At 41.2% G+C, this 144,179-nt stretch overlaps 4 protein-coding genes, 1 long non-coding RNA gene and 1 pseudogene across 10 annotated transcripts; 2 read left to right on the top strand and 4 right to left on the bottom strand.

Annotated features, from left to right (window-relative positions):
• Positions 1 to 6,158: 6,158 nt before the first annotated feature.
• Positions 6,159 to 55,982, bottom strand: LOC116334658 (arf-GAP with coiled-coil, ANK repeat and PH domain-containing protein 2). 5 transcript variants are annotated; one of them, XM_031758131.2, is made up of 24 exons: positions 55,534 to 55,982; positions 40,834 to 40,891; positions 37,278 to 37,397; positions 36,542 to 36,595; positions 34,787 to 34,845; positions 33,488 to 33,671; positions 30,949 to 30,993; positions 30,126 to 30,221; positions 26,668 to 26,742; positions 20,703 to 20,815; positions 20,158 to 20,209; positions 19,086 to 19,186; positions 18,820 to 18,925; positions 18,321 to 18,526; positions 17,435 to 17,504; positions 17,166 to 17,260; positions 16,804 to 17,006; positions 16,065 to 16,166; positions 15,407 to 15,499; positions 15,000 to 15,232; positions 14,199 to 14,308; positions 13,999 to 14,109; positions 13,849 to 13,910; positions 6,159 to 9,338 (listed from the first exon to the last, which is right to left on the bottom strand). In XM_031758131.2, exons 1-24 carry the CDS (start codon positions 55,584 to 55,586, stop codon positions 9,259 to 9,261), a joined length of 2,481 nt encoding a protein of 826 aa, XP_031613991.1. In that variant the 5' UTR covers positions 55,587 to 55,982; the 3' UTR covers positions 6,159 to 9,258. The 5 variants fall into 5 exon arrangements, with proteins under 5 accessions (XP_031613991.1, XP_031613990.1, XP_039454766.1 ...); XM_031758130.2 differs by having other exon boundaries at positions 18,321 to 18,529; positions 55,534 to 55,981; XM_039598832.1 differs by having other exon boundaries at positions 16,885 to 17,006; positions 18,321 to 18,529; positions 55,534 to 55,981.
• Positions 55,983 to 62,190: 6,208 nt separating this feature from the next.
• ppp1r2 (protein phosphatase 1, regulatory (inhibitor) subunit 2) lies at positions 62,191 to 80,397 on the bottom strand. Its single transcript, XM_031758146.2, has 6 exons — positions 80,037 to 80,397; positions 70,052 to 70,159; positions 69,821 to 69,904; positions 67,460 to 67,554; positions 65,275 to 65,442; positions 62,191 to 64,596 (listed from the first exon to the last, which is right to left on the bottom strand). The coding sequence occupies exons 1-6, from the start codon at positions 80,162 to 80,164 to the stop codon at positions 64,577 to 64,579; spliced, it is 603 nt and encodes a 200-aa protein (XP_031614006.1). The 5' UTR covers positions 80,165 to 80,397; the 3' UTR covers positions 62,191 to 64,576.
• A 3,910-nt stretch (positions 80,398 to 84,307) lies between these two features.
• On the bottom strand, positions 84,308 to 85,798 carry LOC120433022 (annotated as a pseudogene).
• Positions 85,799 to 90,299: 4,501 nt separating this feature from the next.
• rnf13 (ring finger protein 13) lies at positions 90,300 to 128,266 on the top strand. Its single transcript, XM_031758141.2, has 10 exons — positions 90,300 to 90,511; positions 96,311 to 96,550; positions 96,694 to 96,774; positions 103,220 to 103,342; positions 117,693 to 117,780; positions 118,474 to 118,564; positions 119,285 to 119,390; positions 120,094 to 120,187; positions 126,724 to 126,804; positions 126,996 to 128,266. Exons 2-10 carry the CDS (start codon positions 96,437 to 96,439, stop codon positions 127,361 to 127,363), a joined length of 1,146 nt encoding a protein of 381 aa, XP_031614001.1. The 5' UTR covers positions 90,300 to 90,511; positions 96,311 to 96,436; the 3' UTR covers positions 127,364 to 128,266.
• Positions 128,267 to 129,113: 847 nt separating this feature from the next.
• On the bottom strand, positions 129,114 to 137,090 carry LOC116334667 (profilin-2-like). 2 transcript variants are annotated; one of them, XM_031758148.2, is made up of 3 exons: positions 136,806 to 137,090; positions 133,583 to 133,775; positions 129,114 to 131,215 (listed from the first exon to the last, which is right to left on the bottom strand). In XM_031758148.2, exons 1-3 carry the CDS (start codon positions 136,932 to 136,934, stop codon positions 131,118 to 131,120), a joined length of 420 nt encoding a protein of 139 aa, XP_031614008.1. In that variant the 5' UTR covers positions 136,935 to 137,090; the 3' UTR covers positions 129,114 to 131,117. The 2 variants fall into 2 exon arrangements, with proteins under 2 accessions (XP_031614008.1, XP_031614009.1); XM_031758149.2 differs by lacking the exon at positions 129,114 to 131,215 and adding an exon at positions 131,274 to 131,641 and having other exon boundaries at positions 136,806 to 136,972.
• A 165-nt stretch (positions 137,091 to 137,255) lies between these two features.
• LOC120433167 lies at positions 137,256 to 139,639 on the top strand. Its single transcript, XR_005608379.1, has 2 exons — positions 137,256 to 138,988; positions 139,191 to 139,639. It is a non-coding gene; the product is annotated as an uncharacterized LOC120433167 (long non-coding RNA).
• The last annotated feature ends 4,540 nt before the right edge of the window (positions 139,640 to 144,179 follow it).

Raw genomic sequence — 144,179 nt, 5'->3', positions numbered from 1 at the left:
TTTTGGGAATTCAATGAGTATCTGGCCTCGTTCCTCCCACTGCCTAAACACTCACAGGCTGAGCACCCTTGTTCTGAGTTCCCTGCAGCTGTCCTCTGGGTGTCAGAACAGCTGGATACCAGACCTGATGATGATGGTGATGGTGATGGTGGTGGTGCTGCACTAGCAGCAGCAGGCGTTTTCCCCAGCTGCTGGAAAGCCCGACTGCTCACTGTGTTGTCTCTGGGGAAGCTTCACTCAGGATAAAAAACAAAACTGAACTGAACATAATGGGAGGGAAAAAAATCGAGCGGAGGCAGCCGGGTCTGCTCACTCTGGGAACGCAGGCTGTGGAGACATAACCTAAACAAGCACAAGCTCTGGAGAGTGGAGCGCAGACCTGCAGGCCGGTGAGGGTGGTGCATGGTACAACACATCACTGCACATTGTCTCACACCTCAGACACCACCTCCTCCTCCTCCTCACCCATCCACCCCTTGCCCCCCTTTGGTCATTCAGAGGCAGTGGAGGATTTCGCGGTATGAACATGTGCTTATAACACTGAGCCTATTCATGCCGTCTGCCCATTCATCATCAGCATTTAGGGAATACAGGCAGGACTGTTTGGATTCTCAGCACAAGGCCGCTCCAAAATATGAAACCTGAACCCCCCGTCTGTTCAGTGCGAGCACGGGTGGAGTAAACATTTAGTGCTCATGCCTGAGGATTTGGAGACCACAATTGTTCTGTGCAGCACTGAAGTATTTCTGGCGGAACGATGGCTTTCCTTCAGCCTACTTCAGTTTGAGAAGCGTTCTTTTCTCAGAGGCTGCCAAGACGCATCTCTCAAACATTTTATCCTCCCAGGCAGCTTCACTGTTCAGAAACACAAAAGAATAAATGCGATCTACGTGACTTTTTCAGCCTCATGCTTCTTATTTCTCTGGTCTGCTTCCCAGAGATTTTATAAACCAGAGGTGGAGCCGAAGTGTAGCAACAGTCACCGCAGCCTGAAATCAAGTCACTAGAAAAACTCAAGTAGAACAATTTCTTTGTGTGCATTGTTTCCACTGGGACATAATTTAAGAGCGCAACAAGACATTAAACATCTGAAGACTTGATCCCAGTGTCCACACTCACAGTACTGCGCAGACTGCAGAGGCTTAGGGCTGTCCAATCATCCACTTCTGAACTTTTATACACATTTTCACTGGATGTAGTCTCAGTCTGTCTGTTGTACAGACACATCAGGTACACCTTGTTGCTGGTGAAATGTAGCATAGATTCAATAAGGTGCTGCAAACATTTCTCAGAGATTTTGCTCCATAGCATCACACAGTCGCTGCAGATTTCATGATCATCATTTCAGATCATGCACCAGAAGCTTTTGATGCAAGGCAAGATAGATCCATACTGTACTTTAATGTTGTTTACACCACCTTCTGAAACTACCCTCTAAATATCACAGCAGAAATCAAGACTAAATCTAACATTCTACTTTGGTGAGTCTGTGTAATTTTTAGCCACAGATTCGTGTCCTTAGCTAACAGGAGTACCACCTGGTGTGGTCTTCTGCTGCTGCAGCCCATTTTTGTGCATTTGGAGATGCTCTTCTGCAGATCTCATCCACTCAGCTGTTTGGAGTGGATGGGTTACTATTGCCTTCCTGTCAGCTTGAAGCAATCTGATCATTCTCCTCAGACCTCTGGTATCAACAAGGCATTCTCACTCAGAGAACAGGATGTTTTCTCTTTTTCAGACTGTAAACCCTGGAGATGGTTGTGTGTGAAAATCCTATCAGACGAGCCAGCCTTTCCCATTCTGATGCTCAGTTTAAACTTCAGGAGCTCATCTTAACCATGCCTAAATGCACTGTGTTGCTGCCATGTGACTGAGCGATCAGATATTTGAGCACCCTAATGATGCAGATGCTTCTTCCTGTTCATCGTCCTCTTGTTCCACAGCAAAAACTCAAAAGTGATGCGATGTGGAAAGAAAAAACAGCTCAAAGAAGCAGCCTCAATAGTCAGTTGTTATTTTCATTAAAGTGTCAGACAGAAGAGAAGCAATCACAGCCTATTGCTTAATTCAACACTTTATTTTTTTTCATTGGAACTGAATGACTCACTCTACTGGCGTTTTCCATTTGTTTGAACAAAATAAGTCTTCAGTCACCACTGGACCTGGTGACTTGTTAACATGAATGTGTTCACAGGTTCGGTCCCTGGCAGTGTTGATGGCTCTTGGCCCTCTCAGCGTTTGTTCACATGGCGTTTTTATAGAGGGTAACGTCTCCAGCAGCGGCTCTTCATTTCCCCACAGGCGAGCAGACCGCAGACTTCCTGGAAAAGGCTCGGTGGCCCGTTTGCAGAGCAAGTGCCAGTGAGCCTGGCACAGAGGCAGGCATTAGGTGACCTTTAAAATCAAGTCATATTTGTTAACTGCAACAAGTAGATGGATTAAGCATCTCTTGACGGCTTAATGGCAAAACACACAATGCTAAAATCTCCAACAACATAGCTATGAGCTAGTATATTAGAGGTAAGACCCTATGATCCCCTATGAGCACGCTCAGCTGGAAAGAAAAACTCCCTTTTAAGAGGGAAAAACCTCCAGCACAACCAGGCTCAGGGAGGAGCAGCCGCTGGGGGTTGAAGGGAAAGAGAAGAGGGTGAAAAACGATAAGACAGAGACAAAACCCACAGTATGAGAGAGAGGATAGAGTTTAATGACATGCAGCAGGGATTTATAAATATACAGGAAGCTATCAACTGGGATTTTCCCACACTACCATCTATGGGATTTATCGTCCAACCGAGCAGCAGTTCTCTGGGTGAAAATGCATCCCTGGTGCCAGAGGTCAAAGGAGAGTGGCCGGACTGCTTTGAGCGGACTCAAATAAGTCCTATTTTCCTTTAGTTTGCTGTGGTGGTGTGTTTATACCAGGATATGGTGGGTTTACAGACACAGAGAGTGGGTGTGAGTAGGTAAACCAATTCAGAGCCACCTAAAAGAATGTTATCTATACAGGAGATGAGTGGGAGGGGTGCTAATAAGAGGTAAGATGCAAAAGGGTCTGGTCAGTGATTATGGGATACAAGGCTACAAGCTGACCATCTCCATCCCTTTATTGCCTGACTTCCTGCCCTCATCCCAAACTGGCCCCGCCCCTCCCTGAGCCTGGTTCTTCCAGAGGTTTCTTCCTGTTCAAAGGGAGTTTTTCCTTCCCCCTGTCACCAAGAGCTTTCTCACAGGGGCTCGTCTGATTGTTGGGTTTCTCTGTATTATTGTAGGGTCTCTACCTTACAATATAAAGCACTTTGAGATGACTGTTGTTGTGATTTGGCTTTATATCAGTTGAATCAAATGTAATTGAATCAAATCTATTGATGGCTGCTTCCAGCAGGATAACGCAGCATGTCACAAATCTCATTAATCACAAACTGCTTTCTTGAACAACACAGTGAGTTCATCGTACTCAAATGGCCTCCACAGTCACCAGATGTCAGACCAGTAGAGCACCTTTAAAATGTGGCAGAACAGGAGATTCACATCATGGATGTGGAACCAAGAAATCTGCAGCCACTGTGTGATGCTGTCACGTTAATGCATCTGCACCCTACTGAATCTTTACTGTAAATACTTGTCTTTACTGAGTGCACCTATGCTATAGCCGTGCAGTGGTAGATTTTAATCCTGAAGAAGCTGCATAAAATACATAAATAAATAACAACTTAGAAACAACAGAAATGTTACCTGTAGCATAGAAACTGAGTTACAGCCACTATCCACATCCACCTAGTCTCCAGCATGACTTCCGGGTGGGAATGAGTGTTTTGTGAGGCTTCTACTCCTTTCTGAAAATTAATTGCAAGTTTCACTGCAGCTACAGCCGAACAGCATCATTCGCCGCCATTTCACCTTGTGTTATAAAAGGTGTAGGAGTTTCTCTGCACAGCAGGCTGATGCTTTAGAAGAGGCAGGACAGCTGAAGCGAGGTGATCCTGGGTCCGCGGCAATATTGAAAGGGACTCGTGCACTTTGTTCTTCAGAGATGTTTAACCGAAGAGTGTCTGGTACAATTGAGTTAAATGATGGTGGTGCAGACACTACTGAAGAAGCAGGAACATTAGTTTGCAGCAGACTAAACACATAGGTTGGCCTATCTCACACACACACACACACACGGGTACGCCTATAAATCATCTGAAGTGGTGGGCATGACTGGCCTGCACGCCTTTCATTTAAAACAGCTGCAGAAATAAACGTCCTGTAATTATTAAAGGTGGACCGAGACCGAGGCACACAGTAATGGACTTGTGTTGAGACTGGCACCCGGATGGATTTATTACTTTACTGAAGGGGCAACTGACAGCATGAACAAGCTTTATGCGCTCTGAATTTAGGTGATAAAGTAACCAAACACACAGACTCGTGTGAGGATTAAAGCCTTCAAATCTGGTGCAAATGAATAAAGTTAATAAACTATTGACCTGCACAAAGATCATCTGAGCTGCTTTTTCAGGTCAAGTTTTTAACCTCTGAGTAAATACCCAGAGCAGCCCTCCCTCTGCTGGACAGACAGATTAGACGCTTTATTTTGATTTTCCAGGGAAAACCGAATCAGCTCGGTTTTTCAATAAGAGACTCTGAAGAGAGAAGAGAAATCATGATAGCTGCGTCTCTTACAATCAAAGGAACATCTACAGATGTTTATTAACAAGCTGTGTCATAAACAGAGAAAAAAATTGAGGATTTTTGCCGTTTTTAACATATTCATCTTCCTCTAATTAAATTCTTGTTTCTTTGACACTCGTTTTTTGTAGAAAATAACCGAAATCCAGTGTTTGAAAATCAGAAAATTACCATGTGTGATTATTTTTGTCATTGACTGGCACCCGCATTCAGTGTGAAGTACAAAAGCAGCTGTAAATTAGCTGAAATTATACATCAGAAGACAAACGAGTCAAAGCATCAGGGCCTCAGCTCTCCAAAATCAGTTTTAGACCCCCTTCATCATCTTGTAATCAAGCTGTCTCAAATCACAGATTATCCTCTTTACAGGAAGCAAAGTATAATAGGCCAAAGCTGAGACAGTGTCACGATAACGAGTGTACAACAGCCGAGAGGAGCATCTGAGTCTTTAAGAGTCCCTGTGAAAGAAGAAAAGTCCTTTGGGCTTGAAGTATTGTTGTTATTTATTACATTTGTCTGTTTAAACCTTTTAAGGACATCTTCAGTCACTTTACAGGTCCCCTACTAGTACTGGTTTGGACCCGCTTCTGTTCCTGAGCTGCTTTAATTCGTCACGGCAGAGATTCGACAAGGTGCTGGAAACATCCCTCTCAGGTTTTGGTCGATGTTGACATGATAGCATCACACAGTTGCTGTAAATTCATAATGAGAATCTCCTGTTCATTTGAACTCACTGTCATGTTATGGACTGGTGTGTTATCCTGCCAGAAGGAGCCATGGGACATGCGGGCTGAATGGTTGGACGTGGTCAGCAACAACACTGAGGTAGGATGTAGGATTTAAACGATTCTCAGCTGGTACTCAGAAGCCCAGTGTGCTAAAAAAACATATGCCCCACACTACTACACCACGAGCAGCAGCCTGAACTGACGACACAAGGTAGGATGGATTCACACCAAATTTTGACCCTAAGATCTGAATATTGTGTAAATGGTAGCCTCACTCTCCTCTTAGCCGACAGCTTTACCCCATCTGGTTCACAGTTTAACCATATTGTATGTTCAGAGATGCTCTTCTGCATATCTTAAATGTAAGAAGTGGGTATTGAGATTGCTGTTGCCTTTCTACAGCCATCTACTACCACTGACTGGATACTTTCTCCTTTTCAGACTATCCCCTGTAAAACCTCAGAGATGGTTGTGCAGAAAAATCCCAGCAGATCAGCAGTTTCTGAAACACTTGGACCAGCCCGTCTGTCACCAACAACCATGAGTGGAATTTAGGATTCTCTAGTTTGATTTTAAAAGGAAAGAAAACAGAAAAGCACAAGTTTTTTCTTTCTTCATGAGCAGGCTGTGAGTTAAGAAAACCTCTCTGTCGTACAATAACGTAACCTGTTAACAGTGTCAAACGGCTTTTTGAGGATTTTAATGAAGTCAAATGAAGAACTCTGGTTAATCAAAATAAAAGAACCAACACTGAGCTGAATCCTCAAGTCTGTATGTATTGAAATCCTTCCATATGACAGGTATAACATACAGTACGTGTATATTGGTGTACAGACAGGCAATTTAAAAAAGGGGCTAAAATTATTGAACGATACAAAGAACAGCATATACAAAAGCTTATTTAATGATTCAAGTACCTTTAACTTTATACTTCAGTCCTCTGGAGAATTCAAAAGCATCTGTACAAAATGTACAAGAATTGTATCCCAAGTTTCATCAGCCCCAGGTTTCCTCTGCGTTTAACATCTTACTGTATGACGTGTAACTTTCAAAGAGAAGACAAGTGCAGGAGAAGCGAGGAACACAGAAACTCACAGTACAAAACTTCCATCAGTGAATTTGCAGAAGTCGTATGTGAAGATTTCACTGAACTCACCCGGAGGCGTCTAAACTGGATCAATCAGGTTAATGTTTCAGCTCAACACACGAGAGGACGGAAACAACAAATGTCTCACAGCGTGTGCATTGTTTACTAACACATCCGGTTCGCATCGCTCTGAGTTTACAGGTCTGTCATTTTCAAAATATATTCCCAAAAACCTGCTAACAAGTTTCATTGAAGGGTCGGTGTAGTTTGCTCCTAATTATAGTAATGAGAGACTGTGTGCAGCTGCTGAACCTCCAATTGATTTCATTTACATGTCTGAGTAAACCTCGGCCTCTGTGCTTCAGCGAAAACCATTCAGTGGATTTATATTTAATAATCATCTTCTGTATATTGTTAGAGGCAGGAAACAGCACTCCAGTGCTGAATTCAGCTGGTCTAAACACGCACACACAGCAGATTAATTGGAATGAAAAGCACTGATATTGCTTATAGATTCATCCATGAAATAAGAAGATGCTCATTTTCAGAATTTTTAGTAGTCTGCTGCTTTTTAGTAACACTGTCAGGGGGAAATGTGTACTTCCCAATGAGTTGGCGAGAGGTTTCTGGCAGTCGCGAGTCGAAATTGATCACAAATGCATATTATATAAAGTTGCTTTGGTTGCTAGCAGATTGCCACAGTTGTCGAAGTCTGCACAGAAGATGCTGAGTACTTTTGAAATGGTAGTAAATCTTGATAATGAAATGAGACAGTTCAAAGTATTATAATAAGTCAGTGGTAAGGCACAACTTCCATATCTAGTTTGTGTCGCACTTTTTCGAGATTCACTAAAACTCAGCGCTGTTTGCAGATGACTATGCACCGCCCATGCAAAGTATAGGCGATAATTGCAATCTAATAGCAACCAAAGCAACTGCAAGGAGCTATCTGATGCACAGTCGAGACTGTCTTTGGGACCGCCAACAACAACTCGTCAGCCGGTCAGAGAATTCACATTTTTCACTAGCAACCAAACCGAACACCAACCTCGTAACGAGGAAAAAACAAAGCCAGCAGTTGCATGTTGATTGCACTGAATTTTTTGGTGTCAAAGACCAAGCATGCAGTACCCTCAACCTTAAGGGTGACCACTTTGGCGCAGGTTACCTCGAGGGAGGGAACGCGTCTCCAAAGAAAGTCGGGACACGGGCTGACTGCAATCACTCTCAGTTTGCTGAGGGTTTGCAAATAACTGCTTTTCTAGTTGATACAGTCAGTCTGCACCAATGAGGGCGACTCGTCTGTGATGCACATCTTTACAATAGGAAACTTGACTCACCTGGTCGTTAACCGGTTGTACCGTGGTTATATTCCTATATCAAAGCAAGGCTGCTGAGCACCTGTGTCATTTCGCAGTTAAATTGCCGTCCTGCAGCAACTACATCGTTATTTATGAAAGAATTACTGCTCCAAATGTAAGCGATTTCATGCAACTGCCAACATGACCCCATTTAATCACAAACTGATATCAGACTGACTCCAGCATCTTAGTGCTTCCCGTCCTCAAAGCTACAACTATTTCAAAGACAAGTTTCACACAGTCGCAGCAACATTTTGGTACAGCCACTGTTTTTCGTGTGACTGCAGCATTAGATACGTTTCAGACAACTGCTAAGCTATAAAAGACATTTTACCGAGCGCTGCTGCCGTCTTATTAAAGGGCTTTTATAATGACCGACAGCCGACTGGTTTACAACAGCAGGAGGTTTTGTTTTGTTTTTCTGACGAGCTGCTGTGAATGTTGAACCACTCGACTGGTTTGACCAGCATTAACTTTTTTCTTTTTGTTTTCATGGATCTACTCTGAGAAAATGCCTTTACAATAAAAACAGCTTTACACTATCACACCGACAAACACCTGGAAAATTATCGACCCATAAAATAAAGCGTTACCTGTATCTACACAGTTAAATCATCCCAATAATGACCGATGGTTTTTGAAACCACTGCAGGTACTTGTGAGAAATTACATTTCTAAAAAAGAAAAGCATTTAAAAATCAAGTCAAATCAACTATTTAACCTTACATGTGAATTCATTCTGGGTTTACTGCTGTCAGAGATCACTGTACACATCAAAGCCATAACATAAAATCATTCGGACACTTATGAACTTGCTGATGATTCTCTAAAGAAAAACTTACATTAAAAAAAATGCTGCGGCTCATTAAGAGAGTCCCAGTGAAAGGAGGAAGCACTTAACAAAAAGCATGAAACAGAGCCTTTAAAAGTCTGCCATGGGCTTACTTCTCTGTGCAGCTCTGATGCACCACACCTTTAACTTTATTAAAAAAACAATAACTGTCCTTCACCGTCACAAAGTGTGACAGCAAACATTTAGCTCAGTCAAAGTAAGCGACAGCCTTGACGGCAGCTCTACATTCAGTCTGAGTGTAATTATCATTTGATTTAAGACTATGTGAATCCTTCCAAAGGCTTTAACACTGTACCATTTACTTACTGTTATACATCCTATTAACATGCACAGTTTGAAAAAAAATAATCCATTGTCGAAGCTCCCCTTCACTTGAACGAAGCACTGGCCTTGCTGAAAATGAACTGATGAAAGGGAGCTTTGGCTACATTAGATACGGTCGCTGGCTTTGATGTGGCCATTTCCGAATGAGTGTGAATGGGAAGTGGACATCATTCCAGCTTTTGTTTTTGTGAAAACAGCCCTTCTGACCACGGGTGGACGGCGCTCGTACTGCTAGTAGCGGTTCAGCTTTTCTGGGTCATTGGAGGCCATGTGGGTGAAATCCTGGAAAATGTCCTGGTACGTTTCATCTCCTGTAAAAACACGAAGGAGAAAAGAAATGAGTAACAAAACTTTTCTTTTTTTATTTTCTTAGGAAACAGTGACATACATAGACTGTATATAAAAGATGGACATTTTTGACCTTTTTAAAAAAGAAAACTAGACAAACAAACAAACAAAAGGATTATAATTTACAAAAATACATCATGTTGTATTTAATAAGATTTAAAACTAGCGACTGAAACCATAAAGTCATTTATCAAGGTCACTTCTGTAGGTTGTCTTTTTTGCAACCAGAGGGGTCGCCCCCTGCTGGTCATGAGAAAGAATGTCGGTTTAAGGTACTTCCACAAAGCAGTGAATATATGCTTCAGAGTTAAATCTGCACCGCCTTAAGATGTGATTATACTCCGCTGAAGTAATGAATCCTTCTTTGAAGACCACTTTAAGTCCACTCCCTGGGGGGGCGGATGTGCAGCTGGTGTACTGTAAAGTCCCCGTTCCTGAGTCTGTGTGGTCACAAAAAACAGAAGCGTGGCATCCCCACAGACCCTTGCAGTCCAATCTATATCGCTCAACATCTGTCTTAAATCTAGCCGTCAGTAACCTGATGTGCACCTCCAAGAAATGCATCTGTACATCGTGTTAAAGCAGCTGCAACGATATTTATTGGCCTGTTCAGCACCGTCAATTCACTTTTTCCACCTGAGTTTTTTCTTTTTTTAATTCATCAGTGAGAGAAAAACAATTATTGCCTCAATATAACTCACAGATTTCAGTAAATTCCTGGAGAGAGACTAAGAAACTATTGCAACGTATGTGAGGTACAAAACGTCCAAAACGTAAGGAACAAATATGTTTGCCTCTGGAAAAAAGAATGGTGCCAGGATTTCATTTGTTTCTATTGTAGCTGGCACCGCATATAAAACACAGACCTACTGTAAAGTAATCACAACATAATCCCAGATTACAGGCCTGAATACTGGCAATCATGCCGGCCACTTGCCACTTGGGTAGGTTAGGTTGTAGGCTTTACAACGATTCACCGAATTCGTCTAAATCAGCCACGAAACCCTACGCCGTAACCTGAACCTACACCTCCCTAAAAATGAACTGTGATTGGCCCGTTTAGTACATCCAGCTACTTCTTCTGTCACCATATCGCAAATCAAATGAAAGAGAAACGATCAATTCAGCAATGCGCTATCTCCAACTAGTGACGTTGTGGCAACAGTGGCACCCCGAACACAGGTGCCACGTAAGTGGTTTTTGTAATTTCCACGTTTGCGGTTTCACTTTCAGCCTCATCATCGGACAGTTATCGCAAGGGTACGGCCAGACGTCTGCGTGCCTGCCTGTTTTTGTGACTCCAGCTGCACAGACTCTACATGGGACTCAGACGTAGACGTTTAAATTAAGCTCAAGCTTCACTTCCCAGACAGAATTATGGAAATTATGTACATCTTTTATATACAGTCTATGACAAAAACACTTCAATGTAGATACATTTAAGAAGGAAAAAAAACTGTTTACTGGACTGCTCATAACTTATGTTCACTATAAACTATAAAGTATTGAGTATTGAGTATTCAAGTTGTCAAGACTACAGTGATCATAAACCACAATGCAGTGGAATTTCACATACGCCCTCATCGTGCAGGTGTAAAGCAGGTAAAACATGCACAGAGTTTTATGCAAAGTGGGGAGGGGTCTCATGCAGCGACAGTGTCATCAGTGTCAACAAGAGTGAAAAAGAAAAAATAATTAGCCATACCTGTTAAGAGTGCTGGCGTGGTTGCGAAATATGAAACAGAACAATGTAGAGGGGAGAAAAGCGGCGAAGGACAGAAGATGCAAAGAGGCAAATGTTTGAGGAAACGGTCAGCGAGGCCCTCGTTAGCAACTGGACACAGACTCGGAGAGAAAAGACAGCCGACAGACAGCAAGTTTGTTTCATCAACAACTGTATTGTGTTTAAAGTGCAGGAGTTTATGTACAAAAATACAGTTGTGTTGGCCTCAGCACCCCAAAGAAAAGAGAGAAAAGAAGAAAGGCACAAACTCTGGGGAGGAGAGTGAGAAAAGCAAAATACAAAAAGTGACAGAACAGATTTACAGAAAAGAGAACGTGAGAGTGTGTTAGGAGGAAGAGAGGAAAAATTCCACCTTAATCAGATCAGTGGTTCTCAGTCACTTTTAAGGGTAAATTTCTCGTTTTGGGATTTTTTAAGAACACGACATGATGTTGTAAAAGAATAGTATTTAAAAACATCTTAAAATTATTTTTAAAAATCATTTAAATGCCAACAAATATTAAACCGAGAACCACGGCTCTGCACTTCAAACACTCGAGTCAAGAGAACTTTTTTAAAGAGAAAAGAAAAGAAAAGAAAAGAGGACTGATGAGGTCACCTCTCCCTCACATTCATTAACCCTGAATATCCCTCATCACTCTCAGCACTCATCAGCTGATTGGAGGGTGCTGATGAAGAGATGCTGGAGCACCAAACATGTTTTTAAATCTCCTTTTCTGCTCAACACAAACATCCTGTCATAATCACTGCTAACAAACCTGCTGCTGACCTGTTCGGCATCAGCAGCAGTTTCTAAATCAGTCTCAATATCAATAACCATCAATAACCATTAAATAAACAACAACAAGACAAAAGAACTTCTAGTTATTTGTTGTAAGGTCCAAACAGCTACTAACAGTGCATCTTCCTCCAGCTCTGCATTTCGCCCTTAGTGTAAACGCTCCGTTCTTCGAGAAGAAATGAGCTCAGCCCTCCCCTTCCTGTGTGTCGGCACACATAAATGAACAAATCCTTTTGCTCCACAATCGCACACAAACATTTCATAGAGAACTACTAAACACCAGGAGAACTTCATCTGTAAAACATAATCACCGATCTCTAACATCCAGGCACATCCACACACAAATCAGCGATTAGAAACGTCGCATTGACGCTCTGCCCGCAGCAGGGGGCGCTGCTCTTTCAGTGACCGTTTCATCAAAGTGCTTTGGTGCCCTCCGAGCAGTCGGGGGCAGCATGAGAGAGAAGATGTGGGATGAAACTGGGGTACAGTTCAATCATTCATTGCCTGTCAGCAAACCTCACTCTCCTCTCCATCTACATTCATTTTGAATACCCAGATTTTTTTCAATTTCTTTGTTGTTTTTTTTAAATAATAAAGCTCCCATAATGATTAACATGAATATAAGCCAGGACAAGCAGGTGATCAAAAGCTATACATGGTTACATGTGGATACGTTTCTAGACTATTGCACTATTGCTGCTTGAAATGTACCATCTTCAAATCCACTAACATTCAGGACGATTAGTGCAAGGGCCCTAAAAGTCCTTTTGTCTTACAATTCTGGATTTCACATGATTTCCAATGAGCAAGCACACTACAACCAAGACACTCAAAAGAAAAGTATGCGAACACAAGAGTCCTCATGGCACTTACTGCTGTGCAACCAGAGTCACTCTAAAAACATCATTTACAGCATGTACAGTAAGAATACCTAGACTTACTAGAGTCATCTCTATAAAAGAAAACTGCTCTAAAATAGACTATCTGTCATGTAACACCAGAAAGATGCGTCATTAAATAGTAAACAGGCCTTGACAAGTAGTTAAGACTTCAAATAAGAACCATACAGTCATGGGAAAAGGTACAGCAGTTGCATAACCATTAACAGGAAGGTGCATAAATTACTTCTGAAAGGTCAGTTGGAAAGGAAAAAGATTACAGACACGCGCCACGTCTCTCAAGACGATTTTAAAAAGTATCATTCAAAAAGTCTCGATTATTGCCGGATACTGTAGTAGAAACTGCCCTCCCTCTGAGGTCTGAGTGTCACTGGATACTGGTGGCAGTTACCGGGCAGAGTTATTTATTTATATTTATATACATATATATTTATATATATATATATATTTTTTTTTTTTTTGCAAAGATACTGTGACTGCTGGCAGAAACACAACAGGAATTTAAAAATAACAATTACTTTAATCAAAACACCAAAACAAAAACCTACTTTCTAATCACCTCTAAAACCGAGGAAAAATATTTTTGTGCTATCAGTAACTTGACATGAGTAACAGTCACTTAAATGGAAAAGGTGGATGTTCCAGTTTGGAACAAAAACTCTAATACTGCCCAGAGTCGATGGCTTTAATCCTGCCGCTGAGGGACACGGTGCAGAGCTGGTGGAGCACCTGGCAGGAAGTTAGCCGAGCACAGCTGGCAGAGTTAGGCTCAGTTCACTTAAATAAGCCAGTGGATTAAATTCCTCTCAATAAAGAAATCGCCCAAATTTTTAACAATACCCCTGAGAATGGATGATCGGGGGTGGTGCTCTTTTAAGTCAGCTGACCCCAACTCTGACACTTGAGCTTTACGTTTCCTAAGCGTCGTTGGCTCAACACGCTGACGGCAGCGGCTGGTTATTCAGATTCATCCAGCTGCAAGCTAATAAACTCCTGCATGCACTTCCTGTACTGCATCTCGGTGGGGCTGTTGGAGTTATATTGACCTGACTGGCTGTAGGGCCCCTCCGCCTCCCGCATCTCCTCGTTCATCTTGGCTAGTCGCAACCTGGGGAGCGAATAAAGAAACAGGAAATTAAAGGTAACAGCACATCTCAATCCACTCTATAATCTAAGATTAATACCACGACACTCACAGCGTGACAATGTCAGCGTTGGCCGCCTCCACCGCTATGGACAGGGGTGTTTTCTCCTCAATGTCTGTAGCGTTTTGATTCGCTCCTCGTTTCAAGAATAAACACACTTGCCTGCAACAGAAATGCAAGTTGTTTTTGGGGGTAAAACATAATCCGTGTTGCATTTGTAGTAATAAAGGTGGGGAGAAGTGGAAACAAACCCCGTGTGTCCCAGCATGGTGGCATGATGGAGGGGTCCTCGGCCCTGAGCGTCCTGTTGGTTCACATTCGCTGCATTTTGGAGCAGAAACTCACAGGTGACCAGAGACCCCTGAAATTTACAGGTGTTTATAATGACACATGCCTTTCTTTCAAGCAGCACAACACAGAGTATGGACTAGATTTGTTTTTAATTGACACACTATGCTTTTAACAGGTAAATATGGAGGAGTATAGATATTAGTATCTGCAAATGTCTCAAACCCAAACTAAAGGAAAGCTGGATTAAATTAAACAGGTGTGATATTGTTTCCATGGAGTCAAGCGCTCAAGTAAATAAGAACGTCTATCTAATTTTTAGAGTATCTCTAAATAATACTGGCGTTCACCACTGCTACCCTGCAGGCTCCTAGTTGATGCACATATGGCAATAATATCCAATTTCTAGGTGACTTCTTTCTTGAGTTATTGCACAAGATATTCAGAAAGCTTGACCTTAAGATTGATGGTCACTGAGATTCTAACTCCTCACAGATTATTAAGTATATATTTAGCCGATCACAACCGCCCACACATCTGCCTACCCGGCAGGGTGACGGAATTGCCCCCATCAGCCTTTTACGACTGAGAGGAAAAAGCTACGAGTTAATTATTTGGCTGAAACTTGACGCATACATCGAAGACAGGTAACACTTTTTTCATCCACCTATGTGACATTAAACTGGTGAAAAGGTTTTAAATCTGCCCGACACTGAATTTAACGACACATGGTACCAAGCTGAATTTACTGTAGCCATACTGACCCCCTGCACTGCCATGATCAGCGGGGTCCTCTTTTCCTCCTCCGTATTGACCCAGTTGACCTCGGCTCCGTGGGCTAGCGCCTCTGCCATGTCCGGCAGGCTGCGGGCGCAGGACGCCCAGTAGAGCTGCAGACCCGGGCTGTACTCCTTGGGCTCATAGAAAACCATCTCCTTACAGGGTGACGGAGGAGGCAGTGTGGCGGGCATGGGCATGGGTGGAGTCTCAGCGGGTTCTAAAAATAAGAAGATGGATGTGAGCAAAGTCAAAGTAATTTTCCTTCTAACTGAAAAATACTATACCTCCTACAACACCTTACAACAAATAGCAGTGTATGTATGATTGCATAGTGCCCTATTACTCTCTCAAAATCTCAGCACAGAAGAAAGCAGAGGTGAGTGTGTCTTACCTGCATCTGCCAGGCTGTTATTGGAGGGGGTGGTGGCCAGCATCTCCCTGCTCCCATCAGCACTGTTCTGGATGCCGCTGTCTGCACTTTTTACTGTAAAACATAGAGTCTAAGTCACTGCTTGTAGAACAACGTGAAGATATTTGCTGAGTGTATAAAATAAAAGGAGCACTCTGCTACTGCTGCTGCTTGTTTCTGGCAGTGGAAAGCAACATTATTCATCAGAGCTTGTTTGTAGCCAATCAATGCGTTTGCTTTTCAGCCTCTCAAACTTATTTCAGCCTGATTAACAGAAACAGCAGGTGTTCCTAATATTTTTTACTCAAGGTGCCGACAGTGTGGGAACAGAAAGAGAACCGGATGACAGATCCCCGCCTTCACCTTAAATTCCAGGTCCCTAAAAACCAAAAATATGACACAGATATATGCGAAAATACCAACACACTAAACAAAACCAAGTGTGAGAAACACTCCCCAGCCCTCAGTCCAAAAGAAAAAAAAGCAATACGGAAAACGTGACTGGATGGCTCATTAGCACGGTCCGTATGAAGAAGGAAATGAGGAGGATGAAGAGTTGTTAGTCCTCAGCCCAACGCCGTGACTTCAAATGGACACAGGGGATGGAAAGCAAGCGAAACACTAAGCTTTCAGTACTTACTGCTCCTGAGCTTGGAGGAGGTGTCAAAGTAGGAGAAGAGTGAGTCAAGCTCGTCAGGACAGAAGAGAGAGTCCCGGCGGGCCTCGGCACCACTGGCAGCAGCTACGCAAAGGATGATGGGAATTTGGAGAGCGAAGGGTGTAAATTGAGTGGCAGGGTGGGGTTATAGGGAGAGGCAGTCAGGGCAGGGGTTAGTTCGGAAGCACAGAACAGCCAGAGGGGGAGGAAAGGACAGAGAGATTTAGAGGAAGGGGGAAAGCAGGGTGGAAGCACAGACAGTTAGACTACTGGCTCGGCTGACGCTGGAAGAGACAGACTCTACGGAAAGCAATGGGAGGCAAAGAGAGCCGAGACATACGCTATTCACACAGAACATGCAGTATGCCAATGGGTGGGCACTTCTTCATGGTAGTAAGCGTCGCACGAGCAAATCCTTCTTCATGTGATGTATTTATTTAGTTTGCTTGTTTTTACTGGAGAAGTATCAAAGTTCTGCTTCTGAGGAAGAAACAACCAAACTCTGAAATCAGAGTTAATTTTGTTTGGGTGCTATAAAATTAATTAATTAAAAAATAAAGACACATTTAAATGAAAAAGAAAACAACAACATGTAAAAAAAAGTATAAAAAAATATTACAAAATATGTTTTGGAGGCACTGACTAACAGTTCGGATCCCGAGGCTTGCAGCTAAGCTAACTGTTGGTCTAAAGCTGTGTTTCTTATTTACTCTGAACTGACCTGACTGCCCTGAAGCATTCGAACCAGGTCGAAGTTTTGGTGTGGGTGGAGGCGCTTTTGGTGGCATGTGCTCAGAGTTACCGCTCAGCCTCTTCTCCTGTTTGCTCAGAGAGACCACTTTGCTGCGAAGCTCCTCGTCTGATGGCCGGCGTACAAATCGACGATCCACATACTTGGCTTTGATGTAGGCCTCCACCTCGTGCCTGTGAGCGAACCAGAAAAACATTTCGTTTATGAAGTGAAAATGAAAGCCGACTGCTGGCCGTCAGTGAGTCATAAGTACAATTTAATGGAAACAAAATAAGTTACAAAAGCAATCTTTTGGTCTGAAATTACAAGCATGCTCTCTTGTAACCCGGTACCTCGGATCTCCCGGCTGTGGTTTTCTTGCTCCAAGCTCCTCTCGCCGAGCTTCATAGATCTGGTTGATTACTTTGTTGCCCAGTTCACACATTAACTGGAAAACATGTAAATAAACATTAGTGGACTAATGTTACTCCTGCCATATATTACTCTTCCTGATCCTTAATGGATCTTATAATAAGGAAGAGTGATAACAAAATAAAAACAGTGTGTGTAACCAAGGCAGACGATTCATGTGAGACGATTTATAAACCTTCTTCGCACTCACCTTTAGCAGTTCTGGTTCCCAAGTGTCCAAAGTCAAAGAACGAACCTTGGAGAAATGCACTCCCAGACTCCTGTCGGTGGCAGAAGCAGGAAAAGAGCAAAACAGTGTCAGCTCTGTGTACTTCAAATTATGAAAGCGATAAAATGTTTTTGTTTTAGCTTCATGGTGAAAACTGTGGTCTGCAGATTCACATGTTTACTCACAAAAACCCATGTACAGTATGGAGAGAACAGATTTATGGACAACACAGTCCCACTGTCTGTGAAATATACAACTGCAAGTAGTGGGAAAGGAAAAAACTGTTTTTGATGTGTCCTCTAAAAATCTTACTAAATTCACACAAATCGCAAAGAGATCCAGTGTATTTTTGGGGTAGCATCCTTGATGATCAATGCTGTGCGTGGGAAGCAACCTGACACTTTTTATCTATATTAAACTTTAATTACATTTACCCAGGAAAATAATTAAAGGTTATCACAACATCCCAAGCAACTCCGTTCACACACCAGTGAGTTTACAGTTCAGAAACCCCTGAAAACATCTGCGCAAAGCATTTACACTGTGATCCCGACGGAAGATTTTATATACTGGAGCCAACATACTTTGCATAACTTCTAGTTTTCACAGACCTAATATGAACTCTTAATGAACTGCATTCCTGCAGTGTGGTAGACAAATAAATAAAATGTTCCAGCAATGTCCCCTAGTTTTCTTGTTTTTTTAACTTCTTTAAATTTTCTAAGCAATTAAAAGTTGGTTACTTAAGAATTTGATATTTTCCTTTAATCCTTTGTTATGTTTTGCTTCATCTTTATGTAAGAAGTTGCTCACAGCAATAACCAAAGACCTGTTATAAGGATTTGCTTATGAAAATATAGCATTGTACCTGTGGATGCCAGAGCACTGTATACACAGGGTGATGCCCAGGTTGATGCTGGCCCAGCGGGGCTCCGGCTGCCCACAGTCGCAGCAGCAAGCATTGCCTGGGATGGCCAGGACTTTCTGCAGGGCACTCTCTCCTTTCAGTGATCTCTCCTTTGGCTCCCCTCCAGAGTCCAGGCTCCCTGTTGATGTGGACGACTTCCTATCCAGCTTCTGACAGGAAAGAAACGGGGAAGATGCACAGACAAAAATAAAGGACAAAGCAGACGTATTAAAATGAGTAAATAAAAATTTATCTTCGAGGGAAAAAATGCAAGAAGCAAACAGTCAATGAAAAAACTTTGTTTGCATAAATCTACACAAATAAGTGTTGCAAAATCAATAGAAATCCTGCCACATTAGTTTTGTGGCTTCAAAGTTCAGAGTCAAAAGACTTTGTATCTTGGCTTTCTCGTGTGTGTGTGTGTGTGTGTGTGTGTGTGTGTGTGTGTGTGGGTTTTTACCTCACTGTCATCTCCCTTGTCGCGGAAGGCGGTGGCGATGCTGTTCTGGACAGCTTTGATCCAAGCCTGTCGCAGCTTCTCTGAGTCTGCCTGCATCATACAGCTCCTGTGGGGGCAGACAAGCGTCACACAGCTGCTGTCAGCTCAGAGCAGGAGTGTCGGCACCAGAAGGCGGGTAGGCTGGTGCTCCACCTTGCCACCTCTTTAAAAATATTCATGTGCTTATTAAGCTGACAGAGGGCGTAACGTCATTGACTCAAACCTACTTGGTGGGTGACACGACTTCAAAGCAGAAGCGACGCTCTATGTCCTCGCAGTGCTTGACTGTGCATAGCCTCAGGTCTTCTACCACCACTGTAGGGTTGTCCTGCGGGCACAGCAGAGGGCTTACATCCAGCATGGTCACAGGCACTCACTTCTTTACCACAAAGGTTATTAATCACAGAACTAGACTCTCCAGAACCATAACATTTTTATTAGGTTGGTAGTGACAAGTTCTGTTGCACTAATAATAATTACAGCTGTGGTTATTTTGTTGTAGCATGATGAAAAGCGCAGAGTATCCAACAAAGCCACAACTGCTCTTGCTCTTTTGACTTTGGTAATATAATCTGGGACAAAATTAAATGTTTGGCCTCTGTGACACAAGCCTAGAGGCCGGTCGGCGAACACCTGGCAACCACAGGCTGCTAAGGACAAATGTCCTGATTGGAGAGTGGTTGCTGGCAGTCACCAGGTGAAAATAGCTGCATGGAGGTATATGGTGCTGCATTGAAACCTACCTTACAATTGCCTGGGTAGCCAGCACACTGACTTGTCTGCACACATGCACCAACTCTTCACTGAGCAGCAGTGAAACTTTGAGACCGTTAGCCTTCAAAATAAAAGTTGTGCCTCACTGCTGCACCCAGCATGTTTACAGAAGCATGACTCTTTCTGTCTCGGTTCACTAAAGCTCGGTGACTAGTTTTTGGTGCAGCACCCTCTTTCTGATCAATTTCATTAGCAACATCCAGCAACCGCTCTCCAACTGGTCAGTGAAAAGATAGTTTTCCCTAGCAACCTGTGGTTGCAGACTTGTCTCTAAACCTGTGGTTGGAGAGTTTTTATATTCTGACAAGGATAAATGTACATAAAGTAGAGATTCATTAAAAAAAAGAAATACTAAACTTTTCCAGTATATAAGAGGACTTTATTGCGAGCTCTTTCTATCAAACACACAGAAACCAGGCGTACAGCTGTGCCGTCTAGTTAAAAATATACAGAGAGATGTTTGCGCTGTAAGTCAAATGCATGCATGATTGTCATGGTGGCCGTGCAGAAAGTCACTTGACATACCTTAAATTTCTTCTGGTAAACCAGCTGATTGTTTTGGATGGTGAACCAGCGCCTGAAAGGAGATCACAAGTTTACTAGAAGATAAAGTCACATGCAAGTGATCCTCCTAAAATAAGATGCTTTGATATCTTCTGATGTGGATGAGAGTGAGTAATCCTAAGGCATGTGAACACAACACACACAAAGACAATAAACTATGGTATTCTGCAAAAGTATATGTTTGTTTGATTCATAACACGTTTATATCCACTTGGGGAAAAAATGGTCAAGAGGAAGCAAAAACCTGAGGCTCGTCTGTATGTTCTCTATTTTATTTGTGTCAATCTAACCTGAGTTACAGGAGTTAAAGCATAAAGATGACAAGATGAATTGAAATTCTTCCGAATTACTGATGCTTACTGTGAATCTTAACTAGCTTTACTCTGTGTCTACAATTAATAATCATTCTCAAAACACTCTTGAAGCTTTTTCTAGGATATCAAAGTGTATAAAACTCTGTAATCAGTTCAAAGGAATAACTTCAAAAACAGCTCTATACATTATACCTATTCCATGTCTTGAAGGCATTGCTGGCCCTCTTAAACAGATAACCCTCCATGGCGATGCCGTTGTCTGTATCCACATTGTACTCCAGCTTTGTGTCGTCATTCGAGAAATCCTGGAAAATAATTAGGAAGGAAGAGAGGAAAGCAAACAACAACTGAATTAAAACAGGAAAAAACACATTAAATCTTCTGATGCTGGCGAGTTCCTCTTGTTTATCTATATCAGGGTTTATCTGTATAAGCTAAGTGAGTGTCACGGCCCCGCTGACCTGACCGACGACTTAAGAACCAGGAAAGACAAACATCAGCAGCCACAGCGTACGAGCACAGGCCAATAATCTATAGCTACCAATGCAATGTAATGTAACACTTGAGAAAGAAGCCTAAGTGAAAAAAAGTATTTGCTAACAATTTTCACAAATCCAGCAACAAGGCAAACCAACAGTTGTTATCCGCGTGCAAAACTGCGATGCATATCAGTGGTCGAAGTTCATATTTAAAATACTGGAGACACGTAGAAGTATACAAAGCAATAAACTGTGGTGTTATGAAGCTTTTATTGCATAGCTTCTTACAGCAGTAGTGACGCACTGCTCTTCAATGCGTAACGCAGAAAAAACAAACAACCTGTGATGCATCCTCTCTGATTGACTCTCAGTCTTACGTGTTGTCATGTGACTGCCCTCTCAGTCTGGCTTTAACTACCAGAGCAGCTGCCACACTCCTAACACGCTCCCAGCTTTCTCAGCTTCAGGTGACACCGGACACCAGAAGCATGCGCGCTTGTGTGTGTGTGTGTGTGTGTGTGTGTGCGTGCGTGCGTGTGTGTGTGTGGACTCATTTTACATCAGGTGTCACCGTCTCCAAAGTCAATTACAGCTCGATACATCAAGATCTGTTACTGTGGCGAGCTGGGGACTCATCCTCTCTGTTGTCCTTCTAGAAAGATCCACAGCCTTTTTTGTAACTCAGACTTGACTCATTCAACCTGCATTAGAAAAGCAGTTACCAGCTCTTTGGGAAAAGGCAAGCTAGTTGAACCTGGTGGAAATAAAGTGCTATGTTTTGGAGTGCTGGTCACAGTCTTTCTTAACTGCTCTGGAAGTATATATATGTATGATTATCTCCTTTTCCATTTCTGTAGAGTTTTTGAGCAACTTCAAAATGTTGTTTTTTTTTCATTACATAGCTAAATCTGGGTTTGGGGTTGTGACAAAACATTACATTACAAAAATACACCACAAAGCTACAGCACAATGATAATCCTGGAAAGTGTTGACACTGTGGGTCATTTCACCAGTCATCAAATGCCACCTGACCATCGCAGATGTGTCAGATGCACTTCTTCATAGGAATTATTTAACATTTCAGTTCCCTAATATTATTAGTTAATTAGTCTCATTAAAAAACAAACAAACAACAAAGGGATGAAGGTTGGGTTGCCAAACATACACAAGTAAATTTATACTGGAGAAAATGAAAGTAAAACTTGTGAGTGTAGTATTAACAATTATCTGTTTTTTTCTAAAAACCTGGTATCATACCTGTTTTTGCTTCCATATTCCAGCTTTAATAAAATAAAAATAATATAATATAACCCTTTAATTCACACAGGGTACAATCAGGTGTCTTCTGTTATTTTGTTTTGCTTTGTTTTATTATACTTCCTCGTTTTTACTGTCTTAAGCCATTTTAAGCATACACAGGTTTTTATGTTTCCTCTGCGCTAAGCACATTTAGTTGTTATGTAATTAAATGTGCTAAATAAGTAAAATTGCTATTAATATCTGTGAAACCATTTACCTGATTTATAAGGCTTAAAGAATATTATGAATATTATAAAATTATGAGAAAGCTATTAACAAAATATCTATGCCTGACCTGTAAAACTGTGGTTTCTACAGGGCTTCAAATCTGCTGTCTGATACTTCATTCTACATTAACTTTTGGTAAACTCCTGAGAGTCCATATTCATATATTCACAGTATCAGATATTACTCTAAAATATCTGAAGCACCTAGCTCAAGCAGTTTTCCAAATAATGGAATTTTGGCTCCTCAAAAAAATGATGCAGGAAAAACATTTAAAATCTGCCGTTATTCCTTCCTCTGAAACATTAATATGATGAAACTAATGACAGCAGGGACCAGAAATTTAAAAAAAAATCCTATTAAAACTGATTCATTTCCCTGGATTTTTTTTCAAGGAACATCTGGGATTTTCAGGTGCAAACACTGAATCATCCATGACTATCTCATGGTTACTTCCTGAATGTAAAACCCCTGTTACAGCCCAAAGATGTAGATGTAAACCCATGAAAAATGCGTCCTATTCCATGTTGTACTGAAAGGATATGCAGACATGCACACACACAAACACACTGGCAAGCACAATTTTCCAGCACGACATACACTGGAATGAGTCGAGTTATTTTGAGTGCACAAGGGGAACAAAACGTGTCTGCGTTTAGTTTCTGACTAGGGACACAATGGAAAGTCCAGGCATTAATAAATCCCCGTCTTCCTGGGGGTGGGACAAAATTTAAGTCACATAACTTTTAACGATTATTCTTTAAACTTCAACAACCAGAAATAGCAGCCCCTAATTTCAGCTTGATGTGTGGTGGCAGTCACCCACACGTCAAACAAATGCTACAAATGTTACTACTAAAGAGTGACAGAGTTTCAGCTGCTGCTGTCACGTGAAAACCTTTCCAGTTCTTTGTTTCAACTAATGGTTGAGAAAGCTGACGTGACCACTTCAGCTCGGGAAAGTATCGTCAACCCCATGACATAAACTTAAAAACAGGTAGTGGCTGAAACAAAGCTCAAAGGCGCTTGTTCTTAGTTCCTGATTTTAACGAGAAATATATTATCTAAGAAGTAAAGAAAAAAAGTTATGAAAAACCGCAAACCAAATATGTAGAAAAGAAAACCCCCGACATTAAACCAGAAGACTTCAGTGACGCAGACACTGACAATAACGATGACACATCAGAATGAAACAAGCTGCATTAACAACACTAATGCATGTGCTGCACTTCAGAGTAAGAACACAGACAGAGATGCAGATAACTGCACAAAAACTGTAATGAGGACCTGCAACGCATGCAGGGGAGGAGATGAAAGGCCGAGAATCGATGCATTGGCTCTACGTACAGAGTTCGCCCTCCAAGCGCAAAAGTTGCTGTAGTCTGGTAAAAAGTCGAGCTCTGTCACCTCCTAAAACACCACACACAAACACACAGCGAGAGAACGACACACAGAGAGAAGAACATTGCTTTTGCTAATGCTAACACAGAAGAATCGGTCACGGATGTAAGTGCAAGAAGCCACAGACACAAACGCATGCTTTACAAGTTCTTATCGGATGCACTCACCAGATACCAAACGTAGTGAAAGCGACTGAAAATCCTCATTTTCCCCAGATTATTGCACGCGAATCAATTTGAATGTGTGTTTGCCTGCGTGTCTGTGTGCAGCATCCCAACAACAGAAGCTACCTGAAACAGTGTGGCCTGTCACTTCAACAAACCCTCGCCACCTCCTCTCCTGTGGCTGTGCGTCTATCAAAACCTCCGTCACAGCCTCTGCTGCTCCTCCTCCGGCTTTAAGTGAAGGTCACCAGTGTGTTTGTGTGTGTCTGGCTCTTGTGACTGCCGGGTTAGAATAATCAAGTGGACCACGCAGAGGAGTTCGAGCATCAAACATTTATAGTGACTACAGTTTAACGCTCAGTGCGTTCAGCTTTTTCCCTCGCTCTCTCATCTCCTTCGCGTGTGTGTAAATAAAGTAGCCAGTCTTTCAGGCAAACTGAATATCTGTAGCATTTGACCCTTTAACATGAACTGCAACCAATAAATAAATAAACATCTAGTGTAAATGCCTGCTGAGTGTAGGCGTGTTTTGCACAGCTGTTACAACTGCAGTCACTTCTTATTTGCTCACTCTATGAGATAAAACAGACATCTTCAGCCCATCTCAAGCTTTCATGTAGCTACTGAAACATGCACTGTGGTGTCAGTGCTTAGAGTTATGCACACATTAGCAGAGAGGAAGTATCCTAAACACAACCTCAGGACCCCCCTGAGGACTGAAGCCTCCTTCCACACATAATGATGGGAAAGGATTTCAATGGAGATAAAAGGCAGTTACCAGTAGCAACAACTCAGTTTCTTTGGCAGACATCAAACACATAAAATAGTTTTTTTGGTGAATTGAATTAACTCCCAAGTAAATGTCTGGTTTTAACAAAGTTTGGGAGCAAAGTGAAGCACGGGTGTGAAAGTCAGAACTACTACTCTGTTACAAGGAGGCAGTGTAGCGACAACCTCAGCTTCTTTTGCACTTAATCCCATAGATCTGACTCCTGCAACAGCAGATCAACAAGCGTGCATCTTCTTTAATACAAACCTTAAGTCAGGCCTATATTTGATTTAATTACAGGGGCCTATCTTATCAGATTAATGTCATGTTAGGGATATTTAAAAAAGAAATACCAGCTCTAGAGTTCCTCTAAAGGTATAGTGGCTTTTATCAGTGCGCTTTACTTCACACAAGTGTACTACACTCTGCAAATAACAGAACCTTATTCAGGATGACAAAATCATGTGCATGTTGTCAAAAAAGCTATTTTCACTAAAATGATGTGAGCTGAAGATTAGAAATACGCACAGTGAAGGAAAAATGAAGAGAAACACAGCTTACCTGCAGTGCAGCCTGGAGGGAGTAGAAGAAGAAAAGAGGAGGAAAAAAGAGCAGAAGCACAAGAAAAGAAGAGACAGTTGGTTAGGAGTGTCCGTGTACAAACAGCCAGACAAGAGAGCGGGGTGGGAGCCAGACCGCATAAAAATAGCATCTAGATAAATTGAGGGAGGTGAAGTGGGGGATAGGTGGTCAAGGACAGGCGGGAGCTGGCACACGTACCATCAGTGACTGGGTAAAACAGGAAACAAGGATTAAAAAAATGAGACAGAGGGGACAAAAGGAAAGAAGAATTTTCAAAAAAGGATGTCAAAGGAAAGACGGGCAGAAGAAGCTTCGCACATGCAGAAACGAACGTCACTGACAGGCAGACAAATGAACAGAAGCCCAGCAAACAACAGCTGGGTAAGGACACAGGCATATGCTGTCTGGAGTTAATGATGCTGTGGGATGTACAATTAAAGTTAAGAGCAAATTTACCGCCACCACATAATGTAATATAACAACCCGCATCCTGTCGAGGTTTTTTTCTGCTGTGGGTTTGTACTCTGCTATCGGAAATGCTTTTAATTAACAAGAAAAATACTAGGATTAAAAGCTAAAGAGTTTAAAAAAAAGATCTCATTTGAGAAGCTTATCTTTACTTTTGCCAAATTAACTAATTATAGCTGAAATATGAAAAGCATGACTCTGGACAGAGACGCCGAAACCAAACCTTGTTTGTTTGGAAATGGGTTTCCGTAAGCTATCAATATTGCACGGGTGTGTGGCTTAGATGCTCCACGGGGATCACCTTACACCTGAGGGTGGAGTCCCACCTCCATTCATTCAAATGATAAACATGTTTCTATAAATAAACCAGCATATTAATGTTCTTTTGGGAAGAATTCACTTTTTTAATTGACTCCAACTCCAAGTATAAATCCAATCAAACCATTTTATTGACCATGATTCGCAGCAGGCCTATTAGAGCTGTAAAGGGCAAGAGGTAAATGTAACCACTCGATCACAGGGCTCTACCTCAAAGTGTTCTTATACTTTTCCCCCAAATGTTCATATTTGTACATTAACGTTACCCTAAGAATAAGCCTGGACGCCTTCACTTGTCATTCATGCTTTTCATTCACATTAGTGCAGCTAATCATGGTGTTCTGTGGATTGAAGGTTATTTTCGTGAGCAAGTGCTGCGAACATTTTTGTACAAAATTAAGGGAACAAAATAAATAAATAAATAAATAACCAGATTTTGAGTGTGTTTGCACCTTTTGTTGGATGGTGGAGTGCTTCTGCTCCATGTCCCTCTTCTCTTTGGCAGCATCCACCACCAGCTGGTCCAACTGCAAGAGACAGAACAACCAGTTAGCCAAGCACACCGAGCCAACTGGTCAAAAGTGTTTCATTCAAAATGACAAAACTAAACACTAATTAAGAAAAATATCTATTTATTTCGAGTTAAAGAATGAATGATCCAGTGCCACCCCATCTTTAAACTGCACCTAAAAGATCGCGTGAGCATGTGTGCGTTAATGCTGTTTTCCACGAGCCGGACTGAGAGAACATGTGCTTTTTCTCCTCTAACCAAAATGGACTGCGCTGAGGAGAAATTAGACGGGAGATGATTAATTCTCCTTGCCCCTGTGAGTAACCGACACATGTAGAGAGGAAAACAAAAAATCTTTTGAGCTGTGAAGAAAGAAACAATTTTTTTCTTCTTTAAAGGCTTCAGTGAAGTTCTGGAGGTCACTGGGTGATGCCGAAAATATGCCAGTTTGCCTTGCAGCACTGAAATTCTGCTCTGTGCGTCTTTATAGTCTGTCGCCGCAACGTGACCTAAATTGGCATCACCAGCCTCAAAAACAAAAGATTCAGTATGTGATTGTAGGTCACATTTAAGGGCGAGCGGGGTTCAAAGTTTCATCAAGCAAATTTTGCAGCACTTTTCTGCTTTATATCAATAAACTAGATGGAAATTCATACATTTTGTTTCCTTTCTTAAAGCACAGAGTATGACAAAATGAACATGTGTGGTTTCTTTTACAAAATATACACAAACATGTTACTATCACTCAGTTTCAGAGACGCTTTGAGGGAGCTGGGTGTTTTGTTGTGCTCAGAGAGGAAATGGGTGGATGGGTGAGCAGCAGGCTGATAACACAGATGGGAAATGTTTTCCCTGTTGCCTCTGCGACAACTAGTCCGGTCCGGCTGGAGCTCATGCCATCTATCTCGGCCTGTCTTTATTTTCAAAGATGTTTCTGTGCGTAGCTCTCCTCACATTTTGTGACAGTGACTCATATTGCCTTTAACATCTTATCTTCTTAGGCCGAGACAATCGTTTGTCTCTGCTAACATCAGGTTGTCATTTACAGACCACAGCCGTCCGATTAGATCACTCCTGACATGTAGCTGCAATGACAACGTCTGTGATTCATGGAAAAGATATGAAACATCTTTCTGAATGAGCATTAAGCTCACGTGTGCTTGATCCTGAGGCTCTGTGTCACGGAAACATGCAGTCAGCTGTACATTTATATCTAGAAGTAGCATTACTGATTCAACTAGCGGTGGAAAAGCAGCATGTTTGACATGAATCACTGCGAGCTGTCAACCGAAGCCAACAAAACGAGAACATCAGCAATATCAATTCAAACTCTAAGTCATGTGATCTTGATTTCACCTCCCTGTGAAGCTACTGCCTACACACCAGCTCACATTTTCAATAAGAAAAGTATTTTAAAAGTCTTTGGTTTTCATTTGGTTCATCATTTAAGTTTCTAAACGTTTCCAGGTATCAACGCCCTGCCCCCGCTGCTGCTTTTACTCCAGCTCAGGGTTTATTCATCTTTCTAATAATTTACTCGCACCCTTGATCACCTTCTCATAGTTTAGAAGCATCACGTCATATTATCAGACCTGTTGGCAGCTCCTCCACACCTCCCTGCACAGCCTCTCCACCTTCTTCAGCTTCATGATGGAGGTATAATACACCGTCCTCTTGCCGCTGCTTTCCTTAGCACGGCCTTTGATCTTCTTCTCCTTCTGGTTTGTGCTGCCCCAAATTCAGCACGACAGGCTTGTAATCCACAGCACAGTTAAGCTCTTACTTGTTCATCCACTTGAAAACAAACCCTCTGTCTCTTTTTTCCCCTCCCTCTTCAGGGTCTTTTTCAGTTCTGTCCTTTTTTCCCCTTTTCCTCACACAACACTCGCTTCTCTCTCCGTCGGTCTTTCGAGTCCATGCCTTTCTGTGCTTCTTCAGTCACATTTAGCTTCAAGAAGATTACACTCTGCCTCTTATCCTTTCCTAAAATCTGCTTTTCAAAGAGGTCCAGCCTTCCTCGCTCCTCTCTCTTCTTTTTTTCTGTCAATGAGAAGTTTCCAACTTCAGAACACAAGGGTAAGAAACCACACGCTTCTCTCCAACCCAATTAAGAGCTGCAGAATGGGCTCCTCAGATCTGGCTGTCAAAAAAGTCCCAAAAAAAAACTCCACACTGCATTTCCTTCTTTCATAGTTTGGCTATATGTTTAACAAGCTCCTCTTTTCTCTACTTCTCTGCCTCTTGTGACGGCACTCCTTTCTCCTTGGTCTTGTACACACTTTTGTCCATTCAAATGTTATGCTGCTTCAGCCTCTGAGCAAACAGCCTATATATTCCAGAGCCTTGCTTCTTTCACTCAGCTGACTGTCAACCCTCCGAGTCCAACTGTGGGAAAACCCGTTCCAGCTCACAACCTTCTTCCTCATTCCCGCTAAATGTAAAAGCTTCACTGTGATTATAATCTTTAAGTAACATTCAGGCTCAGAGGAAGGGCTTTGTTTATGAGAGGATGCACACAGACACACACGAGGGTGGAAACTGAGTTGACGAAAGTACTGCAGTACACACAAACCCACACACACAGATAGAAACACAAACACAGAGGGAGAAGAGTGGCGAACTCAATTTGCAGCTGAACTTATGGTTGGGCAGATGTATTTTCACATTGTCATTACCAGAAATACTAGTTTAGAAATACACACAAGTTAAAATGAAAGGCGACAACAAAGCAGATGAGCAAGATGTGAAGAGATGAGTTTCAGAGTAAAGTGTTGCAACATCTCCAGAGGCCTGGTAATGAACTAATCATTCAGGTGTGTTGACCCAGGGTGAGATCTAAAACCTGGAAGACACCGGCCCTTGAGGCCTGGAGTTCCCCACCCCTGGTCTAATGGAAAAAGAAAGACAAGCGAACCAGTTTCTTTAAGCACTAGTTTCACTTTAGCCAATTAACGCCAATCAGAAAAATGTCTGTAAATGCAGGACCGCATACAGAAAAAGTGAACAGAAAAAAATAATATAAATATTAGTCTTTCCTTCATAATATAAAGTGTTTACTCTTTACAGTACACCGTTATGTAAACTGGGAAAGCAATTATTCTGCTGCTACTCTAAAAATAACATCGTGAGTTTATGATATCGTCCAACAAATCAATAATAAAACCAAAATAGCAGCAAGCTGTACGTACGCTACGCAAGCCGAGGGAACAAACAGGAACAACAGCAGATACTAGTTAGATATATTTATGTAAAAATATGAGCGCCTTTTTAACTGTGGCTGTGTGTTTGGATCCATCAGTGTCTGAAAGTCCTGGAAGATTTTTATATTTGGACACAGGTAACATAGGAACACACCAACCCTAATTATGGCTGTATGTGTGTGCAGAGTATAGCCTGTACCTGCCCTCCCAGCTGTTTCATAAGAGGCTGCAGTTCACTGAAGAGGTCATAACCTTGGTGGAAAAACGTCAGATGGGCGTACATGAAAGACAGCATCTATAAAAAAAACAACAACAATATATTTATTAAAACAGCTAAGAGGAAGAAGGGTCTTTCCATCTCCATTCATCAAATTTAAACAGAAAAAAAACCCCAAGTGACCATCATAGATTTGTCTTTCAACTGGAAAAAGCTCATTCTTAATAGGAAGCATGCAAAATTTCCCTACTGTAAAAGGTCCCTTAAAATCCTTTGTCTAAAAACACCCGTGTCACTTCCCACAGTTTTCAAGCATCATTTTTTAACCCTCCCTTGGATACCTAGAAGGAGTAATCATGGTTTCTGTTTTCTGAACTGAGCAGTTTCTGTTTCAGGCCTGCTTCAAAACACAATGACTGGCTGTGATTTCTCTCTACAGCTTACCGGGGCTACCCTTGGAAAAACCCGGACTCTATACTAATAGTCATCAAACACCAGCTTTACTGATATATCTCGAGGCATTAAATCTCATCGTTTAGAGTGCAGAGGGAGAATGGTTTTACAGATAATGAAGCTTACACATGAAAATACATTTTCATCTGTCTTGCTCCTTTCAGTCAGAGCAGGTTCATTTTAATATTACATGTAACATTTGGGATTTTGACTCTTTACCAACACAAATCTTTAAAACACTCCTATTTGAATTTTTCAGGCTAATCTGGTCACGTGGGAGGCAGTTGATGAACTGAGAGTGAACGACCCAGAACAGAAAGCTCATTTAATTTGAGAGAACGAGTAAACTTACTGATTTTAGGATCTCCGACCTTCTCTTGGACTGTAGCACGTTTATCTGAAAGTTCATAAAAACCAAAACAGGGAGAAGTAGGGATTATTATGAGAAAATATCTGGGACAATGCGGTATCTGACAGAAAAATGCAGAGAGAGTAAAAAGTGGAGTGGAGATGGGGGGAAAGGCTTAAAGAGCATGAGACAGAACAGAAAATGAGACGAGCTGGGGGGGTTGAAACAAAAAGAAGTGCCTGAGAAAAATCAAAGAAAGCTGACAGGCGTGAAATGACTACTACTGAGGCTGGATAAAATCACGCCATCTCCCTAAGCATTAATAGGCAGCGTTTCACTATACCAGCACCAGGGGGAGCCCTCTACCTCATGTTTAGGGATGTGGGTTGAAGCCTGTCTCACTTTTCATCTTTGCCTCATCGCCTCCTGTCTCTCCGTCTCCTTCTGTGTGTGAATGTTTGTGAAGAAGGCTCTGCCATTTGTCCAGACTAATTACTGCCGTCCTCATCTGGCCTTGGATTTTCTCATAGCTTAATGCTGCAGAGCAGGGATGTGTTGTGGTGGATTGTAAAAACAGATGCTGATACTTGGCTGTTTCATGTTACTGTCAGTGACTGTGCTGTGTGACAGCAGAGTCACTGACTGGGTGTGGTAACACATTTAGCTAGTGGGGAAGGAAGGGCAGCTTCAGAAGTTATCCCACACTTTGCTTCATACTTCTGAATTAACCTAAGTCCAGCGGTCCCTTTTTGTTTGTGTAGTGAAAGCAGGGTCACCATGCTTCAATACCCCGGAGAATAAAAGTAAAGGAAATGTCTTTTATGGTCAGCAGTAATTTCATGGCTGCAGGTTTTAAGGCAATTTTCTCAAGCAACTCTAACCACACTTGTGTTTATACACAGATGTTAACTCCCATCCTGGGGAGGAAGCTTATTTTTTTCCATCTCCAAACCACAACAGTTGACGCATCACGACTTTTACAAGCCCCCCTCCTTCTCGATTACAGTCAATTAGTAGCTTTGACCAGAGCAGCACCTCTAAACGATGGTTATTTAACTCTCAGTGTGTAATATAGTGTCAACACTACAGCCGCAAGCAAACTATCAGAGCAGTTATTTGGAAATTGGTTGGTGAAGCTGTGGCAATTGCAAACTTGTGAGAATGTAACATTTCAATTTGTCACGTTTGGTTTGTCAAGTTTTTACATACAAACAACTTTCACTTATCTCTAATAGTGGTGAAAACAATAGAAGTGGTAACATACGGGGCTGGGGGTGGGTTACTGAGCGAGATGCTTTTCCATTTTTCCAGACTAGCAGCACACTTCACCAACAGTGAGCCAGGAAATCCCTGAAGTTTAATATTTTATGCTCCAGCTCTACGTGGCACAACATAGTAAAAGAGACATGCTTCATTCTTAAAACATCGTGAATGCGAGTCTGGCTCACAACCTCACTCATATATTTTCTTCTCCCTCTACCATCTTGCATGTCACTATAAACTGCGTACTGTATAATCAAGCACAAATGCCACAAAGATGAAAAAAATGAACTAAGAAGCACAAAAAAAAATAAAATACAGTTCAAATCTGTCTCAAATGTTTCCTGCAAGCACCGCTGCAGAAGTTAGTTTTTAAAGTGCTGACAGCACTGCCCAAATGTGAAACTTTAATGGAGACCCATTTAAAAATCAGCTGAGCTAGCTGCTAGCTTATAGATTTCCTATAAGCACACTAAAAAGCGAGATAAAAACCAGACTCATTTCTCACAGCCAGGACTCTTTTTTTATGAGAGGGTGATTATAGAGTGGGCCACTGGAGCACACTGCCAAACCTATATTAAAACCTCCAGTTTGGTTTCAATTCACCATCTCATTTGCTCAAGGAGTGAACGGTGCCCATACAGCATTGTCTGTTCTTTTGGGAGGGAGATTCAATAACAGGGCCGCCAGCTGCCTTATCAGAAACCACAAAGCATTCATCAGCACTGCCGTGGCTGAGAGCACAGCTGATGCATTCAACGGCACAAGAGCATTGAGTAAGGTCACAGCAGAAAATATCTAAGTGGCTTTGACAAAGAAAATGAGAAAGAAAACGAACAAAAGGAGACGAACAACATTAATTCAAAAACTGATTTTGGAACCTGAAGAAACTTTTCCGACTAACCAGGTTATTAAACCTCTTTCTGAGTACTTTGTTCACTTTGGATGAAACAGAATCAAACACAGCATTCCGGTGCAAAAATAGCATTTTTAAATTAAATGCAGAGTAATAACATGACACATGTGAACCTCAGCTTTTTTGAGATCCATACTTAAAAGCTGAATGTCAGCAATCTGTTGCTATATATAAATATAGTCTGACTGAAAACTGCCTCAGTTTCAAATCAAAATCTCTCTGAAATAGCACCGCATTTCTTTTTTTAGATCATCCTAAGTGTAAGCATAAGACCCTGTTACTGCTATTTAAAATGCGCAGTAGGCCACCTGTCAGTGCAGCAAGACAAACTTGCATCCCTTGCTGTCTTTTAACATCCATCCGTACCTGTAAGACGTAGTCGAGGACAATGTGCCGGAAGCACTTGCGCGTGGCAGTGAGGATGTTGGTGGCCTCCTCCACCTCGTGCTGCTTGTTACGGGGAGCTGCGGCATTCTTGCTCAGCGCCGTCTCCTTTTCCTCGCTCACTTTGTCAAATTGCTTCTTGGCTTCTTTGAACTTACGCAGGTCACTTCAAAGGAAGAGAGGTTTATTAGTATAAACATGACAGCAGATCCTGAGTTTTTGTGCGTCTCTCGTGGTACTCTGGCTTCCTCCCACAGTCCAAAGTGATGCATGGCTTTGGGTAAACTGGTGAATCTAAACTGACCATAGAAGTGAATGTGAGGTTATAGCCTGCCCCTCGCCCTATCACAGCACAGACAAGAAGAGCGGAAGATAATAGATGGACAATAACTTATAGCTTTATGATAAAGCCACTTTCAATGGTGTCCAATTAATCTTATAAAAGGATGTGGGCTTTTCCAGCAGCAGTTTGAGTAATCATATATAATCGTTTATACTAACCGTGACACACACCACAAATCTTGGTGGCCGAGTAGGGCTGAGCTGTACGAGCATAAAGCCAAAAGAGCTCAACATTTAGTGTCAGAACTCAAGAGACACGACAGCTACTGTCACATTTTAGACTACAAACATGTGAAAGACGAAAGCTCGCACTGAAAGACTGAATTCTTAGCCTAATTTAGGACAAACTTTAATGAGTTTCCACAAAGACTGGGACTTCAATCGTCTAAGACGTTAAAGTTTAAAGGGAAAGGGACATAGCTACAGGAAACTCTGAATATGAATGAGCACGAGAATGGTCAGGCAACAGGAACATGTCAATCTTGCTCGCATGGAAATCCAAGAAGGTTAAAAACAAAGGCAAACTCCTTGACCTGCTTCTTGTTAAAGCCCTCGAACCACATGCCCCACACTTATCATTTGCAGCCATTTTCCTGAGTGAGATTAAGTCACATTTGAGCACCACAAGATACTGAGTAAAGTATGAGTGTGGGTGTTTAGTCCTGGTGTGCCAGAGGCAAAAACTGCTAATCCTTATAATGAAATAAACCAGAGAAGCAACTCCTTCCTGTAATTATACAAGCTGCCTAATTTTCTGAGCTAAATTAGGAGAACTGAGGAGGAAGTTATGAAGCCTACATAGAAATAAAAATATTCTCTTATGCAATTTAATGACAATGCTGTTCGTATCACCCTGTAGTGTATTTGCTCCTGAATATTTTGTGTTTGAAGTTGTGAAAGGTAAGTTAACCAGTTTTACTCTGGTTAATAAATACTTACTCTTTGACAAAGGTTTGAAGCTGCATCTTGATTGATCTCTGGGCCTGATCGAATAATATCTGTGAAACAAAAACAGACAGAAAGACTAAGAAAGACTGAGTGACTGCTCCTTCCCATTTGAAGAAAATGTTTCTCTCTAAACATGTTGAGGAACTTAAGGAAGAAACAACAAGCTGACAACTTTATTCTCTTTTTAAGCCCCCGTGTGATTTCCAAGTTAGTTTTCAGCATCTGCTTAGGAGGACGTTTGTTAACATCACAGGGTGCAATTAAGCAGCTAAATTTACTCAAACGCGCCGACTTTGTAAACTCCCCTCATAAAGACATAAACACGAGAAATGACGTGATTCGTTTATTCTCGCTCATGAGTCATTCCCTCATTAACCTGCATCCTTCCTTAAAAATGAGCTGAAGCAAGCAAAAAAAAAAAAAAAAGCCAGACGAACACTTTAAATAAGGCTTCGGTGCATTTTTGTAGTCAAAAAAAGACAATACGAGCAGTGTGGCGCAGAGAGGCCTTCACTGACAAACAGATTGAGCACTGTGAGGAGATCACGTGCTGAAAGATCGCTGAGCAGCAAAAACCTATCTGACAGTCAGCTGATGTGACCGCAGTCTCCACCAATGAGTAACAGTCTCAGGCTGTTAGTAGAGACATTAACTTAGCTGCCTTGTTCCCTAACTAGTACTAAACATCCTGGAATTGCAGTCTGACCTAAACATAGAACTAAAACTGTGCAGAAGCCAGTTTAATCAAATCTAAAAGGGAACAAACATCTATATGACTACATCTACATCATGTTGCCTCTCCAAAAACGTAAAGCCTTTAGAAACTATGTAACCATGTTACTTCTGTAAATTTTGCATTTCAACTAGCAGTAACAATCACAGTGCAATGCTAATGCCTGGAGGCTCAATCGGGACATGTTAGGCAGAGGTAGTGGAGATAATCCTTGACAAGGGGAATCTCTAAATTCACTGTAGAGAAAGAGGCTCTAGCTCAAGTCCTAATGAGAAGCCCAACAGAGGAAAGTTTCAAGCGTCACCTTAATGCTGACCAGAGACTGACAAGTAGGGAGTTTAAGAAGGAAAGGAATAATCACATAATCAGATCTCTCCTACTGGGCTCCTTGAAGAGTGGGGAAAAGGCATCATGTTGGTTTATTATAAAAGATCTAGCATGCAATAAATCTTTTATGGTCAACATTATACTAAAGCTCTTCACCTGTCTGCGGGATGAACTAAACAAACACTTTACACCAGTTATGGATGCTTTATTCCAACAGATGGATTTCAACCACACACACAACCAGACCTGCTTATGACATCATGGACAGTTTTACTCCAGGAATTATTTTTATTTTGTAACAAAAGGCAAGAAATCCCAAAGCTTTTATGACTAATGATGGCTGACAATGAATAAAAACGGAATTTATTGCAGCTGACCCAAGGAGCTTTTTTTAAAACCACTGTTTACAATAGGCATTGTTTCCTGTGTGTTTTTAGCAACACCCTGCTTCACATATTTTACAGCAATATGAAATCTTCCCCCTGGAAGATGCTTATTATAGCCACTTTCTTCACATTCAGCCACCATAGTTCAGTTCTGTGCTAAGCTTTTAAAACATGTTCACTGGACATTTTCTGCTTCTGTTTCTCAGCACAAGGATTTTTTTTTCTTCTTTTTTTTTAAACAATCTGGATTTTATAGTCACTCGGGGGAAAAAATCATGCATCCGGTTTTAGTCAGCGTACCGTGTGATAGTTGATCATCTCCTGCAGACTCTCGGCAAACTTTGTGAGACTGGACTGTGAAGAGAAGGAAGAGGACAGCCATGAAGGCAGGCAAAGAAACAAAGCAAAAATAAAACAGAAAACAGCACAAGGTCAAATATAATTAAAACCAGTGGTTCAAAATGCCTGCTAAGCCACAGCTGCAGGGACAAAAGCTCCTCAGGTATGAGAGAAAGGAAACCCTGGTGTTTTTGAAGCAACAATAGCACTTTGGGAAAGAATTCTTTTGGCTAAGTTACACTTTTCAGATACACGCAGTGGCTCAGCTTCAAACCTAAAGGGAGAGGCGGTGAACAAAATACACAAAGGCAGACAGGAAGTGCTTGCCTCGGCATGCAAAATTTATAAGAGAGAACAAAACAAAACATCTGACCTCTGCGAGACCCAGCGGACAGTGCGAGGTTCTGCTAGCCCTCAGTTTTCAAACTTGAATAAATATCACCATGGATGAAGAGTGAAACCAATTTAGAGTGAACAAACAGAGAAGAGCTAAAGGCTTCTTCATATTTGGGGACTCTCATGAAGTCAGTAATGTTTTTATACCATCTGTGATGTTTATTTTACTGAGATGTAGAGTTTTCAAAGTTTTACTGGATATTAAAGGAGGACTGTCACAACACAAGCTGGAGAAGAAACAAAAAAATACTTCAAAGCATTTTGTGCAGATAAGATCGAGCAAAATTATATTTCTGTTTACCTCAATGACCTCATCTTTGGCAGACTGCTGTGCAAGCTCCCGGATCCCACTAACAAACTGTTTGTTAGCTGCGTTGTAGGCTTTTCCAGCATCAATCATCCCGATGCACAATTTCACCAACTAGAAAGGAAAGCGGAGGACGTCAGTGTTCGAGGGGGTAACGGAGAAATGAAGAAATGCATTAACAATAGAAACACTTCAGTGAACACAAACTAGAAACAGTGCTAGAGATTTCTTCAGGGCATTGTCTCTTATTAATAACAGTGGAGCTCTGCTGCTGAAAATAGATTTGGGATTTTTTGTGGAAACTGGAAACGCAGAGAAAAGGACCAAAACTAAAATATAAGATACTCAGTGCTTACTCAGTTTATTGGTAATTAACAACAGCCACTTCTTTCCCTTCTGACTCATTGAGGGCAAAGATAATTCCAGGTTATGTAAACTCCCAACAAATTCTGGCCACTCTCCATCTACTCCCACACAGCTGATGACACAGAGCCTGAATGTGCATCTCCAGCCAAAGCAGCTAAATGACATGCTAAGAAAACGCCAATTTTAAGCAGCTTCCTTCAACAATTACTAAATGTTAATGAACACCTAAAAGCTGATCAAACACACGTTGACCCTGCTTCACGACTAATTATGAGTGAAATTTGAGTTGGAAAGAGAATAAGCAATCATATAACCGTCTCAGCAGTGAGGATACAAAAGAAAAAGACTCAAAGTGAAAAAAAAGTGAAAGTGCTACAAAACATTAGCAAAGGAGCACCTATCACAAGACAAGTGGGTCAACACCTTACACTCACACACATTTCCAGCATGCACACGTGTCATTTCCTTTGCATTTGAAAACACTTTATCTTTAAATACGATTACACTACAGCTGCCTGAGCCCCGCTGTATGTTCTGTTAGGGTGTTTTCACACTTGTGGTGTTTAGTCTGTTTAAATCGACTGTGCAGATGTTCATTTGTGCAAATGTAAACAAGGTAACCGCACACTGAGACCCTTTGGAGGAGGTGGTCTCACTCTGGTTTAAAACAAACTCCAAAGCAGTTCGGCAGGTCAAGGTTTGTATTTTGGGATGTTCCACGTTCTCCAATAATCCAAGTTTTTAAAGGCACCAACTGATTGTTCTAGAGAAAACAAACTACATGTGTAAAAGACACCCTTAGATCTAGAGATGTATTAGGCTTTCTGTTGTTGTTTGTGCGACCTGTAAATAATTTCTTGTAGTACTTTAGGAATGCTTCAGGTAGACATGCTTTTTCATTGTTCTTTTGGTTCATTTCCAGAACATAAAAAGAGGCTGAACACTGAGGGAAGCAATAGTTTCAAAGAAACAGAACAACAGTGACACCATTCACAAGACACCAGTATGTGAAAGGTTTCTACTCCATTGTTTGGAAACAGGATGTATGACAGCAGATGTAATGTGGACACTGTCACTGTTGATTTACTTCTCATCCAACATGGCTGTGCACGGTATGGTCACACAGGTAAGCAAGCTTGAAGGAAAAGCTGAACTCTGGTATCTGAAGACAACTTCACTCCACCCAAGTCAACACACACACACACATATACACACACACTATCACATCCATAGTCACGCAAACACACCCACTCTCTGGCAGATCCTTCCTCTCCACAGCAAGAGGGGAAGAGAGGCTGGGGCTGAGTCACGGAGGTGGAGTGAGGAGGAGGGTGTAAGAGTAACGCTGTAAGACTAAGTCGAGGAATAAGGAACTGGATTCTTCTAATCTCATGGTCTCACTCTCAGCAAGAGAACAATTCTGTGGGGCTCTGTGGCATCAAGACAGGGTACAACCGTTGATAAACATGACTCTGTTTGGTTGGTTTAATGTCAGTTAGACAGGAAAAAACCCAAAAGAGACAAATTGATTGTTGGGAGGGAAAAGAAAAATCTGCATGAAAGCTGGGAAAAGTACCAAAGGCACTCTTCAGGACTCAGGACTATAAATAACACTCCCAAAATGTGTCTGCACACAGAAAGTTATTAAGCCAATCATTTTTTAATTTTAATAAGTAATCAAGTGTGGAACGATTCTGTAGCTTTAATATGGATTTCATCAAGTGCTTAATAGTCTGTACTAGGTTTGGGCGACATGTAAAAATTTTTCAGCCGAAAATCGTCAGTCCAATAATCGACGATGGGCGATATATTCGCGCATGCACAGACTTTTTGATGGGCAATGTAATCATGCACGGACTGATTTGCGCGTTTACAATACAGAAGAAGTCCAAACATGGATGAACTAATTTCCAAAAAAACCATTAGGGCTGTCAGTGTTAACACGGTCATCATGATTAACGCGCTCAGCCCATCTGGAGGGCAGAATGAACAAACTTTGGACAAACTGCCCGAAATGCGTTGACAGAGACATTTCAGGGATTTTGACTCAGTCTGCACTCCAGGTGGGTTGTTAGTCGCATTAGTCGTGATGACGGCGCGTTAACGGTGACAGCACTAGAAAAAAAATATAAAGGTGCCAATTTGGGATGAAAGAGGTAAACTTAAGGATGTAACCAAAGCGGTGTGCCGCTTGTGCAGACCTATAGTGCGAGCAAAGTACTCAAATACGACTAACTTAAATGAGCATGTACATGGCCACCATCCGGCTGAGTATGCTAGGCTATCACCAGCTTCTGCAGCTCCATCAACAAGCATTTGGGCGCTCTCTGAGAAGGGTGCATTTGCTCGCAGATGAAAGAAGGTGCTGTTAAAACAGCGCTATTATTATTTTTTTCTTTCTGTTGACTGGTTCTATTAGCTCCATCTTTATTAGCAAATTTACTCATGGACAAATAATTAAATCGCCCGTGTAAAAATGATGGCCGATGGGCTCAGCCTATCGTTGATAGTCGATATATTCATCCAATCGTCCAACCCTAGTCTGTAAATACCATCCTACGCATGAGTATTTTGTATTAAAAATAAGCACAACAATAAAAAGCTTTGATAAAAGAATAAATATGCTGAATGGTGAGTAAATGCTGAGCCAGGTGGTAGAGCGGGTAGTCTACCAATCAATAGGCTATCCTCGGGCAAGATACTAAACGGATGCATGCATCAGTGTGAGTGAGTGAATAACCCTGATTTTGTTTGTATACTACTTTGCATTACTTCATCTAGACCTATTACAAAAACTGGAAACTCTACTTAAAACATTAACCTCGTCTTTCATCATGAATTCATTTGGCCCCTTCATGAAATCCATTTTTCAAATCACTAATAAAAGCCACACATCCTTTTTCATGATTTTAAAAATGTATGATTTTCATCAACAAAATTACAGTTACAATAAAAGACTTGGCATATAGATAGATTTTTAATCTGGTCCAAGTAAACCATCACCTTGCTGGAAGTGTAACGAGTGTGTTTGCTCGTCTGCTTTCATTCAGTCTTGCTCAAAATGCCAAGGAATACAGCGAGGACAAGTCCGAGGACAAACCTGACAGGATGGCTTATGTTGCTGCTGGCTCGCACGGTGGAGAAAACGAACAATTAAACAATGTTTTTCATGGGCGGTACTCACTTTGTCAAGCTTGGATTCCAACTCGCACACATCCCCCTCCACTTCCTCTATGGTGGCTCTGTGAGGACAGAAAATGCAAAGATTTGAAGTGAAGCACAACCATGACTCAATACTTCATTGACGTTCGGATGCATGAGCTGTGAAACAGAGAAAGAAGGTGTACTCAGAGGCATTCTGCTGGAAAGCATGTATACACTTCATCTTCATCCCATTATCACAGTTCTCTTTATAACCCTCCTGTGTCTACTATATACAGAGCAGTTAGGTTAATCTCTGTTCCGCATTATGGCACTTATGTTGATCATAAGTAAAAAGGAAGCAATATACTGCATGCCAATATAAGCAACACAATTAACAGCCACACAGCTACATCTTTGTCACGCATGCTACCGAAACTGGGTCAAATATTTGCCTGTTATTTCAACATCTTGATCATTTTCAGACACAGAAGAATTTAATATAATTATAGCAGTTTGGTTCCCCCAACATTCCCATATTCCACAATTATAGTTTCTGAAAACTACAACTGTAGTAAATAACAACATCCTCCCGTTCAAGCACTGACAAGCACGTGCAGATGCACGCACACGCACAGACACACAGACACACAGACAGACGTCTAGAAGCAGACAAACTGAAGCTGCCATTTTGGGTCATGCCGCAGGCCTGAAATCAGGTCTGGCGTCCTGCCCTCTGAAATGTGACAGAGACACAGCTCGGCTCTCCACAAGATCGACAGCCTACGAGCTTCAGGATACCACAACAGAGGGAGAAAAATATCAAATACGTCATCCCAGCACAGGATCTGTGGATTAATCTCGCCTTGATGTTAACTAATGCATTACTAAGGCTTTTTTAATGCAGGATAGACAAAGCAGTTGAGTATTTTTTCTAAAACTCAATTTATTTATGCTTAATCAGGAGTAAAGAATTAATAAGCAGTACAAAGGCTAACACTTGATAATGATATATGGATTTATAGCTATATTAGACACGGATGTATTTGCAGAAAAGCAGCAAGGCGCATCTAAAAGATACAATCACCACAACAGCGCCTTTAGCGTTAAAACACCCTTTTAAGGAGTGGGCACAGGACACTGCAATGATATAAGCCCACATATCCTAGAAAAACACATTTAAAACAGGAGAAAAGCTATTAAATGATGATACTAGTGGTGGCACATTATGAAAACTTAATGAATGCCCTGCTTTTAAGTCATGTATCATTAGTTATGCAGTGCAGCTCAGATGTGGCCTTTAGATAATGCATGCTTCACATTTATAACCATTTAGCAGCAGTAATCAACACTGAGGTAAGTTTATTCTTAAGACAATAGCAACATTAAAACTGTTTACATCTACTAATAAAACCGTATCTGTTTCTTATCATGGCGATTCTCTCGATTTCAGGCCTATCAGCCAATCGCCCTTAGCATAAACTCACTGAAGATAAGAACAACAGTTTTACATTTCAAATATAATTTATTCTACTGAAGGAAAAAATGTGTCCAACATCCTGCAGTGCAGTGTGTGAGTGCCATGTGTCAGTGTAAAGCAGAGGGATTAAGAATGTCACCCTGCAGTAGCAGCGGACGGCTTTCTCCAAACCCCCTGTAGCTGTTTGTTCTCCCATATGGCTTCAAACTAAGTCGTGGACATCTGGTCAGTGCCAGGGATCCTTCAACAAGAGAGGCTTGGATGTATGCGCATACTGAACTGCAGATACGGTAGGGTACACCTGTATGACTTAATTTTATTGTTATTTACATGTCCTCGTCTTTCTTTTGTATGTGAAAGGGATTTTGTTGTTGTTGTTGTTGTTTTTTAATGCAGGGTGCATAGATGCAGCAGTCATAATCGTTAAAAATATAAACTAGAATTAGCTTGAGTTGCTGGCTATGCTACAAGGAGCATAGGAGAAACCTGGTGGTAAGGCTAATCTGAATATCATGCATGAACAGCAAATCCATCACTCAGTAAATTCAACTGTGGGATCGCCAAAATCAAATTGCTGAGCTTTCAGAAACTGACATATGCCTTATTCAGCGAAATGCTTGAAGAAGCTGCCACACAGAGAAGTCCTTTGCTTTGCAACATGTACTTTATTGCGCAAGTAATCTCATGTACTTTGATTAATACATGCTAACCTAAAATTACATTAACTGAATAGATCTTTTTTTTTATCTTCTGTGCTTCATAATAAGTATAGGAGGAAGGCTTTTGACTTGAAGACAGCAAAGTGCTCCTTTTTATGAGTCTTAAATAGCAGTCCAAGTAAAGTCTGTGAACTGAGCTCTTTAGTAGTCCAACAGGGCAGAAACAGGGTCAAAGGGAATAGATGACTGTGCCTCTCTCACACAGATATTAACCCTGGTCAAAAGAACATGCTACAAGCCCTGTTTGCCTTTCTCCGCTGCCACGGGCAAAGAAAATTTCTCCAGTGATTCACACAGAATCACCACTGCCCTGCCGACCGTGTCGAGCGTCTGACTTCAGGAGGATTTGACTTTTGCTTGGTGATGTAGTTAGCACAAACCTAAGGAGTACAAACACTTGCCAACACTAAAAACAGAGGGAAGGAAGGGTTAGTTAAAACATGTTTAAGGAAAGCTTTAGTTGTACACTTTACAAAAAAGTGAATTGAATTATTACAATAAAATTACCCAATAACAGACTGTGTTTGTCAGTCAATCAAATTAGCGTTATCTGATTATGTGTTATCTAACATCTTGTCAGGCCAGTTCTTGCTTGATAAAAGTCACTTGATCTCTCTGCCCAGGGGCAAACAACAACATCTAGTATCCAGGTCACAAGTATGAACTATAATAAACATCACTGAAATGAAAGAAGACTGGAAAACCCAGATACATTCTCAGGAACAGACCTAGAAATCTAACAATTGTTTTAACTGTCAGTCAGTCAGTCACTGTCATGCTTTCCAAGTAACCGCAAGAAGAAGACCATTTCCTTCTAATCTGAAAAGCTGAGCCTGCAAGCTAAACTTGCAAAAGTGCTGACAGAGGATAAGAAAAGGAGGGGCTTTGGCAAAATGAAAATTTGGGCTATTGCCTCATAGCTCTGAACTTGGAGCATATCCAGGCTGAAACTGGATAATGAGCAAAAGAGGAGAAAGCAGAGGAAAGAAGAGCCACAAACCTTTGGAAACACCAAGATCTACTCTGAAGAGTCATAAAATGTGGTCCCTACTAGACTAAAGTCACCAAAATAGACAAAGAAAACTGGATTAAACTACGTACCTCTCAAAAACATACCTGAATGCAGGTATTTAAATCAATGAGCAAACTGTAAGTGTGGGTTGTAGAAGTGCTCCTCTATATAAACAAAGCGATACAAAATCCACTAAGTGACAAAGCCCTCTTTTCTGTACAAAGTCAGGACAGTGTGAACTACGGTTTTATCACAGCCTCATAACACTCCTTTGAATAGAGCTGTCACCAGGTTAGTTTAATGAATTCTAATGAGTGGTATGACAGTCAAATTTCACTCTGGTTTACATCATAAATCAGCAGGAAACAGGAAAAACAATGTCAATAAAGGCCAACAACAAAAGCAAAACATCGTCCTAATTATGAAGCGCAGTGGTGGGATCATCATCACGGGGCTTCTTTGAAATCACTCAGAGAACTCAGAGAAGTATATCAAAAAAATGTTTACAGGTGAACGTCAGAACAGAAGTTCATGACCCGAAGCTGAGGAGAGGTTAGATGGCTCAACAAGATTATGTGCTTATCAAACAAATCAACAATAGAAATATTGAAAAATCAAGTAAAATTCAGAACCAGCCTTTAAACCAAGAAATACTGCAGCATGACTTGAAAAGGGCAACACTAATGAACTAAAACAGCAGAAGTTGAAAAGCAGTAACATGAAAGGCAGCATTTTCAGCTGGTTTGGATATACTGACTGCTGACAACTCTCTTTCCACTCCCGGAGTGAGCCAAGCTGAACAGCTGGTTCTAGCAAATGAGACTGAAAGTATACGGGTTGCAGGGGAGTATGAACACAATTTCAGGAGAAAGAAAGCCATTTGAAATGTGCTTTGTATATAGTTGTTTTCTTCTTTTTCTTAAAAACAATATACATGTATACACATGGTATAACGCCTGGAATCTGATAAAGTAAAGGTGGCAGTGTATGGCCTTCACTCTGGATTAAAGTACAAAGAGCAAGTAGATATGACAGTCATGAGAAATGCCACATGCATTGCACAATGCACAAAGTGAACTACACTGGATTCTATTATTCTGTTTAATCTGATCTATTTGATCAGACAAAGTTAGGATATCTATATACCTTATTTTTATCTGTCATTCTTCTTACATCCTGTTTATTATAGATCTTTAGATATTGACTTGTTTCTCTCTTACGTATTTTGGTAAAATGCTTTGTTGCTTGAGACCATGTCTACGCAGTTTGGTTTCATGCATTTTATGTTTTATCCTTATTGTTGATTTAAAACTGTTAAATTAGCATCTGAGCAGGTTACACACTGACATTCTTCTTCAGCACTTGCATGATAAGAAGATACAAAAAAACAAAAGCAAACAAAAAACAAAAATCTCACAAGTATGAAAACATGGCAAGTAAGAAGTATACACAAGTTGTTTAAATGTTTGTATTTATTTTTCCTGGTATTCTGATACAGAAGATACTGCACAAATATAACGACCTGGGTTTTAAGCAGCTGACTTTTGGGTGTGAAAAGACTATCCGAGAAAGAGATTTAAATCATCGTACATTAAAACAACTACAAGGATAATTACATAACAATAATAATAATAATAATAATAACATATATTTATTCACAGCACTCTTACATGTTTAATGCGCTTGCTGTTAGTATTACCGCAACACTTTATTATGTAATAAATAAGCAAACATGGTGCATCACACAGACTTTGTGACCATGAGATAACTGAGATAATACATGTGGCTTTTAATTAATCTCAAAACATACACACATATTAAACAGGCCAACAGCTGTGACATGTGTGCACAGGGCAAAGCTGGAAACAGAAATCACATCCAGTAGCCTGGTTTATGTGTGTAGTTTTGAATGTAAAGACCACAGATGTACTGTAGATACTACATTCTTATTTAAAAGATTTTATTGACGTTTCCAGCATTTTAAACATGCACCCTGAGTGAGCAAACACATTAAGATGAAACAGACAATTAAAACACACATATTGAATCTCAGGTAATCACTGATTCAGTTTAATTTTCAAGGTCTAATGCAAGTTCTCATTAACCAGTTCTATTCTAATAGTCTCAGTCTTGTGTTAATCTTTTGTTTCTGAGCTCTTAAGCATGTCATTTCCCACTTATCCTGTTGTACATCTCCTTGTATATCAGTTTTCCATGACTCTAATCCATTACTATTAAACTCTTTGTCACAAGTAGCAAACGCATTATAAAGAACAGAAATTTGTTCACCACTAGGTCTTCAATGTGTGCGAGTTGCAGTTCATATGCAAAGGATCAATGTGTTTGAATAAAGTGTCTCAACTGCATTTCTTCTTAGAAATATCTCATTGTAGACACAGTTCCTTAAATGTCATACGGATGATATTTGAATAATTTGCCCTATTTTCTGATGCATTACCATGAACTGGTGAGAAAAAAAGGGGTTGGTGTTTATGAGCTTTATACTAATTCTTTGCTGATGTTTTTTCCATATCTACTCAGGAAGGTGGAACACCTGTTGAAAAGTAAAATGTACAGTTCGTAATTGGGCAGACCAATAGCACAATTTCAAATTTGGGAACTGCAGCCCTCCTCTGTCATAGGGTAGATATACCTATCTCAGTCTTTTTCTGGGCTTTTGTTCCAAATACATCTACTAAAGATTGAATGAATCATGTTAAAAAATGATTTCAATAATGGCAAGGGGATCAACTGAAATAAGTAAAGAAATTTTGCCAATAGAATTAAATAGTCATTTTTATCATATTGACACATCCATTAAAGAGATGGGCATCGTCATCCACCTATCCAAAGTTTCTCTCACTTCTTATATACAAGTTAACATTTACAATTACTTTTATATCTGTAGTAATTTTGACTCCTAAATACATGAATCCTCCTTTTGCGTTTATAAACAGTGATTTGATTATTGGAGATTCTCTTTCTCTTGATTTAAATAAAGCACTAATGGTATCGTATAACTTATTTCATAACCTGAAAACTGCCTAAATTTATCAATTTGTTTAATGAGATTTAGAATACTACCTGCCAAATTTGACAAAAAGAGGAGAATATCATCAGTAAAGAGATATAAAATGTTCTTGCCCACCAATTTGGATCACTAAGCTACTACATTCTTTGTCCAAAAGGATTCTGGACAATCATCAGTCTCCAAAAACAGAACAAGAGAGGTAGTTTGTGCAAAAACAGGATTCACAGAGTGTAACCAAAAGACAAAACAAAATGCAAACTCTCTGAACTATGGTATCATTCAAAAACAGAAAACTGTGCAAACTATTTGGAAGGGTTACGATGCGTAGAGATACCAGATCCTTGTTGTTCCATAGCTGGGGCTGCTCATTCAAGATCAAAAGAAAACATATCCATATTTCCAAACCATTAAAGCTTTAAAAAAAAAAAAAAAACCCACTCTTGTCCTCCCTCTGTGACAAGGCATCCAAGAATAAATTCCAGGAAATATCCATATGATTACTAGCTTTTTTTTATTACACGAAACAATAAAAATTAGGGAACTAAGCCTGGTTTAAGTGCTGAGTGGGTGTGAGGATCAAGCCAGAGCTAAATAGGGAGAGACGTGTGGTATAAGACAGACTACAGGCCATGAAGAAGTAAAAGGGGGAGAAAAAAAAGTCTGCTTTGTAAACCACATCAGAGGCAATTTCAGCATCAGTGAGGCCATGTTTATGTCCTGCTTCCCTTTATGTTGACCCAAAAAGGCACTGATCCAAAAGCTTATGTCAGATAGGACTCCACACCACTGTACATCAAAACAGAAGCCTCCTGCTTGGAATATAAATCCCAATATTACAATATTCTTATATTACTCTACATATCTTATAACATGATCCATCTTCCATTTTGTAAGCAGCAATCTAACAACAGATGCAGGACAGTAAACAATAGCTTGCTTCCATACTTTAGGAAATTAATTCAAGTCATTTGAATCAGTTCTAGTTAGTCGCCTGACATTCTGCCTCTTAAAGCTGGAGTACTTCGTTTGAGTAAACATCCACATAAAAAGGTTATTTTTGCAGGGGGTGACTAAGATTGTAACACTGCCAACAACGCTAACAACAGCTCTGGACTTTCACTGTGCTAGTCTACAAGCACTAGAGTCAATGATTTGTCTGGATAGTAAAATACTGTATAAAAAGAAAAGGAGACACCTAATTCTTTAGCAATGAATCAGTGACCACACTCCAAAAAGCAAATAATTCTACCTCTGGAGCTCTGTGAGGGGGCCGGCATCTGCCCAGCTGCTTGTGTCTACTCTACATAAAGAAGTCAGGCAGCCGAACAGGTTTGTCATTCATGTTGCTACCGAGTCTTCTTCAGGCCTGCGGTACGAATCTCAACACTTCAAAGACAAAAGGAGACATCAAAGAATATACTTTACACGAATTTTTGTCTCACTGGAGAATATTGTGTAATGCAGAAGCACCGGTTTGGCTGGAAATCTGTTCCCCCGTTGCACAATATCAGAACAACCATTTATCATGTAATGGTCATACAGAAGTAAAATGACTTCTCGGTTGACCAATTATGGGATTTCAGGAAGTTAATATGCACTGTTCACACAAAAATACCGAGCTCGTCTACCTCCAGTGACAATAAGCCATTTCAAGCCATAAGAGAATACAGGAAGGTTTCCTTGGTTGATAACAATATTATTTTCCAAATGAAATAGCTCAAACGTTATAGTTAGCCCCAAGCAGGCTTACTTCTAAATTACTATTACTAATCCAATTTAGATGTGCCAGCCCGTCATTACATCTTTACTTTGATGTCTTCCAAATATATCTTGCGTACTGTCCTGCAGCCTCCCTCGTCTTGTCTTACTTCTGCCAAGAACCTCTTAAAATACAGGAGGAAGATTATTTTACACAGTTTGCTTTTTTTGTTTTTTTGAACTTCATTACTTCTCCCAGAAAAGCTGACCACTTTGCATGAAAAGGGTTTATTCCACTGGACTGAAATAACAGTGGTGGTAGAGGCAAACAGTTGGAATCATGAAGAATGGGGTGAGATTCAGTCCCGTGACGTAGATCCTGTAATTGTTAGAGAGTGGAGCAGTGCTGTCACAGAAGGGGGTCCTCCAGTGGTAAAAACCCACCATTAGAGACACACACACACACACACACACACACACACACACACACACACACACACACACATACACACACACATCGTCAGTGTCGGCATCGTCAACAAGATGAAGTCATTATTTAAAGATAAATGCTTACTAGCTTTTGGAAATTCTGATGTGGTATTGACTAAACATCAAGGTCAGCTTCACATTTGGTCTTCCTATGTCACAAGGAAGTAGCAGGAAGGAAACGCACTGATGAGAAAGAGTGGAAACTCCAGCATTTTCACTAGACGGTGGCGTTAATGTGATCCACAGATTAATGTGCTCACATATAGTTAGGTCAGTAGGTTTTTTGGATAATGACACATGTTTAGGAATTAAAGTCAGTCCCTCATTTACATTTTCAGTAACTAACATAATTGTTGATTATTTTTTAATACTTAAAAAAACAAAACACTTTGCAGTCAGTAACTGCCTGAGGTGTAGAAACCATGGACATCACCTTTACAGCAGCCACCTTCAGTTGCTGTTTGTTTGTGGGTCTCTCTGCTGCCTTCAGCTTTGTCTTCAGTAACTGAAAAGTGTACTCCGTTGCGACCGACTTTGCCATTGAAGAATATCTCTGGGTTGCCTTTGCAGCGTGCTTTGTGTCATTATCCCTTTGCACTGTGAATCAGCTTTTACAGCATTTGGCTGAATCTGAGTAGAGAGTATTAACCTGTACACTTCAAAGTTAATCCTGCTAATTCTATCAGCAGTCACATCTCCAATAAACACTAGTGACCTGGTTCCACTAGCAGTCGCACATGCCCATGCCATAGCATTACTCTCATGATGTTTGACAGACCACTACTTTGGCTCCTTCTCCATACCTTTTTCTTTCCATCGCTCTGGTGCAAGTTAACCTTCATTTTTTCAGGCTCTTTTAGATGTTTTCTGCCAAATTCTAAACTGGTCTTGTTGATCTGGAGTGTACCCAGAGGTTTGCACCTTAATGTAAACTCTGGAATTCAAAGATCACCCACAATATCTGTCTTACAGCTGGCCAGTGCATTCTTTCTTTTAAAGAATGAAATAGATTGTTCATGTGGCCACACCTTAATTATTTAATTTATTTTTAGTTTGGATTTCAGCCTAAAGAATACTAAAAGCCTCCTGTGAAGATCCCCTTTACTTGCATTAACAGCTCACTGAGCCGTGAAACTGCTTATCACTCAATTATCCAATCAATTTTGAGCCACTGAAAACGGGGGACTGTGTATAAAACTAGCTGTGAACCCCTAAACAATTATTACAATATGAACTCCCTAATATTAAATGACTAGTCTGCATTATAATCATATGTTGATTGTTTCAATTAAAATCTACTTTAATGATGTAAAGATGGCAACACTACAAAAATTGTGCTTATGGCCGCAAAGTTACAGGCTTAACTGTATTTGCTGTAGATGAGGGGAAAACAATATCATCAATGTTGAACAATATTATGTATTTGGAGAGCTATAAATAAGGATTACAACAAAAGTATTTTGTTAATGACTTAAACAATATTCTGTGTATAGCCTCATTAAAAAACTGCAGAGTTAATAATTATATACCTAAGGCAATGTGTAAAATCCACAAAATCTGAGGTTTTGAAAAAGTGTTTTTAGAGAGATTAATTTTCTTAATTAGAAAAAATTAACAACAGTTTCTCTGTGCTTCATCCTCTCTGATAACATAATTGTATACTTGAAAGTTAAAGTATTTACACGGGTATTTATGATGATATACTGCTCTGCACTTACTGATTTAAATAGTGCTGCAGTGGCACTACATAAAGAGCAGCCTCAGTCCTCACATTTCATTCATTTTAATTGGCTTGATTAATAACCATTAAAAGGAAATGGACCAGAGCTTAATTAAATCAAACTGCAAATAGCCCAGCATGATAACAAGCCCACAGGTGGACTCCCATGGGAAGCTAATCAGGATGTATCGCACTGCATGGTCATCAACCAGTGACTTCATGAGATGCCACTCGGCCAAACTGGGAATCCACACACCCAATCAGGAACACGTACTCGTGTAATAATGATTAAAAGGAAAGTGAAAACAAGGAGAACTTTTCTGCCAATTACAGAAATTACCTCACCTCGACAACTAGTCTGAAAACATTTCCGTCATACTATAATCTCTTGATGGGATAATTTCTTGTGTGTCCTATTTAAAAAACTGGAAACATTTCGGTTTTTCAGATGTTATGATCAGTTTAATAAATAGAGCCTAAAGTATCCATAACTTTTGAGGTCCTTAAGCTACCCCCACATTGCTTATTTCATATAAACAGACACTACAGATAATTGTTTTTGTTGGGGACACTGCAGGGTAGAACAGCATATAAAATATGTAAAACATCTGTTCCTATACTCTTGGAGAGAAAAGCTGCTGCACTCTGGAGGGAATTTTTAACTATCATACTTGAAGAGGAGCCAGGAAAGCTCTCGAGTCCAACATCTATTCTCAAGTGGAAAACTAGGCTAGTAGGGTTTACTGCCAAAAATACATAACTTTTTTGCACTGGTGAATCTCTCATGCAGCCCAAACACATGGTTTACAACCAAAGACAGTTTCTCCAACAAAAATGAGGATGAAAAACCCCCCCCCCAAAAAGTAAGTGGGGTGTGCCAAAATACCACTTAAAAACAACCCTCTCTACATTTGGGGGCTCCATATTCTCCAGCACCAAGTTAAAAGCAAACACCAAAATGGAAACAGATGTTAAGCAAGTGAGAGCTAATTCACGCTGGTGCGTATTACATGTTTTTATCCATACTCTGTGTCTCCTGCGTCGTCGTCGTCGTCGTCGTCTTCGCTGGCCAAACACAACGAGAGGGGGGTTGGATAAACGGCAGCAGAGCTGCGGTGGTCGAAGTGGAAAACTATGGTGCAGTAATCTCTAATAACTACGGAGCAATGATGAACCTACAGCAGTGTTTAAGTCAGGAAATGCTAACTGCTGACTCTCCAAAAAGGGGGCAAAGGTCACAAAAAAGCCCAAACAGAGACAGGGCTATATTGTTACCTTGCTCAGACAATCATGGGAAGTGGATGTGAATTAGATTAACAGAATAAAACACAAACTGGAGTTTTTTGACAAAAAGTAACGAGAACCTTTGTTGGGTTCTATGCGTTGTATCACATCTGCCCATACAGTGGTGTTTCCTACTCATAGACTTTACCTCACCATATACATTTGGTGACACATTTAAAAAAAATCCTCTTGCTCTTATTCTGAAAGTTCAGTTGCTGCTAGCCAACTGGCACCAAGCATTCCTGTCTCATGTTACCAGCTGACTCATGGGCCAGGTTGCTGTGGCGACCCTCAATATGATTTTGCTTTTTCTACTGCAAGTCTCTCATCCCACAGCCTCCAGCTCCGCCATTCTGAGTTGCAGCTCAGCTTTGGGGATCCGCTGTCAGCTGGATGCATGGGCGTTTCCATACGTTTTTAAACCAGGGTGGGACAGAGCGGAATTGTCCAATTGAAAGTAGTGCTGCACGAAAGTTTGAACACCATTTTATATTTGATAATTGTTTGTTTGTTTGTTTGTTTTGCAAAGTGGAAAAAAGTATGTCGACTTTTTACTTAAGTAAAAGTTAGAATCCTGCTTAAGCAGCTTAACAGTGCACAGGCTGTAATATCAAAACACACTGCCCTGACAAAAAAAACCCCACAATCTCTAATATTTCAATATACTTCAATATTTCATTCATAATATTTCAATGTACCTCTTCCACCAGGGAAGAAAAAACCTTGTCACTCAATATATTCAGCTGACCTCAATTTTTTGGGTGGTACATAACGATGCTGATCCCACACCTAGACCAAAAGTAACCAAAAAGTATCCTAGACCAATGTAAGGCTCTTACACATTGCTAAGTAAAATCCAGGTGTTGACCCAAACTAAATGTGTTTACCATTTAGAATGGCACCTGTCCAATTCATTATGACTTTAATGATGCAGCTGTTGACTTATTATATTTCATAGTTTGATCCATAGTAATGCAATGCTTTAGTTTTAGTGTGGATTATAAAGCTGGCATCCAAAATGTAGAAGAGTAGAAGCACCAAGCAGCATAACATAGAAATAATTGGAGAAAAAAAACTGCTAGAAAACTACTAGTAGAAAAAAGTACTACAGTGAAATCATTGAGTTAAGCACTAAGTTAAGTTCCTACAGGTTCTATGCATGCTGTCATTCAGCAGTGCAAGATTAAATGTACTCTGGTCAAATGGCACCGACATCAGTGAGGTGACATCGGTGAGGTGGCACCGGTAAGTTCAGTAGTCCTGGAGGAGAAACTCACTGCTTGTTGTTCATTTGTCACAAACTAGCCCTAGTACTTTGCCTGCTACATCCAAACCCCTCCAAGAATTCCCTCAATAAAAGTGATAAGATTGGGACAGGCAGAGAAGCAGAGTTATTTACATTTGAACAGACAGAACGATAACTACTGCAAAGTCTAATGATTAATGTGATTATTTTGACTTTAGGTTAATGTTTTATAGGATTAATCAACAGATTCGTTGGTCTACAGAAGTCAGAAAAAGAGCACCTCTGATAATCTCCTAAAGCCCAAGGTAACCCTAAATCCTGATAATATTCTGTGTACGAGTATATATTCAGCAAACATCATCCAACTGATCAACAGATTACCACTTTTCACATCTTTTGTGCATTCTTTTTTGGAATATAGCAAGGACAAGGTAATGGTGTCATTTAGCTGCTGTAACAGGTGCAGCAGCAAAGTTACAGGTCAGAGAAAGGTCAATCACACACCACCTGCCCGCCGCCACAGTGCCGGGAAAAGAAAAGCTCTAATTAAGAAAAATAAGTGTCGAGCCTTTTTATACTGCTGCAGCCTCGCAATGAATTACCTTAAAAGATGCTCGGACCTGGCGCATGAGGATTGTTTTTATTTACTAACATAAATAAGAACAGTCAGGCAAGCCTTGTACACAAATGAGTGATATACATCGCATACAAAGCCTCAATCTGCACTCCCACTGAAGCAGTTTCCTTTCTTTGTTTGAAAAACTGCCTCGCTGACATAGAAAACTTCAAACTGCATGCAGTGACTCAGCGCTCTGTTATCCACAATCAATGTAAAGTAAAAGTAAGTGTGATGACGCAAAGAGGTGAGGGCTTCAAAGCCTGTGGCAGCATGCAGCACCTCGAACAGCTCAAATACCAATCAGCTGACACACTAAGCAGCACACCAGTTAGACAGCTTTAATAGTAATAATGTCTCCAGTTTAAAACAGTGAGTAAAAGGGGAGCAATCATGGTCACACAGCCTTAAACCAGGCAACAACAACCGACTGGGACGTTTCCCCTTTGTTCAGCCCTATGAATACGATCCTAAAGGAAATGCTCTGTCTCAGAAAAACAACAACTGCAACAACAACTTTCGAACATCTGTTCCTCGTTTTTGTGAGAGAGGATGTTGCAGCAGCAGCAAGGGAGCATGAGGGGCTGTGCAGGGAGGAAGAGGGAGGAAGAGGGGAAGATGCTTTCTCAAAACACTGGACAGTGCAAGGACACTGTTAGAGGAGGGAGGTGAGAACCATTTTTACACAAACTTTAGAAGAACTGTGTGTGTGTGTGTGGGGGGGGGGGGTAATGATGTCAGAAATGACCACACACGTCACACCTTTAAAACAGACTGAGCCATAAAGGATGGTAACACTATTTGTAAAGTTACCAGTGATTTTTTCTTTTTTTCACTGATCAGCTCATATTTGAAGGAGGAAAGAAGCTTACTGACGCTACTAATGTCTTTATATGGAAACGATCAAACTGAATGTGTCAGATTACTTTAAAAGCAAGATAATGAGCGGACAGTGAAAATAGACATTGGGTCCAGTTAGAAATATAAGTGCGATCAAACAGAAAAGTGAATTACAGCCTCAGGTGCAGTGCTGCGCACAGTAAACACAAAGCTGGCTGTCATGAAAAGATACACTATCACGCAGGGTCATGCCAGTCAAGGATCCTGGGACAGACTCTATTCTCTGCGTTCATATTTAATGTATTTTACTATGTTTACATAATTTATATTGAAAAAAAGGCACTGGAGCAGCTTTCCACTGCACCACGACGCTCAGTGAGTCTCTGTTTGGTTTCCTGGTCCCAGCAGCAGCCTCCCAGGCTGGCTCCAGCTCTCTTAGGGACAAAAATAGAAAAGTAGCAGGCGACGAACAGCTAGCTACTTACTGCTGATTGGCGTGAGGGTTTAGCAGGCAGCTAGCTGTATACTTTTACCCCTGAGATAAATAAATAAAAAAAAGCAGTGGACGGGACAATAAAAAAAAAAAAAGCCTGGCTGTCATCACTCACCTGAACCTTGGGGAGTCCTTCAAACACTCCTCGAAATCCACAGTTATCTTCATTTTTGCCGCAGTGGGTGAAGCCGCAGACCTGTGCTCTCTTTTGATTAAAGGCAATAATCCAGGCGGAGTCTTTCTCGCTAATTAGCTTGTTTGCTAACGCTGCCGTTTCTCTGTCCGACCAGCTGGCTCCACTCCGTCACCCCCTCTCTGCTAGCCAGCTAGCCCCGGAGGCCAGCAGCTACGATGAAAAAGTGGCGGTAATGAGACCATAAACGACTGTAACGTTGAGTGTGGGGACTGCAGTTTGAGGCGGAAGGGTCAGCGCGGAAAAACTGAAAGTGTCGTCCGGTAGCTAGGTCATAGCAGCCAGCGGGAGTGGAGCGCACACACTACACACAAGCACACAACTCCGAAGATCGTCTGTGGTGGTCAGAGAGGGATCCACCGGCCAGTGCGCATGTGCCCCACTGCTGAGGACGTATTGAAATGTAATTCACAAAATAACGCGCAAGGCAGGAATATGACAACTATATAATAACTAATAACTACTCATGAAAGTTCATTACTGACTTGTTGTAATAAAGTTTAACCCAACAATCCTCGCTATTTCTACATATGCGGTAAACGAATAAATGAATTCATAAATAAATCCAGTAATAACTAAGAATATAGGATACTGCATCCTTCAAAGTATCTATAATATACACTGCTGTGGAAAAAATATTTATCTCCTTTCTACTTTCTTGTGTTAATTTATTTTATTTATTTATTATTATTTATTTTGCATATTTGTCAGACTTTCGTGTTTCAGATCGTCAAACACGTTTTAATATTAGACAAAGATAACCCAGGAAAACAAAAAATGCAGTTTTCAAATGATTATGTCATTTGTTAACGGGTAAAAAAAAAAAGCTACCTGGCCTTGTCTGACAAAGTGAAGAAAATATAAAAGATCTCAAACACAAACACAAACATCCTCCACTGCAACCACTGAACATCCAAGGTATGGACATCGAGGCTGTGGACAGCTACAGGTACCTTGGTGTTCATCTGAACAACAAACTGGACTGGACTCATAACTCAGACGCCCTCTACAGGAAAGGGCAGAGCAGGCTGTACCTGCTGAGGAGACTCAGGTCGTTTGGAGTGGAGGGCCCACTCCTGAAGACCTTCTATGACTCTGTGGTGGCCTCAGCCATCTTTTACGGTGTGGTCTGCTGGGGCGGCAGCATCTCTGCTGGGGACAGGAAGAGACTGAACAGGCTGATCCGAAGGGCCAGCTCTGTTCTAGGATGCCCTCTGGACCCAGTGGAGGTGGTGAGTGACAGGAGAATGGTGGCTAAGCTGTCATCCCTGTTGGACAACATCTCCCACCCCATGCATGAGACTGTGACAGCACTGAGCAGCTCCTTCAGTGGGAGACTGCGGCACCCACGGTGTGGGACGGAGAGAGATTCGCAGGTCTTTCCTCCCCACTGCTGTCAGACTCCACAACAAAGACTTTAACTGATCAAACACACACATGTGCAATAACACTAAGTGCAATAATCTTCCTGGCATCGTTGTATTTTTTACTCAGTTGTATATAGCATTTGTATTCTATTTTTATCTTATTGTATATTTTATTCTATTTTATTCTACTGTATATAGTATTTTATTTTATTCTATTCTGTACAGTTGTGTACTGTATTTATTCTTATTTTATTTTATTCTAATTTTTGCTTCATAACTTTTGCACTGTCCACTTCCTGCTGTGACAAAACAAATTTCCCACATGTGGGACTAATAAAGGTTATCTTATCTTATCTTATCTTATCTTATCTTATCTTATCTTATCTTATCTTAAAGCAGCACATTTTGCCAAAATCTAAAGAAACTCCAGAACAAATGAGAAACTGGCATTTATCAGTCTGGAAATGGTTATAAAGTCGTTTCTAAGGCTTTGGGGCTCTAGCAAACCATGGTGAGAGTCATTATCCACAAATTAAGAAAACTCTGTCAGGCCAGATTTTTACTCCAAGAGGACATCAATGACTCATTCACAAGGTCAGAAAAGGGCCGAGAACAACATCCAAAGAACTGTGGGCCTCATTTGTCTCTGTTAAGGTAAAAACAGCATCCATGGGAGAGTTCCAGGGTGAAAACCACCGCTGACCAAAAAGAACACAAAGGCTCTTCTCTCATTTGCCAAAAAACATCCTGATGATCCCTCAAGAACTTTGGGAAAATATTCTGTGGACTGATGAGAAAAAACTTGAACTTTTCTGGAATGTTAGAGTCCTGTGACATCTGGCATAAAACGAACACAGCATTTCACGAAAAGAACAATGTACCAATAGTCAAACATGGTGGTGGTATAGTGTGATGGTCTCATGCTGCTTTGCTGCTTCAGGTCCTGGACGTCTTACCATATTTGATGGAACTATGAATTCTGCTCTCTACCAAAACATCCTGAAGGTGAATGTCCAACCATCAGTTCATGCCCTGAAGCTCAAGAGCACTTGGGTTATGCTTGGTTGCAGTTCTTGTTGCACAGGGTGGCACAGCCAGTTATTAGGTAACAGGGAGAGGTAGATTTGGATAACTTTTTTCCTCTTGATAAATAAAATGATTATTTAAAGACAATTATTCGGGTTTGTTTAATATTTAAAAAATCAGATTATCTAAAACAAATGAGAAAAAGTGTGATAAATATGCAAAATAATAAGAAGAGGGAAAATACTTTTCAGTTCATCATATATACATTATTCTATAAAACATATATAAAATACATATTATTAGTTTCAAATTACTTTTTTAAATGCATAAAGTAACCGCGAGGCAAAAACAGCGTTTGAGAGGAACAATGTGGGACACATTAGTGATGCTGGGAGGTAGTCTGACATTTTCATATCAACAGTAATGCATAAATAAAAAAACAATAAACTGTGCAGATGGCAGGCTTGGTATTTAGGATGTGAAGAACAAATATATTTTATTTAAATGCAACATTTCCAAGGACAGAAGCTTAAATTTATTCAGAAAGTCTTATGAGATAATCTTTTTATTACATATTTTATTTATTGTTATTCTTTTTAACACATACATGTGCTTTATATTTCCCCCTGTGGGAAACAGAAAATAACTCTTTCTCACTTTATACTGTTGCCTTCAGTTTCCTTGTACTTTGCACTCAAAAAATCCTTCTGTGTTCAGAACATGTATGAATTCAGAAAAGAATGTGTCCTGCAGAGCAAATCAAAACGTTAAGGTTATGGTTAGGGTTGAAAATGCTGTGCAGGACATTTGGAAATGAAGAGATATTTTCCCCTGATTATTACCAAGGTCCTTCTCATTTAAAGTCTCTGATATTGCCCTGCTTCATACTGTCATGTACAATGGTCCCAAAGAGCTTTCCCTTTTGATTTTTTTTTTAGGAAACCACCACAAGACGTTGCCATCAGCCCACAAATGATAAGCTGACTTTAGTAATTTTAGTAACTTTCAATTTAGCTGCTTTTATGTCAGCAAAATTAAACATAATTGAAGGTTTCTTCAATATGTTTAGACCCATTTATCAGTGCACACCTAATGAAGAGGTAATATAATGACACAAATCAGTGATGTGGATTTAAAACACACTTTAACTGGAATATAGCAGAAGTACAAACTGTTCTGATAACGTGTAGAAATCGCAGTGACTTATAAAGCATCTGCTTGTTTTTATTTGACGAAATAACATCAAAAATGTTGGCTAATGTAGCCTAAATCATTATGATTATTAGCTCATTTTAACCTTCTGATTCTCTAGTCTGCTCACATATACTTTATTTTTTTAGTTTGTAAAAAAAAAGGGGGCAAACTGGGCTGCAGTGTTTGTTTACAGTACAGCTCCAGATCAATGTCCAGCAGTAGGCTGTACTCAGTTTGAATTATGCTATGAACTGATATGGATCTGTTTATGTCTTTTATTCACTGTAACATTTAACTTTTGGGTGACAGCCCAAAGACTGAGAGAAAGAGCAAAATGAAACCAGTAAGTGTGGACATCTAGTCAAATTCACCAAAAATTATAAAGCTGTAGCTTTTGTTTTACCCATATTCATGGATGATGATTTCACATCACTAAGCACTGTGCTCTACTGTAATCAGTTTTGGCTCTGCAACCTGCAACCTTACTCTCTGGTTTGATATCTAAAGGCTCGAACCTAAAATAGGTTAAACCGGGGGGATTAGGTCTGATTATTCACTCTGAATTATTCCGAGACATTACAATAGGTCATCCAACTGCTTAGGTTGCTTTTGAAGGTGACACTGTAATGTGTATCCAACTGAACGTAGTTGTGCAAATGCAAAAAGGGCTGATTATATTTGCAAACAGCATATTCCATTAATTTTATTTACAAGGCACTGCTGGCATCATGAATGAGAGCTGAGCCCCCCCAAAAGTTTAAACTTAGAATTGCCCCTGGTTCACACTTCCTGCAGCTGTAATGTGCACAGGTGTTGCATTAACTGTATCCACGATTTCCCTACAGTAAAGATGGGTGTGACTGATAAAGCTGACTAACTCCTGCATGTAGTGTTGTTTATGTTGGAAACTATGCGTGAGTGATAAAGTTATATTAAAATTGAAGTTGAAGCTTTCACACTGTTTTAATAGAAGATATATTTATATGAATAAATTTATATTTAAAGAAAATGTGCTCTGGTCAAAAACAGACTCCCTGTTTTTTCTAGTTTGGTATAAAATATGAATCTTTATTATTATAATTATAAAGGAAGTATAATCTTGCTGTTCCATAACATCGAAAACAGGGAGGAGTGGTGGCTCTTCCATCGCCGACACGATCTCTGAGGTGGACGGGATCTTCCCCACTGTGCTTTACACTTCAAGTACACGAGCACTCCTCCACGAGAAACACTTCAGAAACCGTGAGTGGAATAATGAGCACTTTTCCCCGGCAATGAAAAGAAATTCGCCTGCCTCCATTACAGTACAGCGATACTTTGAGGCTGAATAGGACCTCAGATGATGCATTTCTTTTCTTTTTTTTCTCCTTGCCGGAAACACACACACCAGACGACACATGCAGAATAATCCTTTGCACCGAGAATCTCAAGCTTTATCCTCTTAGAATTACTAGAAATCCTCCGGGAAGATGAGATGTTTTGTGTGACAGCGCCATCTGGTGGCAGCCTACTGTTAAGAGTTTTTTTTAAACTTATTTAAAAAAAATATGTATGGCACTAACTTTGAATATGCTTGAAATAATTTCATTGTTGATATATTTTATGTACTTTTTTACTTTTAATTTGTTTACTCACCATTAGCACAGTCATGTATGTAGTGAAAGTCAACTGTGATGGGACTGTAACATGATAAAGTAGATCACCTGGAATCAGGCAGAATATCTGCTTTAGCTCAATGGAAAAATTGATTTTTATCTGTGCTATAATGCAGTCCAGACTTCTGAAATAAATATGGGGTTATCTAATGTCTAATGAGCAAATCACTTGGTAGCAGCTTAGTCCGTTTATCCATGGACTTCTGAGCATCAACAATTTTGAGTGCAACTTCGTTGTTGGTAGTCCAGAAGCTGGTCTGAGTACTTAAGAAACTGGGATTTTCCCCACACAACCATCTCTAGCGTTTACAGAGACCGGTCTAAAACAGAAAACATCCAGTGATATTTTCTGGATTGTTTCATTCCTGATATGAAGGCAAAACTAACACGATAAAGGTATTCAGAAGAGCGTCTCTGAACAAGCAGACGCAACAGCAGAAGACCACACTAAGTGCTGCTTCTCTCAGCTAAAAACAGGAAACTGGACCAGAATTGCTCAATAAAAGACTGGAAAAACTTTGCCTGGTCTGATGAGTCTGGGTCATTGCTGACACATTCAAATGGTGGTGCCAGAATTTCATGAGAGCATGGATTCATTCTGCCGTGTATCACTGCAGGTAGTAGTGGCATCATAAATGGCTTATTCCAGCAGGATAATGCAGCAGGTCAAAATAGCTCAAATCATCCCAAACAGGTGCATTAAACTAATAACAAGTTCACTCCACTCAAACGGTTTCTACAGTCACCAGATTTCAATCCAATCTAGCATCTTTGTCATGTGGTGAAAAGAGGGATTCACACCATTATGTGCAGCCAACAGATCTTCAGTATCTGTGTGACGTGGTCATGCCAATGTGCACACAAATCTCAAAGTAATATTTCCAGCACCTGATTGAACGTACAAGGTGGGGAAAAAAACTGTAACTAATAATATGTCCAGTTAGTTTAGAAGCTTCAAATACCTGCAATGTCATTGTTAAGTGTTATAACTGAGTTCAAGGGAGATTAAACTACTTTTTAAAGGGTACTTTTATTTCTGCCAACTTATATGAGGACTAGTTGGGGGAAAAGTATGTCAATGAAACGGACACATTTATAGATTCTAAATATGGATTTTTCTAGTTTTCTTTTTAAATAAATAAATTGAATGATAACCTAAAATGGCTTCTCTCTTCACACTCATTTCAAAAGAAAAAGTTTAAACGCCCAAAAACTAGAGGAGGGCAAATAGTTGGGTGAGCTGCAGTTAAGAAAAGCTGTGAAATTTGTAGCTTTAATCAGACAGACACACGTTTAGTTCAGGTTTTCTTGCTCCAAAACAAACCACACGACAGGAATTCCTAACAACATGTGTTTAATGATCAGAAACAAAAAAAAAAAAATTATAGACAATCTGATGATGCAAAGAACATGCAGTCTGGTAGTTTAAAAAACAAAACAAAAAAGTACACACACGGATTTAACATCCATGTCAATCTGAGACAGACAGTGCAAAGTCGTGGGGCTGCTTAACAGTCTATCATCCTTAGAAAGCAAACCGGGGGGTGGGAGGAGTTGTGCGAGACAAGGGAAACAAACAACGGGGCATATCCTGTTCATTTTACACACATACAAAGATACATGAGAGGCACGTTTTCTTTTGATCAGTAATAACCACCTACGGGGTGATCGTGTCAGATTTTAATCTTTTTTTATCCAACTGAGAAGATAAAGTCCTCTGAAGTCTTCTATCAGTCTATGGATTCAGTGATCGAAGAAGAAGAGCTTCTAGAGAACATCGAGTTCCTGTTTCCTGATGAGAAGCCTTTGATAATTAGCTGCTTGAATGGTTTTCCCCACTCACTTTACAGAGTTTCTCTTAGGTGTTTTTATATAAGACTTTAAAATAAATCCAGAAGTCCAAATGTTTCAAAGATTTTCCGTATTCCCACAATATAAAGCTCAATACTTTCAATCACAGTGAGGAATTAACGGGTCAGAGGGAAATGAAAGCTCAAAACACGAGACAGTCAAGGCTCCTGCACGCTTTTCATTTCAAACACCACCTCTTTGTTTACTAGACTCAAGTCGTACAGTGTGTAGTCGGGATTGGGACCTTTGCTTTCTTTCCTCTGTTACTCGAGTCAGACTGCATTGCAACTTCCTCGACGCTTGCAGGAACTCCAAACATTACAAAAAACCATCGAAAGCCACTTCCAACGTCTCCATTAAGGTCAGTAGCATCAGCATCTCTTTCTACAGAGATCCCAAACTGCATCACACCAAGATACTCGACAAGTCCGACAACTGGTGTGTGATGAAGCTTAAAACACAAACTAAATAACATAATCACAGATCCTGTCAAAGCTCTAACGCAGTAGGCAAATTATGCAAGCAAGAGCAGAGCAAGCGCTCCAGTGGATGTTTTACCTCAGCAGCAAGACTTCAATACAGCCCCCCCAAAACACCGTTTAAATTACTGTTACTGCTCTGGCGAGGAAAATAAGAGAACACTCATACCGTTGATCTTCCTTCATAACCTAACATGCACGAGCAAAACAAACCGATTTTAGTTTAGTCTGATTAAAAAAGAAAAAAAAAAAGAAAGTGCCTCTGTAGACGTCATACAGGCCGAATTTCTCACTGGATTCGATCTGGTGCTAATGAGGTATGCATGTTTGTAAAACCGAAATGATGAAACTGAGAAATACCAGGGGGAAAAAAAACAAATCAATGTGCCGATGTAAATACAGTTAATGTGTAGCCATATGGGAGAGTATCATGGTGAGGCACTGCAAGTAGTGGCTCGCAAACCGAAAAGCCCAACACCCCCACGGTCAAGACGCCGTCTCAGTACAGCCCTCAATCTGAGATGCACTGCTCTACATATTACAAATGTCAGGACTTTAATCAATGTAAGGCATCAAATTTTGATTATTATTATTTTTTTGGTGGCAAAATTTAAACATTGTGGGCTACATACAGAATCCCCAACTTATTTTAACACCATTGCGCTAATGACAAGTCTTCAGCATTACCAGGTAACTGTTAAAAAACGTGAGTGGGGATGAAAACAAACTGGTCACCATTTTGACCAACTTTTATCACCGTCAGTACTGAAGGGGGGAGGACAACAGAGCAGCAGGTCATAAAGCAAAACAAAAACATACCCAAAAAAATAATAAATTCACAGCCATCGGTGAAAGAGCCGTCGTCATGTCTCGGATACGCCTTTGAAGAGGTCGTGGGGCTTCCCCTGGCTTCCTCCAGGGCTGATGTGCTGGCTCTGTGGCCGACAGAGGAACCGTGTGGAGCGGCCAGATGGGAGTCCTGGTACTTTTTTTTTTTTTTTTTTTTTTAAAGGCCTTGATCCTCCATTCAGGGTCAGAATCACACCCTTCAGTGCGACGCCAGTTCAGAAGAGGCGGGAGGAAGAAATTCTTGGCAACAGGAGAGGGAAGAGGAGGGAGCAAAAGTCTTCTTTTGTGTGTTGTGCAGATTGCGGGGGTTGAAAAAACCAGTGTGTCATATTGCACAGTTGGAAGGAAAAGTAGAGCCAGACGTGTGACCGGGAGTTTAATGGCTGCTGAGAGTTGTTATACTGGTGTTGAAGCGATGTTGCTGTGTTGCTCAGTGTTAAAAACATCAGCAGCATTGTCTTTCTGATTCTTGAGTCGACAAATACACGCACACACACACACACACACACACACACGCAGGGCTGAAGGTAGGAGACGGCATCATCTATGAGTCCAGAGAATCAGCTGGAGAAAGAAAGAAACAGACATGAGAAAAGACAGGAGTGGATATATTTTTCTTTTATTCAGCTTTTTCATCCTGGAAAAAGTGGACGTGAGTAAGCCATTTCCCATTTCAGTAAACAGACCAAACTCATGACTATAAAAGTTTGGTCAAAGTGAGTACACGTTGAGTAAAATTAGGCTTCTGTTTCATGTGGCTTGTTGTTTTGGTTTTTTTAACCGGAAGTGGCACAAATACACTTTAAAGACATGCAAACTAATGAGCAAAACAATTAGTTCTACATGTAACAGTAAAAAGCACAGCCATTCCTAAAGTCAAGAGTTCTACCACCCACTTAAAAACCAGAACATCCATGAGGCCCACCCTATCTTAAATCTTCACTCCAATCAAGTATTTCCTTGAAAACTTTATTCAGAAAACATAAACACAGGCTGTTGGCTATAAATTGCTACCTGGGCATATGCAAAGAGTTGAGGCCCACATGTGACCCCCCTGCCACTGGGACACAAACAACAATACAAGAGCAATAAATAATAAGAATAATGAGTAATATCACAAACTAACCACTTTTTATATAAATAAAAAGTGAATTCAAATTGCCCACCAGGGGGCCCCAGCTCACACTTTGGGAATCACTGCTTTAACAAATACCCAACAGGGCGCCGTCTCCCTCTCCTCACCTTCCTGTGGCGGGTCAACACTGATCTCCTCCGTCTCCTCCGTGTCATCCCTCATCTCCTCGTCTTCGTCATCTTCTAGCTCGCTGGCGATGAGCTGGCGGGCTAGCTTGATGTTCAGGCCCTCATTGTAGTGCATCTTCCTCATCATCTGAAACTGTTTCTTTTTGGCTACAGGGGACAGAGACATTTGAAATCACTTTAATTTGCCAAAAGCAGCAAGTTCAATGCTGGCACGTTGTAACTGTAATGATACAACAGAGCTTTACTCGTGACTCATGGAAAGGTTGATGCACTGTAAAAGCATGCAACAACACTGTCCCGCATCTGGCATCAGTAAACAAAAATCTACAATAGACAATATAGTAACTATAGACAACAATTTTCAAGTGTCTACTGTTTCTCATTTGGTCAAAAATAATGAATAAGAGGGAAAAACGCGCCCGTTTAAAATAAATAAATAAATAAATAAATCTCAAGCATGGCATGACCTGCAGTCTGGGCATTGCAGCGAGGGTCGCTATAGCAACTAAAAGAAGAAAGCCAACATGTTCACACAAAAACCGGCAATCATATGGATCAGTTTCACTGACATCCAAGAGAAATGTTCCAGTTACACTGTTAGACTCAAACACTATCCTTCCTCCATCAACAACTAAACACATCCTTCCCTATGCCATGTACTCCTGTGGTCATGGAAACGCTCCGATTGACTTTGATTAGCCCACACCGCATCCTTGAGGACACGGATAACCTTCACCTGTGAGTCAGAGTGGATGTTGTGAATATTTACGCGACTCCTGCATTTCTGCCGTTTGATCCAGCTGGCCTTTGTGTAATGTAAGCAGTTTTGTGCGGAGCCTGTTTGAGACCTAACAGAGGCGCTGCTGGCCTGTGTTTACGCCTCACAGTGTCTGTGATGCGGCACTGGCCAACTCAGCATTTAATTCAATTCAATTCAATTCAATTCAATTTTATTTATATAGCGCCAAATCACAACAAAAGTCGCCTCAAGGCGCTTTATATTGCACACATTTGAGACAGTAAAGGTTACAACGAGGTTCAGCCAAGCAGAAGCAGAGTTTCTAATGTGTGAAACGACAACAGTGGGCTAATTAAACCATTTCAGACACTGCATGTATGCAGAAATACACAGAGCAAATAAAAACATTTAGTGTCAGTACTTGTTGATGTAAGACTATTTAATAATTAAAAACAAATATATAACTTTGTGGCTGCATAATAAAACTGTATGAATGTTGTTCATGATGAACTCTGTTACTTTCGCACGCTGGCATGTCCCACTGAGATGAAACACTGGGGTAGTTTACTTCTAATTTAATTAGATTTTCAGATTATTATACTGCAAAAAAAACATCCAATCTCATCTTTGGGCTTGCCCATTACATAAATAAATTAACTTAATTAACAACAGATAATCTGTAGTAGAAAAGTCAGTGTTAGAGTACGTTTATGACAATCCTATTAACATGCACTAACACACATCTGTTGTTATTGCTTTTAACAAATCTTATCATCCTGTTGTGTCACATGACTTAAACTGCATGTCAAAAAACTGCTGATGATGCTCTTGCAGTTGGGAGGATATTGACCGGATTTGTGACTTTCCAGACTGCTCTCTAGCTGTTACCTGCACAGGCCAGATATAAATATAAAAGCCAGCAACAGTAATACATTCTGTGTGTGTGTGTGTGTGTGTGTGTGTGTGTGTGTGTGTGTCTCCACTTACAGCTCTGCATCTGAGAGCAGTGTGTGCCGAGAGTGTGCACAGAAGGGCAAAGTGGGAGAACAGTCAAAAGCATGCTGACAGAGAGAGCGAGAGAGTGTGTGTGTGTGTGTGTGTGTGTGTGTGTGTGTGTGTGTGTGTGTGTGTGTGTGTGTGTGTGTGTGTGTGTGTGTGTCTCTCTAGAGGAAGTCAGCAGAAGGTCAAGAGCACACCGAACACTTGAGCTCTTTCTCAGTCTGTCCCCTCTCTGCCAGCACTTGGTTGTGGAGTGTCACTCTGCATTTAGTCACCCTCACAGCTGTGTAGGACACTTTGTGTTGAGGTGGAAGGAATACATAAACAGGTGAACTGCAGGACACACATGCTAAAATAACCTGAAAGCCCATGACCGCTTCAGAGAAGAAATTGCAATATTCCACTGAAATCTGAGTGGATGTCTACCTTGTTCTTCGGGAGTGAGCTCCTCTTCCTCCTCCTCACTGCTCTCCTCCTCTTCTTTCATGAAGCGAGGCTCTGAGCCCTCTGCTGCCACCAGCCTAAGAAAGAAACAGAAAGGGCATACATTAGGAGATTCCCAATCCAATTTTATTTGTCTTAATTGTGGTTTCACTCCATTACACAAGTGTGAAACCAAACGCAAACAGGCAATGACTGATAGAGCCTCAAAGTCACAGTGAGTGGTTGAAACAAACAAATAAACTGGAGAGAAACAAAGGACGGGAGGCATTAGGGGAGGTGGAAAAATGAGTAGGCAGAGTGAAAAGTTTAGGGATGCGAGTGTGTCAGTACTGAAGCATGAGATAAAAATAACAAAGAGCTTTAACAGAGGTGGACAAAATGAATAACGAGTCATGGCTGAGTGGATGGTAGTGAAAACGTGAAAGTGCCTACGGGGAAGCTCCCATTTACTGTACTACTGCTCTCCAACCAACCAGCTCGAGAGAAACACGTCAATTTCTCCACTGTTTCTATGTGCTGAAACAACGCTGGCGAAGCAATGTGAAGACAAGAGGAAGAGAGATGGCACGTGAGATTAGTTAAGACAGTTAAGAAGCAAAGGTAGCACAGTTAGGAAAAGCACAGTTAGATAATTGATGGATGACGGGAGCGAGAGAGAGTGGATGCTGGGGATCTAAACGAGGAAGAGAGCAGCTGCTGCACTATCTGGAGGGTTTAGTGTAAAACAATGGCTGGCACTCAATGCACAAGCAAACAAAGGCGGCTAATTGACTTCCAAGCCTGAAGCTAATCGCTACACTCTGTGGAGCACACACACTCGAACGGGCTCATCCCAACCCTGCGCCGATGCGCTTATGTAAACACAGTAACTCACAGCGGACACGCTTCTCGAGCTTCCCGTTAGCGTCCGCATCACAGCTCGGAGTGGCTTTCTGAACACAGACCTTTTGGATCGCAATAGCAGGAGACAATAAGATGTTATCCGCCCTCCTGCTTTCCATTTGTGTCCATGAATTATGACACAAATCACTTGTTTTGTAAAAGCACCGTTCTTCAGTATGCTCTCAAGCTTCACCTCCTAATTCAGTATTTTCACTCCAAGAGATTACATGCGGACTGCATTCAAATTGGATTCGATAATACACATACTGTAAAATTCTCAGATTTCAAATACAGACAGTGCCATAGTGACTTTAGCAATTTTGGTTTTACAGCATAGAGGAAATTTGTTGGCAGACCACAAAAAGGCTTTACCCCCAGCCTGAGGACAGCAGAAGAACCTGATTGTTAGCTGGGGGTTTGTTAGCATAAGCAAGAATAAGACATAATCAAAGAAAGCACCTCAGACTCATCTTTTTCCCCACATGTGGATCAATCATGTTTACATCTGTTGTCATCCCCTAAATACTTATGAGCCCAGTACAACACTAAAAAAAGAAGCTTATTCCTCTTCCTACTGTTATTTGAATTCATCATCCAAGTCTACCACTGAAAAAACATGGAGTTGCTATAAACAGCGAAAAGTCAGAGTCAGTCTGCTAAAGGTTTGCAACTGAATGGAGCCAAATTGATGATTGCATGTCATCCATTTGTGATAAATGGGTGAAAAACACAAATCTGTTTCCGCCTACATACACAGAAATTCACATTAACTACTGACATTCAGAGTCCAGTGATGACCTCCCCAATAGTGACATTGTTGCTGCAGCATGGCAGATAACTGCAAAATGACACAGGCACTCAACAGCCTTGCTTTTATATATGAATAGAGACAGGTGACAACAAGTTGAGTCAACTCTCATTGCAAAGCGATGCATCGTAGACAAGTTGACCTTGTTGGCTCTGATTGACTAGATGATTAGACGGCAATTATTTGCCAACGTTGGTTGGAGACAGGTTGCTTCCCACCTGATGTGCAATTCCCTTGCAATCCAAAGTGGTCACCGAAACTACTTGCAATAGGCCACATTGGCCACAAAAACGAATCAGCAGGATGTGACCATATGCTGGCATTAAATTCCTTCTTCCAGCTTCCGGCATACATTTAAGTAAAAACATTTACTTCATTGGAGTATATTTGAAGTCATACATTAACTGAAAGGAACAGCTGTTAAGAAAAACACAAAGACTGCTTCATATGTTTTTGGATCAGAAAATTACTACAAGTTCTGTCACTGGGACTTATGGATAATTGTGCAGTAACATGGCGCTCAGTGTCTGAAAGCCATCAGAGTCATTTTTATGCACATTCCCATTGAAGGACAACAATGATAGCGTCTCTAATCGGCTGCACCCTCGCTTTTCATTTGCATTTGTCTCCCAGCGCTCAAGTTCAATTCTTACTTTGATGCCAGGTCATCGACTGCAAGTCCACTTTGGCCGTCTGAGTCACTTAGTGCTCCTTCATCTTCGTCATCCCCAATCATCCTGAAAGAGAAATTTATAAAGAGAATAATGAAAGCAGGGCAAGAAAAAGTCCTGAACAGTCAGGCACCTATATAGATGATATACTGCCATGTAGAGCGCTACTGTTTTAGTAATATTTAAAATGATATTTTATCTGTAACTTTGAACCTGTTGTAAGGTGTGCTGGGTTCATCGATCTTCATCAGGCCGTAATCTTTGTCAGGTGGATGGTATGTGGCCAGGATGTTCATCTCATCCCATTTCTGGGATTTCTTCCTGTAAAATGGAAGGAAGAAGAAGGGTTAAACAGACAGTCACTCAATGTGGACCACTGCGCACCCAGCTACCATCCCATCCCACAGTTTCCTCCAGGGAGACGAGTGAATAGATTTAATCTAGGACTGAACGTGCCCCAGTTTTCACTCAGACCGCATTATTTTGGGAACACACACACACGGACAAGGCCCAGAAATGTCCTCCGCACCAGTTTGTCCCAGCGACTACCAGGAAGTGTCACGGTCTTTGCTTTTGTGTCAAGGTAACACATTGTGGATGCGGGTGTGGGTTTGAGTGGGTGGTGAGGCTTATCAGCTGTGAGTGAATGAGGCCAAAAGTCCAACAACCGACTCATTTGAAACAATCACTTCTAGAGTTGATTCTGGTTCCATCTCTCTTTAACACATCTGCTTCTAATCCCTCAAATGGTTTTATTCTCATCTGGGGAATAAGGTTTTCACCACGGCATGCTCAGTCGGGGATTTTTTTTGTTTTGTTCAAAAATTACACTAATCCGTGCTAACCTTTCAAATCCTTAGAGGAAATGAACTGAGACAAAGACAGCAAATCAGCGCTGAATTTGAATTTTTGCTCAAGAGGATAAAGAGAACACCTGCCACCTGCCAAGAGGAGTGATGCTGGAACCGTTTCTTTTAAACTCACAGAAGAAGATGTTATTGCACTGCCAAGAGTTTGGCAGGTTTCTGTAGACTTACTTGTAATAATTTCCATTTTATATTCACATTTCTTTCTCCTTTCAGTTTATTCCAAGCCAAGGAAGCTTTCTACTTTTCACACATTTAACACTTCTACTTCCAGACAGGTTCAGCCAAACTTAGAGCCTTAATTCAAGGTTATCAGGGTCTGGTTAACCCACCTCTGCTAAGGTACCACATCTTGACTTTGTTCATGGAACAAAAGGTCAAGTACCATGGGAGACAGGAAGGAGTGGGAGGCAGGAGATGCTTAATCCACCGCCTGCTGTGACAAGCCAAAAAAGCTCCACAGACTTGAGCACTACAACTGCTTCATGTGAATGAACTGGTTCATTAAACTGTTTACATGAAAGCTTCAAACAGAAGTGCTCTGTTTATGTCAATTTCTAAACAGATATACTTACACTGAACTCAGACTACACAAGATTTTTGCCTGTTATGATGGAGACTGCCTCAGATTAAGTGATTATAGGATGACAAACTCTCACCTTTTCATGTGAAAGGCATGACAGACAGCACGTATCTCCCCGGTCAATCAGGCGCGCTGTCTTTCCTGATGTCATTAGGAAAGAGGGCATAGTCTATGTTTTTTTTGTTTTTTTTAATGTAAACAGATCAGATACATGGGCAACACTGTCCCTATTATGTCATCATGCTGACAGTGGTACACAGCTGGGCAGTGGAGAAAAAATTCTCATCAGCTGGCAGAATGCTTGGTACACACCAACCTCACAGAAGTGCCACCGCCCAACCCTCCAACATAACAGCTTATTTTTACTGTCAGGATGTGATGCGTTCTAAAGTCAACTTTAATTTTGGTGCATTATGACGAAAGAATCAGCTGTTGGGGGACTTCTCCCACTGCTGATCCCAAGCCAAAGCGAACGCCCTGCGATGTCCGGGCTGGGCTATAACCAGGCTGATGTAGGTTTCGCATACATAGATTAAGGCTAATCTCAGACTTACAAGAAAGGAACAAAGGAACTCCACTGGAAGAACAGGTAGATCTCCTGGCTTGTCACAATGACACATCAAAAATGAGAACATCTTACAATGAGTAAATCTCAATACTGAAATAAACCTTCCAACCGCCAAGTTTGGCTAAAACTTGGGCACCAAATGGGGCAATGCTGCTGGCCTGAACTGTGGCTCACAAAGTGGCCTAGCAGTGGAAGAAAATACTCTAAATAGGCTGCTTTTGGAATGAATGCACAATGTGTCCTTTTTACAAATAATAAATATATCAACCACAAAGCTTTCATGTGCATCAAAGTATTCCTGACCTGAGATTGCTGTGACTCCTTTCTTCCTACTTGACAAGTTGGAGAAAATTTTCAGCTGCAAGAGTCAAATCAGACAACACTAAAGACAAGCAGAGCTTCATCAACACAACAGCAGACTCAGGTCTTGGAAATAAACAGGATTTTGCACATTACAGTGTTTTGTTTACTTCACTCTAGTGTTTCATTTATATTTATAAAAAACAACAACAAAAGAAAACAGAAGCAGATCATTCTGTTTCATTACCACCAAACATCTTCACTAAGTCATTAAGAGCATCGTGAAAACTGTAGCGCAAAGATGAAGCACCTGCCTCTGCACGCGAAGAAAAAACAGGACACAACCAACTACTAGTACACACTAAATATAGAGCTCCATCTCTTATGTGATGATGACTTCCTCTCGAAGGTGGTCAACAGCTGGCGACATAACGCTTCAGGAAAACTCATTAAATAGAGTGAGTCATCACTGCGAGCTGAGCCGTGCTATCAGGTGGCATAGGCAGAGGGCGGTGAGGAAAGGTCCAGCCCCTGTGCCCTCTACCGCAGCATCAGCCCGCCAACAGTAACAGCAGCGGGCACAGTTTTTAACAGAGGTCAGCATAAATCTACAAAATATACTGCTTCCTGAGTACTCTAAGCGAGTGCCATGACCTGGCTCACGGGGAAACAACATAAAAAGGAAGCGTGCCAAGGGGAACAGTTAATTAAACCAAATGAAAGTGCCAAATTAAATATTTACAACAGGGAGCATGGAAAATTAGCATTAAAGCAGTAGCAGCCAGGGAAGGAAATGAATACCAGCCACAGGGAAGAGCTAATCAGTTTTTACAGGTGTCCCTACCAGTTTAACTTTGAATTTCAGCAATCCAAATATCAACTCTGGTCGAGACCACACAACAGAGCTGAGACGGCCTGAAAAGAAGGCCACGAGCCACCAACTCAGTTACTACTGTGCAGACTGTGGTGGTGTGAGAGGAGACAAAACAAAAACACAAGCCAATACCAGGTTTGTGTGAGCAAATAAGGATAACTCTTTGCTAACATAACCTCCTATTAAATTCATTTACTGACTGCAAACTGTTGAGCAAGCATTATAAAAGATAACGTAGACAACCATTTGAACTTTTATGTAGTTGTTATCATTTTCTCTTTGTCCTCTCCAACTGATTTACTGTAAACCACACTGGTAAAAGTGGCCTTTATCTGCTTGTATTTACAGACGGCCACAGCCCAATAGTTTCACAATTATTAGACAACACAGCAACTTTTTGATTATCCATTTGGCAGGTCAGTGATAATACAGTGAGAATTATTAAGAATTATACACTATAAGATATACACTTAACAAGTGTGCGCACCCCTGGGTACAGCACAGAAAAAGATTACACAAAGTTTGAGAGACGGCCAGCTAGAATTAGGACGAAAACTATTCCTTAAGCTCCTCTGATCTGCTCAGACTGTAGAGAAAAATGTTCAGGGGAGAAGCGGAGCAGGGTGGAACACAAATTAAATGCACTAGCAATCATGACAACGTCACAAATCCTAAACTTCAAAGGTCAAATGTTTCATTTCATCTGAACAAAACTACACCCACAGGTGGTATAACACTAAATTACGGCCCACTCCTGGGCCATGTGCCACTAAGGAGTAAGATATCTGCACATTTTACTGCTTCTTAATAAAGCTGTGGTCACACTTTAACCCGGTAGACAAGAGGCTGTTAGATACCTGTTGATCTTTTCTCGATAAAAAAGCTGCCTGGTCAACTGTGTTTCCAATTTCAACTGGAAACACAGTTGACCCCATCTGACCTGTACAGACAAATGACAGCCAGATGTTAACTAAGTTTTGTCTACTATCCATGTTATGGAAAATCAGAGATTCACTGCCTACCAGTCTGACGCTACATCATACAGTCATGATGAGGCCTGCGAGACAGTTAAGGAGAGGTCGGATTTCATGGAGGCATCAATGAATTATATATGACTGGGTGTGAGACTCAGACACTGTTAACTGTTAACTAAATAGCAGTGGGTGATTAAAGGGACAAGAAACAGTGCTTGTTTTTAGCAGCCAAAAAAAAAAAATAGTGGTTGAAGCCTTGAATGCAGAAGGAATCTAATCCCCACTTTAAATGAACCCTTTTACTTTATTTTCTTCTAAGATTTATCTTTGCTTTTTCAAATCCAAAGCAATCTCATGGCGGTTTATAAAGCTGCCACAACTGCTGATCTGCAGACTCATGTTTGTGGACATGTGTGTTGTTTTCTTGAATTGAATCTGCTGTCGTGTTTGTAATGATCTTTGTCCACGTACAACACAAGATCAACATTTTCTGCTTTAAGAAAAAAAAAAAAAGCAAAACAATAAAGACAACTTCATCCACAGTCTAGGAGTGGCCTGGGGTTGTTGACGGAGCGACTCCTTTTGCCGCTCACATCAGAGCCATATAGGAGTCACATACCGTTCACATTTTTGCATTATTTATTAACACATAATATGTGATTAATTCAAAATACACAACTTGGTTAGGTTTGGGGAAAAAAAAAAAAAAAAAAATCACAGCTTGGGCTAAAAATGCAATGGCTGCTAGTTATTTTAGAACTATGTTTTCATGGTCACCATGGTAACGTATCCAAGAATCTTGTGAACATCTCATTCAGACATGCCAGTCTTTCTACTGAAACACAAAACTTTGTATTTGTGCCAACAGTCATGAAAAAAAGACCACAATTCATGTCCATGAACACAAATTGCTGGGATAGCGGATCCTGTTTGTTTCATCTAAGAGGTGATAAAGAAAAAAAAAAAAATTCTAAAAGGTGCATCGTACTGACTGTAAACCACAGAGTCAGACTGAGAGTGCATGAAGTGCTTAAACACAGACAGGTGGTCACATAAATGAAAGGTGGGTTTTTGTAAAGCTAGTTCAGGATATCCTGCTAGCAGAGCGAGCTGGCGGAGGGAATGTGATGTTTTACACAATTGAAGATGATAAGAAGGAGAGCATGTTTGTGCTGTTGCTCTTTGTTAGTCCTGCCAACTTAAAATCATAGTAGAAATGAGCCTTACCAACTCGTTTGTGATTGACATTCAACAGGGCAAATTACTCGGTATATAAACTGCCTGCACTCTACAATAAAACCTTTAGATAATAAGCCTTTAAATACATTTATGCACACACTGACGCTGTGCTGGTACCTATAAAGGAGATTTTGACCCCCAAATACAGGACAATTATTAGGACAGCGATAAAAATACAAGCATTTAAAAAAAAACACTGTTATTTAACAAATGGCCAGAAATAACAAGACCATCTCTGTTGAGTAAGGTAACACATAGTTATTGCTTTAACTATACGCACACCAGTGATGTACATGTGTAACCCCCCCCCGCCCCCAAAAAGTCCCATTTAGAGATAGAAACCCTGGACTGATAAGGCTTTAAAACTCTAGATGATTCTGAAATCAGCTTTATTGTGCATTACATCTTCCTGTATTGCTTAACCATTTGATTCTCAACAATATCCATCGGACTAAATAAACAACTTGATTATTATATCTCGTGGTTGTTTTTGTTTTGTTGTTTGTTTTGGGTTTTTTTTGGGTGTGTGTGGTGCCGGGTGGGGGGGGGGTGACAGGCATTTACCCAAGGTTATGAAAATTATGAAAAATATTTGAAGACAAAACATTGACATCTATATTGGTACTATATGAGAGCATGGATGCTCTGCATGCAGACAGTGTTGACACGGTCCAGCTCGAGTTCTCCATGGATTTGGTGCTTGGCTGCACACGGGATCTGTCCACAAAACTCTTTTTCCTCCACTTCCTCGTCAGTCAAAGAGAGGCTATTTTTAGAGCAGTACAGAAAAAGCTTGATTCACTGTTGAGTTAGGAATTCACTATTAACTGCCATCCTGGTATGGCCTAATTTCTCATGCTGCAGCTCAGAAAGAGCTCCTCGTGTCTAGACCTGCTGGCACGGGATAAACAGCAGGCACAATGGATGGTAAACCACAGTTAGCCTCTGCCAAGTAAAAAGAACTGGATGGTTACCATGGAAAGTAACCAGTAAGACATGTGGAGGATTTATTCATGAACATGATAAATGCTGTTACTGATAGAGTCCAGTGAGCTCCCAAAAATGCAGCAGCATTTGGCAGGTGGGTGGTGTTAATAAATGTCCATGACTAGCACATAGAGCTCATTTCATGTAGCGCCTTAAAAGCCCTCATATGTTGACTTCATCACATCAACATATTTAAAGCTGTATCCTGTAAGGTTCTTTTTTTTTTTTAAGTTTAGCCCATACTGCAAATGTGGTTCAAATCCTAATAAGATACTAATGAGGGGTCTGAACCTCTCTGCATTAACCTTGATAACTTCCTGTGCAAAAGTTATTCTTTTTTGCTTCAGGTACTCCTCCTGTCAAAAAATACCCAACTAAGTCACCATTTTTGATCTTATTAGGATTTGTGTCCACTCCTCGATCACACTATGCCATGTCTCCTAATGTCACACATTACCAGTAGGGCTGGGCCATATCATACCGTTCACGGTAATACCGGTGTAATTTTGGGCAACGATAGGAAAATGAAATATCGCGATAGAATATGGGTAAAACGCGCATGCGCAGTGCCTATGTTTACATACGCACATGGCGGCGACGCAGAATGAGAAGAACGAAAGTGGATCGTTAAATGAAACAGATGAACCAGAATTGGTTTGTAAAAATGCTGCAACTTCAGTGGTGTGGAGCTGGTTTAGCTTTCGTCTGTCAGACACACAACAAAGCACTATTTTTGGTAGAGCATGCTAGCGGGCCGTCGTTATTACCGTGTTGTTTGGAAAATACGGCACACTTAAAATCAATCCTTTGATTTTTCTGAAAATCGACAGTGTCCCTTATAATCCCGTGTGCCTTATGTATGAATTCTGATTGTGTTTACTGACCTTGAAATGATTTTATGTGGTACACGGCGCTCGAAAATTTGTCAAATGTTTTAGTACGACTTTGCTAAGCTACGAAGCCGCACCGCTTGATGGATTGTCGGAGCATTACGGCTATCGTAGGGCAGGCGCCTCGCGGAGTGATACGTACTGTGCTTCAACATAATATCACCGTATTGTGTGTGTATAACCTCTTTTTAAGTTTTGTGGATATTATACATGGTTATGCTGAGGATATGTCGGCCAATTTCCACTGGAAATGCCTTTTGGTTAAACTGTCCGCAAGGAATTTGCACTGTTACATTTTTATATAACTTTAATGCACATAAAAAACAGCTGCTTGTTTAAGTGAAAATACATTGATGGGGTTTTTTGCACTGATAAAGTTGTGGAGTTGTAAAGTATTTTGTCTAGTGTCAATTATATCGTCAGTTATATCGTTATCGCAAATTTTCAAATGTATATCGTGATAAATATTTTTGGTCATATCACCCTGCTCTAATTACCAGGATAATCAAAAAACAGCAGAGCCAAATTGAACCACCTTGCTTACTTATATATTGTCCCTTTGTTAAAATGTGACCTTGTTAGCACTATTACAACCTAATTCAACAGCTTCAAAAGTTTGCTTACACACAGTTGCTGAGGCCAGAGAGAAAACAGAAAGTTGGCTGTGGAAATGACCCAACTGGATTCGGTCATTTGGTTCATGTTCCCTGCCACAGTCAAAAGCATATGAGAAGGTGAGGCTCCAGACAGAGAGAAGCTAACCTGCAGCTCTTGTCAACTCAACCCTCAGCACAAGTACCTAACAGGCAACAGGATGGCTGATTAAGCAGTTCTCTGCACCGGTTTCTGCATATCAGCATTTCATTAGGGACCCCAGTCACGTCCCTGTGAGCCTATTGGCCCACTCTGATTTATTTGCCCTGCAATGGTCCCAAATCTGAAGCAACCCAACCCCCATCCTTGATATCTTTCCTTGGTGTCCTTTACTACTAGTGGTTATGTGAGCAGTCGCGCTGGCCAACATGAAGTTGGATGTTAAGCCAAATAACGTGAGGTGTCCATAAAATCTAATAGGCAGCTGGAAATAAAGGTCACATTAGATGTGTTCAAAAAGCAGAGGTTATACCGAGCCTCATGAACATTCAACCGCAGTGTTATGAGATGTGAGTGTATCCCCCCTCATATCTGATAAGAATCCCACATTATTGCTGTTCACATCAATCTGAGTTCAGTGAGGCAGGAGTCCATCTACACCCTTTTTATCCACCAATGGGGTTTGACTAGGTGGGATACTTTCATCTGTTCTCTCAACTTATATAAGGATAGTCTTTCTAAAACACTAAACGGGGGAGAGCCTTATTAGCCATTTGATGTATGCTCATGATTAGGATGTTTTTGTCTCCTTATGGTGCTGGCTTCAAGCAGCTGTTTCAGGTCTGTTGAAGGTATGGTTTACAGTACGGTACTGAATTCAACCCTTAAAAGAGCGGAATAATAATCACCTCAACTAAAGTGAATCAGAATCAAAATTTTCCCTCATTTTGTTTGGGAGATAAAGTCTTAAATGTGTCCACTAAAGTTAGATATCTGGGTCACATCATCTGGAATGAGCTTCGTGATGATGACAATGATATGAACAAGGAAATAATGCCACATGTGTACAGATGATGTTGAAATACCTCTTTTTTAGAGCCTGTTGTACTCGATTTCACACAGCAGATTTGTGGTGCTCTGGCAGTATATCAAAAATGCAAAAGCTTCAGGTACTATAAAATGATGCATTCAGGCTCTTACTCAAAGTACCATGTTTGTGACTACTAATGTCCTGTCCTTTCATGCTTTGCTGAGCAATTCTATATGCCGATGAGCTGATTCAGAAAATCTGATCGTGTTTCTTGTTTGTTTTTTTTAAGGTTTGTTTTACTTAAGTGATACAACATATTTCTTTTGCTTTTTGAAACACACATGAGGACAACCATGTTTATCACAGACAGTTGCTTTAGTGATAATGTCAGTGTCAGACATAAATATCAGAGGTGAATGAAAGAGGACACAAATCTGAAGTCTGGCAGACTAATCAAATCTTTGGCAACACGTAGTATTTAGTATAAAGTTTAAGCCGTAGGGACAGTGTGGTCTAGTAACAGGGTGTTGATTGTAGCTGTGCTGTAAATGTCGTAGATATCCATCACTCTAATAGATCCTTTAACAGGCAAAGTGTTACACAGTGCTTGCATTAGACATACATCGCATGCAGCGTATTTCTTTAATATGCAGAGGTTTATTCTTAATCCAAAGCTTGATCCATGACCATAAAACAAACTACTTGCTGCTTAAAATCACTAGCAGAGAAGGTTGATGAAATTAATGGGCTTAGATTAGGTCATGAAAATCCTCAATACTCTCGCAATAGTCTACACATCCACGCGTAAACGCGCCACATTTTGCCCAACTTCACGTTATTATGCCTATTATGGTAATGGTCATCTGGGAGCTGTCACTATCGCGGTAACAGCTCCACACCTTCTTTTACTAGTGCTGATTCATGCTACTACACAGTGATGGGCACTGAAACCTCTAACTAACAGAATAACCGTTGTTTAGCAGGCGTTACAGTCACACTGCATGTGGTGACTGTTTATTACAGGCTAACAGGCTAACCTGCTTCCAAGGGGGTGTAAACGTTAGCGCTCGGTCATAACTCCCATCAAGGTTTAAATCAGAGACGAGGCATCACACTGTCTAATAGTTACAGAAACACCCAGAAAGTTCTCAATCCGGCACCACACATTGCCGGCAAACATCAACAGCCAATGAGCTGACGGCGGGGTAACGTTAGAAAGGCTAACAAGTGTTTAGCCATCGTTAGCTAACGTTACTCGGCTACCAGCCTCAGCACAGCTCAAGAAAAACTTACTGCTGGTCATCCTCCGAGAGCCCCGGGACTTGTTCTGTAATCTCTTTTGGCTCGTCGTCGGGCAGCGACTTGTTTGCAGCGCTGTTCTTGTTTTTCAGGATGCCTTTTATCGGCCGGGGAGCTGCCATTCCCACACGCTGACTGTCAGACCGGGGCTGGCTTTCAACTATTTCTCCTGCGCTGATTTTTCTTATTCTGTGATTTATACGATTCAGTTACAAAACACAGACTCTGGTTTAATGATGCACTCCGTCATAACTCAATGCTCGTCCTCAAACTCCGGACAAATCTAGTCAGGATCCTGCATGTCTACTCTCTACCCGGTTGTTCACTGACTGGTTGGGCGGCGGGGTAACAGCGCTACTAGCGGGTCTGCTCGACGCGACATATCGCGGGATTTCTAAACGAGATTTCATTTTTTTCATCTGGTGCTGCGTTTTTGAGCTCGGAAAGGACAGATTTTACAAAGACAAGCAATTTAGAAAAACTTACAAAAAACAAAACCCCATAACAATAACAAGATAATTATCTAAATTAATTGATAGGGTCAATTCTACATAAACGTGCTAAAATGTATTTATTTTTCTAATTTTTAAACACTATAACAATACTACAATATAACTTTTTGACTTCACGTATTCACAAAAATTACAGCTTAATTATTTTTTTAAATAGTTTTTGTACATTTACTTAAAGACTCTGCTGTTCGCTGGTGTTACCTTACTCCTTCGGCAACTCTGATCAATTGCTTGCTTTATTTAAAAAAAAAAGAGGAAGAAAGAAAGAAAAAGGCAACAAAAGTGTCTTGAAAACAGTTCAATAAGAAAAAATGACACTTCATTTTCACCAACAGCACTTTACTACTTAATTTACTTGCTTCAACAGGAGTACGATGAAAGGCATTTAAAAGCTTAGGAAATATTATTTCTTCAGTCTCTCAGCACATTTAGTCACAGAAGAAGAGGAATGCAACAAATCTCCTTTTGATCTTAACCCTAACAAAATTTGATGTAAAATTATCAACATATTTTATTTAATGTGCCAGGAGAGAAAAAACACACAGTAACACTAGTGACACACATCTGGGGACAGTTGAGATATACAGGGTGGGCCATTTATATGGATACACCGTAATAAAATGGAAATGGTTGGTGATATTAAAGTCCTGTTTGTGGCACATTAGTATATGTGAGGGGGCAAACTCCTCAAGATGGGTGGTGACCATGGTGGCCATTTAGAAGTCGGCCATCTTGGATACAACTTGTTTTTTCAATAGGAAGAGGGCCATGTGACACATCAAACTTATTGGTAATGTCACAAGAAAAACAATGGTGTGCTTGGTTTCAACGTAACTTTATTCTTTCATGAGTTATTTACAAGTTTCTCTTTGTTCACAGCCATTGACATGTCAAAGAGGTTAACACGTGAGGAGCGGATTGAAATTGTGTTGATATCTGGTGAACGCAGTAACCGGGTCATTGCAGCAGATTTCAATGCAAGACACCCTACGAGACCACCCATCTCCCATGCTACAGTTAGCAAACTGCTTGCTAAGTTTCGTGAAACTGGTTCAGTGTTGGATTTGCCAAAATGTGGATGCAAGAAAACTGTCACTAATGAAGAAACATCAGTGGCTGTCCTAGCTTCATTCAGCAAGAGCCCACAGCGTAGCACTCGCTGCATGTCACTGGAGAGTGGCATTAGTCGAACATCCCTTCGGCGGATATTAGCTACTCACAAATGGCACCCTTACAAACTCCAGCTACTGCAGCATCTCAACGAGGATGACCCAGATCGGCGCACAGAATTTGCAGAATGGGCAAAACAAAAATTGGAACAGGACCCTCAGTTCACGCAGAAGATTTTGTTCAGTGATGAGGCAAACTTTTATGTGAATGGTGAAGTTAACAAACAAAACCACCGCTATTGGTCTGACACTAACCCACATTGGATGGATCCTCCAAGACTGTTGGAACAACAAAAGTGATGGTTTGGTGTGGTATATGGGGTACAACGATAGTGGGTCCATTCTTCATCAATGGAAACCTCAAGGCCACTGGATATTTGAAATTGCTACATGATGATGTGTTTCCCTCTTTATGCACTGAAGCTGGCACGTTCCCTGAGTTTTTCCAGCAAGATGGTGCACCACCACATTATGGGTGCCAGGTCCGAGCATTCCTAGATGAACAGTTTCCTGGAAAGTGGATTGGTCGTCATGGGCCAGTTGAATGGCCCCTGTGGTCTCCCGATCTGACCCCTTAGACTTTTATCTTTGGGGTCATCTGAAGGCAGTTGTCTATGGTGTGAAGATACGAGATGTGCAGCACCTGAAACTACGGATACTGGATGCCTGTGCTGGCATTTCTCCTGCAGTGTTGCTATCAGTGTGTGAAGAGTGGGAGAAGAGGGTTGCATTGACAATCCAACACAATGGGCAGCACATTGAACACATTTTATAAGTGGTCAGAAACTTGTAAATAACTCATGAAAGAATAAAGTTACGTTGAAACCAAGCACACCATTGTTTTTCTTGTGACATTACCAATAAGTTTGATGTGTCACATGGCCCTCTTCCTATTGGAAAAACAAAAGTTGTATCCAAGATGGCCGACTTCTAAATGGCCACCATGGTCACCACCCATCTTGAGGAGTTTGCCCCCTCACATATACTAATGTGCCACAAACAGGACTTTAATATCACCAACCATTTCCATTTTATTACGGTGTATCCATATAAATAGCCCACCCTGTACTTTGAGAAACATTGATACTTGAAAGAACTGCATGAACAGCTTTTGATGAAGTTTTTTTGCACAGTCAAAAAAAGTCACTGGTGTTACCAAGATCCAGTCAGTTAGTAAGGGCTCTAGTGTTATGTAAGGGAAAATGCCAGTGACAATTTTCATGAAAAATGCCTTTTACAAAATGGCTGCTACTGGTGTCAGTCATATTTATTTTAAAAAATTGCATTTTAAATGGTAAAAAACATATTTTTGACATAAAAGCAAAGCTGTGGCCACAAGCACTCATGTGGTGCTTGAATTGATGTATAACTGATTTAAAAACCAATATTGTCAAAGTGATGGAAGGTGTACTTGTTCAAATAACATTGTTTCATTTTAGGAAATAAATAATGTGTAACTCTAAAGCATTTTTAAAGTGTAATAGTTGTTTAAAGGCCAGGGACAGAAAAACAGACATTTCCATTGAATGACCTCATAGCGGATACCTTTTAATTCTAACAGTGCGTGTTTCACAAGAGACATGCAGCCAGATGTATAAATGTCACACCCACTTTAGCAGAATGATCTAGGTATTTGCACTCTACGTGTGTGCCCCTCTTTTGTGGGTAAGTGTATCAACTGGTACTCAGCTCATCAATGACAACACGGAGCTCCTGCAGCTCAGCCTGTAGGGGTTTGTGAAGCACCCATTTTCAGCTGCTCAGTTTTACAAAACATTTACTTTTTTTTTTTTTCCAAAATCAAGGTGTTTTTATATTCCCATTTAAAATCCCTCCTTTTAAATGACCAGAACTACACTTTAGCTATAACCTTTGAAAATATGATTTCAATTCTGTACCCTTGATCAAAAAGTGTGTTTTTTTGTCTTTGAGTGTGTTTCACTTTCATTAAAAGAAATGAACTCAAACAGACTACGTTCTTAAATTTCATTGTGACTCAGAAGACACCCAGTAGTTGTTTTTATTTAGTTGATTTATGTGAACAGTGATATGCTAAATTTGCTCTTAATATAAACCCTGTGAAAACCATATCTCTGCAGTCTCCAGCCTTAAAGTACTGATGGGTTGTCCAACTGCAGTTATATACAGCACCTTTAGTTACATAGGCTTGTTGCCTAATACTATTTTACAGCTGCTTCCTTTTAAAACAAATGCCAACTACTGTCTTTAACCGTTACTGGAAGTGTGTTACAAAACTGTGCAATGGTGATATGTTGAGTTGTGTCATCCCCGATTCAAGGCCAGTCCTGACTTGGACTTTTGTCTCATAAAATGTTGCGTTCACAAACACATTTTCAGCTCTACAGGATAACTATATATCCGTGACTTCTATCTTTCTGTCCTTCTTTTTAATAAAAGGCAGAGACACAGAGTGGCAGCCTCACTAAGCCTGGGGGTAAAGCCTTCAAAGCTTTGCCCTCCGTTTAAGTTCTTAGTTTGGTTTCAGGCTTCCAGGGTGGTTGAAGCCATCTACCAATAATTTACTCCCCAGCGTGGCTCTGCAGGCAGCAGCAGCGTGCTGGCATCAATTGTAGGCTGCTTTCTTTTGCCCCAACTGCAGCAAGTGTTTGGATGCGATGGGAAGGCACATATTTCTAAGAAATACAAGTGAGCCCAGCTTGTCAGCTACGAAGAGCGCACAGTCCTTGTGACCATGTTGAACTGCAATTTTCAAAGGTTCACAGCCTCCAGGGTCCCGACAAGCCAAGCTCAAAAGGTTTTTGGTGAGAAAGAGTTCAAGGCTGAGGCTTTGGCTGCTCTCTGCAGCTGCTTGAATGAGACACTTTCCGGTGTCTCGGTGTGCTGTTGATTGGCACCACAGTCAGTAGGGACGAACTCCCACTGGTTTCCCAAGATGTGTCCCCTTGTCAAACAACCAAGCCAGCAGATTCAGATGGCTGGAACTGGTGGCAACATACAGCGCCACCCACAGCTAAAACTAAAACTAATTACATCTACAGCACTCACAATAAAACCACACACTTTACAGAGAAGCACAGAAGAAAAGCCTGACATACCTGTTTCAGGTATGTCAATGCAACTGGCTGGCTAGTCGTCCAGCCAGTTGCATTGGTACAGTTGGACACCAGCAGGTGTGCAGAGCCAAAACTTGCTCACTGGAATTCCTGTCTGTCCAGATACCATTGTTTGCAGTTTGGTCACAGATGTACGAAGGAGAGACCTTAAGTCCTGTGACTGGTAACCTTTCTCTTGTCACAGTATTGAACAGGCACATCATAGGCCTTTGTTCACTCGGAAACAATGACACAAAGATGTGGAAGTTGAGGCAAAAGCACAACAGCAGTCATAATCCTCGTCTTTCTATTAGTGGAAACTTTGAAATCTGTAATAGAAATGTTGACTAAATTAGCACATATTGTAGTCAACACCTTAAAGAAGCATTTTTTTTTTTTAAAAAGGTTATGGAAAAACTGTACACAGGGAGGACATAAAGTATTCTCATAAAATGATTCAAGAGTTTGGTGCCACACAGTGGTTGTAATTATACAGTAACATGGAGAAAAGCGCTACCTTTTTTTACTAAATGGACTGGATTATAGTGAAAGTACCTGAAAGGGTAAAGAACTGCTTTACATAAAATGAATGCTTTTTATTTACTTAAAATATAAACAGAGCTCTAATGTGGATTTTTTTTTTTTACATATACTAAATGAGTTGCTAGATGTAAAACATCACGAGAAAGTGAGCCGACACTATAAGATGCACACAGGTGTGTGTGTCCATTACTAAAAATAATGAGGACAAACTAGAGATTTTACACAGCTGTAACTGATGTTTCACTCACATTGAAACATCTTGATTGTTCTGTATTAGCGTATCAGTCGGACATAAGATCTACTAATTTCAGCACCTGCATTTAAGTAACATGATTAGTGATAGTGTGCAGTGCAGGTCCCTTCAATAAAGCTTCTGTGGTAGCAAGCATAGCCCTATTAGACCATTAAAATTACAAGTTTTAAACCCTTTCCGTCTTCTCTACACCAGCATACGTCATACCTTATCACCTGCAATCGGTTGGAAACACCCAGCAGTCTATGAAGCACCACCCTACCTTTTAATTAACCAATTACCACACAGTGTGAAGGGATAGTTCATCACTTGAATGTCTATTTTGTGTTACACTAAATCCTTGAATTGTTACCTATAAAGAATATGGAAATACTAAGAATATATAACATTCTAGATTGGTTACATTGAGATTACAATGTTAAGATTACATTGTGTACATTATAAAGTCTGGTGCAGTATTTGTAGATAGAAATCTGGGCTGCACATGACACTCCAAACTGGAATTTGATTGATGTCACCTACACAGCTGACCTGCTTCTGTTTTCACAGTGACATCACCACATGTGACTCCTGGTCACAAAGTTCAGATGGAGTTAAATATTTGTTGTCTGACACTGTGTGGTCTGCATCAGCATGTTGCTGTTCTAATTCTTGATTTTCTTTAACTTTAGGTCAGCAGTAAGGCTGACTTCATCACTCGTCCATTCTCTTGTTTTCAGCTAAAGTGCACAAGCAAACCAAGAAGGAGACAACCACGAGACAAAAGGTTGTGTGAACACGTCCCCGACCCCCAGCACTCTGACGTCAGCTCTTTGCTCTGCTATTTATTGAGAAACTAAAGAACAGCCCCAGTGTGTTCAAGGTCGGAGTAATGTGAAATGTTTTCTGGGTTTTATAGTTCTGTGAGGTTTAACAAGAGGCCGCTCATTTACATTTGACCTTTCATAGTCTAAAGGAGATCCTGGTTTTCCTTTTGTTCACTGTTGACCCAAATGAAACAGTTTAGCGAGATTCTCGACCTACATTTTATAAATATTCCTGTTTATACACACAAATCAGGACACGCACATACTGCCTGAATGTGGAGACATACATATATCAAACAAAGAAAGCCACAGGATTGTAAATGATGCTTTTATGGACCACAAATGCTCCTCTAAAAAAAAATGTTAAAAGTACGTTTGTATTTTTTTTTTAAATTAAACCATGAAAACTTCAACTATTGCAGATTTCAGTTTTTTTCTTGTGGGTTTTTTAAAATTACTTATTTAATAAATACTCTTATATTTATAAGATACCCCCCCAAATACTTTTATTATATATTAATCCTTCCGTGCTGGTTGATAAAATGAGATGAGAGTACTGTAATTCCCCTATTTTACTGAGGAATAAGTTAGATCTTAAAAAATATGTAAAAGCTGTTTTAACTGTTTTGTAATAAATACTTTTTACTTGCGGATTAAGTTGTGACGTTAAGTAGGTGAAAAAAAAGAAATGAAAAGTGGTCAATAGGAAAAGTATACCCTTTCACGGTGTGATACTTTAGGTCTGGGTAGTAGTTTTGGAGGTGGTATTTGAGATTACAGGCTGAAGTTTCAGTTTGTTCATGGCTCTGGGGGAAATTTTTCTACATGCTGGTTTTTGTGTGGATGGTTTTGGGCCTGCGTATTGCTGTAAGCAGTTCTTGTATGCACCTCAAATGGAATTCATTTCCTAGTGTTTATGATGCATGATGGAAAAATTGTAGGTTAAGCGTCATTCCCTAATTTCAGATGTGTACTGACACATACAAGCTATTACTAAATGATGCACACGCTTTGCCTGTCCTATTGTTGCTTTAGACAAAGGCACGTAATTGGCACACAGAAGAGGGCATCATTTTCATTATCCTGTTTTTAAAACAAAATTAAAACGCACAACACAAACTTGAAACAGGCTTTGTTATTTAGTCATTAACATTTTCAAAGGGTCAGCAAGGAGCTCCATTTTTGATTTAGCAGAACTACATGCTGGATGCCATTCATTTTGCAACCTCAAAGTTATTTGTGCACTAACTGGAGATCTTTTGCTTGTTAGCCAACTGTGTGAACCACTACATTATGGAGCCATTTACTAATATACTGACTATGTGATTCTATTCCTGGCAATAAACAGATTAACCTCTATTTAACAATTAATTGCAAAATGGATTTTATGGGAGAATATGCCACCTGTAAAGATGCTGGTAGCAGTACTTCTTTGAGTAATTTTCCCCATTACTTACCCTGACGATTCACTAAGCTGAAACATTGAAACAGGCATGCCTCCTTCAGTGTATCTATCAACACCTGACTCGAACCTGTCCTTTATGGTTGGGTTTAGCTTGAGGCAGAAAGGAAACAATAACATAACTGTAGGGTTGGAAAGGAAAATAGGTGTAGAAAATGAAAGAGCAGTTTAAGATCTAGGTAATTACAATTTGGAGTCATGGTGCCCTCCTCCCTCTAGGTGCAGAACCACTATCTTCCTTTTTTATAACTCTATATTCTACCCGTCTCTCTCTCTCTCTCTCTCTCTCTCTCTCTCTCTCTCTCTCTCTCTGTGTGTTGTGACTTTTCCAGAACTAGGGTGTGGTCCCATCTCCACTTACTGTCCTCTCCACTCATTGGCAGACTGTTGTTCTGCTCCATGTGGCAGTATGCCTCAGGGCCATGTTCTACTTAGAAACACTTACCTGTCAGCTTGCTGACCTTGATCTTGGGACTTACTTGCTTGTCTTCTTCCTCCTTCCTGCCTGTTTAGAAACTTTCTTGAATATCTGCGTGACCCACTCTCTCTCAGTCTCAGTTGGAGACTCATCTGTTCACTCTGGAACCACAACGCTGCAGAAAAGATGCAGAATACTTACCTGAGTGAAGTCCTGGTCTTTGGAAAACCACCTTTGATTATTCTCCTGAAACTGATCATTTAAACCTGTTGAATCATTCAGCTGTGTCCTGTCATTGAGTCACCAGCAATCTTCCATCATGGTATGAAGAGTGACGAAGTTTGGCTACATAAAACAAAGTTGTGAACATTTAGTAAACACTTTTCCCCCCATATCAGGTTAAGGTAAAAGCATATTTCTGTGCCTCTGTTTTGACATCTGTGTCTAATATTTTTTTGATCTCTGTAACCATCCTAAAGCCCAATTAGCCCAATTAATGACCTTCACAGTAAAATATAAAAATCCAAACAGAAACATTTGTCCATGCTGACAACGAAAGTCATCAATCTGCTGTCTGATTTAGGTGACGGGTTTCGGGTGTTTGCTAAATGCAAGAGAGTTGGACACTGCATGTTTGAATGAAAAACAAAGACAAAAACAAACACACAAAAAATCCAAAGCATTCATAGAAATCTACTAACCACTGCTAAAATCAGCCAAAACAAAGCTGTGTACCATCTTCCTTGGTATTTAAGAAGACTAAATCTGCTTTTTTTTTGCTCTTTTTGAGAGCACTGAACCATATGTGTGGGTTCTGAGCTGAAAATACTGAGCTGATATCTAGAGTGTGGATGATAATATACGCAATGATGTTTCAAGGTCTTAAAAACTGCATTGTATCATCGTGCTTGACAGTTGGTATGGGGTGTTTGTGCAGATATGCTGCATTTTGTTTTTGCTGTGCATCATTTCAACTTTGAAAACCTAAGTTGAGCTACCATGTTCTTTTTAGAGAGAAGAGGCATTCTCCTGGCAACTTTTACAAACAATCCATACATGTTCATTTTTTTCTTCAAATGTACTGCCATAATCTTTAACATTTACTCTACATTTATTTATGCTACCCGAAACCTGTATAGTCCCCTGTACAGTTTTTTTGTTTGTTTTTGTTTGTGGGTTTTTTTTGCAGTTTCTCTGAGCATTGCATGATCTGACCTGATATTGGAGTGAATTTGCTGGGACATTCACTTCTGGAAAGATTTGCAGCTGTATTAAATGCTTTCTATTCATTAGTAAGCTTTCTCAGTCAGGAATGATTGCCTTCAAATTGTTTGGAAATACCTTTATTTCCTTCTTTCAGATCACTGTTCTTCTTTGGCATTGTGTTACCTGGATGAGAAAACAGCCAAAACATCTGCTTTTCTAGAGGTGCTTGCCCTCGTTGATGATCAGTGTAATGAGATGGTGTAATTAATATGTCATGTGTTATAGCTGTGGTTCATCAGAAGCGAGATAAGGTAATTAGAAAATATTACTTAAAGTGCCATTTCTCATTATAAATGGTTTATTGTTTTAGTCAGTGGTGTATACAGTACTTTACTTTTAGTGATTTTCCACAACTATTTTCTGGCATGTGTATAAAAACATACAAATAGATAAAAACCGCAACCACTGATCCTTTGAAAAAAGAAAAGATGCACCCCTTTTTCTTTAGAGGGTGCTAGAGTTTTAAAAGTGAATCCATTGTATTCTGAGGGGGCGGATGCTAACTTTTGAAGGACCGTTTCCCCGGTTTAAAATATATGGTTTCTTCCAATTTTGTATTCTGTTAGCAGGAAATCTCCTGAAATCTCTGAAGCCACTGCAGTGCAGCTGTAAATGTACAAGGACAAGGCTGAACAAGGCTGTTAACAGCAAATGATTGTAACCGTCACGTGGATCTGTTTACGTCTTGAGTCACTTCCGGAAAAGCTGACTATTGACAGGTGCTTTATCCAATCAGAAGCTGGAAGTAGAGTAGCGGAAGTGTGTGCTATCACTTGAAAGAAGAAGCTAGCGGAGGGGATTAAACTGTTTACGGTCGGGTTTTTTAACCCTCCGCTCTAACGGAATGTAGTATATCAAAACCTTCTACTTGCATATGTATCTTTACACAGCCTACAGCAGAGGAAAGCTATGTCGCTGTCAGCAGCTCAGTTCCTGGACGAGATAAACGCGCAAGCAGAAATAAAGGTAAACACCCGGGAGAAGCGGACTAGCCACCCATGCTAACCTAATGCTAAGCCTTGTAGAGGGACGCTCTGTTTTTGTAGCTAGCTGCACACCTTTTAGGGTGTCCTCCCTGATTTATTTATGTACACAGCTACATCCGCAAAAAGCGTTTCTATTTTAAAGTGCTTGACATTACCGCTGTCATTATCATGAACTGTCTTGTGTGTAAGGGGTATAATTATTCTCTGGGGGTTGGTTAAACAGTTTTCTGATGTGTCGTTGAAAAAATTGGGGAGTGTGTTTCTTCACGTCACTCATTTCAGGCACACTAATAATTAAATATGTCCATCTTGCCGTCATCTCACGAGATTTTTCCGTAAAATGCTGCTGTCATTTGATGTGTAGTCATCATGTGCTCACTGCAGGTCCCCGCAATGTTGCTTTCACATCCCCTTTGAGCTTTTTTAGTTATTAAGAAAGAAAACTACTATTTTACTCCGGTTTAGTCTTTTTTTCTGGCTATACTGCCACAGTTTTCACCTTACTTGCTAATAATTTGTTGGATTTAGATCTAATAGTTGTAAGCAGCTTTTGTCGTTGAGAATGAAGACTGTGGTAAGAAAGCATGTTTGAACATTTTTTCTTTGGATTAATCGATAGCTCTATCACGTTGTGCAAATAAACTTTAGTGTTGGGTTTATAAGTTTATGTTGTACTGTATGTACCGCCATAGCTCATCTTTTCTATGCATAGACTAATTGAGATAGGCGGCTTTAAGTCTGTATGTCATGGATCATTAAATAATAACGAACCAAATTATTTACCTTGTGAATTCATTAGGTGCAATGCCATTTTAAAACACATCGTGTTGGGTGGAGTCCTCATAGATCCGTGACTGAGACCCAGGACCAGGGCACAGCGCGATGACAGTAATAATATCATGTCATATTTTTATTTCATCTTGATGGATGAAATTCTTGGAGTGGATGTAAGTGACTTTTCTTCTGGCCAGCCAAAGGCAGTTATTAGGCTTACTATCTCTCTGCATCACACTACTTTATTGATAGAATATCCTCCACAAACCCAGCTCTCAATTATACCTAATACAGGTGACAGAAGTAGGATTTGATTTCAGTGTGCAGCTGTGGGTGTTTTTGGTCTTCACACATTCAACCTTGATGGCCATCTCCTCACCGTTGGCATGTTGGTGCTGATTCCCAACTCTCAACTCCATGGCTTCACCTTTGTCACCTGTATTAGGTTCGTGTGAGAGCTCAGTTTGTGGAGGTTTCTCATGGGATGGTTGTCAGTCAGACAGAATGATGGAAGCGGATTCTGGGAGTTCTTGTAACCCCAGCTCTTAGCTCAGTCTTTAGTTGCATTCCTTGTTAATCCTTTAACACCCAAGTATCACACATGCTGCCTGGAGTTATTTTGTAAGTTTGGCTGTAGAATGACAAAATAATTCTCATCATTCAGGAACCTTTTGAATTTCCTCTCTAGCCCAATGTGGTTGACGGGTTATGATAATGTGAAGTACACACGGTAAACTGCTGCAGAGCTGATTTTTCTGTGTGCAGACGGCAGTACCATGTGAATGCTTTGTGCTACCGTGACACAACATGAACTAGTCTTCTCTTCACAAGTGTTAACAGAGTTAAGTTACACATGCTGAAGTAACCTTGGGCGAGATGCTGAATCCCATGTTGCATCCACTGGAGCGTGTGTGAATGTTAGAAAGCTCTTAGGCATAGATAAAAGTGGTGTATGAATGTGTGTGTGATTGGGTGAATGGCATTTGTAGTATAAACCTCTTTAGGTCCTCAGCTGGGTAGAAAGATGCTATGTAAGTACGGGTACATTCCAGATTTAATATTAAGTGGATAGAAGAAACTGAATTATTAAATGTAATAATAAATGTAAAATTTTAAATAGTTTTTTGCTTTTTTGTGTGAACAAAAGAATCTATTCTTTTCAAGACTTGCATAGTGAAGGGGATTTATTATGCCTCTTTCTAGCTGTATGTACACATTAGGGCTGCCACAAACGATTATTTTGATAGTCGACTAGTCACCGATTATTTTTGCGATTAGTCGACTAATCGGATCATGCATCCATTGGACGTAAAACGTACAGCTTATTGCACCAGCAGCATCTGCTCTTATATAACATTAGCTTACAGTTTTAAGTGTTTAGGGTATGTGCTAACTAAAAATAAAGACAAGATGATAGTTTATTAAATTTAATGAGATTTACAGATTGTTTCGGTAAAGTTTAATAAACTCCTTGCTATCTAAAATATAACGGGACACCGGAGTATATTCTCGAACATCTCACACTTCTGATAATCAGTTGTCTGCTTGACGTTTATTCAGTCGTGTATAAACTATAACTTTAATCTCAGCCAAACCGATTTACTCAGGAACAAATAAAATACTCAAAAAAAAGGCCAAACAATAACATTTTTAAGTTATCTAACTGACTTATATATGTTTAACCTGAGTAGCGAAAGACAGTGGTGGGTTTGAAAACGATTTGCCGGGAGTCCGGTGTTCTCACGGGCTCTAGTGAGCCTTGCCCCCGGCTAGCTATCGAGCTAGTGGGTAACAGACGTCTCCGAAAACGTCGGAGCGCTTTTGAAAATATGCAGTGTCTTGATAAACTGAGCAAATATTTGAGGTTTACACAGCTACATTCTCGCCTGAAAATATGTTAAACGTTTATTTTGTGACCCAGAAAGATTAATAAGAGTAATATTAAAACTAACTAGCTGCCGCCATTGTTGAAAACTGAGCAGGGCCGCGCTATGAATTCTGGGACACTGCTGCTTCTTCTTCTTCGGAGTGTAACGGCAGCTGGCATCCTTGTACATGCAGTGCTGCCATCTTCTGTTTCAGTCCGTTATTACACTCTTAAATCCTACTACTTATTCCTGCGTCTTTTGTGATCTTACAAAGCTTCAAACGATGCGTCGACTATTAAATCAGTCGTCGACGATTTTGATAGTCGACGTAATCGTGACTAGTCGACTAATCGTGGCAGCCCTAGTACACATTTCATGGACTCCACTAGAGGAGCTCTGCAAGTCATCTTAAACTAGGTTTTCATGCAGGCTTTGAGTATTCAGAGCTTGCGCCTCACGTGGATTATTTTACTTATGCTAACCTCATTATTTGAAATTGTCTTTAAAGAAAACATCTCATATTATATCTGTCTATCTAGCTCTCTAAAAGAAAAGAAGACAAATTTGTAATGAGTCCTGATTGGCTGGAAACAGTTAGTTAAGTAAAGCAGAAGCTAAAGAGAAAGTACATAAAGTTCCACATCTCTCTGATTAAAAGTACTTTTGTTTTGAGATTGATGCACTCAGCCAAGTCAAACAGGCTCTGCCCTCACAAAGCAACATGCTGTAGTCGAGGTGCTCAGTAAAACCTTGTTTTGTGGGAAACGACTGCAGCATTAGCAGGACAGTAGGGAAAGTTACATAACAGCACTTTTGTTTCACACAGATGTGATCAGAGCTCAGAAGTAAACAATTTAAAGTGACTGTGCAGATTGGCTGCTAAAATGGGCGTGATTCATGATTAAATCCACAAGTTTGTTTGTAGCTCAGATTGAAAGAAGTTTTGCCCATTATTTGTACAAGCGGATATTTTTATATACATTTAAATCACTAATTTTAGGAAACGAAGAAGAGAACGTTATTATTAAACTCACTTTTTATTTCCAGATTATAATGATTAAAAAAATGTTTACTTCGAGGCAACAATGCTACAAGTCTCAAGTTTACATATAGTACCTTAATAATAAGTGAGAACTGGTGTTGCTAAAGTTGTTAGTTCCCATCTGTACCCAGCATCGCTGCTACAGTAATCTAGATAAACTAGACATGGGGCACTAGTCTGTCAGTGCATTACATCTTAAGCATACACATAAGATCAAGAGTTCACATCGCATACACATCCTTCTGACTCACACGCTCTTCCTGTATTGATCTGATTAGAAAATGTTTTCTCTGAAAGGCACACGGTAAACTTGAAACTCCTCATGAACTGCTTCTCCAATTTGGCAATAACACCTAAGCCTGGAGGGCCTTCAGCTCTTAATTTCTCCTGACCAAATCACATGCTCCCCTCCACTTTGCGACCTTGATCCCTTTTAGCTCTACAACTCAACATGATATTCTAATATTGACTCGCAGCGATAATCTAATGAAAATTTGCTCCAATAGCAGCCTGAAAGTCATGCTTTTTGTCTTTGTTTGCCCCTCAATAATGGTCCCTCCAAGCATCCAAAAAAAAAAAAAAAAGATTTTCTGATACTAAACCTGGGATTTATACCCTGCTCACACTTGTCTGTGAAGTTTATTAATAAGAACAATGAGAGGAGACACAGGGGAGGTGCTACAGTTGATAAGTTGTCTTTTTTTTTTTTCCTGGACAAAAAAATTAAGTGTATGATTCTTCAAAATTAACAGATATTGCACAAAATTACACTCAGATTTTAAATGAATGCTTTGTGTTTACCGGATGTACTGGAAATGGAGTAAGACTACACTCAGGATGAGGCTTATACATTATGCCTATGCATTGCTGCAGCAACCTCTAAACATTAGAAAGCATTATCAAACAGTCTAATATGTCGATGGATGAAACCTGACAAGCACTGTAGCTCATGTGTTTGACAAACCTGATACTTGGCCACTTTGAACTCTGCTGTGGGCTAAACTATGAAAAAAAACAACATTTTGATTTTAAGAAAGCAGCGTCTGGTTTAGTTGTTGGCTTTCAGTATTATTAAAGGATTCACTTGTGAACATATATCAAAGATGTGTCTGCTGATCTGTCAGTTCTCTTGTAAGAGAGCAACCTGATTCCTAGAAGGTCTTTGGACATTAAGAGGGTCTAGTTTCTACAAACTGTCTAAACCCTGGAATAAACTTTATTCCCTGCTTTATTTATTTATTTATTTATTTTGCATTTTCAGATCCATATTTTTGTTCTATAGGCCTCTATAGCCCTAGAGGCCCCTTATAAAGCTTCCTGTTGATCTAATAGAAGATTTGGAAATCCTTCTCGTCATTTTGGGGGAAGGGTGTAAAATTCAGAGAGAGATAATAATCTTGCAGCAATCAACCACCAGTATCCTTACATCTGTCCTCCCTGCTGTAGTTCTTCATACAAAGGCTATCCCCTCATTCAAATCAGTGTGTTGTTTACTTTTGAGTAGACCCAGTTCACAAAGTTTCATTACAGGCTGGGTGCTTATGATAATGTGGTGATACTGAGCTAAAATCACAAATATTTTTTGCTAAGTCCATTTAAAAAGTATAATTGAATTAGGTCATCTAATATTGGCATGGTGGACAGTAAACCTGATGTGCGAAGCGCTGAGTTTCCTTGACAAAAAAATGCTATTTTCTGAGTTATTCCTGGCAAATTTGCAATTTTTCTGAAATTTGCTACCCCCCATCTCCCCACCCTTTTTCCCCCTACCTTCAGTATCCCTTTTATGTAGTTTTTTGCGTTCACCTCTGTTTTTACGCAGTGTTATGTTAAGTGTTAAGTTCTCATTTATTTAGCTTTATCGTGTGCTCCTCCTTAGACCTGTTCTTGTCTGCGACTGGTCATCACACCACCTTTTTTTGCGTGAAGGTGTCGATGGCTTGATGGGCAGAATCTGGGTTGACTTTGGAGTTCATAGTCAGAGTCATATGACTGCTAAGTATGGGTGAGGTTGTCAGATTTGGTGAAATAATACCATGGATATGGTGTTTAGGCTTTTAAAATGGATGTAAGTGTACACCGATGTCTTTTCCAGGTGTGACCACAACAGTCAGCGTTTCGGGGTCCAGCTACCGGCCAGCGTGCGTGGTCATTTGTGTGCCTGCTTCGTGTCGTTATAAGTGAGTGGCATCGCAGCTGGGGGTTGCAAAGTGATGCCAAAATGCTGCTGTCCCTGGGAATGCTGATGCTGTCGGCCACACAGATTTACACCATCTTCACCGTTCAGCTCTTCGCCTTCCTTAACCTGCTGCCCGTGGAGGCCGACATCACTGCTGTAAGTAATCCTTTACACAAACGCATTTAGAAGACTAGTTATGCTTCTTAAAGGAAAACCATTAGATTAAGAAACTAAACCTGCCTCTTTATTTTTTCATAAGTGTCTTGAACTGCTGGTGATTTAGTTTTCCTTTCTTTCAGTTCTCATTTGACAACAAAACGAACACCTTTGATGATTTGCCCGCAAGGTTTGGCTACCGGCTCCCCAGCGATGGACTTAAGGTGAGTGCAAAGAGGCACCAGGTTTGTTTTTATGAGTTCTGGTTCAGATGTTTGCTGGGAAATTTTCACTTTACAGCTCCAATGGATTAAAGTTTAAACAGCTAAGATGCAAAAAGAGCAAGTTCCCAAACTCGAGGAAAACTATTTCACATGTCCTGAAATCTGAGCAAAGTAAAGATCGTTACATGTACAGTCAGAACAAAACCTGGTTGTACAAAATGTGTTGATGCATGTGACAGAAAAAACCTTTTAAATGCATGTAATCTTTAATGCTTCTAAAATTGCATTAACATGACTAAGTTTATGAAAACAGTGGAAATATCAATAGAAAACAAAATAGTTGCCAACATGAAAGGCTGATTTTTATAAAATGTGCAACTCTACTACAGAGACTTGCAGATCACACCCCAGATGGGCTCAAATGAAGGGCTGTTAAGATTTAATTATATGTGGTGAAGGTGCTGTTAAGCATTGTTGCTTAGTGTTGAGGTTTGTAATAGTCTGTGTTGTTGTGAGGCTTCTGTATGACACTGTGCAACCAGCAGTCCTCTCAGTGGTTCTCCTACAAAGCTCACAAACAGAAGGGCTGATTCATGTCTGCTGCCTAAGCGGGTTATTGTGGTGCTTCCCACAGTGAAGAGCTCGCTTGTTGTTATCATACAAAGGCTTTTCACACCAAACCAAGCTGATAGTGACATGCTTTGTGCCTTGTTTTGTATTTTCTGTTTAATGTGAGAGTTAAATGATCTGTACTCAGTTGTTTATATTGATCACACTTATCTGAATTTAAGAGCACCATGACATGATTCTTGTAGGGTTGCAACAACTTGAATATGAACTTGGCTAGTTGGGCGAGGCATACAGCCACGTGTTTGTAATTTGGATTTCTTTTACTGCCACATCCTTCCTTTTAACACACATACAGTGCACCTTTGCGCTTGGTGTTTGGTGTAAAACTGTTAGAGCCATTTAAGGAAGTGGAATTGACTTACTAAAATTCTTGCAAAGGGGTCGTAGACTGCGGTGTCACCTCCAAAGTTCCTTCTGAATGCATACTCCCGTTACTTGCAGTGTTTGTTGAGAACTTGTTAGACTGTAAGACTCTTGCTCCTCTGCAATGCCAATAAAAACCTTTGGCATCACAAGGCAACACACGCTTGTTTATTTCTAGAGGATTCCCCCTTGGGGCTGGACGAAGCTTCAAACAGAGCCTTCGCTGTTTCCACTTGCACAGCGTGGGCTGTTTACAGTCTCAATGCAAAGCTACTGCAAACATATATGTACCCAACGTGAGATAGAGATGGGGTTAATGTGCAGGACGACGGAAAAGTTCTGTGAGATTTAAGGATGCAGAAACTGGTGAAGGTTTGTTTTTCCTTCTAATGCTAGTGTGGTCAAAACATGTATATGTTCAAAGGTAAATACATAAGCACAGATACTTTTTTACTTGGTGATTTTAAGTTGTTTTAGGCCTTTTGTGCTGTAGACAGTCGTCGGCAGAGGTTTATGTAGTCAGGTTGTCCCATACATGTGAATATTATACATCAGGATCACTCTGAGGAAATTTTTTGAAATTTGGTTAGATTGATTAAACTGGTTAGATTTCAAGTTTAAGTTCATTCTGACACAATAAAACATGTTTTGTTTTGTTAGCAAAACTCAAATTTTTAAGTGAGTTTGACAACATTTTCACAGATTTAAGAATTTTACACCGGGTACCTTGCTGATGCAACCCCCAAGGGCTTCATGTCTCCTCCTGGGAATGTGTAAACCACTCCACTGTCTGATTAGATAAAATGATGGCAGACATTGTATAGAAGAACACCCCACTGAAACAATTTTGGTTTTAAATCTTTGGGAGAACTTTGCAACAGCAAAAATGGTAATGGAAAAATTACTTCGAGGAACAGGAAGCTCGACAAACTTCTTTTTTTTTTTCATCAGGTTTTGACACATTTGATTGGAGATTCTATATTTCCCCTTTTTTAATGTCCCGTGACCACAGAAAGTGCCCAAAGGCGTTTGGAAATTGCAGCTGGATTTTGAGACTTGCTTCTGTCCAGTCTTTGGTAATGACATTTTATATCTGAGAGTTCAAAGTTCACATCTGGTCAGAGCTGGATTAGAAGTGCAAGGTGACTGGTTGGCAGCAGCTTACGAATGGTTGTGATATTATTGCCGACACGGTCAATTACAATACCATTTGGCACCAGCATGTGGTGTGAAGTGAAATATTGTACAAAGTTCACCATCATGGAAAGTTTTAGTCTTTATCAGCTCTGCAGGTGATTCTGGAAGGAATCATCTGGGTACTGTGACCTCCTATTTATTTATTTATTTATTTATTTTTTAAAGACAATAATAAATCCAACTTGAAATAACGCGCCCCCCCCCTCCTCCCCCCTTTTTCCTTTATGCAGTTGAGTTATTTGCATACCACCCCAGTTTCAGATGTTTTGTTTTCATTCCTTTTTTTTAATATATATATTATTTTTTTACCCACTTTCAATTCCCCAATTCGAGCCTGGTCAGTAGACACAGTTTCAAGCATCTCGTTAAAGTCTACTCTGGAAAGTCCGCGGTTTGGCTCATGCAGCAGCAGATGGTGACCGAATCTGAGCAGCAGTAAAGTACACACATGTTCTTACCGTATAAAACATGCCAAAATAATAGGAATACAGATCATTTTGTGTGACTCGTTTGAAAGTTTGGCTAAATGCGAACCTTCTACAGCTACACCTGGCACTGTTGTTGCTAAATGAATCTCAGGCACCCGTTTAAAAATGAAGAGCTTTCTATTATTTAAATGGATCTAATGCTGCATTTAAAGACTAATTCAAAAAAATTGTCAAAAACCAGAAAAACCTATCAGTGTTTGTTTAGAATTTTTTTTAATTACAAATACAGCGCAATACATCATTACTGTAGTACATGTAGTAAATAGCTGTGATTACTGTACTATAGCTCAGTAATCATCATCAATCATAGATGGCTGTGTTCTGCAAATGTGTTTGTTAAACCACAGTAGAGAGAAGGCAGGAAAGCCGAGAGGACGACCAGGGAGTGATCTCAGGTCAGATTCAGACCTGAGCCTTACAGCACATGGGTTGCACCAGATAGTTCTAATTATTGTTTGTGTCTGGATGACTTAATCAAGCTTTATACTCTTTCTGAACTGTGTTTGAAGCAAGGATCTTCTGAATACTTGAGAAGATGAAAACTTCAATTGTGTCTCTCACTCCAACTTTTTGTATTTTGCTGAGAATAATTTCCGGAAACTTTGAGCTATAATTGGTGTGCTGATGAGTAACTTTGTGCTTTTTGGCTAACCAGGCCTTAACCGATTCTGACAAGGGTTAAAGCATTTACACACTGAATGCATGAAATCTGTGCAATATTTTGTGCATTAAAAATATTTTTCAGACTCACTTATTCTTAATGCAGCTGTTTACACCAATCGCATAATTTCACGAGATCAATTTGTGAGTTTTACTTTTCAGACCAAACTATATTTATTTTTTCTTCTTCTTAATTCTTTTCCCCCCATAAATGGATCTGACCAGTCAGACCACTGCGTTTGACAACGAGTGCGCTCATAGCTCAAAATACAGCCTGGTACTGAATATACAATGATACGGAAATAGTGTTATTTTACTATTTTACCTCGTCACATAGCTAGAAGCTGCTCTGGGTCGATTTCTCTGCCTCCTCAGATGTGATCCCAACTCTGCCAACAAGATCTCAAGAAGTTGATGAACCCAGGATCTCTTCTGTTCTGTCTAATTCTGGGACACACACATCTCCTCAGTAAAATGTGACCCACAAACATACCCCCCCCCCCTTTTTTTTTTTTTTAAACACATGTACACTGCAGCTGTACTGCGTCTGCGTTATTTCTGTCCAGGTTGAGTGCAATACGTTTCAGTAAGATTGTCCAAAAACCAAGAAAACCCAAAATGTAACAATAAACAAGGTGAAGTCAGTGTCTGTCTGAGTGAACGCAAGCTCTCGCAGCTTCACCTCCTTCCTCTTGTGGCCATGCATGAGGTCGGGTTTTGAAGTGCTTTATGCAGGTGAAGTAATGGAAATCATCATATCTGAGAGTGGAATCACACAGGTTTTAATCTGCTTACAGAGAGCCTCGGTCGAGCGAGTTATTAATTGCTTTGTTTCTATCTCTCTCAACCCCGAGCAAAGCTGCAAACGAGCCCTGTGGTGAGATTTACACTGACGGGATTAAGTGTAATCACTGTGCAATCATTTGAAAGAGTTGGCTTGGCTCTCGAATTCTGCAGCAACACAAAGTCCCACAGTTTGTTGGCACTTAGGCACTCTGTTAGCACTCTCTGCAGTTGTTTGTACTCAAGTCAGTAGAAGGAGAAGAAATTAAATCGTTTTCTGATCCTATTTAACGCTGACTCTCTTTAAATGTGATTAGCAGTTTTATTTTGGAGAGCGCTACTCCACTAACAGGTTTTATTAATTATTAGCCTTTATTTGAAGGGAGATTTAAAGAAAATACTTTGCTGGGTTAATTGCTACTACCGCAGCAGCTCTGCAGTCCCACCTCTTCTCTGTGTTCTTTGTGACATTCGCAGCTGGTTAATTGTGCAAAAGTGCTTGTGTAAGAATATTTGAACCACTGCATTCTTTCCATCATAATCATGTTAAATGAGTTGTCCTCAGATGGTGCTTCTTCCACATTTGGTTTTCTTGCTATGATGGGTTAAAAAAAAAAAAAAAACCCGTTACAGAATAAATTAATGCTTTTTAAGAGTTAGTTTTAAAATGTATTTTATCTATAATGTGTTTAACCTTTTTTCACATCTCTGGAAGCATCACAGCTGAGGTGCGCTGTCTTTATTATTATTTAAAAAATGCCTAGATGTTGATTTAATTAGAATTTCAGGTGATATCGTCTGCTGGTTAAGTGTGGTCTCGTTGCACAAGCAGAACATTTGTGTCATCTCGGTTTGTATTTTCAGGATCCACCCCCAGGTATTTCCTGTTTCTTTGCCGGCTCCTGTCTCTGCATTCTGCAGTACTTGCAGATGTTTTGGGGGTCTTTTTTAATTGCTTTTTATGTACAACAGAGGGCGCTCTTGCCACTGGTTTCAGGAGTCAGGAGGAATGTGAGGCAGTAGCACAGTGATGTCATTTAACAGCAAGGGTGGGCTGCGCTGGAGGCACCCAGAGGTGACGACAATGTGGGAAGCGGGTGATTCCTCACGTTCCTCCGGTCTGTGAGATTCCAGAGAGCTCCCTGGTCTTTGAATTTGATCTTCCCGTTAATGTTAAACTACAACCAGACACTGCGTTTAGTCAGCAGCTTTCGCTTCCGTGCTGTCGTTAACTTCCAGCTGATTTGTTAGGCATTTCCCGTGTGGAGTTCAGCCGGTGTTCTGGAGGCACAGAGGTGTGGCAGCTGGCAAGATGTGCACAAAGAATATCAGTTTCCTGCTGGTTGAAACTGGCCTTATGTGTGTGGTAGAAAGTGCTGACTCTCTTTGATATACTGGGCTGGCTTTGTATACGTGTAAGAGAGAAACACAGAGCGATGGAAGTGAAGGCAGAGTCCCAGAGTCCCACAGCAGCTCACACTTCCTGTCTACCACCCTGCCTTAGACACACACACTGGTGTTGGTTACACTTCCATTAAAGCGGCAGAGGTTTTTGAAATAGCTCTCCTCGTGTTGATTTCTTCTCCATGCATCTCATCTGGTTCTTTGCTTAGTCACTTCTATTTTTGTCTTGATTCAATTTTTTTTGTGGTTTTCCTATTTTGTCCTCAGCTATCTTTTGTATCTTTTGCTGTCTATGCTTTTGTATATCTTTCTTTTATCACTCCCAGGCTTTCTCTTTTTTCCTCTTCTCACTATCGTCTTCTCGTCCGTCACTTCAAAGCTGTTGTTGGCTATGTTACTGAGGCAGGAAGCAGCAGCAGAGAAGAAGAAAGAGGATCAGAGTTTTGAGACAATCTGAGAACAACAGCATCCTTGATATGTAGCTGACTGTAATATGTATGTGTCTTCATTCCAGTGGAAAGTTCTGCATTCATTATACATGCATCACAATGTCAAATGAATATTGTGCATGTAGGGTTGCAAACATTGTTTGCCAGCATTTTCTTTTCTCCAGTTTTCTTGATGGATGCTGCTTATCTAGGTGGAGAAAGGTTTAGAGCTTTAGATTAAGGAATGAAACTGTGTTGTTTATGCTTGTTAGCCACGCACAGGCACACGCAGATCCCAGAAATCTTGACTACAATGTAATCTTGGAAAGGACTGAAAAATGGCACCACAGATATGAGCAGAAGTTTGAAAAAGTGATTTAATTAAGTTGACTTCATTTAATGAAATCAACTTATTTAACTTGTGATATAAGTGAACCAAATAAAGATAAATTTGGATGGAAGTCACATTGTCCCTTCATAATATCCCCACAGGGCTTCCTGATTGGCGCTCGACCAGAAAATGCCTGCGAGCCCATCGAACCCCCGCCGAAGGAAAACTTGACGGGCAACTTCATCGTCCTCATCAAGCGGTTTGAATGCAACTTTGACATCAAGGTACCATCTTCACACCAACGAACACGCATAGTATATTACCCCAGTTATTGTGTTTGAGTCCTTGTCTGAACATCTCTAGTCCTGTTGTTAAGGTGCATACCCGAGCAGATCCTGTGATATTCTAATTACACTGAATGATTTTGACTGTTAGTTGCTTCCTGTGTGAATGCTCATTTAAAGCACTGAAAGCAACAGAAAGCGCACGCTATTTCAGCAGCTGTAGACTGGTCAGGGCCGTGCCACTATGAAGCAACATATGCAATGTTTCACAGCGCATTCGTGTCAGCAGGTGGTGTTTCTGAGTGGGTTCTTACCAAAACTCCTAGATCAGCTCATCGGGGCAGAAAAACAGGAAGAGGCCATTTCCCTAAACACAGTTTCCTGCCTCTCTTTCTTTTCCTCCTGCAGCTTTGTGTGTGATACCTGATGTGTGGAGCTGAAAAATGTTGGTTCCCAAATGAGTTGCGAAAAGAGGCCTGAGAGCTGATCTTCATCAGTCAAGTCGAGTGTATTGGGACCGTAGTTGTGTTTCCCTCGAATGGTAAAGCAGAGTTAGAGTAATGTCAATCGTGTTGTAATCCTGACCTGTCAGTTTAAAGAGGAGAGGGAGAGAAAAAAGAAAAAGCTTCTAATCTCAGATAAATCCAAACTAATCTATGTAATAAAGCTGCCCCCTCTAGTTTTTCTAGTTGACTAGTAGCTGCTAATTCAATGGATTAGACTACCAGTCGATTAAATATATTTCTGGGGTTAAAGAGAATGTGATTTGAGCTTCATGTCGCTGCAGACTGGCTATTTCATGTGGCTAGCTTTGGGATAATTTAATGTTTTTAAGCTCAAATTGGCTTGCGGGGGCTCCGTGTCATCTTTTAGCTTTTTAAAAACTCAGACTTGGGGTTTCCTGTCATGTGTGGCTAGGATCTGTCAGCGGCTGATAACGTCGATCTGAGACTGACTGGCTTGACTGTCCATCTGTGAGGTCACTGTTCATCCTGTGACCAACCGACCAATCAAAACTCCCTGTCCTCATTGACTGTTTGGGCGACTGTCAGGGGGAAGAGTTGCTTACAGTGACTCTGGGTTTAAGCTGCTTTTAAATGGCTCAGGTTTCGAACACATTTTATTGATTTGCGCAGATGTGGAAAAGTATTCACCAGACTTTATGCCCTCCCACACAAAATCCATCTGTAAGATGAGAGCCAAATACAAATCACAAACATTATGTGCCCTTTTTTCCCCCAGAGGTCTCGAGGACACATTTTTGCTATACAAGTTTCCATAAAGACGTTTGTTGGGAACAGCATCCATCCTGAATCTCTGCCAAAAACTTTACGGTTCCTCTGAATAAAAAAAACCAAAACATCAACCTTGACATTAGAATAGCCAAGAGTAGTCATTAGAATAATTTGGCATTTTACTATTGATGGAGCACCCTGACCTTACTATTTCGGATGATCTGTGCCCAAATTAAGTTTTTAAGTGTTAAATCTGATGTGCCTCACAAGGCCTGTTGCTCACAGATTTGGAGTAGCAGAGAGGAGAGAAAAGAGATGCAGCATTAAGATGAGTAATGGGCTAAAGGAGAGGAAGGCATGCAGCCTCTTGGCCTCTTGTTCCATTTATCTGTCTCATTTTCTTTTTTCTTTTTTTCTTGTACTGTTACCTTTTCCATTCCCCCCCTCCTCCCCTCCCCACTCTGCCTTATACTGTCTGGGTTGTGCCTTTTTATTCATTCAGTCTCACATTTCCTGTTTTCTCCCCTTTTTTTAAAAACTCATTTTATTTTCAGTTGCCATCTCTCTCTCTCTCACTTTTTCGCGCCTGCGATTGAAACTGTTGAGCAGCCATGTAGCCTTATAAGGTCTTACTGCTACACACACACACACACACACACACACACACACACACACACACACACACACACACACACACACACACACACACACACACACACACACACACACACACATGTTGACAGACAGGGCAGTGAGGTGTTTCCTGAGCTGGATTGTAACCAGACTCCACATAGCTGTGTGTCAGACACACACACACGATATATATACACAATGCACATATTCTGCTCCGTCATAAGCTGCCATTTAACCCTCTGTGACCCTCCTAAGGAGCAGCTACGATTTTTTTAAAATTAATTATAATGTGGTTTTTTAAATTGTGTGTGTTTCTTGAGAGACTGAATCATCAGCCATTAGTCATAATTAATTTTTTTAATGTTTTTGGAGCTGCTCATATTTCACAGCTTCTTCTGATTAAAGTGAAATTTTTATTGTGTTAAAGCTTCACTAATTTATTTCTTGCCATCTTTACTTGTTTTAAGCCAGAATTTCCCTTATCCTTCCTAGCTGCCAACTTGTGCATCCCACCATGTTTGTGATTGTCGTTTACAAATACTAAAGCTGCTGTACTTGGTGTCCCTGATAACATAATAATAATGAGGATGCCACCAAAACACCTATGATTTGACTCATGCACATGTTGTAATCATGTTTGTTGACATCTGTTCCATAAAAAGGACAAAAATATACATATATGAAAAATATTCATAAGAAAAGCTGTGGATGGATGGAGGAAAGGATTTCTGATTCTTGTTGTGGTTATTCAGATAAATCGGCAACAGTTGTGGCCAGTTGTTGACTAGTTGTTGCTATAACCACATACTTATTTATAATAGTTTTAAACTTTATCTTTATGGGTGTTGCTGTAAAGTTTAAAACTAGTGAAAACTAATAAAGCCCAATTTGATAATTATGAGAGTAAACAGACATTTGTCAGTAATCTCTGGGTGTGGGTGTCGGGGAGGTTGTCTTTATGTCTCCTTTTTCTTTATCACCTCTCCAATCTCCTTTTTTTTCCCCTCAGTCTCGCTCTCCCTCTTTCTGTGAGGTCTCACTTCGACATTACTGATTGGTCATCTACACACATCATCACTTGGAGACACACACAGACATGTGGCTTGCCCCCTCCCCTTAGCACTCTCTCGATCAGTCTCCCAGTTGTTTCTCAGTTGTTGCTAACATGCAGCAGTCTGCCTTGCATCCCTCCCTCCCTATCTCACACACACACACACACACACACACACACACACACACACACACACACACACACACACACACACACACACACACACACACACACACACACACACACACACATCCTCCCACCCTTCCTCCCTCTTAGCTGGGCTCAGTTCCCTCCAGAAGCTGCAGGGAAACAAAGGAATAATAGATTCCATCTTGACTGAAACCAGGCGCTCATCTGTGGGTGTGTGTGTCTGCGTGTGTGGGGTGCAGGGGTGTCACCCCCTGCATGCCTGCAGTTTCGTCCCATTGCCCTCTATCTCTTTGTCCTTCTGCAGCCTCCTGCAGCTATTGCACCTAGCCATTAGCATCCTGTGATCAACAGCGCAGAGTTGTAATGGATCCTGTGGCAGTAATTGGCAATAAAACAGACACTCGCACACTTAACCCTTTGTCAAGCGTTAGCACTGTGTGTGTGTGTGTGTGTGTGTGTGTGTGTGTGTGTGTGTGGTGTGTGTGTGTGTGTGTGTGTGTGTGTGTGTGTGTGTGTGTGTGTGTGTGTGTGTGTGTGTGTGTGTGTGTGTGTGAGAAAGAGAAGGTCGTAGGAGACTGTGTATATGGATTGAAGCAGGATAGGAGATGGGGAGGGGTGAAGGGATCAAGCAAAGGGATGTTAACAGGCATGCTTGCTCATCGTGTGTGTGTGAGAGCAAAGCATTCCTCCATGGCTTTTTTTTTTTCTCTTTTTTGTAAATAAATCTCCAGGGAGCGAGGGTTTGCACTTCCTGTGGACTGGGATTCTTTGAGGTGGTGCGGAGCGCCTCATTGGTGACCTTTCTGGGAGGGGGAGAGGGAACGGGACAGGAAACTCTATACCCTTTTCCTCCCCCCTCTCATCCATGAACATCCCCTTGTGCCTCCCCTCCTTTTTTTTTTCATTTCATCCTTTGCTGAATGACCATCCATCCCCCCCGTTTCTCCTTCAGTAACACACACACAGACACACACACACACACACACACACACACACACACACACAACAAGTCTGTATATGCTGCGATATAATATTCTAGTTATGTAATACAGACTCTTCTTTTACTCCTATAAGCTGTCCTTTTGCACAGTCAGTCCCTCTGCTGCCCTCTGTGTGATTGTTTTCTGGTTTAAACAGTGCCTACTGATCCAGTCTGTGAATGTTTTCGCTCTTATCTGGTTTTGGGTAATGTTTGTGCAACAATTGTGGCAGGTAGAGCTGACAGCTTTCTGTCTGGTGGAAAATTCCCAATCATTGACCTAAGTCATACTATGATTCATTCGAAAACGTACCGCTCAAAGTCAACCATTCAGTCTGGCGCAAAAGCTCTTTGTTCTGTCAGGAAGCTGCAAAATCCAGCTGATAAGATTACAGATCAAACAGGTCTCCCATTAAAAAGCCTCTTGCTACCAGAGTTCAGTTAAACGTAACCTGTAACCCAGTACAGATATGATTCAAGAGCATGGTTGGAGAACACTGGCATGTAATTAGGGCTCACATTGTTACTTCACTAATTGTAACTTTGGTTTGTTGTTCATGAACTGAAACGTCATTAAGGAGTATTCTTATGAAATAAAGGAAATTGGCACTAAAGGTTTCCTCTGAACATATCCTGATTCAGGAAGAGGTAATGAGTGTCCAGGGCATGTTTTTGTTTTAACCCATATCCATGTAATTCTACTTTTAAATTTCTTACATGGTTACTTTTTTAACTAATGCAAACTTTTTTTTCTTATTAGTCTGAATAGAAAACTCAAAATCAAAGCCAAAGTTCAGACTAACAGTCTTGTAACTCCCAACAGTGAAGTTCTGTCTTGCATTCTAGCATGTTTACTCTATAAATCCCTTTAATAAAAATATTTGCCTTCCTGTTCACTGTCACATTAAAAGCTTACACTGATTTTGAGTGGAAATGGGTTGTACAGAGTAAAATTCGGCAGATGTTTTTATGTGATCTGTGTCGATGAGAAGTTGCAAAGTGCTCATTCACCAAGTCGAAATGTTGCTCCAGAAATCCGGTGAAGGACAAACGCGATAAGCGGGTGACTGGTTAAACTTCATCACTTTAGGCACAGTGACATCATCCTAAAGACGCTGACGGGTGACCCCCGCTACTACTATTGGTTTCTAGAGAAAAATGTGTATTCCCCAACTGTTTGGCGAGTGGTTTCTCTAACGACTTTCCAATAAACTGGCACGTTGGTGTCACATCACCTAAGCAGTTTCTGGTGCGTGCCCCACATCTGTACGCAAGTCCAAACATCTTTGTGCCTGCTTTTTCTTTATAATGTAACAGATGTAACACGCAGCTCTCATTTCACTTACGCACCCCAACTCCAGATTGTCACTGCCGGGATACCTGCTGCAGGAAACATGGTCAAAAAACTGTTGCGCTTCCCTGAATACATGAACCCCTTCCTGTATAATTGCAGCAACTTCCTAGTGTCTAAATGCATAACAATAGAAACAAAAAATTAAATGGCTCTTACACTTGTTGAAGGTTGCTGTCTGTTATTATGTGAAAAAGTCTGTCCTAAAGAGGGGCTGGGGAACCTTCTTGCGATTGCTTTGGTTGATGGTTGTCATGGCTGCCCGTAGTTTGATTACAGAAATTAAAGAGGCAAACTTTTCTGAAAACGCTTGCTACTTAACCATCAAGCTGCAATGACTTTGAAACATAAATGGAGAATTCAACGCCACAGTCAAAGTTGGTTAGCACTGGTTCTGGTGGTTAGTAATTCCCCTCCTAACCTTGCTTCCCACATCTGCCTTACAGTAAATACTTTTCAGTGCACAGCCTGTTTGTGTAGCAGTGACCTCACAGCCCCCAAGCCCCCCCCACACACACTCACACACACACACAGTCTTCAGTCTTTATTCAAACAATGATCTAGCTTCCTGCACGCACTTACTCAGTCTTATGACAGGGTATGACTGTGGCTGACTGGATGTATGACTAGCTCGTGTGTGTGTGTGTGTGTGTGTGTGAGAGAGAGAGAGAGGGTCCTAGGTTGTTGTTTTTTGTTGGTTTTTTTGGAGCTTGTTTTATATCCATTGCAATTTGTTGTGGCAGCAAGCTGCTTAAGCTGCAGACATAGGCACACATCCATACATATTCACATATAAAGGAATTGTAAAACACTTAATTGCACACAAATAGACTAATTTAGAAAGCTGATTTGGCTGCATGCTTCAGTCATTGACCTTTTTTCTCCTTTTCCACATTTCTAGTTATAGGTAAAAACATACATTTATACATATCTATATTAATACAAGCGGCTATTTAAAAAAACAAAAGAACAACAACATCCAAACGTATCTGCGGTTACAGACAAACACACTTTAATACCTTTAGTTCAAATATAGTCTCTTTCAAACTCAGGCTTGGATTGCACGAATTAAAGCTGTAATGTGTTATCAGCGAAAACACGGCCCCGCCCTGCAGTTTGCGGATTTATTGAACTCTTTATCTAATCGCTAGTCTGGACCTTGAAACTAAAACCCAGCTCTGCCCAGCATTCCTCTGAGAACCCAAGGAGAGAGGAGGGAGGGAGCGTGAGATGAAGGAAACCTGAGGAGTTGAATGAGATGAGGGCAGGGAGGTATAATAAAGGCATGAGGGTGGAAATATCAGAGAAGGGGCTGGGTGTTTCTGAAGAAGCTGGCCATCAGGGTGATATCACAAGGGTAATGAGGGGAGAGAGGAGGAGGTTAAATTTAGAGAAGAGAAAGTGATGGAAATGAAAGACGTGGTGTTTTGTAGGGAAGGGACGGGTGGGAGGAGAAAACAAGGAGCAGGAGGGGAGAAAATGGGAGAGAGGTAGTTAAGGGCAGAGAGGAAGAAGGCAGTTAAGACCTGATTGGGAGCTGCAGTAATGGGAAGCTCACATTTGCAAAAAACTTGCATTGTCCAGCTTTTAAAATCATTTAAGGCAAGAAATGTGAACAAGATGTCCTGTGCTGCTCAAACTCATTTACACAGAGCTGAGGTCAAGACTGCTCCATGCAAATTTAGCGACTCCGAACAAGCTCCACGCTGTCATTGACTGCATGAGACACGAGAGTGGAAGTCAAATAGATAAAGAGGCAAGGAGCGTCAGAGAGGAAAAAGCATGTCTTCAGTATAAGAGGAGAGGCAGGAAAGACAAGTCAGTGTTGTTGCTGCAGGACCGCATGCAGTGTTGGCAGCAGATGGATAAGAGTGAAGATGCAGTAACTCTTCACACGTACGCGCGCGTGCACACGCAGCGGTGATGCAGCAGTAGTTAGTGATGCTATCAGCAGTCTCTTTCCACTACAGTGTTACAGATCCCAGTATGGGAGCAGAAAGAAGGCAGAGGTGACTGGAGCACAGTGGTATATACTTGGCTTTATTTTATTTTCTTGAATCCTGCAAAAAAATATGAGTAGTTATTTTATTATTTTTTTTGTGTATTCTGTTTTTGTGACATGCATGTAACAGAACACATTCCTGATAGCTTTGTAAGGCAGCACAGTTTGGTGTACTGTGTCTCTCTTAGCGTCCAAACAAGTCAAGTCCAGCTCTGGCCAGTGTTTGTACAGTTTACACACCTTCAGTCAGCTGAGACCTATGCTTTTACACACACACACTCACACTCCCTCTCTCCCTCTCTCTCTCTCCCTCCCGCAGTAATCGAAGGTGCAGTGACCTGTAGTAGCAAGCTACTTTGAAATACCTTTTCCACCATTTTACGGTTGACTGGAAACACGTTTCCTTTTTTTTTTCCCTTCCCTCACATTCACACAGTCGGATTCATTCACAGGAAGCAGCTCGATACGAGAGCAGAATTTGGCCGCTGTTGGCCTCCAGGCGGCTTCAGCCTTCCTGCTTGAAGGGCAAATAAACTCTTAAAGCTGATGAGTCCGGAAGAAAGAAGAGATTTGCAGGGAAATTTAAATTGTTCAGCTTTGTTTGCATTCATCTGCGTCATTTGTTTTGATTGCAATCATTGATTGGATAAACACTCAAACAATTAGGCGATCTATTAATTTATTCAACAGTGTTGATGAGAGGAAAATACCAGTCATTTGCTGGTTTCAGCTTTGAGGATTTGCTGCTTTTCTCTCTTGGAAATATTTTTCAGTGACATTTTTGGACAGTAGTTGGTTGGACAAAAGAACCAGTCGAATCTTCTTATGGTCAGAATCTTATTAGGTCTACTTTTAGAAAAGATTAGACAAATAATGAAGGCCAATATAAAAAGTTAAGTAATGATGGTGAATAAAGACGAGAATTCATTAGAATTTGGCAATTCCATTGTCAATATCTCTTATTGATTCGATTCCTTATCGATTCTCAGTGGGTTCTCATTGGCTCTGCTCTCAGGGACACTACCATCGCTAAGAATCATAACAAAAACATTACATTTGTACAAATTCATTACACGCTGTGGTTCAAATGTTTGTGCATGTTGGAGGTATCTGGAGCGTCTGGCTGCTGGGCTGGGGTTAGCAGTCAGTCAGCTAATGTCACTCTGGGTTCTTGGGTAGTTTAGCTTTAGCATGCTGTCTGTGCAGGTGCTTGCAAAGACCCAAAGTTGTGTTAGCAACAAAATGCAGCTGTTTCTGTCTTGGATGCAGTTTCCACGTTACCATTGTGCTCTTGTCCTTTGTAAATAAAATTTATAAAGGACAAGACTAAAAATTCCAAGGAATGAAACTACTAGAAATCAGTTCTCTACAAGAATCGGTTCTCGATTCCCTAATGTTCAGTATATTGCTTTGTCTTTGATCTAATTATATTAGAATCCATCATCAGTTCATGTGCATGTTTCACATCTGTATTCATTTTAGTACAAATTTCTGCCTTCACTGTGCGTTCTTATGCCACATTGTATTTTAACCTCCTGGATCTTGTTAAGTTCACTTGCAGCGCTCCAAAAACAGCAGCCTCTTAAGTTGAGTTTAATCAGCCTTTTTAAAAAAGCCATAATTAGTCAGTTTTACAAATAAACCTTCACCGTCTGCACTGCTGCCCAGTTTAGAATTGGTTCGACGTGCGCCACGGGGTGCCGCGAAGAGAAAACAAGCTGCGCTACGCTTTGTCTGGAATCCAAAGTCTGCTGGTACAAGAAAAGAAAATGATGTGAAGGTTTTGGAAAGCAGAACCGGGGGAAAAAAATGACCAAAGCTAGAAGCTTCTAGAGCCAAGTCATGCCGTCACATGACGACAAAAAAACGAAGCGATACCCTTCAGAATCTACATTTACCCTCTCTTCTTCTCTTTTTTTTTTTTTTTTTTTTAGTTTGCAACTTTTCCTACATTCTAACTAAATTGGGTGTTTTTTGGAGTGTTTTGATGCTTAAGTATCATCGCACGAGGATACCTGCTGTTATGATCACAGTTCACCGTGATCTTCCACAGACGGATGAAAAAGAACAGAAATCATTTATCTCTGTTTGACTTTACTATGAATTTCTGTTTTTCTACTCTTCCTAAAGGCTTCACATCTTATTTTCTGCCTCCTGTCATCACTCCGCCACACACACACACACACACACACACACACACACACACACACACACACCTGCTTGTTTCTCTTCTTCCTCTCTGGAATGCACTGAATGTCCTTATCTTTGCCCATGCAAACACAAGGGTGAGCCAGCAGCAGAGGTTGAATTCCTCTGCAGATCCCAGGCCGACTGGCTGCACCACACACTGGCATCTAGACAGCCTATAACTTAAATGACTCCCTACACGCACTGAAGAATGCTCCGTAAAGACGAGATGTAAAGCATGACCTACTTATTTATCTTTTGGCCATGTTTTTGGCTTCTGACAGCCGTTGCACTTTCCCATTTATGCAACTTCATTTCCAGCAACCTAACTTAACAACTGAACCAGAGACATCCTCATAATTTCACATTAGTCTGTCCTGTTAAAACCCAGCACCTTCATTATACATGATGCATCTTTGGCCCCACACAGTTTGGTTGGGAGATTCAGAAGTGTTATGCTGCTAACCACTAATGTGGCATTAGAGCTGCTGGCCTCAAGTGAAGATGACGAACCAGCTACAGAAATCACTTCTTTCAGGCTAAACATATTTTTATGACCGCTTTGAGTGTAATGGTGGCTTTTAGTGATGTTTTCTGTTGATAGATTGTCCTTAAACGTGTCCAGAAGAAGTTAATCCATCACATAAGACTGAAAATCACAGCTTGATATGAACCAAAGACACACACACACACACCTAGATGCAGTGTCTTGTGTGTCGCTTCTCCAGACAGCTTTCCTCCAGACGCTCGCACACAGGAGCCATTGATACCTCCACACAATGCAGCCTCAGAGGCAAACACATGGAATCACAATGCGGCGGCTGCCATACACGCAGCTTTACGTATGCTTGTGCATAAAATTACTATGACAAGGAACACACAAAAGACAGCTGCTCAGTGTTGGTGTCCATGCAGGCCACAATAACGCACACACACACACACACACACACACACACACACGCAGAGGTCTTAATGGATTTGCTTGCATCATAGCGGAGTACAATGCTTGTCTAAAGAGCCCTACTTGAACAGCGCAGCTGGCACAAATACTCACGACCAATCATCGCTCAGATTAGTGTGAGCGGCCCACCCCGCCTCCTCACCCCACCCCCTACCCCACTCCAGACGACTTTCAGATATTTTACACTGTGGCCCAAAGTCCTCTCTTTCTGTTCTCCTTCGTGTTTCAGGCCACATGCTCTGACTCATTATTCACATCAGCAGTTCCTCAGTGGCTTCAGGTTGCGAATCGTATTTAAGAAAAATAAACCTACGTTCTTTACTTTGCCAAATATTAGCCAGAGACTGTGTCTCTGCTTAGGCTCCATCATCTGCCAAATCCTTAAAAATACTTAGGGGTGAGCTGGATAGCAGTGACTATTACTTTGTCCTACAGAGAAACTTTGTGTCCTGTCAGTCATCCTCTCACTCACCTAAATATTGCAAACCAAACCCCATCCTCCCCACACCACCATGGTAGTATGACTGCCCCCAGCGGGACAGCACAGCCAAGAAATGCTCAGGAGATGCTGAGGGAACACATCTGAGGTGTTGAGTCAGATCCTGCTTTAAATCAAGAGTTTGTCACACGCACCAGAACAACAGTTGCACTTCCTCGAGCCCAAATGATCTGAAGGGTTTGCAATATTAAGTGCGTGGCTTTAATATTGTGGTTAATCAAGGCATTATTTCAGTGCAGTATGTCTCTCATCAGGATTGTGTAAAACTACTGGGCTGACTTTTCATTAAAGTTAGTGGAGAGTTGGAGCTGTTAATTTTAGATAGGACTAAGGCCACGAGTGCTGTTGGAGTTGATGTAGGACATTTGTAGCTCAGGAATGCACCTGAGCCAAGACTTGCAGCTTTTGTCTTTTGCAGATAGATTTAGTTCTGTTCCACTCTGCTAAATGAGATTAAAAATGTATTTCTCGAGGAGCGGCAGCACTGTGGCTGCTTTAGCTTCCATGACTCCCGCAGGATGTTACATCATCTGACGCATGTTTTTTCCCTCTAAACTTCAGAGGAAGCATCTACTGTCCCACTATCTCTGACCGTGTCAGAATGCCTAATGATTCACTCTAAGATTATATCGTCACATCCCGTTTCCTTCACCACATCAGCCACAACAATGGCTGTACAGGATACTGTAGCCCATAAAAGCCGCCGCACAGAAGAAAGATCGCATTACATCAGTTTTCCCCACATCCCCTAATGCAGCACACATGGCTCTGCTGCAGGAAGGTTCCCTATTTTACTCTTTTTATTCATGTTTTGAATGTGTGTGTTTGTGTGTGTGTTGTGTATGCATGCCTCACACCTGTTGCAGCCGGAGGCATTATGCCTGCTCTTGCCAACCTTGAAGCTGTGCTTGATTGTTCAGATGTTCCTCTGAGTTTTCAGAAAATTATTTGTCCATATTTGAAATGTTGGTCCGCTGTGTAGACTCACACGTTTGTTTTATCAGAATCGGCTTGTTTGGCCCAACATAAGTCTGTCTTTTTACCGTTTGACCTTTTAATTAAATTCAAAGTCTTTACCAAATAATCTAAGACTCTGAACAGACATGCTGGTAATCTACAGGAGGTTCTCATGTGGTTTGTATTTCTGATTTCACCAGACAGTGTCTAGTTTTTCTTTTCTTTTCTTTTTTTTTTGCTGACTTCTCATTTATAATTGTTAAAACACCTAAATATGTAACCCTGTAGAGTACTGGATTGTTTGATGGGAGACAACCCAGAGTTTCTGTCTACTCTGTGTGTTTGTCTGAAAATGCTAAAAACATTTGTCCAAAATAACTGAGCAAAGCTGGCAAGTTTTTGGAAAAACCCTGGCCTGGGACATTTCTAGATTATGAAGAGGAAAAAAAGGTTTCAGAGCATAACTGCTGCACTGACCTACGCAGTAAACACCTTACGCACTAGTGCAGGCGTCTGTTTTGTAGAAGAGGTGTAGAAGAGGTGGGCGGGTACACATCTATGATTAATAAGAGTGTGAAGAGGGTGGGATGTTTATGCAACACTTTAAAACACATACAAGCACATGATAATAATCTTTGGCTAAAGGAAATAGCCAGTACTGTCTCAGCCTGGCTTAAATTAAAGAATTGCATGATAAGAAATATCTGTTTTCAAACTAGAGGCTCAAAATGATATCACAATATTTTCAGGATATTTGTGACGATGCAGGAAAAGTCTGAGTGACCTGTTATTGCAGTTTGCAGAGTTTTAATGAAACAACAATTAATTGAAAGTGGAAATCTATTTAAATTAAAAAAAAAAAAAAAAAAAAAAAAAAAAAAAAAAGATGCCAGCAGCAGGATTATAGTGTAGTAGGTAGTAGCTAGTGTTTTCCCAGGAAATTTTAGGTAAAAGTATAAAACACCTGTTTTATTTGAACAATAATTTAACCCTGTAATTCTTCAGGACTTGCATGATATTGTCACATAATAAAACTTGAAGAAAAAAAAAACACGCTGTAGCTTGGGCTGTAGCTTTCTAACCAGCTGGTTAAAGCCCTGCTTTACCTCCATGTTACTGCATCAGTGATTTCCATCCACTGTTTGCTTTTCCCGTCATATGGATTCTAACTTCTGAGTGCTGCAGCCATGCTTGGTTGAGTCATTTGTGTACGTTTGCATCGCACGTCAGCAGCTGCTAGCATCTCCTCCTTGCCTGCTTGCATAGGCTGATGGTACTCAGCTGTGTTTTTTCCCTCATGGTTTCCACCTTCAGCAGGAACACCTTTCAAGTCCTGTGTTTTGATGGAGACTGTTGAAGTAGCTCCCTTGTAGGGGGAAACATAATCATTTGATGCTGAAACGTGGCTCTTACTGTCAGACATGCCCGGGCTTGACTCGTCGTTGCTCACTCGATATGGCGATATGACAGTTTTGCATCATGTAAGTTTATACTGGTATAAACATGGATTGGACGATATGGTACATGCCTAATGCAAATGGTATTTTTAAAGATTTACATTGCAAAGTATTAATAAATTGTCCAATTAGAATTTAAATGCAAAGCTTGTTTGTTACTGCATGTTGTGTTCGTACTTATTGTTGATGGCTGATAGTCATGGCTTGTTATTGTTATAGAGTACAGAAAAACGCCTGTAGGGTATCAGATCAAACCATGTTGGCTTTTTGTTATAAATAAAATAAGAAATTGCAGCACATCTGAACCGGACCAGGCATCAGGACACAAGCCATTCCAGTCTAAATGCCATTTTTTTTGTATTTGTGCTGTTTATCCGAGCCTCAGTAGTGAGGGCCGCAGGCAGAGCATTGAAGCCCAGACTCCTCTCTCTCCCTGGCCACTTACTCATTAACTCCTACCGAGACATTCCCAAGCCAACTGAGAGATACAATCTCTAGTAATATATCTAATATGTTTTTGTAATTACTATTATGGGTATCTTCACATCATTGGACTCTCATATGGTCTTTAACCTGTAGCCATTACAAATACTTTGTGGCTTTCTCTGTGCCCCGTTTCCCATCGTTTCCTTGGAAGCTTTCTATTTTGTATCTTCATTTAAAGCTCATTCAGTGTTTATGCTGCTTGTCTTTCTAGAAAGTGAGCCACACAAATGTTGAACGGTACCACATGCTTCATGCTGCTCTGTTAAATTTGGTCACAGTATATGACAGAAACTGCTGTTATCACATATACTGCTGTCACTTTTATCCATTGACCCCCACCACAACTTTTTTCAGATTGACAATCGGATGTAAACGTTTTAGCCTTTTGTTTGTTTGTTTCAGGTCCTCAATGCCCAAAAAGCCGGCTACAAGGCAGCCATTGTTCACAATGTGGAGTCCGATGACTTAATCGGCATGGGATCCAACGATGGTAAGGTGCTCCTGTTATCTAGTTCAGTGCTTTAACAGGTGCTTGTTGGGTGGCCAAACAGTCTGAACCTCCTTTCATTTTTGGATGTCTGTCCTGTGAAGCTAACAGCTCAGTAATGCTAAAATTTGGGATTAAGTGGTCAAAGATCAAGGTCACACAGATCACTTTTTATTACATTATCATTACATGTTACACAAATGTGTGATAGGACAGAAATAATCAATGGGTGAATTTTCATAGCAAAAAGATCAGCTTCACTCTGCACAAACACTTCTCTGGTCTTTATTCAGCGGCATAACTCAGCAGCTGGTGAACCTTTGAAATCTTTCAAAAGGACGCATTGATGTTTGCAAATGCTCGGGTGTAAAGTATTTGACTTATTGGGGAAATTGCATACTTATCTGAAGGTCGGTGGCTCAAACCCTGGCTCCGCCAACCTGCTTGTCCAAGTATCTTTGTGCAAAGTGCTGATCCCCGAGTGCCTTAGATGCTTCTATCAGTGTGTGTGAACATTAGGTTAAAAAAGTGCTCAGGCATGAATGTGTGTGAATGGGTGAATGAGACTTGCAGTAAAAAAGCACTTTGAGTGCTCAGATGGAGTAGAAAGGAGCTTTAAAAGCTGCAACTGAAAGTAACTGAGTAATTCTAGATGTATGCAACTTATCCATTTTTTTTGTTTTTGTTTTTTTTTAGTGGATATCATGAAGCAGTTGGTTATCCCGTCTGTGTTTGTGGGCGAGGAGACTGCCAACACTCTGAAAGAGGACTACATGTATGACAAGGGGTAAGCTCAAACCCAAATCTCTCCATTTTCTTCTTCTTGTTTTTTTTCTTTTCCTGCCCATCAGTATAAATAGAAGCAGCTTCCTGCTCGGCTCCTCTCACACTCCACTATGAACAATTCTTACTTTCAACACGTAGAGGAGAGCTGGCTGCTTTATAAAGCTGGATCACTCACCGGCCATTCTTTGCTTTCCAGCCAGGAGTTTAATTTGTTGTTACTGTACAAAAAATGTGTGCAGCGTCAACTGTAATATATCAAGGAGAGGACTTGTCGCTGCCAATCACCTGAGCTCAGAGGTCACAACATTAACATTAACATTTCATTTCTCCTTTGGTGTTTGTATCAGATACATCCTAATACATGAGGGTTATTCCCACATGCTGCGCAGCCAGGGGAACGAACACCAAACATGGTATTGGCATATTTGCGTCAGCGTGGGCCAGTTTGGTTGTTACATATTTGCCAGAAGCACAGATAGTCTGCTGCAGAGAGGCTTCTGACTGAAATAAAATGTCATTATGTTGATAAGGGGGACCTTTATGTGACTGTCACACAGCTGAACAGCACTAAAGGGAATCTCCTTAATGTGGCAGCTCACAGCAATGAGCTATAACAGAGTGCTGTTGGTGTAGGTCACAGTCACCAGCATAATGCCTGTCTGTGAAAAGGTTAATGTTTACCACATGTCCTGCACCTGACAGCGCTCTGCTTTTCTTTTAGCGGCCATGTGGTCCTCCTGCCAGACTTCAGTCTGCCTCTGGAATACTACCTGATCCCCTTCCTCATCATCGTGGGAATCTGCCTCATCCTCATTGTGGTTTTTATGGTTGGTAAATTTAAGATGTCTTCATTTTAACTCAGGGTTAAAGCATTTTACAAAGGAACAACTAAACTTGTGTAAAGATGGATAGTAATTTATTGTTTTACTGCCATTGAATTGATGATTAAGAAGTAAAAACAGTCAAATCCACACCGGTCTGATACTGAAAGGGTTTTTTTCCTTGTAAGGACTCTTATTTGCTGTAAAAATAATTCTATATTATTTTAGGAAAACTAATTTTTAATCCCAAAACTTTGTTCTTCATCAGGCACCAGACTTCAGCTCAGGTTGAAGTCTTTTTATTTTTTATGTTTCTGTAATGATTAATCCACCAGTGTTTGCGAGCTCTTTCATCGAAATGTTATTTTAAATTCTGAAGTATAATTATTGTTGTTATTCATGAATTTTTGAATTGACAGTTTTACAGAAAAGCAGAAAAAAAAGTAATTTACATTATTAATTTTAATTAAAATGCCAAATTACATTAATTTACTTGCATCCCTGAACAGAAAGACGTTGTTTTTTAATAAATAGCAATAACATTAACATTTTTTAAACGTGTTTTCGAGCAATTTCTTGTTTTTATGACAGGTAGTCTAATAAATGTGTTAAGTTCTGTAAATTTAAGCTTCTTTGACTTTACTTGTACAAGATGTGTGTGTGGTTTGCGCTCATTTTGACAGTTTTGCTCTATTTGTGCTTCGACTAGATCACCAAGTTTGTCCAGGATCGACACAGAGCTCGGAGGAGCCGCCTGCGCAAAGATCAGCTGAAGAAGCTTCCCATCCACAAGTACAAGAAAGGTAGGAAAAGATCAGTGGTTCGCATCGATGCTTCACAGGAGGAGGAAAATCTCAATAATTTCACTTCCTGGCTTAATAAAAGTTAATTTAAGAGTTCTAGGTGGCTCAGTTTTTGCTGAAGCTGCTCTGTAGCACAACATTATCATTATGTGCAGAAGGAGCAGTGCTACATGTCTGTTAGCAAGGTTTCAATGAAGTTTGTTTCCCTTTAGCAAAAATATTCCAGCATTGTGTTGACTCCCTGAAGCAACTAGCCTTTAACACATCTTTTAGTCTGACCTCTGACCTTCGCGATCTGTAGAGATGCTGTTTTTCCTCTTCCGCTCCTTTCTCTCACATGATTCGGCCAAGAACAGAGATGTCATCGATGCATTGCGACACACCATCGCTCCCTGGAGCTCTGCGCCTAATCTGATTAATATGGACTTGATTTTTTTCCACAAAAGCAGATTAGCGCTCCTCTCTGTTGAGACTGGACACATGACTGATGGTTTGGAATGTAATCTCGGTCATGCCGGAGGCCGGCTGGGTCGAAAGCTAAGTGTAATTTGGATTTTACCTGTCGGGCAGATGTCGGGCTTGTTTGCAATAGGAGAGGAAATGTGATGAATTAAAAATAGATCTCTGCTTTTATTTTTGTGTAAATATTTGAGTGTTTCATCAAAAACCTCTGGAAGCTTTCTAAGTAACACTCTGTGGCTTCTCCTTCTTTCTAAGTATAGGTGTCAGGCTGACTATAGCATTGTTTTGAAAGGCAAATCCTCGTTGTGTGTTGGGTAAATAAGTTTGTCTGTGTATTTAGATGTTTGCCGGCTGTGTTACCTCCAGCAGATGTATTTTGTGGGCTGGAAAGCCCCGGACTGCAGTCGTCTGTGCAGGGAAACACCAGGGAGCTTTGTAGAGAATGGGTGGTGCATAATAAGTATCCCCCTTGCAAAGCTGCTAATTGAGGGGGGTTATGAGCAGAGCTGCTCCTCCCTGCCTGGCAGTAATGGAAGCACGTGCATCAGACCAGCTAAAAGCAGCATGTGCTGCTCTGGTCACTGTTTCTGTCACGTCAGGCTCTGTGGTTTGTGCGCTGTCACGGCTGCGTCTGCGAACAGTGCCCACTCTGACTCAGGGTTTCCACCAAGCACCGCTGCAGTCACCCTTTACTGCTCAGGCGAGTTCGGACGTTCAGGAAACAGCCTCCGGGGCGGCGTCTGCACGCCTGTCAGCTGAGTCAGAGCGTTTAACGACACGGGAAGGGGACACCAAATCTCCACCTAATCACCTTTTGAGCTCTGCACTTTGGAGCAATGCTAACCTGGCAAGAAAGCAAGTGTCAGGTTTGAGCATGGGAGGGCTGTCACAGTGGGACAGCACCCCTGCTGTCTGATTTTGTGTGTTGTTAGGTGGTGCTTACCTCAGGTAAGAGGAAGGCCTCTAGCAGGATTTGGCCTCTGGATATTTGGGATGACTGCAGCACAATTTCTGATGTTTGTGTCACTGTTTTTGCAAGTGTTATGAGTTAGTGGTATACTAAGGTTAAGCGCCACATTGTGACTTGTATTATTTTTAGCTGTAGCCTTTGGGACAACTCAACTCCACACATTTCAATGTGATGCTAAGAAAACTTGCTTCCTGCACCGTTGCAGTGCTGAAGTTTTTGGCACCGTGCCTGAACTTCATCACTGCAACGGTGCAGCTTCAGACTGGGAAAGATGTCTAATGGTGCCCTTCTTGGCCCCAGTTACAGCAGATAATGCTGAGCTCGGACTCTGGGGTGCTTTGACCAGATGCAGCTTTAGTGAGTGGGAGTACTCAGCTTTAGTGAGTGGGAGTACTCTGATGCTGTGTGGCTGTTGATCTTGAAGCTGCAAATCTGAAACCCTGAACAGCTGTGCAGCATATTACATGTTCAGGTGCTTATTTTGAAATGCAGCGGAAGTTGCAGTGCAGAATGTTTTTCTGCAAAGGTTCAGTGGGCATGTTCTCGTGTTAAAGGTCTCGTAAAACATTTAAATCACTGATACCTTTTTGTACTTGGTTTAAAGTGCAGCTACCTCGAACATTTCAAAGCTATTAAGGTTTTTGTCTCTTGGCTGATGTATCATTTAGTGCTTCCCTGTCTCAGCTTGGCTACAATAATCACACCAAGGTGGAAGCAGCCAGCAGGCCCAAATTGATATCTTACCATTTACTTCAGGAGGGTTGTTAGTGGCAGTCTTGGTATACATCTAAATCTGTAATGGCTTTGCTCTGTGTTACTGTGAGTCATAGGCCAGGAGAGCTAAGAAATGTAGCATGGTGTGGAGTCATTTTGGGAAGTGGGAAGATGCTTGCCAGCTAATTACAGCTGCTGCTGTGCTGGCAGGATGTCTTTCTGCTGATGAGAGTATCTGCTCACCATCTGACAGAGGAGCTTACACCAGCATCGGCAGAAACCTGTCCATCACTTCAGCAAATACTTTAGTATAAATTGATTTGCAGGTTGTAATTTTTTTTTTTTAACACCTTTGATGGCTACTAATGGGGCCAGAGTGTGCCAAGAAAATATCCTCCCCACCATTTCACCACCACCACAGCCAGCCTGAAGTGTTAATGCAGGATTGGATCAGTGCTTCAAATTCTGACCCCGCCATCCGAATGTCGCAGCAGAAATCTGGAGTCATCAGACAAGGCAACATTTTTCCAGTTTTCTATTGTCCAGTTTTGTTGAGCCCGTGCAAAATGTAGCATCGGTTTCCTGTTGTTAGATAACAGAAGTGGACCCTGGTGCGGTCTTATGCTTTTAAGGCTTGACATGTGGGTGCTCTTCTGCATAGCTTGGTATTAACGAGTGGTTATTTGAGTTACTGTTGCCTTCCTACCAGCTTGGAGAGGCCATTCTCTTCTGACATCAAGAAGGAATTTTCTCCCATTTTTTCCAGCATCCGTTGTGTGGGGAAAATCCCAGTAGGTCAGCAGATTCTAAAGTACTCGGACCAGCCCGTCTGGCACCAACAACCACATTCAGTCACTTAAATCACCTTTCTCTCCCATTCTGATGCTCAGTTTGAACTTCATTTCACTGGCATATAATTGGTTGATTAGGTACTTGCATTAAGAAACAGTTGAACAGTTACTCTTAATAAAGTGGCTGTCGAATGTATTTAGACAAAATTGAATATTACAGAGTTTGTCTGAGTGACTATGACAGTGATTTCTTCTAGGATGCCCATTCCAGGCAGCACAATGATCTCGCTTGATGGTTCAAGCATGAAAATGATGTGAATGTCACTCTGTGGCTTCACAGTCACTCAGTGGAACATTTTGGACCAACGCACAAAATGCCAATTTACCAAAACACCAAATTTTGGAAGACAGAACTCTATTAGAGTTCCAGACAGTCAGTGAACTGATGCCATGGCACATTAAAGCTGTGATAGCAGCAGGTGGTGGTCGAGCTGAGAGATAAAATGATAGAACGGTAACCTAAATTAGCATTTTTTTTTCTCATACCCAGCAGAGGACGACTTCTCTAGTTGCAGAAAAAGTCTGAGAAAGTGACCCGAGCAAGCTCCAAACATTTTCCTGATGTGTTTATGGTCTCATTGAAGCTGGTTACTATGTAGCTCCTTCCTCCATAAAGACGACATTTGATGATTTCCCGTGTACCCTTCAGTACATTAAGGGTGCAGTGCGTTATCAGGGACTGTAACATCTAGTCCTTTTTACTGAATCTACTGAATCAATAAAGACGTAGTTGGATGACCATTAGAATAGCTTGTGTGTGCATGGCAGGGACCACCCTGACTAACTTCTAATGCAAACCCAGTCATTTTATTCTATAGGCAGGTCTGAAATACATGACAGAAACCACTTAGTTCAGAAAAGAGCTTCAAGGGGTAAAGAGTGAGGGCAGGTCATGCGGTGTTACCACGTGAGCGTGCAGCGTCGTTTGTTTGCTCAGTCACATCCACTGCTTATTCATCACTTCAAAGCACTGACACGGTACAACCTAAAATCTACAGCTCAAGGCTTTAAGACGGGCGGGGCCTCACTGACCGGTGTGTGATGTCACGCTGTTTGTGTCCATCTTGCACATACAGTCTGTGGGCCCAGCACCTTATTGAGACACATGTTTTCTTTTTGTAGTCTGCTGTCATGCAGGTCGTTTGCTTAAATAAGTCGGACGGTTGCAGTTGGCCAGCAGACAGTGCTTGTAAAGATATGGGTCAGAGGTGGTGATGGTGAATAACGTCACTTGTGTGCATGGAAATGGGATTCCTCAGACTAGTGTCTGCACGCATGGTACACAATGCTTTAATGAAAGCCACAATACCCGTGCAATCAGCGCACAATGCCAGTATGTAACATAAGACCTGTGCCGACATACAGCATTATGTAATTGCAGCTGTGCGACTGCCGGCTAAGCACCGCACTGCCATTAACATGACATATGCTCCAGTTTTCTTACAGAACCTTGCATCAGCTCCACTGACAGCCTGACATTTGAAAGCGAGCTTTAGCCTCACTTTGATGCCAGTTTTTGTCAGGAGCCGGCATCTGACAGATGTATGAGTCAGAAAGTGTGAATGCACACGTGCAGCAAACTGGCTGAAAAAACAATGAATAAAAGAATGAAGGGATTGATTTTGACCCTTGGTTTTACTCTTCCTCTGATCTTTGACCTGCAGTCTGTTCCTCCCTGTGTATGATGAGTCACCCCACCCCTCCCTGCAGCTTTGCACATTCAAACCAAGGCGAACACACACACACACACACACACACACACACACACACACACACACACACACACAGACTGGACTGAGCAGCTGCAGTGTCTCAGCCGTCGGTGTGTGAAGCATGTTGATGTCAGTACAGAGGAGCCCTCTCTGTCTCTTAGCTCAGTGGCCTCCTTGCCAGCTGTCCTTGTCTGGTCGGCGGTGACAAACTGTAGATGCTTTTTTTTTTTCCCCTCGCCCTTTTACTCAGTTTTTGTCAGCCTCTCTTTCATTCGCCTGCCCGCCCCAACTCTGCTACGCTTTCACTGCTTGTCTGAAGTTCAGTAGGACAGCGTGGTTCCTTTGAGAGCCAGGAATGCTGGCAGGCTGGCCGATTAATGGGAAAAATGGAGGGAAGAGGAGCTGCACCAGCTCTCAGAGCTTTTTAACGTGTGCTACTAGCCCCGAAACATATTTGCGAGGGATTCCCAGCATCTGAAAAGTTGCCAGATGTGACCTAGATGTTTTTCGAGGGTCCAACAGCCCAACTTTTAAACTAGGATGAGGAGTAACCACCATCCTGATGAAAAACATGTTGCTTTAGGGTACCGCACGTAGCCTGAATCTCAGCTCACAGAAATTGTGTTATTGTGGTGGAAGATTCGAGAAATGTCCGTAGCAGTTTCTTTGATCAGCTCAAGTGGGCTAATTTGTTCTGTGACGGGTGTCGACTCGGTTAGACTGTGACTTATGTTCTGCTGCAGTGCTGTGCAGAGCCCTCGGCTTTCCTGGAGGAATCTCTCAAGTTTTCGAGTGAACAGGCCATATTTGTCCATTCTGAGCAGCCTTAAAGTGCCAACAGCTTTTGAAGTGTCGCAGAAAGCGATCCTCGATGGCATTTTTGTTTATTTATTTTTAAATGTTATCTCCCCAGTGCAAGGCCTCAGAGTTCACAGAACAGAGTTCAGAAAGCCACTGAACGTTTTTCTTCTGCTTCTCAGAATAGCTCAGTTATTGCCACAGTTCAGCATTTCCTGAGTGGATACTGGATACTGGATCCGTGCCTGCACAAACTCTCCCTCACCCTGCGACTGTTCAGCACTGGCAGCGAGGAGAGGAAAGGATGGAGGCCACTCTGGAGTCGTGTCAGAGGAGTGTTGGGCGAAAAGAAAATTAGCAATGATTGTGGTTGTGTTGGTGTTTTGAGTTAAAAACAAAGCTGAAAGTGAAACGGCTGAGGCGGAGCCGCAGTCGGACACGCTGCCTCGAGTTGGAAGTCGATGATGGAGGGAAAGGAAGGAGGGGCGGTTGATGCGACTCCCCGTCCTTATACGGTCACATGCGGCTCTGGCGCGGACACAGAGAGCCCAGTCAGGGAAAACATGCTCATTTAGAGCTTACATAAACACACCGGCCCACAGCCCCCTGCTCTCCTGGCCTCCCTCCAGCTCAGGCAGGGAAAGAGGAAGGGAAGGAAAAGGAGAAGAACGCTGTGGAATTTGAGAGGGAGTGCGCTGATGAATTCCTGAGCTTTCAGTGCGCACAGGGAATGAGATGCTGCTCTGCCCTGCAGGCTGAGGGTGGGATGGGTGGTGCAGGGACAAAGAATCGAAGGAAATCGGCCTCGCGAGGCAGCTGGACTTTGTGAACCTGCTCGACCTCAGTAACCTTCAGAAACATTAGCACTGTCAGGGATCACAGTGAATTCATCCTCTATTATTAAGCACGCACCATCTTTATCAATGAGTCCCATCCCTATTAGAAATTATGACTCTCAGGGGCTCAGAAAGCCACTTTCTTTCAAATGTGTTCAATTAAAGGGAGAATATGGTTTCTTTTCCCCCCCAGGTGATAACTACGATGTGTGTGCCATCTGCCTGGATGAATATGAAGAGGGAGATAAACTCAGAGTCCTGCCGTGCTCTCATGGTGAGTGACTACAAAATCTCCACAGTTACACTGACAGAAGCCAGTTACTCTGATTTATTCTGTTTGGATCGTTATCATGTCATTTAGCAGATAATGAGGCTCCATCGTGATCTTATTCTCGTACTTTAACCTTTGCTGTGACAACCATCAAAGGCTGGTTTGCATAAACAGGATGCCCTTTGTGTTCTCAGCCTACCACAGCAAGTGCGTGGACCCGTGGCTGACCAAAACTAAGAAGACGTGTCCGGTGTGCAAGCAGAAGGTGGTGCCCTCGCAGGGCGACTCGGACTCTGACTCGGAGGAGGGGGAGAGCGGCCCCGAGAACGAGGAGGTGTCTGAGAGCACCCCGCTGCTGCGCTCCCTGGCCTCCACCAGCGCCCACTCCTTCGGCACCATGTCCGGGGCGTCGCGCTCCGAGCACGACCAGGAATCCTCGGAGTACGAGGACGACGAGCTGGACAGCAGCGACACCGAGGAGGAGGTCACCGTGGAGACCGTGGTGGTGCAGATGCAGCAGCCGTGCTCCGAAGGCCACGAGCACGACCTGCCCCGAGCTTGACCGACGTGTCGCTTAGAAGCTCCCCGGCCTGCCCGACCTCACAGCTGCAGACTTTTGTTGTGGGCACAATGCAGAGTCATCCCAGTTCTTCTCTCACTGCTTACACATACATTGTAATTTCCTTCTCACAAAATACAAATCATAAGTTTTTGTTTTTTATCATGATTATGGACGAAGCTCCAGTCTGCATACCTTTGGCATCGCTTTGACCAGACTGCTGCGTACAGTACCCTGCCATACTGTACTCTTTATTTAGTCGTAAAAAGATGACACACAAGCAGACGAGTCCAAAGGTCCTGGACACACGATCAGTAAATGTACTGTGTATATAAATATAGATCACAATAAAGGACATCTTGCATTTATTGTATATACATGTTCATGCTACAGTGACACAGGTTGGACCACTATGCAGCATTGGTTTTATAAAATTAACACTTTGAGCCACAGCGATGTGGTTTGCCAATTTATTTCTATCATTAACTTTTTTTTAAGGAGCTCCTGTGTTTTGTGCCACAGTTTGTTACAGTGATTCACAGCAAGAGCAGCTCTAGTTAAACTGGTCTGAGTGACACACTGGAAGAAGAGGGTGTGCTCTCCGTGTGGTGTCACATGAAGCTGTGGGTTACACCAGTTCAGATTGTGAGAACTGTCCGTCGCCTGTGGTGAACTTCATTTCGTTTAACTTGAGCAGTTGCTGTTCGGTAGGCCTCATGGTGCACGCTCAACTGACCCGATGTATTTTTAATACTGTTTGTAGTAAATAATCAGATTTTTTTCATAACACAGCTTGATTTTTCTTTTTTGTTCATAAATCCTGTTGCCTTCTCATTTCATGTATTTTTTTTTCCTGCTCAAACATCTCTGTACAAATTCACTTCAATAAAACGCCTGACGAAGACACTTGACTGAGCGATTTACTTGAGCTTCATTAGTACTGGAAAAACATCCTCCAATTATAGGTTTCTTGGTAACATTCAATAGTCGTCCAGTGACCTTATTATCCGATACCAATCGGCCTGTTAAGTCTGACACGGCTCATTAGGAAAGTGGAAGTAAAGGGATCTTTATGCTGTAGTCAAATATCAGTAGTTTCTTAGTTAATGAGTGCAATTTTACATCTACACACTAGATTAGGATTTTCTGGGGTGGTCTTGTAGTTGAGGCTTAAAATGTGGCAGATCTGGACAGTCTTTTGGTTCCCCCTCACTTCATTTCCAGTGGAAAGGAGAAAAAAAAAAAAAAAAGCTTGGTTCTTATTTAAAAATAGTCTAATCTCAGCTGTTCTGGAGTCTTCTAATCACCTCCATTAACAGGAACTGTGCACTTGTGGTAAGGAAACGTCACATTATGGTTTTTCTGAGCACTTTATGGACCTTAAAAAAAAACCATCAGTAAAGATGAGATGTGTTTTGGTGGACCTTGAACGTCTGTTATAAACTAATCAAAAGCCGTCTCAAGCTCCTGAACAGCTGTACTGAAAGCAGTAATGTTTCAAGTCTGGTGTGACATACGGAAAAGAAAAAAAGAAAAACAAACTTCCTGCACCAATAGAGGCAAATTCATTTGAGAATTACTTCACAATCTTACACTCAGATCTGAAGAAGCACTTATGTTCTGGGGACCCCAGCACCTTAGATGAGGCCGAACCTGACGTTAACACCTGCAGTTAGCTCAGTACAAACATGATTACCACCGATTCTCTGTGAGCAAAGTGTTCAGATCAACAGAGAAGACAGTAAACTCACAATCTGGTTGGAATAAATTTATTTGATCTGTCTGTAAACAAGGTGATAAATCAATTTATGGCATTTCTTGGTTTTATGCATATGAAATCAAATGCATTAAAGAGACTGTATCCCAGATGTAAGAAGAGGAAAAAAAAAGAAAAAAAAAAAAAGTGGTGAGGAAAGAAAATGAATAGACCGGCAAACAGGACTTGAAACAGGTTTTTTTTCTTCTTTTTCCTTTTTTAATGAGTACACATATCCCACAAGGCCTAAACAGTGGAGCTGAAGCTAGAAAAATAAAGAAAAAAAAAGTGCCAATGAAATGACCCCTTCATGGACAGTGGGTAAAAATCCGTTTTACAACAGCAACAGATCTCTCTACGTTATGGCACAGGATACACAGGTTCTGCAGTTAAAGTTTCGACAAGACAGCCATGAGCGTCTTTGTTCCAACTAATCCCATCTCCCATTAAGAGTCATTTCTACTTTTATTTTTTTTTTTTTTTTTCCCCCCACTTGGACGTTGTTAGCAGTGCTGAGCGTGGACAGACTGATTCCCCAGAGCTCAACTGACTAGAGAGAAGGCAATTTATTCCACAGTATTATAGTTGTCAACACAGCATGGGGCTGCTGAAATGCAGTTGTGTGTTTCTTCTAAGAGAAAAAAAACCAAAAACCTAATGATCATTTTCTTCATAAACTCCCACCCTTACCTCCACTGATGCTTCTTTTTTTTTTTTAAACTTTAGTATTACTGTCTGGTTAGTGTTTCCTTCATCAGAAAGAATAAAAAGCAGCCATCCTTCACATGATTTAGAGCGAGTGTACAAATACCCGACCTTCAACTATACTTGGTCCTATATAAAGAAAAAGAAATTCAAACTGGACACACTCCAGATGGTTATATGCTGGGATGTCTGTCCAAAAAAGAGAGAGAGAGAAAAAAAAAAGGCAGCCTTTAAAAAGAAAACAAAAAGAAATTAAAGAATATACATTACAGGAGCTGGCAAACAAAAGTATTAAGTGCCTGAGCCGTTGTTACTGTGGAATGTCCGTGGGTTTTCATTTTTCGTGTAATAGCGGAGGCCTGCTATGCCAGGAGGAGAGTCCCACACCACCACCACCTTTGGAAGGACAGAGGTGATCACAAAAGTCCTCAGTTGGATCCCTTCTTACTATCCACTGTGGGCTCGAGATGATCTACAGGGGAGTGGAGGGGGGCTGATCTCGCCAAGATCAAATAGTGATGCCCCAGAGTATCCTCGCATTTTTTGTTTGTTTTTTTGTTTTAAAAAAACACAGATTAAGGGGTGATATCTGACAGGATGGCAGCTGGAGTGGCGAGTAGTGTTTGAAGACTGCCCAGTGAGGTTTAGTGTTTGCTTGATTTGAACAGGAAGGGGGGGAGCAGGGAGGGAGGAAGTGAAAATTTGGCAAGAGGGACTTTGGGGTGGATCTGTAGTGATGGATCAGAGAGGGGAGCGACGGTGGTCCGAGATATGCGCGCAGTCTCCCCGCCAGGACGTGGAGGGGTGGGTGGGGGCAACGACAGAGGAAGACGTGACGAGCTTTAGTGCTCCAAAGGCATCGGCTGCTCGGGGAGGGAGTGTGTGTGATTAAGTGATGGGCACTAATGTGGATGAAAAAAATAAAAGAATAAGCTTCAAATTAAACACTAAAGCCTTAACTCTGAGTGTTCAGCGAGAATTTTTTTTTTTTTGCTGGTCTTTAAGTACAAATTTGTCATGACATCCTGTTAGCAACATGCTCATCTTTGCTATGGATCAACTCAAGAGTGCTTAGAGGGGTATTAAAGAGTACACAGAGCAAGTGCTTTGAGTGGGAGGGGGGGGTGAGTGGGTTGGGGGAAATGACAAGGGGAAAAAAAAAAGAAAACAGCAAACAGAGATAACAAATGGGGAGAAGAGAAGGCAGAAAAACAAAACTACAAACTAGGACTGGAGTAGTGTGAAATGCAACAGGGTGGTAAGGGTGAGCTGCTAGGTAGCTGGGTACAGGCTGCTTTAGTATCCGGACTTCCTCAGGTACTCAGACATCTGAAATGCTTTCTTGTTGAGCTGCCCTCCATGGACACCTTCCTTCCCCATGACAATAACCAATGCTGGAGTACACAAAGGAAAAGAAACAAAATAAAATGAACAGGCATGTTGATTGCAGGGCTGGAAAAAGAAAAACACTCAATGCCATCTCAGCCAAATATGGGGACAGAGCTCGAACCCTGCGCCGTTTAGAAATGCTCCTGGGGTTGTTTAAACGGGACCGTTCAGGGACGCGGGGGAAACATGGGCTCAACAGTAGATAGAACAGATTTTTTTTTTTGCTTTGTTTTTTCCCCAAAATTTTATGCTTTTTTTAAATTTTCCTTTGTTTTTTTTATTTTTTTAACTCCTTTCCTTTAACTACACTGCATAAGCTACATCAAAACTAAACTAAAACCCTGAATCCCTCAAGTATTTTGCCATCGAGTATGCCTTCTTATTCAATCCGCCTCCATGGACCCCTTCTTTGCCCATTACCAAGACCAAGACTGAAAGAAAAGAGACAGAGAAGGGACATTTAGAGAAGGTGCGGAGATCACACAATGAAAAGAAGAAGAGCACAGAGGTAAAGCGGCAAAGGCAGACGAGACGGCTACAAAAGGAAGACAATGGCACAGAAAGCAGAGCAGTGCCTTCAACTCTGAAGGCTGCGCAGAGCTCCAACATTCATTTTCTTATCAGTGCTGCTGGTGGCGACAGGTCACGTTACAGTTAGGAAGACAGAGTGAGTGCAACAGGAAAATAAATATGAAGGATGCATGCAAAGCCTTGTCGTCAGATCTGTGATGCCCAAACAAGCAGAGGCACAGAGCTGGAGTTAGCACAGAGTCCACTGCAATACCAGCAAACTGCCACAAAGACTCAATGCATCGTTTATTATTTTATAAACTATTAAGAAGACACTGCTCTCCCAGCATGCTGTGGTTAAACAGGAGCTGAAAGCCTGAGCAAGGCTTTACTACACTGCTAAACGTAGACCCCAGAACTCTGAAACTAGTCCAAAGTCACTTTACAGTGATGAACAAATTCAATGCAAAGAGGCTGATGTTTATCTTTCAAACTTCTTTGGGAAACTTTCTGATGCACCGTGTGAAAAATCTAGTCAGTGTTTTAGTCACTGATGGGAGGCAGTCTTTGTTTACCAGGTCAAATGGCTGCAAGAGTAGCTTCTGTGTCCATTTTAGTTACATTGGTAAAACATCCAAATAATACCTGCTGTTTGGCCAAGAGGGTGGGGCACAGAAAGCCTAGCATTTCATGGCCGTTTCTGCTCCTATCAGTCTGTTTAATCTGTCATTATGCACCATGACAGCAGCAAAGAACAAGAAAGTGAAGTTAGGAACTATTAACCATCACTAATGCAGCACATGCAGAAGCATGCTTGGCATACCTCTCCTCAATACATGTTAAAAAAAAAAATTTAAAAAACCCTCACGTGCCTTAAGTACTAGGACAGAGTGGAAGTGAGTGGGGAAAAACGGGTTGTGAATTTGAAGGTAAGGGGGTGTGTTAAACCAGAAAGGAGGAAGATGCATGCATTCCAGAAAGAATTTCCCAGAAATCCTGATCCCAAAAGTGAGCCCAGAAACTGCTGATGCAGTCTCTGTTAGGTAGAGTACCTTGTGACATGAACTGGGCAGGACAGGACATCGGGGCCCACACAGGCAACATGAAAACTGACAACTCTCAGGCAAGTCTTTAAAGACTCAACTTCAGCTTACTGAAATGTTATCAAGGTTGTGACCCATGACAAGCTACAGCTGACTAGAAATACATTTTAAAAAGCCTTTAATTTAACCTACCGATGGTCACATTTAAGGCTGAAGCTTAAGAATTTATCTAGTTTAAACCATTTCCACAAAGAAATGATAATGATACCCTTTAATTGTTCCGATTTTTGGCAGCTGTAAGAAGTTCTGAATAAACTGGAGAGGCAAAATGATTAAATTCACATATCAAAAAAGGTAAACATACACAGACACTTTAAACCATAACTGATTATGATTTTCTCATTTGTAAGCTTCTTAGTCTTAAAGTGTTAAAGGTAAACCATACCAATTAAACTGCAATATAACTACAGCTGGGAAATAAACTCACTCTTGGATAACAGTCATAGCAGATAATAGAAAATCTGCATAAATCTCTGAATATGAACTTCTTGAGCTCAAACAACCTGAATATGCATTTCTACATGGAAGCAACTGCGGCCTGTTATCGACCGTCACTGAAAGTAATATCCAGACATTTTACACCCATCTGTCATATATTGAGGAAAGGTGCAGTCAACATCTACCCCACATGCTTGCACAAGACAATATCATTTTAAAAACAAAAATAAACAGCTAAACTAAAAATGGTAAAACTGAAAGCAGGTTACTGTGTAACTACTCAAGATTTATGCTGCTAACAGCAGTATACCTGATGCTTACCTTTGGCTGCTCTGCCTACAGAAACATTGTATGTGGGCTCTCCTCCTTGACTCTTTGTTCGGATGTCCATTGTCCAGTCGTTGTCAATTTGGAGGCTGTCTCTGATTACGGAGCACTTTTTATTGCCCAGGGTCAGCCCACTGGTGAAGAATCCCTCTCGGTCCTTTCCTACTAACACGTCGATTTCTTCAGGCTAGAAGGAAGCACAGAGATCAGAAGGTCAGGTTGATCCTTGTTAACATCAATGCAGAATATTGCTTATGTGGAGACACTTGAGGGTTTCTCCACAAACAATTTAAACATGTATTGCTTCATCATGTGGGTGCTGTGAAGCCTCGAGATTGAGCAAGAGCTACACAAACAACTTAATTAGGTACGCACACATTGTGAAAGCCTGAGCAGACACCAGTGTTTCAAATTATTTGGCTGATGGCTGCATTGGTCAGTGTTAATCTGTTGTCTTTGATCAAATTTTGATGGCAGTTTTAGAAAATGGTGCAAGATGATGCTGATCAAGAGCTGAAAGATGTTCATAACAGGGAAGTTACTCATTTCCTGTGTTTCCCTGGCACAAGAAGATCAGCCAAACTTCTTTTACACATCAGCACCAGCCCAGATTTCACAACTGCTCCATCCTCAAGTTTAACTGCCCAGCCTCCTCTCAGCTCAGAATCTGCTGTTCCTCCACAACAAAAACATAATTGCTTAATATATAAATTGAGAAACATACTGTGAAATAATTTGGAATTTATTGTAGTAAAATAGTTATATGATAAATGCACAAGTGTGTCCAACTCTAGTCTGTGAACGCCTTGTGCCCAGAGCTTGCATTCATGTTTAATCCACAGCTTTTAAATTACAAGAGGGTAGAATTAGTATTTATTGCCACTACTGCACAACATTCAACTATGACTGAATTTATGCACAAGATGTCCACAGCTGGCTGGACTCTCGTGTAATGATTTCCCTTAATCTATATATATATATATCTTATCTATATCTATCTATCTCTATCTATCTATCTATATATATATATATATATAGTTAATAGGGGGTTTCAACATCTACCAACAGGAAGGATATCCTAAACTAATCTGCTCCAGCACCCATTTAAGGCACCAACATAAACATGTAGTTTACAGAAGACCTCCAGGCCAAATTTCCATTATCATGAAGTATTTGGTTAGACGGATTACTCTGCAAGAGGCCCAAAATATACCTATGGGATATTTTAATTAATATGGCTTACAATTCAGTCATTAAAAATGTATGAGGTCATAGTTTCCATCTCTGACAAATTGTCCTTTTCCCCCCTCGACCCCAGTCAAGAAAATTTTCAAACCACACTGTATTGATGTTTAAATAACGTTTCTCTTTAAAAGAGATGCATATTAAAAGATTAAGTCTTGTTGAAAAGTGTTTGGTTTTTTTCTCCTCTCCCCCCTTTTTTTTTTTAAGTGTGTAATGGTTTTTATTAGTCATCTTAGCACAGAGGGCAGTGTTTAGACTGATACAGAGACCATCCAGCCCAGGGCAGATGAAAGCACATGGTCTGGTTTCAAGGAGTCTCCTTTATGCTACCGGTGGAGAAGTTCTGAAATCTCGACCATACCGCAATGACGAAAACGTTAAGCTGCTAATATTTCACTTTTGGGGACAACTTATTTGTTTTCTTTGAAACCCATTACAGTAAAAAATATATACATTTTCTTGCTCAAACTACTTTATTTGGAGCGAACTGCAGAACAAAAGGCGTTGCCCCTTGAGTCCAGAAGTGCAGAGTCATGGCACACAGTCAGGAAAGAAAAACGGCAAACTCAAAGCACGTCTACCGGCTAAGATAACGATAGCATGGCGGCTACCTACAAGCCCAGGCCTGGGCTGCTAATTTGGTCACTTCAACCGGTAATGAAAAGCCGCCATCCCCACATGAAAACGGCTTCAGATCCCCTGAAAACCTTCTGTATTCATGAAAAGGGAGTTCCTTTTACCAAATTTAACCACCGGGCAAGCTGGTTGACAGCCGGTAAAAGCAGGCTCCTTTTACACGCTAAAAAGTCCATTAAGGAAACTGCTGCATTTCAAAAGGAAAAACGCTGCCGTTCCTTGCTCCGAGTGGGCACTCCCAGTTAACCTCAGATAACGAAACCAGTCCCCGCCACATGAGCGGGGTTTTCATTTTATATTAGCCAACCAGAACGGCTAAATCTTCGTTACATTCACGTTGGAACCGGAGGAGTCCCGATTAGAAACGTAGATGACTGGCAAAATAAATTTAACGGACAAAATGGAGGATGAAGGAAAACCCCGAATGTGTCTGTTAAACAAGTTAGCTTTACTTTCAGTCGACTGATTTTTATTTGTTGTAAAATAGGAGCATCCGACGCATGCTGTCCTTAACAGGGGGTGGCATGCTAATGAGAAAAAAACCGAGATCCGAGCCCAGACGTCTCGGTTAGCTCCCATGGACAAAAATGAATAAGAAACTGGGAGCGTGTCCGCCATCTTGGAAAAATGATGGGCGGTAGCGGTGGAGAGATTCACAGAAGCCGAATAGGAAAATTGAAAAGGACCAACGGAACGCCAGCACGTAAGGAATGCGTGCAAGCGCCGCCAACCCTGCGCCGTTAGCGTTAGCTAGTAATGACTGAGGATGATGGTGGTGGGGAGGGAGATGACCGGCCCGATTTGAGCTAACCGTGTAGTTTGCTAAACTGACTTAGTCTGCATGGAAAAGCTTGTGGTAGCAGAAAATACTAAGCAGTTTTTAACATGCGAATGACTAATTCAGGATACAATAGTTTAATAGGACTACTGTTTAATTTTCTTATATTACTGTAGCTTTTCCAATGCGGCTAGTTACTGCTAGCAGCCAAGTTAGCCGCTTTAGCTCGAGTTCGCGGCAACGATGGTCTCTAGCTTGAGCTCTTCGGTGCTGCAGTTATTTCTAAAAGGGAAAAAAATGGCTTAAGCGTTAAGATAGTAGACGTACAATAAAAGAGGGAAAAGAAAGGTCGCAATTGCAGGCGACAGGTTGAAAAGCAACGGCGCACACATGCCAGTGGATCCTATGTGTGACCACCGGATACCATGTGTACCCACACTGCTTCGCTTATCCCCCATTCAACAAGGCCTGGCATGCAGACAAACGTATAAGCGACATGCAAAAATGTGCATTATGCTCATACACAACTAGGAATACCGACGTACAGCACATACGTACCGTTATGTTGGCAAAGGTACCGCCGACAAAAGATGCCCAGACATATTTGGCGTCCGCATACCCAACAATGGCCGCGTCCTGGCAGCTGCCATCGGCCATCAGGTTGTCCACGTAGCTTTGCCAGGACATGTTTGTGAAATTAGTTTTAAGGTGAAAAAAGTAAGCTAAGTCACGATCGCCACTTGAACGACGAAGAAACTGTGAGAAAGCTGTATTTATCGGTGGTTACACGGGCCTCCAGCAAGCAAAACCCCCCCGGCACCGTTACGTCCCGGCTTTCTTCTGGTCTAGGCAACGAAGAGGAGCCGCTGCAACCGGACAGGCGCTTGGGTGTAGTCCTGACTAAATCACTCCGCCCGAGTCGTTGTTCGTCTCTCCTCCCATTGTATAATATAGGAAGCGGCGGAGGAATATCATGGCTAATCGCGACAGCAATAAGGAAGACGGTATTTTTCTCAAGTGCATCAAAGATTTAGCCAATCTTCCAGATTTTTTTAAGGCCTTAAACTTGATTAAAAAACAAGTTTACATTTGCAAAGGAGAATTTTACTGGTTTAAAGCTCATGTAAAGCTTAGACTACTTGGCCAAAAAGCAAGTCGGTATAAGATTTCCATTAGAAAGTTTAAAAAGGCATTTACACAGTTTAATTTTTTCACTTTATATTGATCATTTAAGACACGCTGGCCCCCATCTCTTTATTTAAACACTGAATTAGAGTTTTTTTGTTAATATTAAAATTTGCATTGAAAGTTTTATAGTTCTTGATTTAACATTCCTGTGATGTCTACACAGTCCAGTTAATCATCTGAGAAGATTCTTCCTGGACTCTGTTAACTACAATTGTCATTTGAGTTACTGTGTCATATACAGAAAGACACCTGCCAGAAGACGCACTCTCAAAAGATCACAGGTGAAAACAGAGAGAGGTAACTGAAAATTATTTAATGGTTTAAGCTCTTGGGATCATGAGAGAAAACCTGTTGTACCTGTTGGGTAGAGCATATGTCAAACCTGTGTCTTATAATAGAGAAAAATATGAATGTAATATAATGTGAGGCAGCCATCATTAGCACTGTGTCAAAGGGAAAAGCTTTTTTTTTCCATATATGTGCCTAATGTTTACATGTTAAGCATGGCTTATGCTCCAGAATGCATTCCAGTGAATACACAGCAATCATGTTTATTTACTGTTTTATGGGAGTTGCTCATGATTTTATTCTGTGTTATTTCTCTAGAAGTGCTCTTACAGTGTGGCAGTATGACAGTTGTCACAAAGTATGTAAATGTGGGATTTTTATGGTGGCAGGCCTAAACTATCCTTTAACTTTTTTCAAAACTATTTCTTTGTTGCAATTTCACTGTGTTTATTTGGTGTTGCTTTGCAAGTTTAGCTCAAAGAAAAGAAAAGCCTCACAGCATCTCATACAATAACCGCACCCACTGAAAACAAAGGGGCAAAAAAAAAAAGCATTAAAAAATAATGAACATAAAACAAGCTCGTTCTTTGGGAGGCAGTTGGAATAAAAGGAATAAACACAGCTCTGTTTTTTTAAGAGTTCAGAGTGCGCATGTGTGCACCTGGCCAGCATAGCTCTGATGACCACAAAAAGGGGTGCCGAGGACGCTGAGCTTCTACAGGTGCAGCAGTTTGGTTAAGGACGTGCATCAGCCAGTCACACACCTACGGATGATGTCAGTTGTGGGTCAGATCTGTGATTACGAGGCTGCTGTGTTTTGTATTTCTGTCTGTTTGTGTTTGCTCCATGGAAACCATTAATAATCAGGCCACTCTTGTGATCAGTGTGCTTAAATTAGAAGACTGCTCTGCTCCTCCTACTCTGGTGATATGTGTGTGATCTTCATTTAGGGAACCCTTCCCTGAGGTTTCTTCTTCTCTTCCAGCTCTACACAAACTAGCTTAAACGTGTGTGCTCGGGCACCTTGGGTGGCCACCTCTATTTGGCAGGTGTACAAAAACAAACAGAGGTCAGCCAACCTGTTCATGGCAAAGAGTGAAAGGAGAAAGTGGCGTTTGCCGCCCAGATTAACGTGACTCTCAGGGAAATGACACGTGTTAGGAAGCTGGCGTGCCAAAAACTTCCCAGAGGGATTCAAGTGAAATGCACCAGGAACTTGGAACCATTGCAGGATTTGGATATCAAATCAAAAACACTAATTGGAGGTAAATCCTTTAGACTCAGACTAATGTGAAAAAAAGACTAAACAACTGTAAGTAAAATAGCTTTTCTTTACGTTGTGGGCATTTTTTAAGTGTGCTATAAACACAGCTTCCTCAGTCTTTTTGAGGCCCTGCACCACATGACAGTCTTATCTCTTTTTCTAGAAACTTCGACTTAATCCTTGTTCTCTCTCTCTTCCTTCAGAAGAATGGGCGCGAAAAAAGTTATTAATTGACCAAGGTGCAGGACATGAGCGGGGCAGAAAGACTTGTCAGTCAGATGGCCACACCCATATCCTCATCTCCCATTGGATGCCGACAGTTTCCATGGCCACCTCTGTTTTGCACTTCTGCTTGGGCAAAATAGTACCACTCACAACCACACCACTCAGCTTACACATGAGTCATGGAGATACAGAAAAGAGCTTACTTGTTTGCCTTAGAAAAGGTTTGCTTTTTTGAACAAGAACATTGTCATCATAGCTGGATATCAGCGCCCACCTCAGCCACCCCACTCCTTTTCCTTTTTGCAGATGCATGCATTCCTTATTTTTCAGGCATGACAGAACTTAAAGTTCTCGGGGATCAGTGTTTGTAATGTATGAAAGTTTTTTTATATGCTCTGATGAAGTGAATAAAAGCAGGATAAAGTTGCTGCAGTTTGTTTTTTTGTTCTCACTTTCTCACTGAAATGGAAAGACTGGTTTGAAGGAAAAAAAAGTTTTCAGTGTTTTCATGTTAGTGTAGCGCACGCCCTGATTTCAAAACATGTGCTGTGGCATCCTGTTAAACAGGGACATGCACACCAAGTGACTACAATTTAAGTGCATGTTGTCATGACATAAAATTTCTGTGATTCTTTATACAGCTTTCCCGTGACTGTGTCGAGGCATTTTGAAAAAAGTAGGACATGTTCAGAGTACAAGGAAGCAAACGCTTCAGCAGCACTGATACGATTATATTTGCGCTAAATTGCACTGCACAGCCTTTTTGCATTTATTTATTTATTACCTGGACTTTACACCACAAGGAAGTTCATCGTCAATAACCCCTGTCATGGACTGCAAATGCAGGTTGAGGAAGAAGCCTTTAAGCAAATACTTTTTTTTTTTATATTTGTGGAGTATTTCTTGATAAACTGATGGGTCAAGACAAAAAAAAACAAAAAAAAAAACAGGTCAAACATGTTCACTCCTGCTTTACAAAAAAAAGGCAATTGTGCTTTCAGACACTCTAGGGTTTTATCAGATGTTTTGCTACCTGCCACTAAATTAGGCACACCTGTTCAACTGCCTCTTAACACAAATATCTAACTGGCCAATCACAAGGCAGCAACTTAGTGCATTTAGGCATGTAGGCATCCAGCAGAAGACCACACCAGGTGCTACTCCTCTCAGTTAAGAACAGGAAACTGAGCCTACACTTCTCAAAGGCTCTCCTGAATTAGACACCAGATGATTGGAAAAACTTCACCTGGTCTGATGAGCCTCGATTTCTGCTCCGACATTTGGATGGTAGGGTCAGAATTTGGCGTAAAGAACATGAAAACGTGGCTCTAGCCTGCCTTTTATCAAGTGGTGTTGTGTCAGGGTGTTGGGATATGTTCTTGGCACACTGTGGGCCCTTAAGTACCAGCTGAGTATCTTTTCAGCGCCACAATCTACCTGAATATTCCCATCGTGTTCATCCCTTTATTAGTACAGTGCACTCATCTTCTGATGGATGAAGCGCCATGTCACAAAGCTCAGATCATCTCAATGTGGTTTCTTGAACACAACAATGAGCTCACTGTACTCAAACAGCCTGAAGATATTGTAAAAGAAAGAAAAAAAAATGCTGTTCTCTCTGTTTTTATTGAAGAAAAATATCCCTGAATTGCTCCACTGCATGTTTTCAAGGCATCTCTATGGCACTGAAAGATAAATGATAACAAGGCTTGTTAAGCAATGCTGAAGACAAAGTTAGAGAGGCAAGGCTAAGATGGTTTGGATATTTTTAGAGGAGGGATAATAGATATATTGTACAAATGGTGTTGACTATGGCGATACCAGGCAGGAAGAAAAGTTTAAGGCCTGAGAGAAGATTCATGGATGTAGTGAAGGAGAACATGCAGAGGGTTGGTGTGACAGAGGAGGATACAGGGATAGGGTGAGATGGAGGCAGACGATCTGCTGTGTCGACCTTTAAAGGGAGCAGCCGAAAGAAGATCAAGTATGAACAGTGACCTCCAGCATGTTTACGATGCAAAGAGCTGAGTTATTTTTAATGTAACATTATAAATACTAGAGCAGGAGGACATAGGGTTAGAGGTTACCAACCTTTAGTCCTGCACGGCAGAATCTGCAGGTAGCTCTGCTTTGTCTTGAGAAGCCTGAACTGCACTCATTTCAGGACCTTTTTCACCACAATTTAACAAAATTATTTATTCATGACCCCAGTTCAGTCTTTGTCTTGTGTAGCAGCAGGGAAAAAAGGACCTATTTTTGACTCATACATATGAAAGTAGTAGAGTCCGTCTATTAGTTGAACCTCGGATGCAGGAGGAACAGTATGGTTTTCATCCTGGTTGTGGAACAATGGACCAGCTCTTTATTCTCTTGAGGATACTTGAGGATGCATTAGAGTTTGAGCAAACCAGTCTACATGTGTTTTGTGGACTTGGAGAAGGCATTCGACCGTGTCCCCCTGAGTATCCTATGGGAGGTGCTTCAAGTATGGGGTGTCTGGCCTGTTGATACAGGCCATTCGATCCTTTTATAACCATTGCAGGAGCTTGGTCTGCATAGCTGGCAATAAGTCAGACTTGTTTCCGGTGGGTGATGGACTCTGCCAGCGTTGCTGTTTGTCACAGATTCTGTTCATAATTTTTATGGACAGAATTTCTAGGTATAGCCAAGTGGCAGAAGGCTTCCACTTGGGTGGTCTTAGAATCGCAGATTTTGTGGTTCTGTTGGCTTCATCGGGTGAAGGACTCCAACTTCCACTGGAATCGTTCGCAGTCAAGTGTGAAGCAGTGGGAATGAGAATCAGCACCTCCAAATCTGAGGCCATGGTCCTCAGCTGGAAAAGGGTGGAGTGCCCACTCCGGGTCAGGAACGAGTTCCTTCCCCAAGTGGAGGAGTTTAAGTATCTTAGGGTCTTGTTCAGGAGTGACGGGAGAAGAGTGGGACAAACAGTTTGGTGTTGTGGCTGCAGTGATGCAGACGTTGTACCGGTCTGTCATGGTGAAGAGAGAGCTGAGTGTAAAAGTGAAGCTCTCAATTTACTGATCGATACCCTCACTTATGGTCACGAGCTGTGGGTAGTGACCGAAAAAACAAGATCGTGGATACAAGTGGCTGAAATTAGATTTCTTTTGAAGCGTGGCTGGCCTCTCCCTTAGAGGTAGGGTGAGGCGTTTGGGCATGCGGGAGGGGCTCAGTATAGGGCCGCTGCTCCTACATATCGAAAGGAGCCTGTTGAGCTAGTTTGGGCATCTGACAAGGATGGTTCCTGGGCGTCTCTTAGATGTCCTGTTCTGAGCATGTCCCACTGGGAGGAGGCCCCAGGGCAGACCCAGGACTTGCTGGAGAGATTATATCTCTCAGCTGGCCTTGGAATGCTTTGGTGTTCTCCCAGACAAGCTGGAGGAGGTGGCCGGGGAGAAGGAGGTCTGGGCTTCTCTGCTTAGGCTGCTCCCCCCGCGACCTGGCCCCCAGATAAGCAGAAGATGGATGGATGGGACATGAAATTTCTCAAAGGATAAGATTAGTGCTGTCAGCGTTAATCTTGTTAAAATGACGTTAATGCCATAACCACATTAACGCGGCAAATCTCAGATAGCGAGTTAGCTCGGATTGCCCTGTGCATGGGGCTGCACGGCGCCAACGCGTTAGCACGGTTAGCTCGTTAACGCATTAGCACTGTCCAACCCCACGCACGGGGTGATCCGTGTTAACTCGCTAACTGAGATTTGCTGCGTCAATGCGGTTATGGCATTAACGTCATTTTAACGAGATTAACGGTGATGTTTCAGAGTCACTGAATAAATCAGTGTTTTGGACAAACTTGGATTTTTGTGCACACTTCACACATTTAAAAAAAATACAGTATGTTTGTCATTGGGTTGTTAAGCTGTAAAGAGCTATGCTGGGGTGATTTAAAGCGTGCTCTCTTTTGCATTTTTCCACATCCTCAGCAGTGCGACTGTTTTGTTTTATGAAACAAACCCCAATGTAACAGCCATGGTTTAAAAAGGAAGCTGAGCTTCTTTGTTTGTTTGTTTTTTAACTTGAATTCCTTCCTGGGACAGCTTGGGTGCAGTGCATTAAATATTGAGCAGCAGCAGGTAGAGAAGATGGAGTGCTGGAGCAGCTCCTTTCCTAGAAAATGTCTCCTCTCTGCTCACCACGTCCTCGCCTGTCACAGACAATAGAAAATCAATAGCAGCCAAGACTGAGGAGGCGATGGATACTCACCAGTGGACGCACACATGCTCTCCATTTGAGAGAACCCATGGACAGCTTTGACAGACGGTCCGTCAGAAGCATTTTCATTGGTTCTTTAATAGATGCATGCGGTGAATTTCCCTTCAAGAAATGTTATAAATATAAAGTATTTTTATCTGACGAGGGCAGGGCAGAGCTGGGGAATTAAAGTTTAAACATATTTATTGGTTAATTGAGATACAAAATTTCATGGCTACAGTAACATCTCCACACAGGTACCCACCCAGCTCGAGTGGACGTACACTGATCGTGACAGTAGGTGTGGGTGGCATGCACACACATGCAAATGGATTCTGAGCACACAAACGTTTTCTCATGTGAAGACACTTGTAAAATGTGGGCATGCAAATACGCGTGACCCGTAGTCCACGACGCACGCAATAGTTACCTTGTGTAAACCCACCCCCAGGGCGATGATGTGGCCAGAAGGAAAGTCCTGCAGAGGTTAGGAGAAAAGAAAAACCTGGAGAAAGTAGAGATGAACTTTCTTCTTTAATTTCCTATTTGTTCTTAGGAATGATGATAAAGATTCGATGGACTCTTCTTCAGTCACCTTTTTCACCCACTAGGTGTTTATACACCTCTCTACATTTAGTTATTAGTTATTATTAACTGGGGTCGCGACCAGTTGCCGTGACCCTAAACCAGTCTGCTGGAGGTTTCTTCCTGATAAAAGGGAGTTTTTCCTTCCCACTGTCACCAAAGCA

This window comes from Oreochromis aureus, linkage group 15, assembly GCF_013358895.1.
Source record: "Oreochromis aureus strain Israel breed Guangdong linkage group 15, ZZ_aureus, whole genome shotgun sequence".
In the NCBI taxonomy this organism is placed as follows: domain Eukaryota; kingdom Metazoa; phylum Chordata; class Actinopteri; order Cichliformes; family Cichlidae; genus Oreochromis; species Oreochromis aureus.
The sequence above is the reverse complement of the archived record's forward strand: the minus strand, read 5'-3'. Positions and strand labels throughout refer to the sequence as shown.

Coding starts and splice junctions, on each gene's coding strand:
- LOC116334667 (XM_031758148.2), bottom strand. CDS start 136,934: ATGTCCTGGCAAAGCTACGTGGACAACCTGATGGCCGATGGCAGCTGC. Junction 133,776..136,805: donor GTACCTTTGCCAACATAACG/GTACGTATGTGC, acceptor GCTTCCTTCTAG/CCTGAAGAAATCGACGTGTT. Junction 131,216..133,582: donor TGTAGGCAGAGCAGCCAAAG/GTAAGCATCAGG, acceptor TGTGTACTCCAG/CATTGGTTATTGTCATGGGG.
- rnf13 (XM_031758141.2), top strand. CDS start 96,437: ATGCTGCTGTCCCTGGGAATGCTGATGCTGTCGGCCACACAGATTTAC. Junction 96,551..96,693: donor TGGAGGCCGACATCACTGCT/GTAAGTAATCCT, acceptor CCTTTCTTTCAG/TTCTCATTTGACAACAAAAC. Junction 120,188..126,723: donor CATCCACAAGTACAAGAAAG/GTAGGAAAAGAT, acceptor TTTCCCCCCCAG/GTGATAACTACGATGTGTGT.
- LOC116334658 (XM_031758130.2), bottom strand. CDS start 55,586: ATGAAGATAACTGTGGATTTCGAGGAGTGTTTGAAGGACTCCCCAAGG. Junction 18,530..18,819: donor ACAAGGGAGATGACAGTGAG/GTAAAAACCCAC, acceptor CTTTCCTGTCAG/AAGCTGGATAGGAAGTCGTC. Junction 15,233..15,406: donor TAACAGCCTGGCAGATGCAG/GTAAGACACACT, acceptor TCTTATTTTTAG/AACCCGCTGAGACTCCACCC.
- ppp1r2 (XM_031758146.2), bottom strand. CDS start 80,164: ATGGCAGCTCCCCGGCCGATAAAAGGCATCCTGAAAAACAAGAACAGC. Junction 70,160..80,036: donor CTCTCGGAGGATGACCAGCA/GTAAGTTTTTCT, acceptor TCCATTTTACAG/GAAGAAATCCCAGAAATGGG. Junction 64,597..65,274: donor TGTTGACCCGCCACAGGAAG/GTGAGGAGAGGG, acceptor TTCTTTCTCCAG/CTGATTCTCTGGACTCATAG.